The sequence below is a fragment of the Ursus americanus genome, chromosome 13, assembly GCF_024610735.1.
Source record: "Ursus americanus isolate L20-20 chromosome 13, mUrsAme1.1.p, whole genome shotgun sequence".
NCBI classification, from domain to species: Eukaryota; Metazoa; Chordata; class Mammalia; order Carnivora; family Ursidae; genus Ursus; species Ursus americanus.
This window is the reverse complement of record NC_142139.1, coordinates 33,370,167-33,514,345: the sequence shown is the minus strand read 5'-3', so window position 1 is coordinate 33,514,345 and position 144,179 is coordinate 33,370,167. Positions and strand designations below refer to the sequence as shown.

The window sequence follows — 144,179 nt, the reverse complement described above, 5'->3', positions numbered from 1 at the left end:
TTAATTCCAGTTAGCATACAGTATAATATTAGTTTCAGGTGTACAATGTAGTGGTTCAGCACTTCCATACATCACCCAGTGCTCATCACAAGTGCCCCCCTTAAACCCCATCACCTATCTCACGCATCCCCCCACCCTTTGCCCTCCAGTAACCATTGGTTTGTTCTCTATCGTTAAGAGTCTGTTTCTTGATTTCTCTCTCTCTCCCTTTCTTACTTTTTCACCTTTGCTTCTTTGTTTTGTTTCCTGTGTATACTTTAAATTCAGTCTTTAGGTGAAATTGTATCAGCGGATGTCCTGTTTCATGCTTGGAGCAAGTCACTAAGCCCCTCACAGAGTCATATTATGTTGATACCATTGCTGTAAAATACTGTTATGGAGACTGTCCACGACACCCCTCATTGTACCCCCCAAGGGAAATTTCCTTTGGTTTTTCCATCCAGGAAGAGCTCTGCTTCTTCTGAGGAGCTACTGTATATCATTTTTTCAAATAAGAATCATCAATTATATGTCATTCTTTTCTTTTGGCTACCTTGCAACGCCTGGTTAATTTTGGAGCCCAACTCAACAATACTGTCTTATGATTAAGATTCTTAGTATTTTTGTCTTTGTCCCAATTTTCTATTTATACTTCATTATTATATATCCTTGAATCATTACTATGAGCCATCTCATATCCATTATTAATATCCCAAAAGGCAAGGCATTAATAAATGCAGGTAACACATCAGCTTATCTTCATCTGATCCTCAGAAATGCCCTGTGAGGTAGATGGGATTGCCACTATTTGGCCTATTTTGTGGAGGAAAACACTCTATAGAAGCTCAGAAAAAGTATGTCAGAATCCATCTTTCACCGGTTCAGCACCAGGGATAGGCAGATTCCTCAGTTAGATACAATGAAAAAATACCATAGTACATACACACACACATGCACACACACACACACGTACACACAGAAACATACACATACCTATACACACAGACACAGACACACATACACAGAGACACATACACACACATACACACACTCCTTTATGCACTTATATGTGCAATATGCATTTGGGTCACTTATTTCTGGCAGAAAAAAAATTTAAAAAATTTAATTGTCATTAAACATGTTTGCTTGAATCAACTAATTTATGACATTTGTATGTGCCTTTTCATAAGCTCTTTCTTTTCAAAGTGAGCTGCTTCTTCCTCTCCGCTCCAGTCAAATGTCAACTTATGCTCGGAAGCCTTTCCTCACAACTTTTATGGGTCACCTGTCAGTCACAACACTCATCCCCCTAGGTTATAGGTGTACCCTTTATGGGGATGTATTAATGACAAATTAATAAGATCTTAAGAGTTTCAACATACAAATCTTTTCATACAATATGTTTGATTTTGTTCGTTATGTTTTTCCTTCCAATAGGGAGCTCGACTCAATTATTATGTGTTCCCCAAACTTACTGTTGAACTCTACCGTCTATGATGTTGAGAGGATCTGGCTAATCGTTAGTATTTAAAAACATTTTTAAATACTAGTTTTAACATTGAAGAATAATAAAACAGTGTTAATGTAAGTATAATGTGTGACCAGGACCTTTGCTTTAGTTGGCACTATTTTTAATTTTCTTCTTTCTCGCTGTTGTATCTCAAACACATAGAACCTTTGAATAAGCAGTCAATAAATATTTGTTGAATTACTAAATGTTGATGTGGAAGTGGGTTAATATTTCTTGATTCAACTGGAATGATACTATTTCCAAAGATTTAAAATGCTTTCCTATTGAGAGGATCCCCTTGCTGATGACAAATTTAAAAATCTATTGCTCTTTACACATAAAATGAATAAAACTTATGTCTTGGTGTTGAATAGTGTAATTGTGATTTACATACTTAGGTATTCAGAAGTTAAATTCTTTTTTTTTTTTTTTGGTCTGTTTTTTGCTTTTTGTTTTTTAATTTTTTTAAATTTAAATTCAATTAGCCAAGGTATAGTACATCATTAGCTTTTGATATGATGTTCAATGATTCATTAGTTGAATATAACACCCAGTGCTCATCATATCACGTGCCCTCTTTAATTCCCATCACCCAGTTACCCCATCCCCCCAACCACCTCCCTTTCTGCAACCCTCAGTTTGTTTCCCAGAGTCAAGAGGCTCATATGGGTTGTCTCCCTCAGTGATTTCTTCCCATTCAATTTTCCCTGCCTTCTCCTATTGTCTTCTGCAGAAGTTAAATTCTGATTCTAAATAACTTGGTAAAAATGCTACTCATTTTCATACATGTTTGCAGTACCATTTCATTCAACCAACAAGTATTGATTGCGGCTCGATCTCAGTCTAGGAGACACACATGTACTAGTAAGCATCAGAGTTGAGATGTTAAGACAGACTCTAGAATGAGAAGATCTGATTCGAATACTGGCTCTGCCATTAACTTGCTATCTAACATGGGATAAGTTAGTTCAGTTCTGTATACCTCAGTGTTGTCATCTAAAAAGTGGGAATAAAAATAGAATTGGCATCTTAGAATTCTCATAAGTGTAAGTGAATGAGTTATCTTTACAGATTTCTTAGAACAGTACGTGGGAAATAGTGGGGACTATATAGGGCTTGTTAAATACAACTTTGAAAACCCAAATCTTTGCTATGGTGTAGCTTATATCATACTGGATGAAAAGGCTGGGGAAGACAGAAAATGAATAAGCAACTAAATATACATCTTTTCAGGTGATGACAAATGTTATATAACAAAAAGGTAGAGAGAGGAGAGTGATAGAGCAGGACTGGGAACTGCTTTTGTAGGTTCAATGGACAGGAATGGGCTCTGTGATAAGATGAGGGGTGAATAAAGTGAAGGAGTGCGCCATGTTGGAGGTAAGGACTGTCAGTCTTAAACATTGATAATATCCATTCTTTCAATGGCATTATTAGTCATATTCTCAGTCTTATTTTTGCACAATAGAATCTATCATTACCGGAGAAGTATTCATTATATGCTTTATCCAAAATCTAAATATAAACATTAATTCAAAAACTCTAAAAATAATCATCCTCTTCTCAGATTTGTATTATCTTAAAAATCGGGTGTCAATGCTGCCAGTACTTGTGTTCCATAAATGCCAGAGACATCACGTTGCCATAATTACATCCTGGCCATCAGGGAACCAACCGCGTGGCTTCATTTTGAAGAGGTTATTTTCTTTTGAGCCTTTGAAAAAAATAACTAAACCACTTTTTCCATCATTGTAGATTTTCTTGTGAATCTGAATAAATAATAGAAATAGACTTCTTTCCTATGATGAAACCCAGGAATAGTCTCATGTTCAACAAAAGCTTCCAGATAGAACTCCCACGCTGGACGTGCCTTGCCATCACGTCCATGCAGTCAGGATGCTAGGGCTCCCTTGTGGTTGAGAGAGCCATTTTTGGAAGAACGCATTTGCTGCTTAATTTCCTACCAGACGATGATTTAGCCTCAAGCACAATAGAACGCACCTTCTCTCCTGTTTTATTTTTTATTTTGATAATTAATATTTAAGAGTTTTAGTAGTAGGATTATGGAGTGTGGCAGGTTAAAAAGAAAAAAGGGAATATTGGAAAACGGAAAACTCGTTTTTATGTCAACTAAATATCCTCAAAACCAGGGCTTCTCACCCTCAGGACTAGTGACATTCTGAGCTCAACAATCTGTTGTGGGAGCTGTCCTGTGCCTTGCTGGATGTTTCGCAGCATCTGGGCCTTTACCCGAGATGACAGTAAGCACCCCTCCCTTCCCCCCACCTCCCCACCCATATGACCATCACAAATGTCTGCAGACATTGCCAGTGGTCCACTGGAGAAAGATTATCTCTGCTTGAGAAGCAATTGTCTAAACTTATCCTTACAGCACTTTCAAATAAATTGCATAAGTCATCTTAATCATATGTATATACACATGTGTACATGTATGTATCAGAATTGTCTCAGAGAATACTAGCCCAGCAGATCTGAATTAACTAAGCCAGTAGATCTCAAACTTTTCCTCAAATTATAATTCCCGTTTCTCCTTTCCACAACTCGATCCCAAATCCCTGTGTCCCACAGTAAATTACAGAGTCCATTACGAGCAATTAAAAACTGAACTCTCACTGTGATTCTTATTTTGATCAAACTAATATGAACATGGAAGAAATGATGCATAAGGAAGCACCCAAAATATCTTAACTGCTTTTAATCTAGTCAGTAGCATTAACTTCTATCAACACCTTATTAAAAATGTTTTTTAAATTACTAAGTTGAAAGATTTTCATATCATGTACTATGGAACTTTGATTTATTTCCAGTGGTAGTGAATCAAAAGCTAAATTATATGTGAGCTGGGAAGTGGGGAGACAAGGATATGAACAGTCAGCCACTGAATTATACACACAAACGTCTCTTTCCAGGAAAAGGTAATAAACAAAGCTACAGAAACATAATGATACACCCGGAAATGTTTTGTATGTTCTCTGTGTTCTGTTCTCTTTCCTTTGAATCATAAAATTTGTGTTGAGGAACCCAGATTGTGTGGTCATAATCGCACCCCTTAGACTAAGAGAAGTGTGAGGAAAACCGTTTCAGCAACTCTGGAGGGAAAAAATTCAAAAATTTAGGGCTCTGTCTCCTGCCCAAGAGGCTGGCAGACCTCATGCAAAACAGAGGCAGCAAATTGGAATTGTGCTTTTTGTTCTTGAGTTGACCTTCCTCTCCCCCACGTCTCCCCCACGTCTCTGCTCACTCTGTGTCTAACCTCAGCTTATGATTGGATCCTGCTGTTTGTTTTAGCTTAGAACTTCCCAGCCTCAATTTCTTGGATGACCTGCTTCTCCAGTCTTCAGCCCACCTCTTTGCTTCTCAGCTCACAGTCATTCATTTAACAAGTGCTCTATTATCTCAAACAATGGGAATCCAATGAAAAAAGTGAAGAATGGTCTATCTGGGAAGGTGAACGTGAAATAATTATCATACAGCGTGGTGAATATTGAGAAAAGGAACGATAGAGATGTGCTGGCTTGAACTCTTCCCCCAAAAAAGATATATTGACGTTCTAACCCTGAGTACCTATAAACACCACTTTATTGGGAAATAGTCTTGGCAGATGTAAACCCGTCAAGTGGAGCTCATTAAGGCCCTAATCCAATATGACTGTTTTCCTTTGGAAATAGGAAATTTTCCTATGGAAATAGGAAACATTATATGAAGACTGAGACACAGAAAGAATGCCATGCCATTTGATGACAGAGACAAAAAGCTGGCTTGCCATAAAAGAGGGGGATTTCTAAGCTCAAGATTTCTCAACAGTGACAGAAATCCAGTGCATTCACCTTCTGACACCCTAACACGCCCACCTGGACCCCTCTGCGTCACCTCTGTGGGATATAGAGAACAAGGAAGCCAATCCAAATGTGCTGCTCCTGCTATGTGCTGTTCTGTGATTAATGAAGTGCTTTCTTATCACCCCGCATCCATGAAACAGCAAGAGGCGAACGTATAGTCTTTTCAAGAGGGTGAAGCCAAATCCTAGAGCTGATAGATAGGAGTTGAGATTTGAGGCAGGGGCGGGATATGGGAAGAGATGAGTATATTTTGAATGCAGGAGGAATGTAAGAAATATATGGCCACACAAAAGCATGAATGTATTTAATGCCACCAACTTGTACATTCAAAAGAGGTTAAAATGGTAAATTTTATGTTATGTATATTTTACTACAATAAAAAATACATGTGTAAAACACATAATCACACACACACACACACACACACACACACACACACAGAGTCAGAAAGCAGGCTGTGGTAGTTTTAAACTATGATCATAGATTTTATGGCAATCTTCTCTTCAAAAGGTGGAGCCCAATTCCCCGGCCCTTGAGTATGGGCTGGACTTAGTAATTTGCCTCTAATGAGTATAACATAGTGGATATGACAGTGGTGTGTGGCATTCAAGACTAGGTCACAGAAGGCGTTTTGGCCTCCTCCTTGCTCTCTCTGTTTGATCGCTCACTGTAGAGCTAAACAGCTGCCAATAGAACTATCCTGCAATCCAGCAATTGCACTACTAGGTATTTACCCAAAGGATACAAAAATACTGATTTGAAGGATACATGCACCCTGATGTTTATAATAGCATTATCAACAATAGCTGAATTATGGAAAGAGCCCAAATGTCCATCGACTGATGGATAAGGAGTAGTGTATATATATATATATATATATATATTATATATATAGACACAGTGGAATGTTACTCAGCCATAAAAAAAAAAAGACTGAAATCTTGCCGTTTGCAACAACATGGATGGAGCTAGAGAGTATTATGCTAAGTGAAATAAGTCAGTCAGAGAAAGACAAATACCATATGATCTCACACAAATGTGGAATTTAAGAAATAAGACAGATGAACCTATGGGGAAAAAAGAGAGGCAAACAAGGAAACAGCCTCTTAACTATAGAGAAAAAACTGAAGGTTACTGGAGGGGAGGTGGGCTGGGGTATGGGTTGAATGGGTGATAGGGGTGAAGGAAGGCACTTGTGATGAGCACTGGTGGTGTTAAGTATGAATCACTAAGTTTCACACCTGAAACTAATAGTACACTGTATGTTAGCTAACTGGAATTTAAATAAAAAAATTGAAAAAAGAAAAGAAAACAGCTGCCATGTCATGAAGATACTCAAGCAAACTTGCGGAGCCCATCTCGCAAAAACTCAAAGTCAAAGGAGTGCACCATCTTGGAAGTACACCCCCAGCCCCAGCCCAGCCTTGAGATGACTGCAGCCCTGGCCAATGTCTTTTTTTTTTTTTTTTTAAGATTTTATTTATTTGACAGAGAGAGACAGAGAGAGAGGGAACACAAGCAGGGGGAGCAGGAGAGGGAGAAGCAGGCCTCGCGCCAAGCAGGGAGCCCATTGTAGGACTCGATCCCAGGACCCTGAGATCATGACCTGAGTGGAAGGCAGACGCTTCACTCACTGAGCCACCCAGGCGCCCCCTGGCCAATGTCTTGACAGCAACTTATGAGAGACCCTGATCCAGAACCTTCCATCAAAGACACTCCTGAATTTTTTTAACCTTTTCCACTTTTTAATAATGTTGTAAATATCTCAGAAAGAATATATTGTTTCTAATGAATATCAAAAAAGTCACAGCAAGGACTTTCCCCCACTGCCACATTACCCTGTCCCTCCCCCCCAAAGTTACCCAAATACGAGTAGGAAATTGCAAAACCAGAGAACAAAAGTCTTCCCTCCACCTTGCCACCAGAGCGGTGGTAAGTGACTAAGATACGAACTGTCGTGCATACAATGCCGTGTGTCCCTAGCAAGGCGTTGGGGGCCGTGCCTGTCTGTGAAAGGTGTCAGTGGAGAATTGGTAGGGGCAGCAGTGGGAAGACTCCCTCCCCAGGACCTTTCCCACCTGAACCACAAAAACTGTGAGATATAGATGTTTGTTGTTTAAAGCTGCAAAGGCTTAGAGTAATTTGTTACACAGTAACAGATGATTATTATGGATGAGAGGTGGATACACATTGTTTATGTATTACTCTTTAGATTTCTAGAGCCCAAAGAACCACATTTGAAACTGATGGAAAGGACTGTGTACCACTTAGTGTTCTGGACTCTGATCTGATTTGTCTGTCTTGAGGAGAGAACGAAGGTGGTGTAAGAGTGAAGGTAAGGGTGAATGGATACTTGGGTCATCAGAACAGCTTTGTGTTCCCCAATACCAGCTTTCTCTTCTTTCTTTTAGTAGTAGAAGCTGGTAACAGGCCTACCGTCTAGGGACTACGTTTTCCACTTCTCTTTCAAATCAATGAGCTGTGAGAGGAAGTGCTGTGTGTAATTCTGAGTCCTCTTTTTCACTAAAAAGCTGCTTGCTCTGGACTCTGTCTTTCCCCTTCCTCAGATCAGGAGGATGTTTGGGGAGGTGAGCCCCCTAACCCATTCAGACAAGGACAAGCTAGAGTGGATGGCAAAGCAGTGAAGTGAGATACTGTATCCACAGAGTCTGACTATGGATAAAACTCTTTTTAAATTTGTTTTTCTTGTCAAAATGGTAGTAGGAGAAAAACATGGTCCAAACGTATTTGGACTTTTTAAATAATTCAAAGGAAAGGAATGCATGAACAAATAGCTGAGAAAGGAAATATTTTTCTGTGTATGTTAGGGTTATGCTTACTACTTTAACAAACAGATGTCACCATTCAACACTTTTCACAACAAAACTTTATTTCTTGTTTACACGACAGTCTGATCTCTGGGTATGCCCGGTTAAGCACTTTTCCTCTTTGCAGTGGCAAAGGAACAGAGTCCTTTCCATCTTGTGTCCTCTTCTTTAACACCTGGTTTTCAAGGTCCCCATGGGAATCCTTTCCATTCTTGCCGCCTGCAAAGGGAAAAGGCCATGGAAGCCAGGATACAGCCCATGTCATTTCCACTCAGAGTCCATCGGCAGAGCTGAGTCTTGTGGCCATACTTATTTCCAAGGGAGTCTGGAAAAATGGTCATTCAAAGAGGATGAACTTGGCAACCAGCTAGCAATCTCTTCCACACACTGAGCAGAACTAAAGGAAAGTTATTGCAGATTTGTAGCTGTCTCTTGGCATCTAGACCTCTGATCCACTATTGTAGCACGAATGCTCTATGTCCTCCATCCCCTTTGATTACAGGCATAAAAAAGCAGATGAGAAGACTTGTTTTTATTTTATAGGGCTTTAAAACTTCGTACGACATCTTTATAAAACTGTTGTGATTGTTTTGCTATGTATTCCCCCAAACCCAAGGCCTCTCCTATTCCACATCCCCAGTCATCCCCAAATTTAAAGATACAGCACTATGCATGAAGTCATTGTGTTAAGGTTACCAGGTCTTGTGTTAATTCCAGAAATACAAAGTCTGAAAGACCTACTCCCAGGGCAGGGCACGAGGTGGGCATGTAGACAGACTGCACAATGTGATCAATGCTACAGGAGAGTTGTGTGCAATGTGAAGTGATAAGGTGGCAAAGGAAACTCCTAGATCAGACACAGAGAGGGGAGAAGAATCCACAAATGAATCCCCTTTCGCTAGGGTTCGGAGGATAGCACAGCTCGCTAGGAAAGAATGGACAAAGGCATGGAGGCATAATCAGATAATAGCAAAAAGGTCAGTTTGGCTGGAGCAAAGAATAAGTGGGAGACAGGACAGTAGAAGAATCAGTCCGGAAGCTATGTTCAGATTATAAAAACTGCATACACAGGCTACAGAGTTGGAGATCTTTTTCCCTATAAGTCTGGGGCACTCTTTAAGGATATTTCATGCATAATTGTGTAAGTAGTTGGCATGCAGTGGCTACACTACGCAGTGAGCTTGGAGACAGAAAGGCTACAGAGACAATTCTTCAACTGTCTACTTGAGAAATCATGGTGGATTGCACCAGAACAGTGCCCGAGAGGCTAAAGAGAGAGGAGAAATATGAATTATACTGAGTTTGTGGAGTATGAGACATGGTAAAGAATTGGTGATAAGTACTAAGAAAGAGGACTTCTACACTGAGTCCTGGGTGTCTGGCTTAGATTCCTGGGTGGTGTGTCTTAGAAGGAACATACTGAGGAGAGTCGATATTCCTTCTTCCAAGGAGAAGAAGGTATATGATGACTTCAGTGGCCATAGTGAGTTTGAGGTAGCTATATGATTTTCAGGTGGTGATATCCAGTGGAACATTTATAAAAAAAATACAGATCTCAGCAAAAACATGAGAGGAAATTTTAGGTAAGTGATAAAATTACAGCACAGCCACTTGAGAGAACGGAGTAAAACAAACTGGGACCATAAAAATGATTCCCAAGCAGATTGACCGTCTAACCAAGACTACATAACATAAGTGAGTCCAGTTGTGAATCTCTTTAACGTTTGATTATCCCTGCATCACCCCAGAGTCCGGAGAAGGTAGATGAACAAAACTGCAATGTTGGCAGTTTCCTGAGCGATGTCGTGAGAAGGCAAGGCACTAAGGGAGCTAAAAGTGCTAATGCAACATGGATGCCAAGTGTGAAAGGCCAGGGTGTCTCCATATAGGAAAGGACTAATCAGGCAAGGGTTGGAGGCTTTAAAAAAAAATAAAGGAATCAAAGGACTAAGGTGGCATTGAAATCCAACATTGGAGAAGGCGCTGAGATAATGGGGTCTATGAAAGACGATGGTTGCTCTGGTCTGAGTGTGTCCCCTAGAATTCCTCTGTTGAAATCCTTGCCCCATGAGGTGATGGTAATAGGAGATGGGGCCTTTGGGAGGTGATTAGATCATGACAACAGAGGCCTCATGAGTAAGATTAGTGCCCTCAGGAAAGAGACCCCAGAGAGTTAGCTCACCCCTTTCACCATGTGAGGACCAGGGAGAAGGCGACATTCGTGAACCAGAAAGTAGGCTCTCACTAGACACAGAATACACTGGTTCTTTGATCTCCCACTTGCAGCCTCCAGACCTGTGAGAAACGCATGTCTGTTGTTTGTAAGCCACCCAGGCTGTGGTAATTTGTCACAGCAGCCTGAACAAATTACAACAGTGATCAAAGCAAAGAGTATTAGATTTTCTTTGAACTCTTTTATGTGAGAAAAAAAATGTCCATAAAGATTAAGATTTTTAAAATAATTATGAAATGAACCACTATGCCAAAAAAAAAAAAAAAGTTTCCTGTATCCTAGAAGCCCTTTGATCCAATACCCCCTTTCTTTCTTCAGGAGATAATCACTTTTACTTTTGTGAAAATCATTTCTGGCTTTTCTGTAGTTTTGCTACTTATGTATTTTCCCTAAACAATATACTTTGGTTTTGTCTATTTTTAAACTATATGGAAAGGGGGTCATTTTGAATGCATTCTTTTGTAATTGATGTTCCTTTGTTCTTTCCTTATATTTGTAATATGCAACCATATTTTTGCAAATAGCCATAGTTCTTTAATTTTCAATGATGTATAATATTACATTGTATGTACCACAATTTATTCATTTGACTGTCGCTGTGCATTGGGTCATTTCCAATTTGGGGTGTTATCACAGTCCGGCAATGCACATATTTGTAGAAGTATCCTGGTTCATTTGTGCACAAATTCATCTAGAACACATAACTAGGAAAGGAATTGAAGGGTTGCAGAATATATGAATTTTAGCAGATTATGCCAAATGATTTTCCCAAATGGTTTGACCAATTTATGCTCCCACCTGCAATGTCTAAAAATTCCTATTGCTCCACACCTTCATCAATATTTATTGCTGTCAGACTTTTTACTTGTTAATCTGGTAGATGCTTAATATATCAAAATACCTGTGGACTTTTCCATTTCCCTATTACTAGTGAGACTGAATGTCTTTTTATATGATTATTACTTATTTGGAGTTAGGTTCTCATAAGAGGCCTACTCAAGTCCTTTGCCCACTTTTCTATAGTGATGTCTGTCTTTATTGTCAACTTATGAGCATTCCTTATATGTGGATACTAGTTCTTGTTGGCCGTATGTGTTGTATGTATCTTCAACATTCTGTAGCTTGTCTCTTCTTTTTATAGAGATTTCTTATATGTACTGAAGTTCTTAGTATTACTTCAGTAGAATTGATCAGTCATTTCCTTTGTGGGTAAAGATTTTTGTATCTTATCTGAGAAAACCTGACCTAGACCAACAGCAAGGTCACAAAAATATATTTTTATAACTTTTCAAAAAGCTTTATGCTTTTGCCATTTACATTTAGTACTTTAAATCACCCGGACTGTTTAAATATGGATGCTGTCTTAAGTTGAGCACTTTGGAAATAGTCCCGAAGATGAGGATCTTTGTACAAGTGACTCAATGAAGGACATGTTTCCAGAGAAAGCTCTACGGGAGTTGGAAGCAAGGGATGGGAGAAAGCCCACCAAGAGTGCAATCTCAGGCAGGCCCTACAGAAGGTAGTTGCAGTCCATCTGACCAGAAAGCTCTAAAGTAGTGGTTCTCAACAGGGGGTGATTTTTGACCCCAGGGGACAACTTGCAATGTCGGGAGATATTTTTTGATGCTCACCATTCGGGGTTGCTACCAGCAGCTAGCGGGTAGAAGGCAGGGATGTGGCTAACCGTCCTACAATGCATAGGGAGGCCCTCATAGCAAGGAACTATCACATCCAAAATGTCAACAGTGCCGAGAGTGTGACTTATGCCTTGGAGTTCTCAAGCAAGAAAGCTGAGATTTCATACTCTTGTGCTCATCAGTCATTCATGAAGAACTGCCAGCAGAAGGTTAGGGGGGCACATTTCTGAGGCATTTCTGGGTCTCTGAAAAATGTGGAGATAAATGGACTACATAGCTCAAGGTCAATCTTCCAAGGGGGGAAGTGCACCGAAGCTATTCACGGAAATGGTACAATGGCAATCAAGGACATCTGATTGGAGCAGAGCATCAACTCTACCTACTATGGTCCACTCCATGAACTGCTCAGATGCACCCCTATCGTAGCCCATTTTGTTGTGTGCTTTAGAGTGGTGCTTGGTCACAATATCTAGAGAGAAAAATTACAAGAGAAGGATCACTGGCACAAACTACAGTCTCCACTGCTACAACAGGTATGGAGGCTGAAACTAATCATACCACCCACTTCATATTTCCTCACCCTCACTCAGCTCTTCTGCTGTCTACGTTGCTTACCTGATGGGGTGCTCTTCATCCTGGCTTTCATTCCTGGTGGGCGGCTGGTGACCATGATCTTCTCAGGCAGTGGTTAATAATTGTCCATTCACAGTGAAATTTAGGGATAAGAGTACCAAAAGATGCCTCATGGATCCCACAAACTCCAAACACACTTCTCTCTACCCCCATTGTGTAACAGCAATCATACCTCCTCATGATAAACTGAATCAATTGCCTGGTGATTGCACAGCAAACAAATGACCAGGCAACCTCTAGAGTTTTAGCTTTAATAGGATTCTTACTGAGTCTCCTCTCTAGGAAGCAGACCTCTCTACCCACAGAACCTAAAGCTATTGGAACCAGAAGAAAAAAATCCCCTAAGGGCTTACAGTGAATGATGGTAAGTGGGACCACTCATCCTTAATCATTTGGGGGTGTATTTTCTTAACGTGGCAGTTTCAGAGCTGTCAGGGAGGGGGGCAGGAGGTTCCACTGAGCCTTTCCCTATAATACAGTTTTTATTTCATAAGTCAATGAATCAAAATGAGAATTATTCCAGCTGCTGTAATGTCCATCCCATGCCAGGAATGAATTTATCACCTGAACTCCACATGCCTCTACTCTAACAAGGGGGTCATGATAGGCAGCTTGGGTCCCTTGCTATCAGTGTCAGGCCAAACTCTGTATCCAGCTGGCCTCAAAACACCTAGTGGACAGTTAGTGCCCAGTTACTGGGTAAGTGGCCATTGATCCATTTGGGGAAAGACTGGGGGGAATTACTATTGTACACATCTGCGGTGCTATAGCAGAGCGAGCAGAGTACTTCTTCAAGAGAACACAGCCATGCATTCTATGAACTTTGTGTCTAAGAGCTAGCTCGTTTATGAAAACCCACTGGGGTTTTCATCTGACTTATATTCATCCATTCTGATATCTTTTGATTATATTATCCCTCTTTAGATGTCCTTACTAATATAGTAGTCTGTTAGTCATCATCATGTGTCTGTACAGACCAGAGCCCCTGCCTGCCAGTCTGACCTTGTTGCCCATCATTTATCTACATTTTGCCTCTGACTATCCAGCCTCAAGTCCTATCATTGCCATCACACTAGCAAGTCACACTTCATAATAAAATATCCTACTAATGTCATTATACAAGGACAACCGTTATTGAGTTTCTAAATGATACCAGCAGATTTCTTAATACCTCAGTGAAGGGAGTGTCCTCTGGACCCCCCCCCCTAAAGAACATCATCTGGAGAGTCTCAGATGGGATCTTATAGAATGTAATGGAGAATCCATTCAAATATCCTTATTTCTCTACACCTTTTGAGCCCTTTCTCAGCACTCTACCAAGACAACTGTGGCATCTCCACCTCATTTAATGTATGTTCTTGTTCCTTCCAAACGTTAGAGCCATCCTAGCAGTATAAGAATGGTTCCAGGAGCCAATGGTTTCAGAACATTTTACCCTAAATCATTGGTGAATGATGCATATCAATAAACTCTTACTCAGTCTTATATTCCACCTGCATACCCCAGTCCAACCCCCTTCAATATCCATTTCTAGGCATGGATTCTGCACACTTGCCTGGGGATTACTGTTCTCTAGCACATCCACTCTAATGTTTCTGTCCCAAGTCTCAGAGTCCCATCTCTTGCCTATCAGGGTCTGACTTAGACTTGGGAGACTTGCCAAGTCTACAAATTGAGCCCTCTCAGTTATTCCTTTCCCAACTAAGATATTCAAGTCCCAGACCAAGGTTTATAAGAGACTTAGGATACATAGATCCAAATGCAACCAGTAGTTCTTGATTGGATTCTGAAGAAAACAGTCGTAAAAGACATTTTAGAGAAATTAGAAAAATACAAATTGGGACTGCATGTTAAATGGTATGTATTATGGTGTTGGGGGTGGTATGTGATGTAGTGAAGGACTGGGTAAGAAGGAGTCCTTGTGTTTGGAGATAAAGGCTGTGATATTCAGAGGTAGAGTTGGTGATGTATGTGGTTTTCTTTGGAATATTTCAGCAAAAAAGGATGACAAAGCAAAATGGCAGAACATTAATAACTGGTACGTCCAACACTTGGATGTTGGTGTTCATTATACTAAGGCACGGGTGTTCATTGTAATATACTCTCTACTTTTCTACATGTTTGAAATTTTCCATAATAAAAAGTAAATAAAAAGTATTCATAGAGGAAGGAAAAGTTTTGACTTAGGTATGATTGGGCAAGGTGAGGAAACAACCAGGATCTCTAAGGAGAAAACTTCAAGATAGGATGGTCCTGGAAGTATGCCAAAGAGGCTAAGAGATGCTAAAACTATCCCTCAGGCCCTGCAGTACTTGAAGAATGAAATCCTGTGCTGTCTACAAAGAGATCCTCTCCCACTTACATGAGGGGAGAGGAAAGATCCCCTACTCTATAAGAGTCAATTGTCTGAAATCCTGCTTCAAAAGGAAATGAAGCAAAATAAAAAATAATATATCTGCTCCTAAAATATAGCACTTGCCTTCTCTCCTTATAAAAAGTTCACTTTAAATGACTCATTAATGGGGTGCCTGGGTGGCTCGGTCGGTTAAGTGTCTGTCTTTGGCTCAGGTCACGATCCCAGGGTCCTGGGATCCACTTAAGTCTCCCTGCTGAGCAGGGAGTCTGCTTCTCCCTCTCCTCCTGCTTGTGCTCACTCTCTCTCTCTCTCTCTCTATTTCTCTCTCTCTCTCTCTCTCTCTCTCTCTCTCTGTGGGTGTCAAATAAATAAAGTATTTAAAAAAATAAAAATCAAATAAATAAATGACCCATTAACTCTACAAACTACCAAGATACCACACAAACTCTTTCTATAATTATTCCTTCTACCTTAGAATACCTTTAATCTTTGGGATGAACTCCAAAGCAGAATCACCTTATACTCGACTCAATTTTAGTTCTGAGATTCTGCTGCAAAGGATTAAAAAAAAAAAAAAAGACATTGTTCATACTGTTATTGAGAAACATACTTTGTTTCAGCAATCCTAATTCTGGGTATATATCCAAATGGAATTATTATCTCCAAGAGACAGCTGCACTCCTATGTTCATTACAGCCAAGATATGGAAACAACCTAACTGTCTATTGCTGAAAGAATAGATGAAGAAAGTGTGGTATATATGTATATATACACAATGGAATAGTATTCAGCTTTAAAAAAAAAAAAAAGGAAACCCTCCCATTTGCAATGACATGAAAGGACCTAGAGGACATTATGCTAAGTGAAATAACCCAAACACAGAAAGACAAATAAATACTGCATGGTATCACTTATATATAGAATAAAAAAAAAAAAAAAAGAAAGAAGAAGGTTGAACTCATAGAAATAGAGAATGGTGGTTGCCAGGGGTTTGGGAGATGGAAGTGACATAGGGAGAGGCTGGTAAAAGGGTACAAATTTTCAGTTATAAGATGAGTAAGATCTGAGAACCTAACGTGTAATATGGTGATTGTAGTTAATAATTCTGTACTGTATAATTGAAATTTGCAAAGAGAGTAGAACTTAAATATCCCCACTAATAATAATAATTATAAGATAAATATGTGAAGTGATGGATACGTTCATTAACTTAGTGGTGGGAAACCTTTCAAATTGTACACATAAATCAGATCATCACTTAATACCCTAAATACATTACGGTTTTGTCAGTTATATATCAGTAAAGCTGAAGGAAAAAAAAGAAAATATATGTTGATCAGATTGAATCCATCAGCGAAGTTTTCTTTCCTTCCACAAATTACCTCTCTCTTTGAACTTGAGACTTTTTGAGATTCAGATTCTACTTATTATTGCACTTTAATTACCTAAGTGGATTTCTAGGGGCTTGGACCATGAAGTCCACAGAGTTCCTAAAATATTCTTTTTTTTTTAAGATTTTTTTAATTTTTTTTTTAAGATTTTATTTATTTATTTGACAGAGACAGCCAGCGAGAGAGGGAACACAAGTAGGGGGAGTGGGAGAGGAAGAAGCAGGCTCACAGCGGAGGAGCCTGATGTGGGGCTCAATCCCATAACGCCAGGATCACGCCCTGTGCCGAAGGCAGACGCTTAACGACTGAGCCACCCAGGCGCCCCTTTTTTAAATTTATTTATGTGACAGAGAGACAGCCAGCGAGAGACGGAACACAGCAGGGGAGTGGGAGAGGAAGAAGCAGGCTCCCAGCGGAGGAGCCCGATGTGGGGCTCGATCCCATAATGCCGGGATCACGCCCTGAGCCGAAGGCAGACGCTTAAGGACTGCGCTACCCAGGCGCCCCCCACAGAGTTCCTAAAATATTAAGCACTGTTCTGATTTGCTCTATGCTTAATATCTTCATCTAGTAATAATTGAAGATGACATTCTATATTCTCAATCATTTTTCATCTCATGGTGAATAAGCCTATTTAAGCACACTTGTCGTATCTTTAAAAAGTGGGATTTATTCACTAGTTAGTGAAGTGGTAGAGCCAGGGTGTTATCCACCATTTTCAGTCAGTGAATCCACTTCCGTCTCACACTCACCATGTGCCAGACACGGTACTAGACACCAGGAGGGCCATGTGCACAGAGGGCAACAGGTCCCTGCTCTCAGAAAGCTTACAGTTCTACAGAGAAAAACAAGATTAAACCAGACCTGCAAATAAGTTATTAAATCATTACCTGTGTTGCAAAATGTTTTAAAAGAGAACAAGAAACAGGGGACCTCCCGGGTTGTAAAATACAGAGATGATAATATCTTTGCAGCATTTTCAAGGTGAATAATACCAGGAAGTCAAACATGGTTGGGAAGAAGAAAATTGCATGTTTTTGGCAAAATATAGAGTATTTATTATTATTATTATTATTATTATTTTAGAGAGAGAGAAAGAGAGAGTGAGAGCAGGGTGGGAGAGGGGCAGAGGAAGAGGAAGAGGGAGAGAGAGAATCTTAAGCAAGCTCCCCACTTAGCATGGAGCCCAACATAGGGCTCGATCTCACAGCCCTGAGATCATGACCTGAGCCAAAATCAAAAGTCGGATGCTTAACCGAGTGAGCCACCCATGCACCCCCAAAATTAGTTAAGCCAAGGGAAAAAAATGCTTTAAGAGATGAAACCGATAAAATTCCTTTCCACCAGTAGCCAAATGAAGTTTAACTATTTGCAAACAAAACGGCATACGATAGTGAAAGGTAGATTTTTTTTCTATAGCACATTTTATTTATGATGACTGCCAAAATTAACTGGTATAATCCTAGTGAAACTATTCCGTTTTTTTTTCATTAAACGTACATCACATAAAATAATGCTTCATAAACTTGTTGCAAATCATATAACAAATGTAACACATAATCAAATACCACATAAAAGATCTACTCCCGATTACAAATGTCTTAATTTTACTTGATGGTCCCATGTCCTCTTGCAGAAAGATCAAACATGCTTTCTGCATGTTCCCAAGGATTTAAATTATTTTGCCATAGGACACTGGGAAGACAAGTATAATACAATTTCTTCTTCAGCAAACATTCAACATATAATTTACCTTACTAGCTTCAGATTCTGGAAAACTTCATTTTGTTCTTTTTAAGCAAGAAGTACAAGTCTCTCAACATACATGAAAATTTTACCTCATTTCTGTTTTTTCAAGCACAGAAACTGAGGCAAAGAGCACATTACCTTCTTTATTATTATCTGCTATTATTACCTTTGGATGAACTGAACTCCTTTAGCTCAAATGAGAACTCTGAAATTTTGAATTGCTTTAAAAAAGTGTTTCCGAGTTTAAAAATTAGAAAGGATAGACTATTGCCGCCAGACTTTCTGGAGCTAGGTAAAATTTCAGGCCCGGACATTGGCGACCCAGAAACAAATAAATACCCCTTATATTCAACATTCAAATACTAATGTATAAACTAGATCTGTTGTTGTCTATGAAGCAGTAAGAGAAGGCATATGGAGGGGGCAACATCTAACTTCAGAGCGCTTTACCACACAACTCATTTGAGGAATATCACCCATCTCATGCCCGAAATCCACATCAAAAACCCACCACAGATGTTATCTGTCAGGGGAGGAGTTGGGGATGGGAGGAAGGCTGTAGGGACAAGTCAGTTTGTTGAGAGAAGTCAAGAGCGTCAAGAAAAACAAAGAAATTCCCAACAGCCAGAGGACAGAGGACAGTCCCAGAGGACATAGGGCATTCCCAGAGGACAGCATAGGATAGGGAACGTGAGAAGGGCATGGAGCAGCACTTCTGGGAAGGGCTACAGGAAACAAGGCTCCAGCTCGGGTTGTCATTTACCTTACAGAGGATTTCACATATTACAGAGAGCTTTCACGTACATTACTGTATCCAGACCTCAATGCGGGGAGGCAGCTACTATTAACTACGTGTTGCACCCAGGGGAACAGAGACCCAGAGGGGGACTTGCCTAAGGGAACATAACTAATAAGGAGAGTCCAGATCTTCCCCCAAACAAGCCCACTCCTCCTCCCAGCACCTCTCATTTGGACTCTGCTGTTATAACCAGAAGCACCAAATTTTACTGTAGGCAACAGCTTCACCTACCATGTAAAGTTTAGCATGTTTCATCAGCTTAAGATCCAGTTTGTTTCTTTATTCTGCTTTGATTGCGTAGTATGTATGAAATCTGATTCAAATGGATACATGGTTGCAAATGGTTACAATTTCTTAACAGCTCCTCTTGTAATTTCAGAAAAACTTAAATAAAAATAGCAGGGAAAGCATTTTTCCAATAACTGCACAAAAATGAGTTGAGCTGGCAGCACAAATTATGGTATTGACCATCTCCAATGTGTGAAGGTACAGAATTCATTTCAATGTACCTGTTGTTTTTATGACACAGTTGAAATAGTGTCTGTGTATGTATATACACATATGTGATACATGTGACCTATACTTACGTATATACGTATAGAGGGATACAGATATAGACAGCGACATATATAAATCCATACACATAGAGACTTGAAATTAGAACCAAGTATTTGAAAACAAGGTCTTACTCTATGTGGATGCCACTAAAGTTTGCTCTGACTCTTTGAAAAAACAATAGAGGTAATAACCAAGTAACTTTATCAACAAGAATTAATTGGATTGTATAAGAAGGCTATGACAGAAGCTTACAATGCTGTAGAATTGGCCTTAGATAATGATATTCCTGTGCCTGAACTTCATGTGAATGAATAAACAAATGAGTTAATTCATCTTTATTTGAGGCAATCAATCCATAGATATTTACTGAGTGACTTCTGCTTGCCGAAAGCACAGGGTTATGAACTCTAGGGGATAGAAAGACACAGTCTAAATAGAAGTTAATAATGAAGTACAAACAGGAACAGATAACCAACCTTACAGAGACGTGAATAATGAGTACCACGAGCGTAGTGTGAACAGTAAGTAGACGAGGGGCTCAGAAGAGGGAGAAATCGCTTCCATCCTCGGGACTCAGGATGTCGTAATGGGGATTCAGCAGAGGTCTGATCGATGACTGAAACTGGACTCCCCAAGAAACAGAAGAAGGGCATTCCAGACAAACCACTTCGTAGTTTAAGAAAAAACGGGGGGGGAGGGGAGAGCAGGCTGTAGCCTTCTGTGGGAGGCGTCACCTGACAGACTACAGAATTTGAAGCATGACCAAAGTGGTAGAATGCAAGATGATTAGAGACTTGGAAACTAGTACTACAGTCCAGGCATAAAGTGATGAAAGTCTGAAGGAGGGTAGTTGCAGTGGAAAAGGAAAGCGAAGACACGGGAAAAATTAAGTCCCGAGTAGCCAAGGCTCTGAAGAGACTCTACAGCCGCTAGAGGACAGAGATTGTGTCGTATTCGTCACAGTGCTTGACTCTTAGCACGTGGATGTTTGGCTATCTGGCTATTTGCAGGGAGAATGAACACCGATAAAGAGAAGGAAGACTTTTGATGATTACACTTTTGAACGCAAGCAACTAGAAGAGAGGTAGCACTGTTCATTAAAATGGGAAAATCAGTGGTGAGATCATTCTGATCTTAAAAGTAACTACAGCCATACCTCGTTGTACTGTGCTTCAAAGATGATATCATTTTTTACAAATTGAAAATCTGTGGCAACCATGCATCAAGCAAGCCTATCAGCGCCATTTCCAACAGCATTTGCTCACTTGGTGTCTCTGCGTCACATTTTGGTAATTCTCACAACACTTCAATTATTTTTCATTATTATTATAGTTGAGTTGCTGCAATCTCATGATAAAATGGTAATGGATGAGGAGTTGCTTGTTACGGATGAACAAAGAACGTGGTGTCTTGATACAGAAACTGCTCCCAGTGAGGATGCTGTGAAGGTTGTTAAAATGACAGCAAAGGATTTAGAATATTCCATCCACTTGGTTGATAAAGGAGAGGCAGAGTCTGAGAGGACTGACTCCAATTTTGAAAGTTCCACTGTGGGTAAAGTGCTGTACAATGTCATCGCATGCTACAGAGAAATCATTCACGAAAGAAGAGTCAATTGGTGTGGCGGACTTCACTGTTGTCTTATTTTAAGAAATTGCCCCAGACACCCTGACCATCAGCAGCCAGAAATATCAAGGCAACACCCTTCACCAGCAAAATGACGGTGACTTGCTGAAAGCTCAGATGACGGTTAGCATTTTTTAGCAATAAAGTATTTTTTAAATAAGGTATGTACGTTTTTTAGACATAATGCAATTGCACATTTAGTAGACTACAGTATAGTGTAGACATAACTTCTATATGCCCTGGGAAATAAAAAAATTCATTTGGCTCCCTTTATTGAGATACTTACTTTAGTGCCCTGGTTTGAAACCAAACCCGCAATATCTCCAAGGTATGTCTGTAGGAGTGAAATGGGATAACTGTATTGAATTGGAATATTTCTGTTATTCTGTTCCCCTTTAACACATCTAATCTGTAACTGACCCACAAAATTATTTTTTTTTAAGATTTTATTTATTTATTTGACAGAGGTAGAGACAGACAGCGAGAGACGGAACACAAGCAGGGGGAGTGGGAGAGAAAGAAGCAGGCTCATAGCAGAAGAGCCTGATGTGGGGCTCGATCCCATAACGCCAGAATCACGCCCTGAGCCGAAGGCAGACGCTTAACCGCTGTGCCACCCAGGCACCCCCCACAAAATTATTTTATACTGGCATCTCTACAGTAACGAGTCATTCCTTTCCTGGGGATGACGGTCTTCTTTCGTAAGTCTTCACACCAAACTTCTGTAACTCTATGAAGCAATTATGATGTCAAAGTAATTAAAAAAAAAAAAAAGTACTGATTACCCTGCCTGGAACTGCAGCACCAAAAAGACCCAGTCAGGGGAATGCCATGTAGCCACACCGTACGTCCAAAGGGATAAAAGACAGTCCTGATGATGGTTCGGCAGACCTCACATCCCAGGGACCTATAATGACACCAAACGTGAACTACAATGTGGCATGACTGGACTGCATTGCAGGGACACAGAAGGGGTTAAACTCTTACCCAGTGAGTATTACTCATGGAGGTAGCTATTTTAAGACCAGGGGGGAAAATATTTTTTTAATCCCCCAAAAAATGTTTATTTAGTTGGAATTATTCACTCGATTGTTCATCATTTTCTTATCAATGCTTCTGTGGACCTTTTTATATGAAAGGACGTTCTCTATTTCTGCCAAGTCTGAAAATGTTATCCAATTCTTTCTCATAAAGACTGCAGTTTGCAAACGTAGCTCGCAAATCCAAATAACTATGTAATTACCAACCACATCTTTAATTTAGAGCATCTGACGTTCTAAGGCATAGAAGTAAAAGTAATGGTACTGAACACCATAAATGTCTTGATAACAAATAAACCAATAAAAATGTTACTCAAGATAATGCGTGCAATAAGGAAACTCATAGAGAATTTGTATGTATGCTGAAAGCATCCTTTCAAAATTTGCTTTTACAGTCACTTTAAATGAATAATAAACATGTTACATTACTAAAAATAAACTCGTTCGACAACAGTGACAAAAGAAAAGAGAGGAGCTGGTCTAGTGTGCTCTTCTGCAGCTGTTTTGTAGTATTAAAATTTTACATTTTGCAACAGACACTAAAGCAATCTAGGCTTTTTAAAAATGCTATATTGATTTGGACTACTTTAAAATTTTCTCTCATAGCCCAAAAATATAACTTTTTAAACTTAAAACCATAAATTTCAATCTCCATATTGCAATGGGTCTACATGTTCAAATATATGAATTGGATGGGGTCGAATCTTAATAAACTTCATATACCGCATATTCGCATCTGTTTACAAGATTTTTGTTTCAGGAAGACCTGAAAAGGGAAATAGACACAATCTTCAAAATACAAACTATTCCTCTGCATATTCAAGGTACTAAGGCCAGACCCAAAAAGATCTATACATTAACATACCACATAATTATGTGAACTGTGACAATCGGATGTAAACTTTGGAATGATTCAGTGAAAATTATCGGACACCACTATGTTCTGGGTCCTGGGGACATACATAAATTCTTGCCCCTAAAGGGAAGGAATGAGAGAGGAAACCACAGGGTCTGGGAGTTCTGGATGCCTCCAGGCCAGGCACTTTCCACATCATCTCCTTTAAATCTCACTCTGAGAGGTCATCGTATTGCCTTCATTCTTTCCCTCCCTGTGAGCCTTCTCTCCCCTTCTGTTGTGTCTTCCCCTTCAATTATCCACCACCGCTTTCCTTTCCTCCATCTTTTCCTTCCGCTAAAACATCCTAATTTCTCCCCATAAATCCTCCAAAATAGAATGAGGCACTGAGTGGATATTGGTCCAAAATATAGCCTACATACAAAATTTAAGATCAATTCACAGTGTACGGCCACTATGGAACCCACTCTTGGCTTCAACATCCCTGCTGCATCACAGCCCTCCAAGATCAACAGCCGTGTCCCTGGGAAGCTTCTTTGCCATGCAGCTTTCTTCTCTACTATGGGGTCAATGGGCACAGCTCTATACCAATGGTCATTTCTCATGATCCCAATTTAAAATGAAACTACATGTATATGAAGGTCCCTTCTCCTGGCCCATGCTCACCATACACCCTGTAGTGCCAAATATTCCCATAGTGCCTAAAAGATGGACATCTTCCAAAAATAGTACCGAGAAACAACACTGTATCCTTTAATAGATGACAACCATGCTTGAGTTTAAAGCGTGCACTTTGTTTGGCCAGCCCAGACCAAGACACAGTCTCTCTCCTCTATTTTCTTCTGCCCCTATGTCTTGATTAATTCATGCTACCTGTCTAACCTTTAAGTAGTTGAGATCAGAGCTCCTTTGAATTCTCTAAATACAGTCTGATCACACCTGTTAACCTTGTCAACCCTCCAAAATAATAGTGACGTTTGGCCTTAATTAATGATTCAAAAATAAGTTTTTCTCCTAAGCAAAATTTTGGCAGTGACTCCAAAGCGCCCACAGCTATCCTTTAGTGGGGAGGGGAAGAATGATGGGTTGTGATTGTGATGTGATTTCAAGAAGCCCCATCTGCTGGTCTCCAGGCTGCCTTCAGCAAGTCCGAAGTGTCTCTCTCTTGCTGGGACAGCACGCATACTCATCCACACGTGTAAATATAGTCTCATTGGATCATCCTGCTACTTTTAGAATCTTCTTTTAAAAACACTTTTGATATGCCAGTTATAAATTAGTCTTCAGCAAATGAATAGGTCAATTTCCTTGGGAATCTCTAACAAAAAATGTTTATAAAACTTGTTTAAGTTTACTGAATATATTGGAAATGCCCTTGAAAGTCAAAATTAAACAAATTCACCACTTTAAAAATATTGTAAACATCATAATGAAAGCCTCCTTGCAGTGAATCTGAATGAGATTTCAAAATCGACAAGTCAATTAGTGAAGCACCATTCACATGGCTTCCTCTCCATCTTCATTCCTGGGTCACTTTAAATGGGAAAGTTGCACTAGTTTTTAGTGCAATCTGAGAGAAATACACACATCTATAACCTGAGGATTGTCCATGTGTCAGTTTGGTGTTGGTTTGTAAAAATCCGACTCTAGAGAAAAAAATCTTGGTAGAAATAAGTGTGGCTACATGATATATTGTTGATAGTTTTTATTGTCATTATTTCTGGGGGAAAAAACTAATAATGAAGTGGATTTGCTCTTCTCTGTAAGAGCTTCCAGAATTGATTTCCTACCTAACCAGCCACATATGAATTTACATGAAGCATTGCATTAACTCTGAGTATGAATAATCAGTCCCTAACTTTTTAAAAGATTTTACTTACTTATTTGAAAGAGAGCATGAGCAGGGGGAAGGAGCAGAGGGAGAGGGAGAAGCAGACACCCCGCTGAGCAGGGAGCCTGATGCGGGGCTTGACTCCAGGACCCTGGGATCACGACCTGAGCTAAGGCAGACGCTTAACCGACTGGGCTGCCCAGGTGCCCCTAATCAGTCCCTTATTAATGAGGTAGAATTCAAATTAGATTCCCCTCCTTCAATTTGCCTGGCCAATGTTTTCCTACCACGTTAGTAATCTTTACAGGTTACAACTAGTTCAGAATACTGTTACATACCCACCGTTGGCTGAAGGGGGAGACTGAGACTCAGGCAGTTCCAAAGGACAGAGCTGTAGAGCATCCAGCCAAAGAGGATTATTCTCAAGGCTTAAACTCTAATGGCATTTGCCCTGCCTGTGTCAGACTTGCTTGGGACCCACGACCCTTTCTTCCTTTCTGATCTTACCCTTTTGGATTGGAAATGTCTATCCTATGCCTGCCCACCATTGTATTTTGGAAGCAGATAACTTTGTTTCCTGGTTTCATGGGTTCACGATGGAGGTGAATTTTGCCCCAGGATGAATCATATGCCACGTGTCACCCATAACTGATTTAGATGTATTTGGATATTTTGGACTTAGAGCTGATGCCAGAATGGGTTAAGACATTTGGAGATGTTGGAGTGGGATGAATGTGTTTTGTATGTGAAAAGGGTATGAGTCTGAAGGACCAAAACATAAGTGCTATGGATTAAATCGCGTCTCCCCAAGATCCATACATCACAGTCCTGACCCTCAGTACCTCACAATGTGATCATATCCGGAAATAGGGTCTTTACAAAGATAATAAAGTTTAAATGAAGCCATTAGAGTGGATCCTAATCCAATATAATTGCTGTCCTTAGAAAAGGGGGAAATTTGGGCACAGAGATATGCATAGAGGGAAGATGATATGAAGCCACAGAGGGAGGAGACAGCCATCTATAAATCAAGGAGCGAGGCCTGGACCAGAGCCTCCCCTCACAGCCCCAGAAAGGAGCCAAGCCTGTTGAACCTTGATTTCAGACTTCCAGCCTCTAGAGCTGTGAGATTATAAATTTCTATGGTTTAAGCCACCCAGTCTGTGACACTTCATTACAGTAGCCCTAGCAAACTCACACGACACCAGTTAATACTAATGATTTAACATAGGAAATATGTTGATATTTAAATCATCATGTTTATGTGATATTTAAACATCTATTCAATGTTATTAATTATATTTTACAGTAAGATATTGAAAAAGCTTTAATTTCCTTATAAAACATAATTAAAAACGATAGAATTATATCTTGATAGTCATGGATTTGCTATGCCTATTCTGCACTTGTGTACTTGAATAAACGGAAAAAAGTCAAACTAGAACACTCTGAAGGCATATGCAAAAGAAAAAAATTAGAAGTAATAGTAATTATATTTAATTGATAAATATGCTACCAAGTCATTTTCAGAATTTGGCTGAACTTTACATTTCAGAGCTGAAACCAGGATTGTAATATTCAATAGATCAATTCTTAAGAGAAAGAAAAAGCTGATTTATTAAAAATGCATAATTCCCCATCAGATAAAACTTGCATACAAATAAATAGGACTACACCTAAGACTTCCTCTTGACTCACTCAAACTAGATTAATGAAAAACCCAAATAACAAACAAAACAGTATCCATTCTGACATCAGATTCCATTGAGGTATCTCCAAAAACCACTGCCAATTAATTACCATTCATGAGAGCTTTTGCTTCTAAAATTTGAAACTACTTAAAAGGAAATCTCTGCCGAATAGACATCGTACCTACGTATACTAAAATAAATAAAGAATACCAAATAGACTAGAAAAACTCAATCTTTTAACTTTGATTCTTTTTTTTAATGTGTTCTTCATGCCTGCCTTTGAAATAAAAAATAGTTACTTCTTTTATATGTTGTATGGTTTAAAGTAACATGATCAATGATCATGTCACAAATTAGTTCTGAATAATGCCTTTTGTTCTCCCAGGGTCTTATTTTCAACCAGGAATGAGGGAGTTTGAATCAGCTCTTTGTCCCGGTGCAGAGCCAAAGAGAACCTTCATCTTCTACCTCCCACAGGCTCCCCTGCCCTGGACTCCTCGCTACCCATCATCTCCCCAGAACAGCCACAGCCAGAACGGGAGCCCTGGGACTCAGGGATCTTGCACCCAATGGCCTGAAGGATGGCTCTTCCTGGCCTGAGGGAGCTAGGACTACCTGATGTTTTCCAGATGGCAGCTGAAATCTCAGAAGGGTGGACAAAATATTCTGATTCCTCTCCTCCCCATCCCTCCCCACTCCCCCTAGCTCCCAAATGCTCTGACAATAACAGTGTCCTTTACATTAATAGGATGACTAGAAGTAATTGCTGGGAAAATTTTAGAAATTAACAAATGCAGCACCATATCTTCAGAAAAGCTGCGTGGTTTCTCCCATTGGGAACGATGATCTCCTTGCCCCGTTGGGTGAAGCTTGCCTTTAGCAATGCCCAATAATGTGTGGAGGCACAGAGAACAACGGTGCCCACGCCAGGGCCTGGCGATCACCGACTAGATCTATGCACAGGCAGCTATGGCCCTGGGCTACAGTCACTGGGGTCGAGCTCCGTCCACATCATCTTTAGAGTGGGAGAAGCTGGTAAGAAATATGGGCGCGCCCCACTGACTCTGTGGGAACAAGGCTGACTCGGCCACTGACAGGCTGTGTGCTTAACTTCTTAATCTCTCTTGAAGCTGCTGTCCTGACAGATGACACAGGACCTACACAGCCAATGGATGCCATTTTAATTTTTTTTTTGAGGCAGAGCCTTATTTGATTTTTTAACCTGTAGCCTCCAGAAATGTATTCTTCAGTCTAAGAGACCATTGCTGGCCCCAAGGCCAGAGTAAGGGCTCCAGGTAGGTTTTACTGTCGTAGAAACATGAAATATTTGCAAGCGGTCGGATTCAAGGCATTCATCTTATGATATTTAGGCTTTAGGCCCTTCTGTTCCCCAGCTGCTAGAGGAAAAAAACAGCTTCAACAAAGACTAGGTTGAACAGCTTAGCCTTGACGGGGAGCAGAGGCCGTGGTGGAACTTCTCCGGTCACGGGGCAGAAACCTGCCCTACTTGTTCTCATCCAATTCTCCTAAAAGCTGGATGTGACTTTCCAAAAATGGGCTGTCTCCCTGCCAAAGCACAGGCAGGCTATTTGGACAAATTGTCTCCTTTCTATGACCTATTAAATGTCATTTATGTACTTAAGGCTGACAATTATTTATGGAGTGGGACTTGACAGAAAGTTCCTTGGAGTGACAGGGACATATAAGGAGTCCTACCCCGTAGGACACAGTTTTAGTGAAAGTTGAATTAATTTACAATGTAAAATGCAGCTCAGTTTTAAAGAATAAATTTCGGATGATGAGGGATAAAAAAGATCACAATATGGAAAAGTGAAATTGTTCTGTCTTGGGGGAGGAGCTTTGATAAAATAAATATTTGGCCAGAAATCAAATGTTCATTCTCCACACAGAACCATCACCAGCCTCTAAGGAATCGATAAAGTCTGGAGATGGAAGAAAGTAAAACCAGTAACCAAAGGGTCAGTGGGACCAATAACCACAGCTGCAACTTTTTACTCAGATCTTTTTCATTTGCCTTTAAATTTCCCTGACTCCCCTCCTTCTGGGTGGTGGATTGGAGGTTTGTCTTCTGGTCTCCTCATGTGGCCGCCTCTCGGGTTAAGCCCTCTCCTTGCTGCACTCTTGATATCTCGGTGATCATCTTGGCTGCCTATCAGGCACATGAACTTGGGTTTAGTTACCAAGTTGACAAGCCAACCCGAAGCTTGTTGCCCGTGGTTCATGCCCCCTCCCCACTCCCCCACCCCCAAGCTGGTAATGGGAATTCAGTGACGAGTCCAAGCAGCTGCTTAGGCTTTTTTTCCTAGGGACCATCCCTGGGACTCCACCGTGCCTGGCACCTAACCTTTGGCACGTAATTCAATTCTCACTGCAAGGAAATGGTTTGGGGGTTCGGTTTGCATGACAGACGTCTCTTGGTGAGTACTTCCTGTGGAATCGCACCTGAGCGTATTTCTTCCTCCTCTTTGCCTTGGCTCTCCTAGATTTCTTCCTCCCAGTTGGTTGCCTCCATATAGGCGGTTTGGAGGTCTCCTTGTCTCCTTTTCTAGCTTAAAAAGCTGATGAGGGAGCCATTTGATTCAGTCAGTGATGCTCTGACCTTTCAGGAGGAACTAGAAAGTAGAAAACTATTTGGTTCAGTCGGAAAAGCCCCAGCTTTTGAGGAGGAGCCAACGCTCACAGAGGTCCTCTGAGCTTCATTAGGTTGGCTTGCCCCTGCAGCTTCCGGTGTCTTTGGTTAAAACCGGCTGTGTTCTAACTGGAAAATGGGAGATTTTAGCTTTGTTTTGTCAAAGGAAGATATTTGGAAATTGGGCCTTTAAAATTTTGTTTGCATCTTGTCTGTGTATTTATGTATGTTCGTGTATGTTGTACCTGCTAGATATTTCTCTACCTTTGATGATGTTGCTAAAACCAATTTATAAAAGAGCTCTATTTAGTTGATTTAAAGGCAACTGTTTATAAGAATTGGACATTCTAAAACTCAGAAAAAAGAAGCTAACCCAAACATTTCAAGTTCATGCAATCTTGAAAAATACTCAGTATTAAAGCTAATTAAGGTTGTTGGTTCAATTAAAATGAACCTCTCTTTAGAATTATCAGCATTAAATGTAAAACTTTATTCTGCTTGTGTTTACTGAAAGTCAAATAAGTTCACGTTACCTTCTTTGCAAAATTTGTCAGAAAAGAAAAAAAAAAGACCTGAGAACTTTGTCAAATGCCTCCAAGTTTTATGGGTAATCTAAGAACAAATAGATGTAAATAATTTTAATAAATGTAATTAAGACGACTAGAAATAGTAGGGGGACAACTGTATGCAAGGAAAGCAAAACTGGTTATTTAAGGAAAAAACTTAGGACAAAATCTGAATGAATTTGGAAACGAATTTTGTGCATGGTCATGGGAACTGAGATTATGGGGCTTAGCGTGTAAACAAGTTAACTAGGGAGTGAGCACCACCTGGGGAGGAGAAGGGAGCCCGAGAGCAAGATCAGGCAGAAGGTGAGCAGGGGTGCGTCAACAGAAACCTTAGCTGACTGCCCAAGGATTCCAAACATTGCATTACCCTTCAAAGCCACCCTGAATTGGGACAAAAAGACTGGGCTTCTCTACCCTCCTGTTGAACAGTCATTGGACGTGACCACCTGGGGAGGGGGCACGCCCTTGGCAAGGCCATTGTCTTGGGTCAGAGCAATCCTGCTGGCCTCGGAGAGGTGAGGATTGCTGCAGCCTTCCTCCAGCTGACAGCCCTTCTTTCCTGATGGGGATTCTGGTCCGCCCATCCCAGCACCTGCCACAAGAACTCTGATCCTCACAGTGCCCTGGACATCCTTGTCCCAACATCCACATGGGCAAGCGGACAGGGAGGAAAAAAAGACTGCATAATTTTTAAAAATCTATCTTCTTGGAGTGAATGAGTCTTAATATCAGAAGTATACCAGATGAGATTGGAATTTGGTTTTCTCTTTGTTAAAACCGTTTTCTTAGATTAGTCTAAATCATAAAGTTTTTTTATCTTTAATCTGCCTAGAAAAATACTATGTTTCGTCTTTATTAGGTCTCTGATTAAAGTTGAAACAACTGCATAACCCTCTGCACTTGCCTTTAAGATCTTATTGCCACCTTGCCTAAATAAATATTGAGTTTTATAATGGTCTCTAATCCTAAATAGGCATATTGTTTAAAGCTTTTTTTTCTGATATTTCTGATGAACTTTCCAGAATTCAACTTCTAAAGGAAGTCTTTTTGACTAATTAGGCTTGTTGATTTGGTGTGTCAAATTACATGGGCAGTATTGTCACATAAGTGATGAGAACCCTCCTTATGCTATACAGTGGGGTCATTGCTATCACTGTTGCAGAAGTTATAGAAAATTCCTAAGGTTTTGATAATGTCCTGGGATAATGTCCTCACCTGTAAGTCTAATTATTAGAGGGTTGTATGTCACAGAATTTCCTTGTCAATTGTATTATAATAACAATTACAGGTCTCTGATACCTTTAAGGCCATAAACTAAACTCGGTAAGAATTTCTGGAACTGATGCAAAAACTGCATTCAAACAGACTCTTGTTTGAAACATTGCTGGTTCTCTAGTATTTGCTCTCCCAAATTTAAGACTATCTATGACTTACGGAAGTTTGATAAAACATTCATTTGTAAACAAATGTGAAACATGTATCTTTATTTCCTTACCTGATCCCTCCAGAATTCAGAAATTCCTAGTACGGATTCTTCTATTTCCATAGCAATGCATTAATTTGCATAAGTTTATTAAGAATCTGTTCTCCTTTTGTCAGGACACAATTGGAAACATTGGTTATATTACCAAGGCTTTGACTGGAATGTTCTATCGGAAGGAGATATGCATAGACTCAGATGTGACCAGACAGCTTTAAGAAACTAAGGTTGAATTGATGGAGCCAATGAGGCCCTTTGGAAAAACTGGCCTGATACCTTGCTTACACGTGTACCAGCAGCCTTCCCAGGTGAGTAAAGAAGGTCACTTCCTGGCAGGTGCAGGAACCTCCAGCTATTTTGAGAACCCCACGAAGAGAGGAATTCACCCAAACCTCTAGGTATTGTAGGTGAAATCGGATGGCAAGAATTTAGCTTGGCTTCTTAGCCTTGAGAGGCTATTAGACATTTGATCTGAAATTTCTTAGGAAGAGTTCCAGGAAAACAGATTTTTTTTTAAAGCAACAAACAAAAATCCATATGGCCAATCACTGTTTCGTTGCACTTAGGTAAATAATTAGGCCAAGTTTGTTACAAACATTTTACAAACATTATTTTACAAACAAATTAGCCCTAATCTTTGGAAATGAGGGTGATCTTTAGAGAAATGTTTCAGTAACACACTGTTGTGGATGTTAGATTTTTTAGTTCTGATGAACTGTTTGTGAGTGCTTGTTGTTTGCCTATAAAACTGGATTCTGAATTCTGGTGTCCTCAAGTATCTGGCCAAGCTCTCCACATGAATATTTCCAATTTTCTCCCGTTCTCTTGACTTGGAATCACTGAGCAATAAAACTGCTCTTTTTCTTAAAGCCCTGCAAACAGAAACTAGACAGCTTGAGGTAAACTTCAGAGAAAAACTGCCACAAGGGCCCATGTTTAGGCCATCTTCATGCCTGTTTCTGTATAAACCACTCAAAGATCCCCAGAAACCTACAGGTAATTGATCGATTTTATTCCAGCCATCCTTATTTGATGGCTCTACCACTGGAAAATCCAGACTTTGAGATGTTTACAGACAAGAACAGTTCTATGGATCAAAGACCATTAAGAGCTGGATGCAATGGTGACCCAGCAGCTATTGTCCATTGCTGAGAACAACAGAAATCAGACTGATTGCCCAAGGGAACAACTGGGCAGATCAAGCTACCAAGTTGGCAGCCTCTACAAAGATCCAAAACCCTCTATGGTGGCTTTAGTACCAGACATAATCTTAACTACAGTATCAACCACAATATTCCTAAAGGGAGCCAAGGCATGGGGATTAAAACACCATGCTGCCGCTAGAGCCAGCTGGAAATAGAATGAATCCTTTCCCAGAACATCTTATGGGAGAAATATTTAACTGTATTCCCCAAAGCACCTGTAATGGGTGAGATGCTGCTCTTCGATGGACCCAGAAGTATATTGCGGGTCCCAATCATTAGAGAACTATTTAAAAAATGTGACATTTGTGCTAAAAACAATCCTAAGACGGGGCCCCCATCCATTTTAAAAGGTATACAACTCAGAGCCCCCAAACCTGGAGAAGCCTGGCAAGTAAATTTTACCAGGATATCAAAAACAACAGGTAATTTTTGATATTTGCTAGTATTTATAGACAACTTTACAGATTGGGTTGAAGCTTTTCCATTGCCATTCAGGGAAGGTCTCAAGCTGTTAAAACACTTTAAGCAAGATCATTCCTAGGCTTGGATTGCTGTTCATAATTCAGGGTGACAATGGAGATGCATTTGTGGCAAAAGTCACACAAGCAGTGTCCAAAGCCTTGGGCATTAATGGAAATTAAACTCCTTCTTGGAGACCCAAATAAACTGGAAAAACAGAATAAATGAAGATCAAAAAGAACCGTGCTTGGACCAGCAAGCCTCTGCTGGACCCGTAACTCTTTAGGAGAGTCGATACAAAGAAATCTGTGGACAAGTACGACAAGCTACGTGGTTACAATAAATCTCCCCTAAGGCCCGAGATAAAATAGTGTAAGAACAACAAACCGAAGTACAAAAAATCCTGGTAACGTAGAATATTGGGTTTCAACTTGGAACTAAAGATTTCCAAATGAGTACAGAACCTTTCCATTCCTCTAATCCCGATCTTTGCCCCATTTTAGCAGGAAGTAACTAGAATGGTCGTTATCCCAATTCCCTCAAGAATGAGCAATAATCAAAAGACAGTGGGGATTCACACTGGTAACCAAAGGGTTAACAGGACTGCTAAGCACAGCTGCAACTTTTACCCAGACCTTTTTCATTTGCCTTTAAATTTCCCTGACTCTCCTTCAGGGAGGTGGATTTGAGGGTTGCCCTCCTGTCTCCTCATCCCCACCTTTGGCTGCCTCCGGAATCAACCCTTCCTTTACCATGCCCAGTGTCTCAGTGATGGTCTTTGCTGTGCATCAGGCAGATGGACTTGGGTTCGGTTACAAAAGGAGCTATCCTGTACTTGCACTGGTTTGGGGTTTTTTTTATTGTTTTTTTGCCTGGCACCTAGACTTCACAGTACCTGATTACTACCTCTCAATCTTATTCAATCAACAAACACTTTTATGTACCTGCGATGCACCAGTCCTTAGCATCAGTGGCTATCAGGGGTCAACATTGCATGCTCCCTGCTCTTATGCAGCTGAATCAAGTTATCTGCAAATGCAGAATTACAAGCAGATTTAATATGGCTTGGGGAGCATAGGAAAAAGGCTTTCTGAAGAAGATGGACTTAAACCACAAAGGAGGAAAAACAGAAGGGTGTGGCAAATGGACAAGATTCGAGAAAGTCATGGGATTTTTGCCACATGGAGGTTACTAATGACCTCACATAGAATTTTGTTGATGTTTTTAAAGTGGAAGCCAGACTGAAGTGCTCTAAGAGGGAGTGAGTGGGAGAATTAGTCATGTAGACAGCAGGAAAAACAAAAACCCCACTTTCAGGAAGCTTGGTAGGGAAGAACAGAAGAATGGAAGAGAGAATGTTAACTGGAGGGGGAAGGTCAGAGGACAAAATTAAAAACCTAGTAGCTTAGTTTTCTCTCATCTCCGGTCCCAACCCCCATCTCTGTAATGAAAATAGCACAGGGACAACACAGTTGCCCAGAATGAGTGGCGCTTGGACAGAAATCAAAATTACACTCATACAGGAATATTCATTTGGTGAAGTTTAATATATGCAAAAAAGTTCTATTATAGAAAAACCATCCTTTGGATCAGGCAGTGGCTTTATGAAATACAATGTCTTTTTCATTTACAATGGAATTTTACCTGTTTCAATTTAAAATATTTTTTAAAATGAATCATGGAACACTACATGAAAAACTAATGAAGTACTGTATAGTGACTAACATAACATAATAAAATAAATAAAATATTTTTTAAAAATAATTTCTAGACACACTGGACTAGTATAATTCACTAAACATTTTGTTTCAAATTTACTATGTCTTAATATTCAATTATATGGACAAATCTGCCTCATCTGTGCTAATGAGGTGTACTACGTTCCACTTTGTGGATCATATAGACTCATGGCCTTTCACTGGCTGATTAAATATTTTAAAAGAATATTAATGATTCCAAGCCAACTGCAGATTATTTCTGCTCTGGGAGTCCGAGCTGCTGGGGCTGAAATGCCTAAGACAGGCATCTGCCACACAGTAACATAAAATAATTTAAGGACATCATTGTACACGTATATTCCCCTTGAAGTCATATTTATCTCTACTGTTTTGGACACATCTATTTTCACTGACCTCAAGTGTCACATTTACATTAATTGCATAAGAAAGCACATTACCATTTTAATTACAGGGAAAGATTAGTCTGCCTTGTGCCTAAATGGACACGTCTAATATTTGAAAAAATAGACATGAAGGGGCACCTGGGTGGCTTAGTCTGTTAAGTATCCGACTTGGGCTCAGGTCAAGATATCAGGGTCCTGGGATTGAGCCCCATCCCCTCCAGGCTCAGCTCAGCGGGGAGTCTGCTGCTCTCCCCTCCCCCCATGTGTGTACCTGCTTTTTTTCCTCTCTCAAATAAATGAAATCATTAAAAAAGAAAGAAAGAAAACAAACTAAGTAGCTAACATTACAACCCACCAGGGCAGGCATCCTTAACTAAAAGCCCCAAAATGATCCTAATTCCATTCTAAGTGTTAAATAGATTAATTCACAGAAATTGACCCAGGTACCTGCGGTATGTTCTCTGCTACTCTTTCTCTTGACATTCTCGCCTCTGGCTACTACATATTTTTCTACAAAGAAAGTATTTAGGAAACACCATGTCTAATAAACTCAGAGGGAGTCACTGTTGATCAGATATGGAAACCACATTCTAAAAAAATGGAAAGAAGCCAACGTGTACACCCGGTTGTGCTATGTGAGACCCGCTGACTAGAAACAGATTGTCAAAGCTGTTCAAGTTCACCAGCCTGGATGCTGATCTTTTTCCTCTAGAACTGAGCAGAAGAGAAATGCCAGGGTTATTTTGGAAGCACCGAATTACAAGATCTGGAATAAGCTGCTTCGTCAGACAGGCAGCTTGAAAATCCAATTTGCAAAATAGCTCCCGCTAGCTTCTTTTATGTCCGAAGTGAGACTCAATTTTGGCTAGGAAATGCACGCCTGTCAGCGGTAAGGAAGAGGAATGGTGGCTCTCCCCCCTTTCAGAAACACCGTTGCCTGGATGAACGGACCACGGGAGCGCAGTGTCTTCCACGCGTGCAACTGACCCGGTACAGTCGCTGTCTGTCTCCCAGTCCTAAAGAACAATCTCTTCGAGGCACCGGGGAGAATATCCCGACCAGCTGGTTTGAAGCAGGCAGCGGGGGCTGCACAGCGGCCGACTACCCCTCCGGGCACGAAGGTCAGTAAGGTAGCGAGGTTAAAGGCACAAAGGAGTGGAGGGGCGAGCTCCGGCACCCTCGCGAGGTCTCCGGGCGTTGGGGCGTATCTAGGCGGTCCCCGGAGCCAGCCGAGGAAAGGCTTGCGACGCAGGCAGGACAGAAGGTGGGCAGAAGCAGCTTTTACCTGCCACAGCTGAAGCATGGCCACCGGCTCTTGCTGAGTGCGTGCCTCGCTCCCGACTGGACAGCAGCCTGCTCCTCCCCAGGCTGCACCTGCATTTGAGCCGGCCCTCTTAGGACAGGGTCCTCTCCGCGCATCCCAGCGTCAAGGTCCCATGGCTGCAACTTCTCCGCGCCCCGCTGGGACGCCCCGGCAGCTTGTCGCGGCGCTCACCTACGTGCTCCTGAGCTGCCCGGTGCTACAGGGACAGGTACCCTCGCCTGGGACTGAACCCCACCCTGCGCTTTACCTGCCCACCTGGGGCGCCCTGGCCCGCAGTAGCCCCGACGGCCCCAGCGTCCTCATCGCCAACCCCGGACTCCGGGTTCCCGTGGGCCGCTCGCTTTGGCTGGACCCGCTCCGGGACCTGGTGATTCGAGTGCAGCCCGGGCACTGGTGCGAGGTGACGGTGCTGGAAGCCCTGCCGCTGAGCCACGGTGCGCTCTCCCCGCGCCGCTTCCCCTGCGCCTTCGGGCCCCGCCAGGTCCAGTACACTCACTTCGGCTCCCGAAGCCCGCGACGCGCTCGGGTGCGGCTGCAACTGCGCTACGACGCCCCGACTTACACGCTGGCTCTGCCCTTCACGCTGGCTGTGGACGTGGTCTTCCCCCGGTCGGAGCTAGTGACGCGCAACAGGCCTTTGTCAGTGGAGAAGCTGCAGGGCTGGAGCCAAGCCATTGACAGGAGAGTGCTGGACTTTGCCTCCCTGGGGAACGGAGCCTCTACCACCAGCAGGTGCCGGCTCACCCTTCTTCCTCCCCAGGGCGGCCCACTGCCCAAGTATGGGCATTTGGTGGATGCCATGGGGGACCCTCTCCCCAGGGGCAAGCGAGTAGACTGTGAGACTTTTGTCAGAGCTGGGGTGCGCTACCAGCATACCGCCTCCACCCCGTCGCCCAATCGGGACTATGTGCCCTTGATGGCGGAGCTGCTAGGGCCAGAAGACAGAGGCGCTGGGTCAGAGGCGGCGCTGCCCCGCGAGCACTTCCAGCTGCTGGTGAGCATCCTCGACGGAGTAGAGAACACTGCACCTAGGCCCAGTTTTGTGGCCCTGATGATGATGGAGGTCAATCAGTTCTTGCTGACAGCTCTGACCCCTGATGCACTGGCTGCGGAGGACACAGAGTCTGACCCTGATGAACTGGTCTTCAACATTCTCAATGCCCCCACAACCACACCAGGGCACCAGGGGTACTTGGTCAGCACTGACGACCCCCTGGGTCTTCCAGTCTCTTTCTTCACCCAGAGGGAGCTGCGGGAACTGAGAATTGCCTATCAGCCCCCGACAGAGAATTTGGATTCAGAGCACCTCTTCCAGCTGGAGCTGCAGGTGGTGGACGGAGATGGCGCCACCTCAGACCCCTTTGCCTTCATCGTGATAATGAAGCCCATGAACATGCTGGCCCCAGTGGCTAGATATAACCAGGGACTGCTGCTATTTGAAGGTCAGTTAAAGCCCCTGTCCAGTACTCACAGCCTTCAGATTAGTGATAATGATAAGCTAGAAGAGGTGATAGTAACTGCAGTAAGGGGCTTGAGTCATGGGCAGCTGGTGGTGCTTGGGGCACCTGCTGGGTGCAAGCATTTCACACCAGAGGACCTGGCAGCAGGGCGAGTGGTGTACCAGCATGATGGCAGCAACACCTACAGTGACAATATCATTTTCCGGATGGAGGATGGGCACCACCAGGTGGAATTCCTCTTCCCTGTCACCATCATACCTGTTGATGATGAACCACCGAAGGTCAAGGCCAACACCGGGCTCTCAGTTACAGAAGGCCAGGTGGTCCAGATTTCCCCCTTTGTCCTGAGTGCAACTGATATTGACTCTGACGACTCAACCATCTGCTTTGTGCTGGAGGACCAGCCTCTAGAAGAGGAAGAAAGAGGGTGGGATCTGGCCCCTGGTTCCTCCTACTCAACTCAGCACCTGGGGGAGATGCTGCTTCGGCAGGCTGAACCACCTCTGTCCCCGGAAGATGAAGATTGGTATTATGTGGACAAGGAAGGACTTTATGAGAAGGTGGTGACTGAGTGGCTTCAGCAAGACATAATGGAAGGGAAACTCTTCTATCGCCATCTTGGACCCCACAGACCTCAACCTGTAACGGCCCAGCTGATTTTCCATGTACAGGATGACCATGACCCACCCAATCTATCCAACCAGCACTTCTTCACCATCAAGGTCCAACCAGTGGATCTGCAGAGTCCAGAACTATTTCCAGGAACTACCCTAGAAATGACCGTGCACCAGTACCAACTCACTCACTTCCAGAAGAAATTCCTCCAATATGTTGACCAGGACTCAGATGACCAGAACCTGTGGTACACCTTACTGACACCCCCAACTGACACAGATGACAACCACCAAGTCCGGGCTGGAGAAGTTGTGCTCACTGATTCACCAGATATGCCCATCATGCACTTCACCCAGGCCCAGGTAAATCTCCATAAAGTTGCCTACCAGCCCCCACAGAGGAAGCTGGGTGTTGTACCACGGGTTGTGCAGTTCACCTACCAAGTGGAGGATGCTGCAGGCAACAGCATACGTGGTACATTCACATTATTCCTGAAGCCTGTGGACAACCAGCCTCCAGAAGTCACCAACAGAGGCTTTACTGTCTTAGAGGGAGGAAATTTTATCCTCACCAGTAATGAACTGGATGTCATAGACCCTGACACAGATGTTGACCAGATTGTCTTCATATTAGTCTGGGGTCCCCAACATGGACACCTGCGCTACTTAAACAAACATATGGTTCCAGGGGAACTTTTCATGCAAGCTGATATTATTAATGGGAGTGTCTCTTACCAGCACAGCAGAGACCAGACCACCAATGACACCTTCCATCTGGAGGTAAGTGACAAGGTGCACCACATACCCATCACCGTCCGGATTTACGTGCATCCCACTTCAGCTGACAAAAGTCCCAAGGTCTCTGTTACAGGTAGTCCGTTATTAGATGTTTCCATAGATGTACTAGAGAGCAGAGCCACTGAGATCACCATGGACATGATACATGGCAAAAAGAAGGGCACAGGTGACTTGATGCTGTCTTTCATTGTAGAGGATAGCCCAAAATTGGGCATTCTTCTAGTGAATGGTTTACCTGCAGAACGATTCACCCAAGAGGACCTCATCAGTGGGGCAGTAGTCTATGTCCACACTGGGGGTGAAGTTGGCTTCCAGAAACAACATGATACCTTCAGCCTCACTCTCTCCAAGGATTCTTGTCAATGGGTGGTAGGAGACAGCATAGTTGAGAGAGTGCAGGTCCAAGTGCTTGTGCTGCCTGTGGACAATGTGGCACCCACAGTCTTGGTGGGGGAGTCCTATATTGTTGACGAAGGCGGGAAGAGTCCCTTGACCTCACGACATCTCAGTATTGAAGATGTGGACACACCCCAAGATGAAATCCTTTGCACAGTGACTGGTCAGCCAGCCTCTGGCTACCTGGAAAACATTGCACCAGCTCCTGGTTCAAAAGAATCACGGGCTGGTAGCCCCATCAGTGCTTTCTCCATCAGAGATGTCCAAGCGAGGCGTATCAATTATGTACAGAGTATTCACAAGGGTGTAGAGCCACAAAAAGATCAATTCACCTTTCATTGTTCTGATGGCATCAACTTCTCCCCAAATGTCTTCTTCCCTATAATCATCTTACCCACCAATGACGAGCAGCCTGAACTTTTTGCCGGTGAGTTTGTGGTGTTAGAGGGGATGAGCCTGGTCATAGACACCCCACTGCTCAATGGAGCAGATGCTGACTTGCCACCAAATGAGCTTCACTTTCAGCTCACAGCCCTCCCTCAGCACGGACGAATCGTCCAGCAGCTGGCCACCGGCAGCCAGCCCATCCGCAGCTTCACCTTACAGGAGATCCAGGAGGCCTCCACTATTGTGTACGAGCATGATGACTCTGAGACCACAGAGGACAGTTTTGAGGTCTGGTTGAGTGATGGCAAGCACACCACTCACAGGAGGGTACCCGTTATGGTGATCCTGGTGGACGATGAAACCCCTCGACTGACCACCAATGATGGGCTGGAAGTAGAGCCTGGACACACCGAGGTCATCACAAATTGGGTCCTGAAGGCCACAGATCTTGACTCTGATGAAAAGAGCCTCAGTTTTGTCCTCCGTTCAGGGCCTCAACAAGGGCTTCTACAGCGGCTGAGAAAACCCAGAGGGGAGGCGAGAAATAACCTCACGCTAGGGATGAACTTTACCCAGGATGAGATTGACAGAAGCCTCATCTGCTACACCCACACAGGCCAAGATGGAGTTCTTGACATTATCAAGTTTGATGTGACTGATGGGATTAACCCTTTGATAGACCGCTACTTCTACATCACTGTTGGCAGCTTAGACAGGGTCTTCCCTGAGGTGGTTAGCAAAGGGCTTACCCTGACAGAAGGTGGCAGAGTGACCCTTACCACCAATCTGCTTAGCACCAGTGACCTGAACAGCCTTAATGAACAGCTTCACTTCAGAATCACGCGGGCTCCTAGCCTGGGGCACTTGGAGAGCTCTGACCACCCTGGGACGCCCATTGCCTCTTTCACTCAGCTTCAGTTGGCTAGCAACAAAATATACTATGTCCACACTTCAAATGATGAGATAAAGATGGACAGCTTTGAGTTTCAAGTGACTGATGGACTCAACCCTGTGTCCCAGACTTTCAGGATCTTCATCACAGACGTGGATGATAAGAAACCTGTCTTGACCATCCATAAACTAGTACTGCAGGAAGGGGAAAGCAAACACATCACTCCGTTTGAGTTGACAGTGGAAGACAAGGACACTCCAGATGATCTTCTCCTCTTTACTGTCACCCAGCTCCCCATCCATGGTAGGCTTTTGTATAATGGCAGTCATCCCGTGACCACCTTCACCAAGCGGGACCTGAGAGAGAGCCTGATTAGCTACTGGCATGATGGCAGTCAGACAACTGAGGACAGTTTCTCCTTGACTGTGACAGATGGCACTCATGCTGATTTCTATGTCTTCCCAGACACTGTCCTAGAGACACACAAACCTCAGGTAATGAGGATCCACATAAGTTCTCTGGACAACAGGCTCCCCCAGATTGCCATTAACAGAGGTGCGCCAGCCTCGAAGCGCCTTCACGCTGGACACATGAGCTTCCTGATTACCAGCAGGTCTCTGAAGGCAGAGGATCAAGACAGTTTCCAGGGGTTCCTGAAGTATAAAGTGACCAGAGGACCAGAGCATGGCTTCATTATCAACACTGGCCTTGGAAACCAGAGCACTCGAGTGTTTATGCAAGGTTAGTAACAAGATCCCCGATGCTTCTGTCCCACTTCTTGAGCAGATCAGATCTCCCAATTCTGTATAAAATTGTCCCAACCTCAGCCCATTGGCAGAGAGATTGTTATTCTAATGAAATATGGTGGAATACGAGATTATTCTAATAACAAAAATGGGCAACAAGTTCTTTTCCAGCCATTTCATCAGCATGCCCATTTAACAGGAACTCTCGGACATCTAGTAAGGCTGGTAGATATGCCCTAAAATTGCAGAATGCAGGTGGGCAGTTTCTGCTTCTGAAATATCATCGTAAGATATGATTACATTAATTTCGATAATATTAGTTTAATTTCAAATTTTTAGTAAAGAATGACATACCTAGGAATTGTTGTCATAGTTTATCAGTAAGTTTAGATTTCTGAAGATGATATTTTGTACTTAGATTTTGGAGATAAATATTACACAGCCCATTTTCTCATGCTATTCAAATGTAACTTCTGCATCTAAAAAAAAAAGCGTAGAACTAAATTTTCCTAAGTGTGTGAAGAGTTATGTTTTTAAGATCTTTTTTTAAATATATTTGTCACTACTACTAATGGTGAATTGAGGCAGGTTCTTTTTTTTTCCCCCCCCGGGTAATGTGACACTTGCTGTCTTTGGCAGCTCTTTACATTGTCTTAAAACTTTTCCATGTAGCTTTATGCATGAGATGTGAAGAGATACGTGGAATTTTCTATGTATGATACATATAGACCTAAATGCAATCTTAGAGTAAAACTTACGAAGGGTGTTTAAAAATCGTTTAGTTACATTTTCAGAATTGCTTCTAAAGCTGATGAAATCATATGGTTTTATAAGAATTATCTTTATGAATAAATACCCCCAAAATGCAAATTCTTTAATAGAGTAATAACTAATGTAAAAAACACAATTATAGACCAAGTGACAAGTTCTCAAAAATCCAAGAGAATAGGTAATAACAAAATCATGATTTTAGTCCCATTTTCTTTTTTCTTAGACTGCAGCAGTTATTCTTGTTTAAATTCATTTTGACTAAAAGTTCATGAAGAACTACCATCATGCAAGCCCCCGGCTTGTACAGAAGACCTAAACCAGATGGACTCCGCTTTCCAGAGAGGGCCAGGATGCTGTAACATGGGCAGCACTAGAATGGCTTTCTTGGCGATTATCCCACAGATCATACACAGAGCACCGTAACAGAATTTTAAACTAATGTTCTATTTTTGCCAATGTTACTTTAAGAAAAAATTAGATTCATGTTCACTTAATCATTTTTTAGAAGTTAGATTTGCATGCATTTAACCATTTTAAAATTTCTTTGTTGTAGTATTTTTATGCCTTAAACCATTGAAGTTCTCATACTCGTTTTCTATTATGCCAATATGACGAGGGATACTCACTCTTTTATTAGCTGACATTGACGAAAGGAGGATCCGCTACATCTTGAATGAAGGCAGCAAAGCGACAAAGGATATCTTCTACTTCTCTGTTGAAGACAACAGTAAGTCAATATTGAAACCTTAAAAGGGAGTCTTGGTTATTTAAAATCAATATGAAACTGAAAAAAATTATTTACATAGTAATCACAATTGGTATATGTCATAATACAAACATATGAATTCTGTTTGCTCTATTTGCAATCCTAAGCCAAATGATTCTTGACAAATTACTGTTTTGGAAGGGGAAGCGACAAGGAATCTCAAGAATAAGATATGAAGTATTTTACCTGACCTAGATTATGTGTGGCATCCTATAGGCAAGTCAGTCTCTTCCAGTGGTTCTGAGAATCTGACTGGTGGTTTCTGTCCTTCTGGAACAAATTAGAAAGTCCACCTTTAGAGTTTGTTAGGATTTTCAGCTCCAGAACTGAATCTTATTGATCTCCAAATTGTATCATCACAAATTGGGTGATCTCCTTGATCTCCAAATTGATCTCCAAATTGTAATCTTCCTGGATCTCCTTGATCTCCAAATTGTAATCTTCCTGGATGGTGAAAAACGTGTCGACCAGCATAGAAGAAAACTTGCTTTAAAAACCGCCTGTGTATGCTGCACCTGTATCTGTTTTCTCTGCCTTCAAAGTAGCATAATAGGAAGCAAGGAGCTGACAGAAGGCACTCTGCTCCGCTAGGAATGGGCTGATTATGTTGTCAAAGAAAAAGTGTTTTGCAGTATGACAGAATAATTGCAAAAATTATGCCCGTGTGCTGCTTGCCACTCGATAACCTCTTTCAGTAAAAATCATTACTCATTCCTAGTAAGTTACATGCATTTTCTTCCTCAATCATATACAATCATTCAGGACTGTTTGGGAAAACAGTCCTATATGAAGACTGAGTTTGAATCCCAGCTTACCCCGTGTGACCTTGAAAGAAGTAAGCTGGTCCTCTCTGTGATTCATTTCACTCAGGTATAAAATGGTGGTCTCCATACCACTTCCAAAGGGCTGCCAAGAGGATTAAGTGAGATAATATATGTAAAGTGTTTAGCACAAAGTCGATACTCATTAATAATGACTTACCTTGGGCTCCTGGGTGGCTCAGTCAGTTAAGCATCTGCTTTTGGCTCAGGATATGATCCCAGGGTCCTGGGATCGAGCCCAGTGTTGGGCTCCTTGCTGAGCAGGGAGCCTGCTTCTCCCTCTGCCTGCCGCTTGCCCTGCTTGCCCTTCTCTCTCTCTCTAATAAATAAACACAGTCTTTAAAAAAAAAAATAATGAGTTACCTTCTCCTCTTCTGATGAGACTAACTACAGTGGAAACCACTGACCCCTCCTCTCCATCTTCTCACTTAAAGTGTAAAATCTGATCTTTCCTTCATTCCCCAAGTTCCCAAGGACCAAAGTCACTAAAAAGATGAAGCTGAGGGGCGCCTGGGTGGCACAGCGGTTAAGCGTCTGCCTTCGGCTCAGGGCATGATCCTGGCGTTATGGGATCGAGCCCCACATCAGGCTCCTCCGCTATGAGCCTGCTTCTTCCTCTCCCACTCCCCCTGCTTGTGTTCCCTCTCTCGCTGACTGTCTCTATCTCTGTCAAATAAATAAATAAAATCTTTAAAAAAAAAAAGCAAAGATGAAGCTGAATTTAAGCCTTCTAAACTAACTCACTAACATTAAGCACATGTGAGATTCAAATAGTTTATGGCGACTATTTTTCTTTCTGTTTTCTAGAGGGATGATATTCTAAAAAGATGTGTATCTGACTCGGACACTGTACTTTCTGAGTGACATCAGAAACAAGGGTCAATCTGTGATGATAAATGTGAATTTTATATTGCTACCATTCTTGAGTACTTTTTGCAGACCAGGCAATGCTTGTATACATTATGACTTCTTTTTTTTTTTTAATGATTTTTTATTATATTATGTTAGTCACCATACAGTACATCCCCGGTTTCCGATGTAAGGCTCGATGATTCATTAGTTGTGTATAACACCCAGTGCACCATGTAATACGTGCCCTCCTTACTACCCATCACCAGTCTATCCCATTCTCCCACCCCCCTCCCCTCTGAGGCCCTCAGTTTGTTTCTCATAGTCCATAGTCTCTCATGTTTCATTCCCCCTTCTGATTACCCCCCCTTTCTTTATCCCTTTCTTCCCCTACCGATCATCCTAGTTCTTATGTTCCATAGATGAGAGAAATCATATGATAGTTGTCTTTCTCTGCTTGACTTACTTCACTTAGCATTATCTCCTCCAGTGCCGTCCATGTTGTAGCAAATGTTGAGAACTCGTTCTTTCTGATTGCTGAGTAATATTCCATTGTATATATGGACCACAACTTCTTAATCCAGTCATCTGTTGAAGGGCATCTCGGCTCCTTCCACGATTTAGCTATTGTGGACATTGCTGCTATGAACATTGGGGTGCATATGGCCCTTCTCTTCACTACGTCTGTATCTTTGGGGTAAACACCCAGTAGTGCAATGGCTGGATCATAGGGTAGCTCAATTTTTAACTTTTTAAGGGACCTCCACACTGTTTTCCAGAGTGGCTGTACCAACTTGCATTCCCACCAACAATGTAGGAGGGATCCCCTTTCTCCACATCCTCTCCAACAATTGTTGTTTCTTGCCTTGTCTATTTTTGCCATTCTAACTGGCGTAAGGTGGTATCTCAGTGTGGTTTTGATTTGAATTTCCTTGATGGCTAATGATTTTGAACATTTTTTCATGCGTCTGTTAGCCATTTGTATGTCATCATTGGAAAAGTGTCTGTTCATATCTTCTGCCCATGTTTTGATTTGTTTATTTGTTTCTCGTGTATTGAGTTTGAGAAGTTCTTTGTAGATCTTGGATACCAGTCCTTTATCTGTAGTGTCATTTGCAAATATCTTCTCCCATTCCGTGGGCTGCCTCTTAGTTTTTCTGACTGTTTCCTTGGATGTGCAGAAACTTTTAATCTTGATGAAGTCCCATAAATTCATTTTATCTTTTGTTTCTCTTGCCTTTGGGGATGTGTCATGAAAAAGGTTGCTTTGGCCAATGTCATAGAGGTTGCTGCCTATGTTCTCCTCTATGATTTTGATGGATTCCTGTCTCACATCGAGGTCTTTCATCCATTTGGAGTTTATTTTTGTGTATGGTGTGAGATAGTGGTCAAGTTCCATTCTTTTGCATGTAGCTGTCCAATTTTCCCAGCACCATTTATTGAAGAGACTGTCTTTTTCCCGCCGGATGTTTTTTCCTGCTTTATCAAATATTAGTTGCCCAAAGAGCCGAGGGTCCATTTCTGGGCTCTCTATTCTGTTCCATTGGTCTATGTGTCTGTTTTTATGCCAGTACCATGCTGTCTTTGTGATCACAGCTTTGTAGTACAGCTCGAAATCTGGCATTGTGATGCCCCCAGCTTTGTTTTTCCTTTTCAACAGTTCCTTGGAGATTCAGGGCCTTTTCTGTTTCCATACAAATTTAAGGACTATTTATTCCAGTTCTTTGAAAAATGTCCTCGGTATTTTGATTGGGATAGCATTGAAAGTGTAGATTGCTCTGGGTAGCACGGACATTTTAACTATGTTAATTCTTCCGATCCATGAGCATGGAATATCTTTCCATCTTTTTATGTCTTCCTCAATGTCTTTCAAGAGTGATTTATAGTTTCTAGAATATAGGTCCTTTACGTCTCTGGTTAAGTTAATTCCAAGGTAACGTATGGTTTTTGATGCTATTGTAAATGGGATGGATTCCCTAATTTCTCTTTCTTCGGTCTCGTTATTCGTGTATAGAAATGCAACTGATTTCTGAGCATTGATTTTGTATACATTATGACTTCTGATCCTCACTGTAAAATAAGAGGTAAACATTATGATGCCCATTTTAAAATAAAGGCACCAAGATTGACTAACTGGACTGAAGTCATACAGGTAATAAGCAGGTGAACTGGAAGCAAACCCAAATATTGCAGATTCCAAAGCCAAGGTTCTTAACCACCACTGCTACACCACTGTCTTCATGAAGCCAAAACCATGCACAAAAGTCAGGGAATAAGTCAAAGACAGCACTTCCTCACCTCACAAAGAAGCCTCTAGTAAATTAAAGTGATAATAATAACGAAACACAGACTCCAAAATATTTGAGGACCCATTTGCTCATAGTTGGATGTCCCTATGCTGATTCGATACTTATGCATTTATTTGTTCCCTGGATTTTTTTTGTTTTGTTTTGTTTTTATTTTTATTGTTTTTTTATTTGTTCCCTGGATTTTTTTTTTATTGTTTTCTGAGCATCGTGTACAGAGCTAAGATCCCTATCTGCCCATTTTGAGCATTCTTGGAATACTGTGGAAGAACTCGCTTAAACGTTTTTGTGTCAGGTATTTTCAAGTTTTATAAATGTATTTCTCTACAAGAGCCAACCTGATCTTTTTTTTTTAAATATCCCAATTGGGGGGGGGGCACCTGGGTGTCTCAGTCGGTTAAGTATCTGCCTTCGGCTCAGGTTGTAATCCCAGGGTCAGGGATGGAGCCCCATACCAGGCTCCCCACTCAGTGGAAACCCTATTTCTCCCTCTCCCTCTGCCTGCCACTTTCCTTGCTGTGCTTTCTCTCTCTCTCTGTCAAATAAACAAATAAAATCTTAAAATAAATGTAAAATAATAAAAGATAAAATATCCCAATTTTTAAAATATTTCCCTAATGGAATTAGACTGACAATTTATTCATATTTTTTATCTTGACAGCCTATAGCACTAACAGAAGGTGCTGCTTCCAGTTATCTAAGCTTTTGGAACTGGACACACTTCTAGGGATGCATTTGTTACCAGTGGGCAGAAGTCGAATTTGTTGTTGATGGTGGTGGTGGTGGAAAGTGGTAGTGGTACCAGCTTTCAAGGCATTAAGAGAAGACCGTGCCCTGCCTCTAGGACTGTGCGTCATGCACATCCTCAGGTGAGCTCAGGGACTTAAAGGCGAAGGTGGTGGCAATATGACTCTAGAGATGCAATTTATTAGGACCCCAGGCTGCATAGCAGGAAGGCTTCCGGTTCATAGGCTCTGAAACCAGGCCGTTTGCGCTCAAAGCCCAGTGCCGCCGTGTAGTGCTTTGCGTCTCTGAGAAACTGTGCTTTAGTTTGCTCATCTGTGAACTGGAGATGATTATAGTGTATATCTCGTAGGATTATTATGAGGATTTCAGTGGTTTCCCATCGCTGCTACCATGAATTACCACACATTTAGTGGCTCAAAACAACACAGACTTACAAGTCTGTCATTCAGAAGACGAAAGTGGTTCTTACTGGGCTAAAATCTAGGTTTGGGCAAGGCTGCCTCCCTTTCTGAAGACTCTAGGGGAGAGCCCACATCCTTGCCCTTTCTAGCTTCTAGAAATGGTCCCATTCGTCCATATTCAAAGCCTGAAGTGTCCAGTCGTTCTCGTTTGTCCCACTCTGGCGCCAACTCTCCTGCCTCCCTCTTCCCCTACAAGAGTCCCTGGGATGACATTGGGCTCACACGGATAATCCCGTCCCCATCTCAGAATCTGTAATCACACCTGCAGAGTCCCTTTTGCCATGTGATACATGCACAGGTTCTGGGAATTAAGATGTGGACGTCTTTAGGGGGCACCATCCTAAGTATCACAAGTACTAAAGAAAAACATGCACGAGGCACAGAAGAGTGCCTGGCACAAAGCAAACACATGGCAGGTGTTATTATCGTTAGAATTATTAGCTGAGACACCAAGTGTTGTATTTCTCTTCTTTCAGGTAAAAAGAAATTTAACAATTTATTCCTGAACATCTATAGTTAGATCGGTTGATGATATAAAAAGTTCAACTTTTTTTTGGAGACTTTATTTATTTATTTGACAGGCAGAGAGCACAAGCAGGGGCAGAGGCAGGCAGAGGGAGAAGCAGGCTCTCTGCTGAGCAGGGAGCCCAACGTGGGGCTCCATCCCAGGACGCTGGGATCATGACTGAGCCAAAGACAAATGCTTAATAGACTGAGCCACCCAGGGGTCCCCAAATATTCAACTTTTAAACTATTATGGTGAATTATCTTATTGGGGTCTTGCCTGGAACTCTTGGTTTCTCATCTTTTTCTCTGCCCACTTTTAAACTGATTTCATATTTATCAGAAACCCACTAAGAAAAAAAAAGTCCACTAAGGAGACAAAGGAAGAAGAGAAAGTAACTCGGATCCACCATTCTAGGCTTTGCCACTGCATGCTGAGCCCCACCCACAGGAATACCTTGCCTATCCGCGTCCTGTTTCCTGTAGCAATTGTGCCTTTTTCTTCTTGCTCTGCTAGAGTTAAATGAAGTGACATATGCCAAAAATGTAATAGGACACCCAGAGTATATCAGTTCCCCAATAAATACGAGTTTTCTTTTCTTCTTTCCTCTCCCATAGTTATGCACATACCTGTACTTGTGTACACAGCTGAACTGGGAATTCAAATGGAAATTTTTTACAACGTACCTAGTTAGTATGTTCTATGTGTTTCTGCATCATCAATTTTGAGTAACTCAGACTAAGGCCATTGGTATATAAGAGCTCAGTCTTTTTTATAACATTGGTGATGAATTTCATTATGTTCAAGGTTATCATGAAATCCACTGGTAAAATAGAGAATGCATTTTTGATTTCTAAAGCTCTGAACTGTGCCAATTAAGCATACTGTCAAGTTCGTCCATCTCCCTCTCCGTAAGTCATTATACTCATAGATTTGTCTCGAAATTTTGCATATCTCTACTATATGTAATGCTGAATGGATCTGTTCTACTTACCATATAATATAACCTTAAATTTATATGACACTTAATGTTTCTACAAAGAGATTTACAGGTGTTATTCCAATTGATCCTTACTATATAACCTGTAAGACAGAAATTATTATCTCAGATTTTAAGGTGAAGGAATGGGCTTGAAGAATTAAAATGATCCATACAAAGGAACCATTAGAAACATAAGTCAATACTTTCTCATAAGCCACACTAAATGATTATATGGGAACGAGACAATTTTAGTTTGGGGATGTGCTATAGATATTTCACATTCTCCTTAGGACCTGAAACAAATTGTTTTATTTCCTCTTAAATTATTCAGTGTCTAAAACCAAACTGATTAACACTATGCATTTTGATATTTGAATTTTTCTTTAATTTGACCTGATACATGTCTCATGGTCCCTGTGAGTGTAAGTTTTCCGTTTAGGTAAAGTGTCTTTTTCAAGCAAGCTATGAAAGTAAAGTAAGAGCAACCAAAAGGTTTTTTAGGACCAGTGATAGAACTAACTGTAAGACCAGTGAGTCTGCCCAACAGCCAAGGTAATACCACACTGTGTAGGACTTGAAACTCTCTTGAACACATCGAAGAGTTCGAGAGCAAGGCAGAAAATGTCTCTGAATAGTCAACTGAAAATCTGTGGCCCGATATTTTCACACTGGCCTCAAAGAAGCCCTTTCTTGAAGTCTATTTACTCTTATTTCCCACACAATTCTAATTTTATTTTAAATAAAAACAGTGGTAAGAAGAGAGTGGGGGTTAAAAGCAAAGACCTACAGAATGCAGAAGAGAGAGATAAAAATGAGCAGCCAAAGAATTCAAATTCAGGAGAAACCAGGAGGCAATGTCATGAAGAGACAAGACATTCAATATATTTCTATGACCGTCATGCAGCCAAAGTGTAACTGCTGTGAGGCTATAATGTCTGCCGGTCTTCAGGATGATGTCGTAATAGACCCATATATAATGTGGAAAGAGGTTCCCAATGTATCGTTAAAAAGAAAACCAAGTAGAAAACTGTAAAGTTGTAAAGGATGATTGCATTTTCAGGTATACCTGCCTATATATAGACAGACATAGGAAAAAGTCTAAAGTATATGTAGCGAGATGTTAAAAATGGTTTATAATGGCAGTGATAGATTCTAAGTTATCTTTATTTCTTTTGACTTTTCTTTACATTTTCTTGTGTAAATGCTTTACAATGAACACTACTATCAGAGAAAAAACAAAAAGCAATTTCCATTTAAGAAAAAAGAACACTGGACTACATCACAACCAACTTGGATCCATAATATTGATTTAAATGGCTAAACATGTTGTTCTGGCTTATAAATAATTCAAAAAGTCCCCCATAATCATGTAATGGATTTAAGAATCCAAACAGAGGAGGACCTGTGGGTTCTTCTCAGGCGGGAAGGAATCAACGGTTATATTTGCTGCTGACCCTTCCCTCATGAGCCCTTCTTTCTGGTATCTATTATTCCTTCATACCACGACCAGAAATGAATTGTTAACTCTTGGCAAGCTATAACCAAGGCCGGTCCAGAGGCAATGGAGCAGACAGCTAGAGGGACAGAAAAGGCTCACCACCGGTGTCCCCATGCTCAGTCTGTGGAAGAATTAGTTCAGGATCACAAGGTATCGGAAAAAGCTAGAAGGTTGGGTGTGCTCATACCATGCTAAGCAAAACTTAATGTCATCCCCTCTCCTTTGTGAAATATGCTAGGTAATCTTCCCTTTATGTCATTTGTGATTTAATTTGATTTTTTCACTTTCATACTGAAACAATTGATTATTTTTTAAAAAATGGAAGAGGTCCTTATATTTGGATTGCCTTACAAACTGTCTAGACAGTCACGTCAGCCATATTTCCTATCTCTGTTTGGAGGCCATACCTGGAGTGTAACTGTCCCACAGTAATATTTTGCTACAAACTAATTCTTTTAGAAATGGAGACACCTTTTCACAACCTCCACTACTGAGTCCTTTTTAGGAGTGCATTCGATGAATGGCAGAATGGTAAGGAACAACAGTGAAAACTACCTTCATGTCACACTATTTAAACCTTGTTCTTAGCCTTGCTAATTATACTTCCAGCTGAAAGCTTTAAGTCTACAATTCTGCATTAAAATACTTGACTGTATGGGTACTTTTAACATAAATAGTCTAAAATTTTTTAAATGGCCAGTAATTCCTCCACCAGATACCTTGCTATAAATATTTTTTTAAAATAAATACATGTACGTAGTTAAAGAATAATAATAAACTGTGCATTGATACTTAGTCCCTTTACCAAAAGAGAACTCGTTCCTTCTGTTTTCTTTCAAAAAAAAAAAACTTAATCACATAGCAGAAAATATATGTATATCCTTTTTATTTACACAAAAGAGATTACTTTTTGTGCTTGGCTCTGAGCCTTTTGTTTAATGTACATCTATATCCAGACATACACTAACCCAGCACAAACAGATCTACCTTACCTGCCTTATCCTTTGTAAACAGCTATATAATATTTTATTTTATGGCTATGTAAACCAAAAATTATTTTTACATATATATGGCTATATCTTTTCTCTCTCATGTTCAAAGCTGCCATGAACTGACTCTTTTCCTATAGTTGTGAATGCATACCTTTTTGCTCATTTAACCTGGATATTTGCATGTCGAAAACATTCTAACTTTTCCCTAAATTCATCATTGCTTCAGACATACGAGGCTTTCTCGTACGAGGGTACAAGACAGACATGTAGTTCAGATAGAAAATGTGAGAGCAGTTTATTCCAAAAATTTACTATTAATCCTTATCAGTTAAAAAATATGAGCAAAGAAAAAAAATGAGCAAAGCCTTCTCTGCTGTAGGTGCTCCCAGAAACCCTCCAGATTTCTTGCTTCCTTGGCTCTGCCAGGGCAGACTCTGGAGGAGTCTCTGTTTTGGGGGTTTTTGAGGTCTGCCATGCTGAACTTGCAAGGACTGAGTCTGCAATTTAGAATTAAGTCTAAAGTCACAGGTACAGTGAACTGTCCCAAGATGGTCTGCTTCTCTGAGTACAGGTCAAAAGAAGTTTTGCTAATTTCTAGCTCACTAGTCAATGGGGTCATGAGGACCACCGCGAGGTGACAACCTCATCCATTTACATGACACACAGAAGGGCTGAGTCTAAGTCACATTTTATAAAATATTGTACATCAGTACTGGGTGCTTGACTCTTAACCTTATTCATAGTGTAGGAACACTTTTAAACCTCTTAATCCTAGACAAGTCCCATACCTTTTTTTTTCTTTGACAACAGCTTGCCCATGTTTGAGAAACATAGCTGCTTTGTTCATATACTTTAATAACAAGTAGAATTTCTTACTTAGTTTCCACATAGAAAATTAGGTGGGGATTTGAGATAAAAGTTCTGCAGATACTGAGGTAAAAGTGAAATGATTTCCAGATGATTTTCTCAGTTCTCCATTTTATTCTGTTGGTGCTAAAACACCCCTAATGTTTTCGGCCACATTTTTTAAAACTAAAAATATGTGCACAAACAGTACAAATATTCAAAAAGTACAAAATAGTATAAATAAGTACAATATCCAAATAGTACAAAAGAGTATAAAATAAAAAGCAAAAATTCTCTCCTGTTCCCATCCATAGTCCTATTCCACATGAAAACAAAAATTGTTTTTACATAAGCAAACGTTAGCACACACACATACGTCTTGCTGTAATTATGTCTTCCATTAATGTTTAAAGTCCTGGAGGTCTGGGAGATGGCAGATAAATTTTATTTACTTATTGTCTGATTTTTAATCTTTATGGAAATGGGAGCTCTTTAGAATTGTAGTTGGGGCTATGTATGCCAGGTAAAGAAATAGAGGAGATAATCTGGCTAATTAAGTTGATACGCTCAATCAAATCATGTAATCCTGATCATAATCTGTGCTAGAATTGACATGCTCCCCGACGACACCTGGCATGTGATAGGTGCTCAAATCATAGTGGTTGAATAAAAAGATAAATACAAATTCATGAAAAAATGACCAAATCTCAAATTCATTTTATGATTTGTAGAGGCTGTATGCTTAGTCATAGTTGTGATTCAAAAAATAACATTGATCATAGTTGTGGATAATTTGGGAGGAGACTTTTGAAATTAAAAACTAAATGTATTTTGGAGTTTATGATCCACAGCAAACAACCTCAAAGAGAAATGGCTTTGGTCTCTTTATCTTTGAGTATTTGCATGAAAGCATTTTGTTCATATTTTTCTCCCCATAAAATAAAAGACAGGCTTATTTTTTGAACCATACTCTATTTTTTAAACTGTGCAATTCCACGTATAAAAATAGAAAGCCAGGTTGAGCATGCAGTAACCTAGGAAAGCTCTGGTACAAGAAAATAATCACACTTCACAAAGATGATTAATGAAAGGAGAAAATGTTTTTGAAAGCCAAGAAATACTATGAACGATGCTCTCTTAGTATTCTCGACTAGTAAATCAATACCTACTGTATTCAGGGAGTGTCTCGTTTAGATCATGTTATTGTGTATCTCCAGTTTCTCATCTTCCAGTTGCTAAATATCCTCATTACCACATACATCAATTTAAGAAACATTTTATTGCTTGAAAAGAGAATTTATTGCTTAAAAACAGCCAAGCTGTTTTTGTCTTGTGTTATGTAAACAGCCTCTTAAATAATCACTTCAGGGACCGATTTAAAATAAAATTTGACAGCCTCCAGATTAGATCCTAAATTCTGTGTACATAACACATGTACCTAATTAATAGATAATTATAAGAAAACAAATACATATGTGTGTATACGCACATATATGTATATTAGTTTACGAGGTATAGATGAACACACAGAGCTCTCTAAAACGAGAAAAATATTTTGACTCATTTGGAATGGCTAGTTAATGTGTATCCATCTTCTTGATAATGAGGGAAAATACTCTGATTTCAAATTCAGACTCGTCATTTATTGAACATCTGTCTCGTCCCAGGTCTTATGCTGGATATTTCAGTATCTTGCCTCTCATTGCATGTTCACAGCATCATCATGAGATAGATATTATCCCCCATTCTATAGATTAAAAATAGTATTTTTACACACAGTCTTCAAGTCTCGGTGACATTGAGTGAAATTATTATTACTGTTGTTAGCCCTTGAACATTCTAGGGAGGCATATGGAAGAATAAGACCATCACAAAATCCTAATCCTTATGAAATTAAGTCAGTATTAAAATTATCCTTATGTATTGACCGACTCTTTGTCCAAAAATCACATGTTTCTCTGGAAGGCAAAAGATATTTAAAACAGAAATTATAGGAAATATCTGGAAGCTGCTGTTTATATAGTCACAGGCGTACAGGCAAGCCCTTCAGTGTAAGGAAGGCAAGAAGCACAAATGACTGAACGATGCCATTGCCACTTTTAGAAATCAGAACTCAGTGTTTCAACTTAGGTCAGACGACTCATCTATAGTTTCGAATGACCAGAGTCACTGAAGACAATATTCTTAATAGAAAAATTATCAACAGATTGCACTCTGTCGAGCTTCAAATAAGCTGGGCTGCCGGGCATTTTGCTCATCATTCTCCATCAGGACCCAGACACATTGTCTCTAGGTATGATAGTGACTCGGACTTCCCTGAAGTAATTTACAAAAAGTGGGAATGAACAGGCATATATGCATCTGCATGCTCTCAGCCCAGATTTATGAGAAACTGACGGAGAAACAAAACATATGTAAGAAGTGCAGAATGGATATGCAACCCTGCCCTCATTGGCAGGAAAGCAGGTAGTAAAACACGCTGAACGTCCGTGGCGCTTAACCCGGTAGGTTTCCAGAGGCTGTGCCCTGGGAGCAGCGCAAAACCAGAAACGCCGTAGCCGTGGGATTTCAGCCCCTTGACATCTCAAGCCAACACTGAGGGTAAGGGATAACTGCTAAAATGATCAAGGATCACAGTGTTTTGTTCATTAGGTATGTTATTAGAAATAGGGTGCGCAAGTAGAATGTTTGGCTTTCAGGTTTCTTTTTTGACAATAGATTAAGAAAGTGAACTCGGGAATGTATTGTTACACCGGGAGGCACAAGCAGAGGGACCCCCGGAGCCTCCACATCCTTTGTTAGTGCTGTCTTTGGTAGCCCAGTTTTCGGCTTTTCCTCTCTTCTGTCTACTGCTCCTTTCACCTTCTATCCTCGTTTTCTTCCTCATTTGCTTTTACTTTCTTCTGCACAACTTATAAAATTAGCTCTGAATGCTTATCATATTCCTCTTGGTTCTTTCCGCAGCCCTGCAATATCCTCCACCTGTGACTTTATTTACATAATTCTCCTTAGGCCTTCTTTTCCATTCTCCAAGGCAGTGTCCAGAAACCATAATGTCCATGGGTGTACTTATTGAGAAAGTGTTTGAAAAAGGATAACAATACTGTCATTAAAGCAATCCCTACATCTTGTAATGAGAACATTCTTGATACCTGACCTTCATTATATCTAGCAAATGTGTTGAGGAAGGGGTGCAATCTGTTATGGTTACAAGTAAAAATTCTTTGAAACAGAACGAGGTGTTATGATGTCCACCCAAAAAAGCCAAGAGCGCTAGAAACATCTGCTAGAAAATAAAATCCTACTGAAGGGAGGGAAATTGAATCCCTTTGAGATCAGCCATGTAAAAAGTTTCGTTCCCATGATGAGCTTCGAGGAGCTAGCTGTCCTCTCATTAATCATCCGGGCAGACACTCAGCGGTGCTCAGGACAGGCCCTGGGTGGAGTTGTCGAGTTATAGCTGGAAGCATCTTTGCTCAGGAGAGAGCCGGTTGAGGTCCTCCGTGGAAGCAATTAGGAGAGACTGAAAATGGCTGTGGTCTCTGCTTCCTGTGGTGAAAGAAAAGTGGGATATGCACCAGTTGGCACAGCATGAGGAGAAAAGATAATAGCTTTCTGGAGACAATGACTTCCTAGTCTTTTTAAGTGACTGCGTAGAACTGCTGGAGCTCAGTGATTATATGGGGGAAGACCTGTAAAGATTTCCCATTTCCTTTTTTAAATGCATAAATGCTGCCCCACATCAGAGTCTCAGCGGCCAGAATTATGTATGTAGATGAATTAAAGACATCAAAGGCAAATCCAATTTTTCTCCTTTGTAGTTTCTTTTCTATAAAATAAATCTGTAGATCTTAAGAGATCTGTAGATAGAATTCAGAGGTTCAGTGAACTTGAATGGAAAAAAAAGGTATCTTTATTTTTACTAACCTCCACCTAAAATATAGCTTTCCCCCCTATTATAAATGTAGCCAATGAACGATAACACGACCAGCAGCACTTTTGGCTTCGTAATCAGTAGAAATAATAGATATTTTAATGTCAAGTTATAGGAAGTATAGAGATGTCAAAGTATCCTTTATATTCGTCATTACTTTGAAATTTTGGTGGTAATTACTATCGGAAATTTCTTGTTTTAATAGCCGTATGAGATAATTCACATACCGCAATAATTCATATCCATCCATTTAAAGTGCCCAATTCAATGGGTTTGGGTATATTATTAATTTTTTAGACTGTAGTAATACAGAGAGCATAAATTCGTTGTTTTAGCCAGTTTTACACATATAATTCAGTGGCACTAATTGCATTCACAGTATCATGCAACCATCACCACTATTTTCAAAATTTTATATTTACCCCAAACAGAAACTCTCTAAACATTCAACAGTAATTTCCCACTCTCCCTTTCCCCCAGTCCCTGGTAACCTCTAATCTCCTTTCTGTCACTATAAATTTGTCTTTCTGTATATTTCATATGAGTGGAACCATACAATATTTGTCCATTTGTGTCCAGCTTATTTCATGAACATGATGTCTTGAAAGTTCATCCACACATCAGTATCAGATGTATCAGTACTTCCTTTTTATGGCTGAATAATATTCCACTGTGTGCATATACTATGTTTTGTTTTTCCATTCACCTGTTGACAGATACCTTGTTTCTAACTTTTCATTATTGTGAATAATTAATTCCATTAGGTATATACCTAAGAGTAGAATTGATAGGTCTCATATGCTAATTCTATGCTTAGTTTTTTTTTTTTCAGTAACCACCAAATTGTTTTCCATAACAGCTTCAGAAAATTTTTGAATATTCTGACAATTGCATTTTTAATACAATTGAGTTTTACATAATTCTGTGCATTTTCGCATATACATTCAGAAACAGTTGAAAGAAGGGGACCAGAGGCTTCCACAGATTGCCTAAGCACTTTCACGGCACAAACAAAAAAATGTCAAGAACTCTGCATGCTGGCTTCTCTTTTCTCTAAGCAAACTAATTTAAATCTGTAAAATCCTGGCAAGTGTTTGATGTCTAGAACTGAAATGGGCAATCATAAAAATAGTGATTTTGCATTATCTTGGAAATTCAGTACAGCTGAACTAGACCAATGACTAAACTTCAAAAATGCTTTCAGAACCAGATTTTCTCAGATGATAACATAATAGGCATCTTTACCAACAAACATGTTGAGAAAACGTAATACACACTTCAGTGGGTAAGTATAAGTTCAGGCCTTCAGTATACCAAAGCATAAGGGCTAGTTAGATGAGTATATTTTGAAAAGCCATATAGTAGGGGTACCTGGGTGGCTCAGTCGGTTAAGCGTCTGCCGTCGGCTCAGGTCATGATCCCAGGGTCCTGGGATCGAGCATCACGTCGGGCTCCTTGCTCAGCGGGGAGCCTGCATCTCCCTCTCCCTCTGCTGCTCCCCCTTCTTGTACTCTCTGTCAAATAAGTAGAATCTTTAAAAAAAGAAAAGAAAAACTAGATAGCTCCTCAAATGTGGTTGATTTATCAATCAGTTATATTGGAGTTCTGAAAAGAGAATAAAAAATATAAAAGCTTCAACAATTTGCATCTCTCATGTAGAACTATAGTCAATTTAAAACATCATGAAATACGTTCATTCACAGTCTTGTGCAACCATCATCACTCTATATTTTCAAAACTTTCGTTGCTCCAAACAGAAGCCACGTAACCTTTAAACAGTATCGGTCAGCATGACCGCGCCAGTTATGCACAGGTTCGCTTCAGCTCTGCGTTTTACAAAGGGAAATACATTGTAGCCACTTAATTCGGGTGTTTAGGATTCAGAGTACGATTGCCACCAACCATGAGAAGAAACACATAGGAAGAACTTGGACTCAAATTGCAGAAATGGCATAGTACTCTTCTGACATAAGTATCATTCATTTAATTAGCAAATGTTTATGGAGTTCCTGTTATCTACCAGGCTAATGGGATATGGCAGGAAAAGAGACACAGTCCCTCCTGTCAAGGAACTTACAGTCCAATGGGGGATAAGTTAAATGGGAGGGTAAATGCTATAGTAAGAGTCAGCTTCGATTGTTTTGAGAACAAATGTGCAAGGCATCTTATCCAGAACTCAAACGAAGCTTCTAAGAAAGCGACAATCTAAGCTGAGACCTGAATGAGTGGAATTTAGCCAGATGAAGGGAATAGAAAAGAGGCATAACAGCAAGAAATAGCAGAGGAAATCTGGGGACTGTGTGAGCTCACTCTGACCGCGTAGACAGAGAGCAGAGGCTGTGGAGGGAGCTGAGGCAGTGAGCAGGCTCCAGACCAGGAAGGATGTTCTAAATGTGTCAACAGACTTTATCCTGAAGGTGATGAAGAGACAGTAAAAGTTCAGAGCGGTGACACGATTACCAGGTGCTCTGTGCACATAACTTTGCATTATAGAGAATAGACCGCAGGTAGAAACAAAAGTAGAAAGGGAGAGATTGAAGCAAAGTAAGTGAGAAACATTGTTGGTATAAGCTTAAGTGGTAGAAACAAGTGTGGAGAGAAGTGGATAGATTTTTTTTGATTTGTAGGAGTTAGAATTGACAGTTCGTGAATTTGAGGGAGTAAAGAGAGGAAGTCAAGAGTGATGCCTGGTGTTTCCTTTCTAACAATTATTATCTCCCTATATGCTGTGTTCTCTCAAAGTTTTAAATGCATGTGAGCAGCCATTGGCCAGTGACAGATGGTCCATCTCCCACTGGAACAATAAAAGAGAACAGAAAACATAACCAGCTCTAAGAATGCAAACCTAATTAATACTGCCTTTTGTACAAACTACACTGAGACCCGAAGAGGCAGTGGTAACTGAGAGCCATGCTAAGACTGATAGTTTTGATCAAACCTCTTGAATGGTCAAGAGAATAATCAAAAAGGGGGACTGTTGACATAAATTTCTAGGCCAGAGGTGGAGCTGCTTCTGCCCAGGGTGCCACATCAGGGAGCCCAAACTTAGATAACTTTCATGTCCCTGCAAACGCTCCGCTTGACCAGAAATACAGTGTACCCAGTCATCCAGTCTCCAAATGCCAAACCAACTCTGAGCCGTCTCACCCAAACAAAGTTGACTACATGGCCCCAGCCAATCAGATAGTCTCCATTTCTTTCTTTCTTGGTCTTTATTCTTAAATACTGTTTTATTTTTTTTTTAAGATTTTATTTATTTTAAGAGAGAGCACACAAGCAAGCAAGGGGGAGAGGCAAAGGCAGAGGGAGAAGCAGGCTTCCCGCTGAGCAGGGAGCCTGATGGATGATGGACATGGGGCTCAATCCCAGGACCCTGAGATCATGACCTGAGCCAAAGACAGACGCTTAATCAACAGAGCCACCCAGGTGCCCCATTCCTTGGTCTTTATCCTATAAAAGCTTCTTGCCCAGGAGCCTGGGTGGTTCAGTTGCTTAAGCGTCCAACTCTTGGTTTTGGCTCAGGTCATGATGTCAGGAGTAGTGAGATTGAGCCCCAGGTCGGGCTCTGCGCTCAGTGTGGAGTCTGTTTGGAATTCCCTCTCTCCCTTCCCCTCTGCTCCTCCCCCTGCTAACTAACTAACTAAATTAATTAATTAATTAAAATCTTTAAAAACAACAGCAAAAAACTTCTTGTCTTCCACCCCATTTTGCAGTTCTCCTAAAGGGGACTGTTCACTTCATAAACACTTCATGTTCCGTAAATTTTGTTTGTATCACCTAAAACAAAGACATGCCCAGGAGCTTTCTAACATGAGAACCTGGTGGCAAGGAATAATGAGTTCGGCTTGGAAAATGTTGAGTGTCAAGTTCTCATTCCAGAGCCAGTACTTACAAGCGCTATGGTCTTGGGCAAATCTTACCACCTTTTTGACACTCTGTCCAAAATAGAGACGCTGATTTCTGTCTGGTTTGTGGGATGTGATGAGACTGTAATAAATTACGTTTCTGAAAGCCCTTTATAAACTATACAACTGGAAAGTACTGTGATTGAGATCAGTGCTTCAGGAACTGATTAAACCTTATTCAGTGTCATCGTTGCTATCATGAATTACCATTTGGAGATAGGCTTAGCGGGAGAGTACAAGCCTGGGAATCAGGAGAACCGAGTGCCCGCTAGCTCCCTGATGGAGGGCTGGTCCTTCTCTGAAAAATGAAGAAGTTGAATTGTTCGTCTCCAAGGGCCCTTCTAGGCCTAAGATTGTAAGAATGCATGGGATGCCTGGGTGGCTCAGTCAGTTAAGTGTCTGCCTTTGGTTCAGGTCATGATTCCAGGGTCCTGGGATCAAGTCCCGGGCTCCCTGCTCAGCGGGGAGCATGCTTCTCCTTCTGCCTGACACTCCTCCTGCTTGTGCACGCTCTCGTACTCTCTCTCAAATAAATAAATAAAATCTTTAAAAAAAATTATAAGAATGCTGTTAACTGCTTTATTGAAATCTATTGGATATCCAGCATAATCTTAGTAGGTCTAAGGGGGATTATTCTTATGGAAAGAAGTTCAAGAATTTTCAGTTACGTTAACCTACTTTATGGAGAAAAGAAGGCTTAGGCTTTCTGAGAACCATTATTACACAAACAAGTACATATGTGATTAATATGTTACTTGATAAATGTGAATGTGTTTGCAGAAACAGTATAATTGAATATGACTAAGGGAATGTAAAATGTGATTCATTTGCTGCAATAAATAGTCAAGGTATGAAATAATTCTAGCAGGGCGCCTGGGTGGCACAGCGGTTAAGCGTCTGCCTTCAGCTCAGGGCGTGAACCCGGCGTTCTGGGATCGAGCCCCACATCAGGCTCCTCTGCTATGAGCCTGCTCCTTCCTCTCCCACTCCCCCTGCTTGTGTTCCCTCTCTCGCTGGCTGTCTCTATCTCTGTCGAATAAATAAATAAAATCTTAAAAAAAAAAAAAAAGGCAGAATTCTAGTATCTCCTGTTGGATTTCATTTTGTGGATTGAATACATAAAGCTTGGTTTTCCCTTGTGCCTTTAATTGCAAACAGCAGAAAATCTGTACAGCTAAACAAGTCCCTGCTAAGTTATTTTATGTTTTGCATTGTTGAATATAATCAGCCCTTCCTGGGGCTTCCCTTGCCCCTCAGTTTTTGTTTTGTTTTTTACAAAATCTATCTATTTACATGAAATAGAAGTACATAGAAATATATGAAATGTAAATACAATATTTTAATACCTTTATTGAGACATAATTCATATATTATACAATTCACCCATTTAAAGTATACCATTCAGTGGTTTTAATACATTCCCAGGATATACAACCGTCACCACCATCTAGTTTTCTAACATTTTCATTGCCCCAGAAAAAAACCCATACCTACTAGTAGTCACTCTCATTTTCCCCACCCTGCTTTCCCACTCTAGGCCTTGCCGACCGCTAACCTACTTTCTGTCTGTAGATTGGACTATTGTGAACTTTTCGTATAAATGGAATCATGGAATGTGTGGTCTGTTGTCTGGTTTCTCTCACTTAGCGTAATGTTTTCAAAGTTCATCCACATTGTAACATGTATCAGTACATTACTCCTTTTCTGGATGAATAATATTCTATTATATGTATATACCATTTTTTATTTATTCATCAACTGATGGACATTTGACTTGTTTCCACTTTTTGAAGTTATGAATAATGTTAGGAGCAGTCACAAGCAAGTGTTTGTGTGAGTGTATGTTTTCATTTCTCTCAGATATATACCTAGGAGTGGAAGCCTTCCCCTAAGTTTTAAGAATCCAGGGCAAGGGGAGGGGCGCCTGGGGGGCTCAGTCAGTTGAGCAACTAACTCTTGGTTTCAAGTCATGATCTCAGGGTCAGGGGATTGAGCCCTGCATGGGGCTCTGCACTCAGCGGGAAATGGGCCAGAGATTCTCTGCCTCTCCCTCTGCCCCTCCCCCCGTTCACATGATCTCTCTCTCTCTCTCTTTTTCTCAAAATAAATAAATCTTAAAAAAAAAAAAAAAAAAGAGAGAGAACCCGGGGCTTAATATGTGCTGTCATTGATGCCTTGAGGAACCTTTTATTTCAGTTGGAAGACTAATAATGAGTGTCAACTAATAGGAAATCAACTGAATTTCCTTTGAAAACACATGTTAGGGCTAGGCATTTTTTTTTAAGATTTACGTATTTATTTGAGAGGTGGAGGGAGGGGCAAAGAGAGAGAGAATTCTCAGGCTGACTCCCTGTCGAGCATGGAGCCTGACGTGGGCTCATCCCAGGACCCTGGGGTTGTAACCTGAGCCGGAATCCAGAGCCCATCGCTTAACTGACTGAGCCACCCAGGAGCCCCAGGGCTAGGTACTTTTTAAGTGTGCACAAATCAGTCGTTTTCAAATTTGTACTTATAAGAGGGTGAGAAATCTGTAGTGTGGTGCAGGAGAGAGGCTCAGTCACCTAAGATCGTAGTCTGTTTTCTATAGCGACTTCATAACTTCAATAATGCTTATTGCAAGTAATACCTGTCCTTAATACAGGGTTTGTGTCCATGAGCTTGGGGGCGTGTGGGAAGACTCAGTAAACTTGGCACAGATCCCCTGAGCAGTTTTACCTTCCATTAACATACAGGTTTTTCTATTATGAAGCAGACTACAAAATTCACAGGGAAGTTTTAAGACATCTCTAAGACTTCAAAGCTCACGGCCTCTAGCTATGCCCCAGGACCCTGGTTCTCCCCCCTCCTCAGGACAAGTTCACTATGATATGTCCTTAACGGTTATTTTGGTGTAAGATTTGAGAAGTAGTGATGGAATGAATTTTTTTTTCATATGGCTGTGGCATGACTTCAAAATAATTTAAATGGTACTTCCTGAATGAAACCCCATAGAAGTAGTTGTTAAAAGATGTTGTTGTGTTAAAAGAAAAAACAAAAATCCCGTGTTTAAAAAAGTTTGAGAAATAACGGGTTTAACAGATGTATGGTTTCTTTAATTTAGAACTTCTCAGATGCCAGAGAGTTCTCTTATCTCTTGCTCAAAGTGAAAGATCTGGAACTACCTGTTACATGCTTAGGCCTGCGTAGCATGTCACAAAAGCTAAACCTTCGCCTTGTAGTTCAAAAGTTAAGTTGACAGAAACAGCTAATCGGAAACCCTCCTAAATGTTAGTTTTAGAGCCCTGAGGAGATATCCATGAGAGAGTACTCTTTAGATGTGAAACACTCCAATTTTACGAACCACTGAAGACGGTTTCATCCGCCTGCAACGTTTCTCTTCTCTCGTTTGCTCACGTGTGACAGTGTTGGGACTGGTCATGCCATTTCCGTAACTATTTCACCTGGGTGGTTTTCTGATAAAATGGCGTCATGCTGGCAGACACATTTTCTGTAATTACTTAAGCATGAAAGAGTGATTTTTTTTTTCTACACAATTTCACCTTTCAAGCCTTAAATTGATTTTCCTTTGCAGCTCTGATTTTTCTCTCCTGTGAACTCATTTGTTGGGAAAAAGAGCCCCAACCAGGAACCCCGTGGTGTAGGTATAACAGGGGTATTTGGAAGGGGTCTCTGACAGTCAGGTCTCCACGGAGGCTTTAGGTCCTAGCTACAGCCTGTGGCTCCAGGACTCGGTTCCCTGCCTGGGCCACCTGGCGTAGAAATGGAGGGAGCAGCTCTGCTTGGGCTATTCCCACCAGCCATTCCTCCCTGCGAGCTCGGATTCCTTCGTCTACATCTCTTTAACTCTGACCTGTCTCATTACAAGGCCCAGCATACCCCGCACAGTTCACTGCAAAGCAGTACGGTGTCATAGAACACCAGTGTGGAAATACTGTTTGAAGGGTGGTTGTATGGTAAGGTTAGGAAAGTTGACTCTTCCCTCTCTTTGGCAGGAGCTTCACATGCCAAGGGGCACAGGGCCACTCTAGATGAGTGGACCTCATTGCTTTACTCACGTTTGTTTAGGAAGAACCTGGTTATAAATTATATGGCAAAACATATAGGGTGCATTTAATGGAAAGTAAGTACAGCTAGGAGATTGGAAAGAATTGGATCCACTCTAATTTACCTCTTCCTTTTATTCTTACCAACCATTTTATTACTTTTTTCATTTCACTCCAAGTTCCTAAATGTTAATTTGTAGACAGAAGATTATTTAATTTGTTGTTCTGATGCCTGAATTTAAATCAGTGTCTCTCTTGCTAGCACCTACTAGAGAGATTCTCTGCTGGCCTTGAAGAAGCAAACGGCCACATTGCCAAGTACCTGTTGAAAGCCCCACGCGGCAGGAAAGTTCAGGAGGCCTCGAGAGGCTGAGGGCAGCAACCAGCAATAGCCAGTATGAAGCTGGGACCCTCAGTCCCACAACAACAGGAAAATGAATTTTGTCAATAATCTGAATGAGCTTGTGTTTGGAACAAAAGATTCACAACAGCCATGTTTTGGTTTCGAAAAGGAAAGAACACTTTATTATTATTATTATTATTATTATTATTATTATTATTATTATTATAGAAACCTAATCGAAACAGAAGAGGAAAGGAATCTACACATAGATGAGGGGAACAGTAGGCAAGAGATGAGAATAAGGCAAAGTTACATCCAATTGTGTACTTACAACATCCAAACTCGTTAGCTGGGGAAGCCCCGTGGAGCCAGCCAGGCTGGGGTCCCGACTGAGAGGCCTGGGCGGAGTGTTCCCCTCTCAGGTGAGACTTCCAACTGACCGTCCCCGTAAGGGCTATATTTATGGGACAGATAACAGGGTTTGAAATTAAACATTTGTTCACCTATGTGCAGTTAGGAGCGAGCTGCATTTCCATGTTACCATGTTTCTAGATTTCCAAGGATTCTGGGCTGTGTGTCTGCCTCTCCTCCTGATTCCATTCTGGGGGAGCAGCCCAGCCTGGGGCCAGAGGGGATGTGAGACAAGACTTATAGCTCCTGGCATCCACAACAGAAGGGCCATTCTGACCTGGAGGCCAGATAATATATTTTAAATAGCCAGGCTCCCAAGGTTATTCACACAGCGTGAGCCTCACAAACAACATTCCCTAGTTGGTCTGTGTACGTGCAGGCCCGGTGGTCGGTTATGCCGGACAAATCCCGGAAGCGTCTATCCCTACAGAACAGCTCGGAAGCAAATAAGGATGCAGTCCAGCTAACACCGACCCAGCTAAGCCAAGTCTGTCTTCCTGATCGACCACAACTATAAGACAATATATATGTGTTTTATGCAGCTTCTAAGTTTGTGGCAATTTTTACATGACAGTAGAAAACGAACACAGGACCCACTTTCTAATAATTATGTCAGAGCATCTGTGTTTCAGTTTTACCACCAATGACTTGCAAGGTTTGCCCAGAATATAAACGAATAGAGGTGACCTTCTGATTTGCTGGATGCTGGGGTCCACTCTGCCGCCTTTTCTCTGAGCTCTTCGTGTCATTAAGAACAAGCAGGCAAGTGTGATATTGTGATGTATAGTAAGACTATACATTTGGTCTTCTCCCCATTTCTAGAACAGAGCTTCTCAAACCCTTTGAATTTCCTGTGGTGAGAACAATAAAGGTGTCTTTTGTTATGTTAATGAGGTGACTCCAAAAAGCACCTAAGGATAGGGGCGGATTGCCAGGGGAGCCAACCCTGTGTTTAGAACTTTCAGTTCCACCCCCTCTACCCTCCCCCTAACCTCCAGGGAGGGAAGAGGGGCCAAATCAATCATCACTGACCAGTGATTGAATCACTTACGTCTATGTAATGAAGCCTCCACAGAAACCCAGAAGGTCCCTCAGGAGAGCTTCCAGGTTGGTGAATAGGTAGAGGTACTAGGAGAGCGGTGCCCCCGAGAGGACACGGGAGCTCTGCACCCCTTCCCAGGTACCCTGCCCTATACATCTCTTCCATCTGGCTGTTTCCGAGTCATACCCTCCTCTAATAAACCAGTCGTCTAGGAAGTAAAATGTTTCTCTGAGTTCTGTAAGCTGCTCTAGCAAATTAATCAAACCCAAGGAGGGAGTCATTGGAACTTCCCATCTATAGCCAGCTGGTCAGAAACACAGGTGACAGCCTGGACTTGTAACTGGCATCTAAAGTCAGGGGTGCCTGGGTGGCTCAGTCAGTTAAGCGTCCAACTCTTGATTTCAGCTCAGGTCATGATCTCAGGGTCGTGAGATCAAGCCCCACATCAGGCTCTGCATTTAGCAGGGAGTCTGCTTGTCCCTCTCCTCCTCCCCCCACTCTCCTCCAAATAAATGAATGAATGAATGAATGAATGAATGAATGAATAAAATCTTAAAAAAATAAAGTGAAGGCCATCTTGTGGGACACAGCCCTTAACCTGTGGGACCGGATGCTATCTCGGGGTAGAGAGTATCAGAAGTAAGTTGACTTGTAGGACACCCAGCTGGTGTCAGAGAATTACTTGGTAGTCCTGGAAAAATTACACATTGGAACCGGTGTCAGAATTACAGCAAGCATGCATGGTCCTCACCTCAGTCTGTCCAACTCACAATACCCAAGGGGACTGAACACGATTTCTTTCTTTTTTCTCTTTCCTTTCTTTTATTTTCCTTTTTTCTCTTACCTTCCTTCCTTCCTTCCCTTACTGTTTTCTTTTCATTGTTGTTACATAAACTAACTCATTTGTGATAGGATCGCAGTGTTTCAAACCATGAGCTTCCCGCTGGTGTTTCAACTCCCTCAGGCTTCTGATGGCCGATGTCACTGTGACGGCACAAGTGCTGCAGCTGCTGTTTTCGTGCAGGAATCCCTGTGCCAGATCCCCACAGCTTGTCTTTCATCTCGGTTTAGCCACTGAGGGAGCAAGGGTACTTAGCGTGCTGATTGCAATTTTCTTCACCATTTTCCTGAGGGAGGCACCGTAATGGGTTCCATATTTACCGATGACTCTGACCTTCTTGGTGCCTTTAGCCATGTCATCACAAACTAGGTCTGAGTCCAGAAAGCTGAATGGGCTTCACTTCTATATCCCATTAAATTTCCCAGCTTTATTTTCTATTGTTCATCATGGCTTTTAAAACTCTTATGTATTATTATTTTCTTCTAAAGGCAAGAAAAAGTCCATTTGAAGGAATAGTTTAGTTATTTTTAAATTTATGTCTTTAGAGCACACCAGCAAAACCAAATAAACAAGGAGGAAACTGGCAACATCTGATATTAAGCACAAAACAGTGAGATGCTATATGCAGCTGGGGACTTGTGCAAAAATACAAAAGATAGAAAAAAAATGTTAAACCATTAGTTCTTCAGAGACTAAAATAAATGTAGCACTAAGAACTGGTCCATTGAAATGAAATTATAATAATACTGAATTAAAGTACACAATTCCATTCAGTGCTTAATGGATCCCCTCGCCCTATACTATCTGTACCTTGCTCTCCTCTTTTATCTTCTAAGAAGCATAGAGAGAAAGAGACTTGATTTTAGGATGCCTTTTATTTCTTTCTCACAGGTCAAAGGATTTTCTAATGTCCTTATTAGGTGCTCACAATTCTGATTAATATAGAAACCAGTTCTTTTGTGGGTCACATGAACTCGTGAATAAAAGAAACAGATGTATAGTATTTTAGTTGATGACTTTACTAATCAGTACCCACTGAAATGAAAGCAAAGTTACCCTCTGTTAGTAAATGAATTCTAAGCCTTCCAGGTGCCAGCATCCCATGCTCTCCCTCTGAATTTGCACATCCCTATCACGGGCTTCGGGTGCTTTCCAGTGAAGCTCTGAGCCATCTTATCTGAGGTATTTGGCATTTGAGAATTGGGACGTTGAACTTTTGCAATGTATGTTTTCACCCATCTTCGGAACTTCTATTGAGTCCATAGGAAATCAAAAGTTTCTGTCTTCGCTCTATTCACATACAGCAAGCTAAATACTTAAAGAAATTTAGCAAATGATAGAGAAACTGTCTAATGATGAACATTAACTCTTTGCTGCTAGAGTCTGTGACAATTGGAGGAAAACTGGCAACATTTTAAAGGGGGGTGGGGGTGGCAGTGGGATGTGTTTTAAAAACCACTCAAAAATCCTATTGTTTTTTTAAGTACCGATTTAACACTGTGGAGGTATATTACTTACCTGGCACAAAAAACAAACAAAACAAAAAAACAAAAAAACAAAACAAGCAAAACTAGATAGGATTATTTCCTATTTAAATAATGAGTAACATAGAGACATATGAAGATTCTTAAAAGAACTATTGAGACCACTGCAGTGGTCAAATAAATGAACACCGAGTTTACTGACTTGCCAGGCAAGGAGGTCCACGTCAGTGAGGAAATTCAGAGTGGTTCGCTGGAGAGGAAGAGTGAGGGACCCATATATCCCAGGAAGGGAGAGTTCACTGTGTGTTAATTGAGGGTTAAATCCTACACATAGGAGAGGGTGAAATTATTCCATAGAACGGATATAACTGATTACAACAAGTCCCATTGCTCACTGACCGTGGAAGATAGCATCCCCGTCACTGATCGTCTTTAGCTAGTGGGTGCTTTACATTCACAGCAGCTCAGCAGCTATGGCAGGTTAGAACCCACTGGGGGACGTCCACCATCCACTTTTGCTATCTCCTGGGCAAGAGCTGCTGCAAGTACAAAGGTCGTTTACAGTCCCTCCTATTGACTTCCATCTATCCAGACAAAATACAGTGACTACAGAAGGATAGGCAAATGATCAGATTTTCAGGTCTACACCACTGTTTTGGTGAGGGGGCTAATTTAATCCAATATCACTGTCTTTATCAGAGTCCCTTCAGACTCCCTTTGCTCTATAACCATCAGATGTATGAACAGTTGGAATAGGGACTGTACAACACCATGTATGATTTTGTTAGCAATTGACATGACAACAGCAATAATTAGGAACAAGGATAGAAAGAGCATAACTAATGTGTATAGAATACCCCCAACTAGCTTCCTGTTTTGACAAGCCCAAGCCATGAAAGTAGATGCCATAGATTGGTTTGTTCAATTTTAACAACCAGTTGTTTTGTTCTGAATTTTATGCAAGTCCTATGAACTGGTCCTAAAACTTTTCCCTCAGAAGCAACCAAAGATGCTAGCCTGTGTGAACACAGAACCTTGATTTGCCAGTAAATAAACGGGAGCAATTCTGCTATCTAGTACCATCATGGCGAGTACATGGAAGCGCATGTCTGAACCGCGTACTGCATACATAGCTTCATATGCAATGTCAGACAAGGTGAGAGGAAGATTTGTATACGGAGTTCTAATGTAGGTTCTCTGAGCCATGTTAAAAATCCTCATAGAAAAGAAAAAGTGATGAGTGTTTTCAACCCTTCCAAGAAGGCCTACCTATTCTCAAAAGCGTGTCAGAGACAAGGACACCTAGAAAAGAAAACTCCAGGCCAGTGTCTACACGTAGATGCAATAAAATACTAGCAACCCAAATTCACCAGCACATTAAAAGCCTCACACGCAATGGTCTTGCAGGCTTTATCCTGAGGATGCAAGGAGAGTTCAACATACACAAATCAATCAATGTGATATGTCACAATAATAGAATGGAAGAAAAGAATCATATGATCAGCTCAACAGATGCAGAACTACTGTATGATCTCACTTAAATGTGGAATCTTCAAAAAAAAAAAAAAACACACACACACCTCACAGGAAGTGAGATCAGACTTATGTTACAGAGCTGCATTGTTGAGAGAGGGGGAATTAGAGGGAGATGGTCAAAAAGTACTAGCTTCTAGTTACAAGACAAATAAGCACTAGGATGTAATGTACATGGTGACCGCAGTTAACAGTACTGTACAGCGTACAGGAAAGTTGTCATAAGAATAGATCCTAAGAGTTCGCATCACAAGGAGAATTGTTTTTCTTCTTTCTTTTCTTTGTATTGTACCTATATGAGAAAATAGATGCTAGCTGAACCTATTGTGGAAATCATTTCACAATACATGTAAATCAAATCATCATGCTGTATACGTTAAACTTTTCTCAAACTGGGCAGGAAGGGGGAGCGGGGAAGTATGGGTAAAGAATTACAGAAAAGTATGGTCGCTGGGTACTTATTGATGCCTCAAGATAATGAGAAATTTAAATCTTGCAAAGGGTGTTATTAACACTCCCACGTTGACATTTCTCTTTCCGTGGGTTGGCATTAATAGATTGAACTTTCACAAAGGAAAAATAAACAAGAGCCTGTATACACCCATGTATGTATCAGGAGGAATGCAGAGGTTTTCCAAAAGCCTCGGTGCTGATCAGAGGTTGCCTGATGAACAGGGTGAGCAGACGGAGAACATGGCATCTGGAACATGAGTATAACAAAAGAAAATTTAGTTACAATGTTTCACACTGGTGAGGCCGAATCTATAACTGCAATCAAATGCATTTAGACCTCACAGGGAAATTTATCATTGAATCTTGTTCTGATGATTTTTTTTTCCTGTAAATGAGATTCTCATTTTACGATCCTTGTTCAAATGTGAAATTGACTCTATTTTGTAAAACGAAGATTTGCAAGCCACAGAATTCAAGTTAAAAAACAACAACAACAATAACCTAATCCTTGGCTCCAGAAAATACATCAGGATATATGCTAACACTTTAAGTAATGCTTGCTAATACATCTCTTCTACAACTCAAGTTTTACCCTGGAGGATTTTTGAATGTATATTAGGTATATTTTATGTAAAAACACTCTTAAACCTTGTGTTGTATTTCTGATCTTTCCTAGCATTTTTAAGCAGTGGTAAAGGTTCAGTCAGTTTTAGAAATGTAGATTTTTCTTTTCCATTTATTAATGTTGTCTTTTTTGAAGGATCTGGGTTTAAAGCTTCATAAAAGCTCTTTGGGCAAATTAGGTAGATTAAAATGGTTCATCTCTGTCACTGGGGAAAGGGAAAAGTTCTTCCCAGAGAATTCATGTTGCAATGGCCATGTGCTGAATGCATCTGCCTGGATTAAAACGAACAAACAAAACAGGAAGACAGGGTCCAAACATCTAAATATGATTAGAGAGGCATGCTGGGAGATGCTTGCATCTAGAATAGTTTCAGAAAAGCTTAATGTATCAGAGGAAAAAAAAAGAGGGGAGGGGGCAGGTATTATGGTGACAGTATTAGTCACAGTTCTGAACCCAGAAACACAGAATAGTAGGAGGTGTGTGTGTGTGTGTGTGTGTGTGTGAGAGAGAGAGAGAGAGAGAGAGAGAGACAGAGACAGAGACAGAGTGTGTGACAGAGAGAGAGAGGTATCGGTTCACACAGCTGCGGAGTTGGCTAATCCGAAGTTCAGGTAAAAGTTGCAGTTTTGTGTCTGAAATCTTCAGGGCAGGCCAGAAGGTGGGAAACTGAGGCAGGTTTCTATGTTGCAGTCTTGAGGTAGAATCACTTTGGGGAAGCCTGTCATAGCTCTTAAGGCCTTCAGCTGAGTGGATGAGGAGCTTTACTTAAATTCAACTGATTGCAAATGCTAATCACCGCTAAAGAACACCTTCACGGCAATGTCTAGACAAGCGTCCGACAAAAACGCTGGGTGCTGTCATCCAGCCAAGTGGACACATAAAAGTAACCATCACAGCAACAGTTCTGCCAAAAAGTTTTAACCTGAAGCAAGCACAAGTACCCCCAGTTGATGAAAAGCCAATCAGGGCGTAACAGTGTTTCTTTTTCCCAGGCTTAACTGCTTGGGGAGTGCAGAAGAGCTAGTAAGCATTTGCAGAGACCGCTCCTGTCTTGACTCACCCCCAGCAAAACCCCACTGCTTTCCCGGATTCTCCCACTGTTCCCTCCGGGGGTGCTGGGTGGCTCTGGTCTGGAGGCCGACTGCAGACCCCCCTTGGCAGCCCTGAAATCTCATGCACACGCTGCATGGGGAAAGCAGCCTTGTGTGACTGAGGACCGGCTTCTCCTCTTTTCCGTAGTGATACTTACTCCCAGTGTGTTGGTCACCCGTTATTAACACACAGAAAGAAACCCAGGATCTGGAAAATTATGAAAATAATCACTTTGGAAAGGGTAGACTTGATAGAAACAGCATGTTTTAATCCTTGACTCATGACTTCTGCCTGGGCCTGCCTAGGGAAACCAAAAGGCAAGTTAGTCGAATGCAACTGTGGAAACCATGCTGGGCAAAGGGCCTTGGCTTAAGGGGCAATCGTATTTCTGTTCTATTGCTGGCTCCATAAAATTCACATGCTCTGAGGACGAAAATGTTTCCTTTCCTTACAGACCCCAAGGAGCACTTTTTAAAAGAATGAATACGCCTTGTAGATTGAACTTTCATCTTCTTATTTTAAAAAGAGCAAAATTATAGAAGCGATTATGAGTATAATCGTTACCCACTTAGAGTCATAGACCCGAAGACCCAAAATACAATCAGAGATTGTATCCATTTTTTTAATTTTTAAAATTTTTATTAGTTTTATACCCAGTTGTATATTTCAGCATGTTCAATGAAAGATATGGGAGTGAAGCCTTACCTTGAGCTTTTATGATAAACCTCAAGGGAGCTACCAGACTGCATTCCATTTGGTATGGTACAGCAAGGATAGATCGAGAAACCTTTGTGTAGATCCTGCTTATGGACTCACCATTCCTTATGTTTTAAATATAGTGTATACAAATACTAACTAGTCTTCTAGAAGCTGGAAAGAGCTCATGCAAACACAAAGACGTAATAAAATACAGGAGAGGCAGATATGTGGGAAGGGCAAGATGAAGGAAGGAGGGAGGGGTTTTGACAAAGCACACACACACACACACACACACACACACACACACACAGCAGGAAGGAGTAAGTGTGAAGGGAAGACCCAGAGAGACAGAAAGCCTAGACTATGTATTAAGCCCCAGTCACATTTCTTTCCACATTTGAATGTCTCCTGATCATTTATATAATAGGATATCCAATGTCAAATTATGCAGAAGCATAATTCAAAAAATATATAATCCAAAGTCTTCCAAACAAATGCTATCATCATAAAATACATCCTGGGCGATTGTTACACTGAATTTCCCTTACCATTTCCACAGCAATGGGTTCAGTCTGTCGCTGACCTATTAGCTATGACCTATTCTGCTATTTTTTATCCTGTGAACCTATAGCATCATTCAACGCGATGCCTAACAGAGCCACTTCCATTTTCCATAAGGGTCTATAAGATTTATGGCTCTGGCATTTGATTGCTTGAGTGGAACCCACTGGGACCGTTTATAGCTTGTGCTATTAAAAAGGCATTTTTATTTCTAGAAAATAAATACTTTACCCAAGAGTTTTTAAGTTGAGTGGAAGCATTTCATTTATCTAGCAATTGTTGATGTGGTCTGGCAGAAAAAAATTGCTGACAAATGAAATGCCTCCCTGGGGGGAAGAAAAGCTCAGCTTATATTCTTTGCCTGATAAGTGCTTGCCAAGAACTAGGCTAATGACATCTGTTGGCTCTCCAGCTTGCCCATTTTTATAACGCCTGGGATAACTAACAATGGAGATGACACAGAGCTAGGCTGTGGTTTACTCTAACTTCCAAACTTTCCTCCCTAATTATTGTCTTGTCAGACCTTAAGAACGCTACCGGAGGTCACTCCCCATTCACTTAGAGCTTGGTTACATGGTTCCAAGGTTTGGCCAAAGCCCCTTACAAGAGTGTGTGAACCCACTGTGTTCTACAGTCTGGGCTGTGATGAGAACTTTATTTTTATGCCTCCACAAAGCTTCCTTTTGACACTTTTTTCACGTGGCTCCTTCCTTCCCAACACTTACAAATCAAATTGCTCTTGGAACAGTCTTATGTCTCCTTTGAGTTAACCGTGGACATACACTGGGATGGGGATGTCACATTTATCTCTTTCTTCGTAGGAGAATAAGTGATTCTAGCTTTCACACCCATTCTTTCCAAGCTGCTAGTCACTGACATTAGAGTAGACCCCCTGGGGGATGTGTCCTGTGTTGAACACCTATAAGAAACTGTAGAGATATAGGGGCACCTGGGTGGCTCAGTCAGTTAAGTGTCTGCCTTCAGCTCAGGTCATGATCCCAGGGTCCTGGGATGGAGCCCCACACATTCTCTCAATCTCTCTCACTCTTGCTCTGTCTCTCAAATAAATAAAATCTTAAAAAAAAATTGTAGGGGACTTCTTTGGTTAGGTCTTCCTAAGATACAGAGTGCATTATGGCTTTGTAGGAAATACTGCTTTTCATTATATATACATGTATAATTTTTATTATACTATCTCATTTTTAATGCTAATCAAGCCCAAACTTTTATGCCCAGTGTGATGTGATCAGTTTCTAGAACATAAGCAGAACACTGGACTGTAGCGGGGGGGGGGGGGGGGTTCAATAATACATACTATGGAAATGTAAAATCATATTTTTATTATTTTTTAAAAGTCTCTCTAGAACTAGACCCTCAAGCTCAAAGATCAGTTCAGAGCCTGTACACGCAGTACTGTGTAGAGGAGGCTCTAAGCTAAGAGTATAAGAAACTGGAGTGTGGTTCTGGCTGTCTTTCTGACTACAATAAAACTACAGGTCTATACTGTGATATCACTAGATTTTTAAACACCATTGTCTACGTTCTTATGAAGCAAGGTAATAGATTTACAAATTGTACATGGGTTAAATTATTAGCAGTGCTGTTTCTATTCTCCTTTAAATCTGTGTTTAGGTCAGCTTTTCTCCAGGAGGCTTTCAGTCGTTCAACAGGTATTTATCGAGCCCCTGTAATTTCTAGGCTCTGTGCCAAGCACTAGGGACTCCATGATGAAAAGCAGCTACTGATGTGGAAAGAGAACCAGACATAGAGACGATTCACCGCAGGACCGTGAGAGCAGCACTCGCAAGGACAGGTGCGTGCGTGAGTGGCGTAGGTGAGCCATCACTCGGGGAAGGTTTTCCAAGGAGCAAGGCTCCAACTGAGCCTTGAGGGATGACTATGAGTTTTCAGAGCTGTGAAGCCACACTGTTAGCTTCACAAAGTGCACGTAACTGAGAACAAATTCTCACAGACTCCAAAGGCAGCAAGAGAGCTAGGAGATGATGGGGAGGTAGCAAGGATCCAGATCATGGGGGGCACTGCACTCTTTTAAATGTATCGACTAGCTCTGGGACGTTGAATGAGGCACAAGTACGGAACGCAGGGACTTTGCTTGTCGAATGTCACGTGCGCCCACTCCCGCTCTTCAGGGCGGTGGTAAGCATTGGATTTTCACATGACAGCACAGATATGAAAGGGTTCGATGCTCATACACAGATGGGGCTAAGATCACACATCGGGACGTTGCCCAGCACCTCTGTCCCCAGACAGCTTGTGCCTTCCCAAGAACTCGTCCTCCTGAGGGCTTGAAGTTCTCACTTAATTTATCAAGTTTATACACCAACTTATGCTGAGTAATATTCTTTTTCCAAACTGGGACCTAATAAGTGTATATGTTTTCTTTATTGGTGTGACAGTGCCCCCTGCCGAGGGGGGCAGAAAACATAGACTGTTAAACTTGGAAGAGCTCAGAAAGGTTCTAATTCCATCCTTCATGGGAGAGAAGAAGAAGGTTCTGACCAGGACCCAGTTGCTTTCTCTGGCTCTCACTAGATTGTATCCAAAAATGAGAATCATTATTCTGACCTCCAAAGAGGACTTTGCTGTATATATTGCATTGCATTATACTACATTACATTCTCTGGAAGGAAAGTTTGCTTCAACATCCTCCTTGACTCCCATACAGTCTTGAGAATGAAGAAGGCACAATTTTCTCCCTTCCAGTTAAGCCATGGGGAGCCCCAAATCCCACAGAGAAATGGCCATTGCATGTGATCATAAAATCTGTATATTTTTACTTTCCTAGTAGTTGGAAACTTCTGCTCATTCAGTCTTATCCTTTTTTTTTTTTTAATTCTCTAAAATCTTGCTTTGAGAGTACTTCGGGTAATTTTGTTTTGTGACGAGAGCAGGATGTGGTGCCCCTATTGAGGCATGCAAAAGAATCTTTAAAAAGCTTCTGGTCTTTATTTTTTCCCACCGCTCCACTGTGCTAATATTAAAGAACTCTATTTTAGGAAAGCGTAAAAGGGCACGGAAAACCTGTATTGTTATACATAGCAGTAACATGTTGGGTTTTTATTCTTCAAAATGGAGAGCCAAATATATCATCAAGACAGTTTGGGGACATCTCCAAAAAGAATATACCAAACACCTCTTTCAAACTGCATTGCACCTGCCACCACCCCCCACCCACCCGCTGCCTCACCCGCCCACCTGCCCCGGCATTTCCAAAGATTACAGAAGTAGATATAGAAACATGGTCTGGGAGGTAACATTGCTGTAGCTTAGAAGAACACAAAGAGAGAAAGGACTGCAGATGTCTCATCTGCGTCCTCTTCTTTAGTCCGCCCCACACACACTTCCTGAAAAACCTGCCGTGTGGTTGCACAAAACAACCTGTTATTCCTCAAGAGGAGAACGGACGTGCACCTGTGTGTTGGAGATGCCAAGAGGAGGCCCGCTCTCCTTCCCAACTTTGGGTCGTGGGTGGTTGTACCCTAAAGCACCGAAGGGAGAATGGGGCAGGCCTGGGGAATTATTGAAGAGAAGTGAATTATGCAAAAGAAATGGGGGTGGTATAATATCCTTGTGCGGGAAGGGGGTGTAGCGTATCTCACCCAACAAGGTACATTTTTCAAATTACTGCCCACAGCTCCAGGAGCACTGGAGACAGCTAGGGGAAGAAAACGGAGATCCATCTGACAGGCAGTGTGACTTTGGCTCTTACCTAATTTTGCTAATTCTTCTATCTCAAGTTCCTTTCTTTTCCCTGAAATTATAACTCTCCTGGGGGAGAATATGTTATATTTAGTATATTTATATCCTGTAGACATACAGTTTAGCTGTACACAGCAAGCCACAATTTCATCACATTTCATCACAAGGAGACACCAGAAGCATTTTCCAAAGACAAATGATATTAACGGACACTATGTGACTGTCGCTAGCTGTGAGTATTATGAGGAAGAGGTGCTTAAGGAATTCAGGTACATGTTAAAGTTGGTAGCTGTAGAAGCTAAATGCTTATGATGACGAAGCTAGTTGAAAATGTCATGGAGTATTAAAAAACATAAGTATAGGGGCGCCTGGGTGGCTCAGTCATTAAGCATCTGCCTTCGGCTCAGGGCGTGAGCCCAGAGTCTTGGGATCAAGCCCCACATCAGGCTCCTCCACTGGGAGCCTGCTTCTTCCTCTCCCACTCCCCCTGCTTGTGTTCCCTCTCTCACTGACTCTCTCTCTCTCTCTGTCAAATAAATAAATAAATAATCTTTAAAAAAATAATAAAATAAATAAAAATAAAAAACATAAGTATAATATTAGATTTTCTTTGGGTAATTATTAAACATTTAAGATTAAATATCCTAGTCAATTAAATCTTGTTTTGAGGTTCAAGGTCGTAAGCCATTCACATTTGACAGTAGTGGCTACCTTATCATCCAGTACTTTATTTTACTCATTTGAGAGTTGGCATTTATTTATTTTTTATTTTTTCAATATGGAACGCGTCATGAATTTGCGTGTCAGCCTGTACAAGGGCCATGCCAATCTTCGCTGTATCGTTCCAGTGTTAGTGCATGTGTTGCCAAAGCGAGCGTGAGAGTAAGCATTTATTAGATGTATTTTCAACATTGTGCCTTAGCAATAGATAATCTCTTTTTCATTTTAAGGGTTTTTATTTTTTTATTTTTTAAATTACTGAGTTTTTAAAAGAAGAGATTATATCAGAAACTAGAATTGGTAAATTAAGTTACATCAAAATTAATTCTTTCTGAATATAGTATTTGGATAAATCCTTAGTGTATTTTTCCTTTTTTTCTTTTTTTTTTAACCCAACGGGAGATAACTATGAAAATGTAAATGTATTATGCTCTTCAATTCATGAAGTTAGAAATTCTGCAGTTGGGTGTTTTTCTCCATTATTATTTCCATAGTTGTCTTCTACTTCTCTTCCCCTCACTGGGCACTCAGATCTTTCCATTGTCCGGACCAGTCCCATCAGTTCCTGTTCCCCGACTCCCGTCTGCCTCATCTCGTTTGTCTCTTGTTTTTCTTTTTATTTTTTTTTTTGGCCTTTTGCACACTTCCTAGCCCAGCACTCGGCACATATCAGGCAATTGGTACATGTTGGTCCCTCTTTACTGCCATCCTCCATCCCCCATTATGAGCTTATAGGTTCTATTTAGAGCATTACAGCATTAACTTGGTTCTACATAGTTCTTAACAATTCATTCTCCTGACTCATGAAGGAAAGAAAGGAACTGATAATAATAGCTCAAACCATCAAAGCGACACACCCACACTTCCATACCTACAAGGCCTCTCCCATCCGGTGCCCCCTGTGTTCCTGTCTTTACCTCAGTCTCACAGATGCAAGAACAGGGACGGAGGCACTTGCCTAGGGCATAGAGATCACATGTGGGAGGCCAGCCTCCAGTCTTCCCTCCTAAACCTGACAATCTCATGCTTCCTCTTCAAAAGCTGCCCAGGAAAAGTGTGACGGGAAACCAGAGCCCATGAATATAGCTCTTGTCCCCAACTTTAAACTCTGATTTTTCCACAGGAAAAATAGTTTTAATGTACTTGATATTGTGTCCTTCTGATGTTCCTCAGATTGACTTAGAACAGGTTACGTTCCGAAGTCAATAAGGAATGTTTGATTAGCAATGCCAAGTTCAAATCCGAAGGTTTCTTTTGTCATTCTCCTAAAACAGGATTATGAAACACAGGAAGACTTTTATCAGGATGCAGTAAAATCCTTTACAGCAGTGGTTCTAAATTGAAGGTTATTTTTCTCCCTCAGGGACATTTGGCAATAACTGGAAACCATTTTTTTATTTTTTGTTATTGTCATAGCTGGAGGACAGGGGTGGGTGAGGGACTGCTGTTGGGATCTAGTAGCTAGAGGTCAAGGATGCCGCTGAACATCCTACAATCCACAGGACGACCTCTCACAACAAAGACTTATCCAGCACAAATGTCAGTAGTACTGAGGTTGAAAAATGCCGCCTTAGGGTATAGCTAGATATGTAACTATGGCGCTTTGATACAGCACAGAACAAGGTATCATCCTTCGATAAGGAGATTATAGTTCTGCTTGAAACTGTTTTTACTTCTAGATGCTAGTTTTATATCAGCCTTGCTCACTGTCATAAAACTAACAGCCTCCTTATTTTCCATTCTGTTACTTATTTTCCTTCACTGGCTCCCAAATGCAACTGTCCCTAGAGTTTAGTTCTTGGTCCTCTTTTTTTTACAGTTATGTCCTCATTGAAGTACAGAACATCGTCTACGCAGAGTCTTACATAAATTGGACTTTCATGTAATCCAGACTCTGCCCTCGTATTCACGATAAATGAAGCCAGCTCTCCTTACCTGGAGTGTCATCTTTAATGCACCTGCTGGCTGGCTGCCTGCTTCTGGGTCCAGGGAGGAGCTGCACCTGTGCAGAGTGCGCCCAACGGAAGCCTGAGAGGGCAGAGCTGAAGCCTAGGCAACCGTGTCTCTGCCCCCACTGGGCGGGACCATCGTCAGGTCCCCTCCTCCTCTCCCCCTCAGACCTCCCTGACTTCAAAAGCCAGGGCCCCCGAAACTGACCCTCGCATGTGGGCCTCCATCTTAGCAGGGGTTCCCTGGCTGTCGACCGCCTCCTCTTTCTCCCATTGCATTCCCTTCTCCCCTCCCCCTCCACCCCCTTCCCCAGCAAGGGATGGTGCCGGGCCAACCAACCCGGGACACTGAATCAGAGCCGCACTTCCAGAGGCAAAGTGGCTGACTGAGACCAAGTCCGCTGCTCCACATCACCCTGGCTTGGAGTGTCAAAGTCCAGGGACCAGCACGTCTGAGGGTCGTGAAGGGCAAGGCCTGAACCGGCTTCTTCAGGGCCCTAGGACGCCTGCTGTCCAGTGCTGAGCTGGGACCCTAACACTGTAAGTGTTCTTATCCACGTCCACCGTTGCATAGAGCCTTTGAGAGACAGCGCCTGACAAAGTCCAAAGATTGTATAATATGTACTTAGCTCTCTCTTGTTACGCTTTCAAAAACTGGACTTTAAAACACCGTTTCAGAAACACCCTGTATCACAGTGCACCCAAATATACATTTTTTGCCTTTGTCCCTCCCCCAGAACTTTCCCTCATGTATCTACATATCCAAATAGTTGATGAACTTTTTTTCCCTCGGACTTCTGTCATCCGTTCAAAGCCAAATCTGCATTTAAACTCGCAAGCTGTCTTCCCCTCCTGACTTCTCTCTATGTGCTCATGCTATGCAATCCTCCAGCTGCCCGATTTGAGCTCTGAGTCATCTCTGACAGCCCTTCTCCTGAGTGCTGGCTTCCCGTCCCCCAAATCTCTCGATTCTCCCTTAATTCTCCCTAAACCGTCCTTTTCCTCTCCACTATCACTGCCCAGTGCGTAAGCCTTTACTGCCTCATGAAATCTGTCCACATCCTGTCTGAAGAAACTATACCTGGGGTCAAATGACAAAAATAACACAATCGAGCAGCCAGTTTGATATTATTTAAATTCCAGGGAAAGCAATTCATGGACTGGGGAGACAGAAGCTCACAAGGAGCGGAGCACTGCTCCCGAGGGATGTGGGGCGAGAGCAGGTCTCACAGAGCACTAGAAGAGGCAGCCCAGAGACAGAGTGTGATTGACCAGGAGGTTGGAGATTTCCTTATAAGATTTGAGCATGTTCTATTTTCCAGAGGAAAGCAAACTTGCTAAAGAGGAGTCGAAGTCTTGTGACGGGTGTATGTTGGGTTTCCTTGACAGGTGTTTTGGGTCAACGCAGGCTGACTCAGGTTTAGATTTGTGACATCGACCAGGCCACTGGGGGGGCCTCCATGTTGTGGGTCCTGACGTACAAATTAACTTGATCACTTCTGTGTCTTTTGATCCACAGCACTTAACACAGTGCTCGCGCCGTGTCTGCTGATTGGCGGGAATTTGAAGTCATTATTTATAGGATGTGTAAATGAGCAAGTAAATGGTCCTCTGCACCTAACTGGTGTATGCATTAAGAAAATACTGATCTGTACTTATTTTCTCCTGCGTCTCCGTTAAAACGTGTGCCTCAATGTCACAATAACCTTCATGTGACCCGTTTCTTGAGAGCGTACCGTGTGCCGGGCACCCTGCTACTTATTTCCACCTTCACTATCCGGGGTAATCCTTACAGTTCTGTGATGAAGATATTATTCCTGTCCTTGTTATCGTTACTATGTTTATTTAACAGTCCGGGAATCTGACACTCAAAGGTACTTGGTAACTTTGTCCAGTCCATTTCGCTAATTAGTGGCAGACTAAAGTCCCTGCTATTGCTATGTCACCTCGTTGTTTGTTTGTATTATGTGCACATTTTACTTTAGGAATCTGAGTACAGAAAAATTACCGGAGACAGGAATGTAAAAGGGGCCCTCTACTATTTTCACCTCATTTTTGCATCTTAAAGATAAATACCATTTAGGTATCTCTAGATCTCTGAACCCTCTTCTCTGAGAACTGCCTTCCTCCTCAATCTCACAGGGCAGCAAATCCACAGCTAACCACACCATAGCTAGACAGACCCAGACTTGGCCACTGAGATGCCCAGGTGTGACTCTTTCTCTGCTGGTCATGTGATATAAAGATAAGCAAACTCAAGATGAGCGGGGCCCCATGCATGGACAGGTGGAGAAAGCCAGCTGGCCTTCAGAGAGTACAGACTGAAGCAAGCACCCCAAGAGAATCTTAACAAGAAACCATATGGCTCCACGGGGCAGAGACTTAGGGGAGCTCCTAGGGTCTGAAGATTTTCAGTAGTTAGGCCCACTTTTTTGAGAAATCCATATCGTAAACATTTGGGCTGTGAAAACGGTTTTGTATCTAATTGCTGATGCTTTTTTATCATAGATGTGTTGATTCAAAGGGTCTTATTTGCCATAGATTTTGCCCAGTTCCCTTTTGAAGTATTTGGGTTGCATTGATCCAGGAGCATTGATCGTAGGAGCGGCAGCTCGGAGTCAGATGCAGAGCACGGATCTAGAAGTCTGCAGTCCAGACAAGACAGGACCTTGCCACTACCCTGAATGGACCTGGTCAAGTCACTTCATTGGCCTGAAACTGTTTGCCTAGATATACAATGAGACTAATATTTGTCCCACTCTGTAGTGTGGTTGTCAGAATAAAAGAAAGATTACATGAGAGAACTTTGAAAAAGAGTAAGTAAACATAAACTATTACTTTGACTCAGGATTTCAAAATCCAAAAAACTGTACACTGGAAGAATTAAAGTGGTTTCAAACTAGAAAAAAGACGAAGATCATATTTTTTAATAACGTGAAAGGATTTCTGGTATATTTGTCTTACATTTTTCTGTATTTTATCGGAATACCCACAATAATTTCAATAATGTTATCTCTAGAGAGAGAGGAGACAGATGGAGAATAAACATATGAAATCCAGCAGATGCATTTACCCTGCAGTTATGCCTCAGTGAGTTCCTGGGATGCCAAACGAACTGATTTGTGATATAATCAAATTATAATTTTAGTTGTCTGTCCTTTTACTATGCAGTGGTGGTGTTGGGAGGCACGGATTCTTCCCTCCTCCTACACTGGATACCTGGGTGGGTCACACAACTTTTTGAATCACTGTCAGATAAAAACATCTTACAGTCCTATTAAATCAAACACTGTGTCAATCTGGTCATTCGAATGAACAGCCCCAAGCAAGAATTAAATCTCAGAACTTGTTCTTTGTTGAGCTTCCTCTGTCGCTATTAGCAGGAGCCTGTGCCAATGGGGGAGAGCAGAGGCCAGCTTCCTCTCTCTCCATGCCCGTGGTTCCCCTAGCTTCCTAGCAAGGTTTGGATCCTTGCGTTAGCCCCAGAGAGATTGGAGACAGGGGACAGAGCACAGTCTGGTAGGGGAAGTATTGTTGTCCTCTGATGTTGGGGCCCCTGGATGGCAACTATTTACCAGTGACTCTTTCTTTAGTTGGTGTTTTCATGAGTTCCTCAGAGATTCCTGACTCTGGAATCTGTCGGCCCTTGTCCTTTACTGTTCCCGCAGTTGATGGGAATCTGGTGGTCCGCTTCCAGCTTCCTTCCGCTGAGATCCCCCTGCGTCCTCAACAGGCTCTATTGGACAGATGACCCCCTTCTGACCCACATGCATGCTTTCTTTGTCTCACTCTTTGTCGATACTTAATTACTTCCCAAAGGCAGGCCCCTCCACTCTCCTTACCCTGCCAAGGCCACATAAGCTTTTTTGAGAATGCATTAGTCACACGGACCTACAATTACAGAAGGATGTGTCTCCTCTCCACAAGGTTCATGAAGCCCACACCCTCTAGGCTGGAGGTGAACACTGTACCCCTACCCCATGCCCACACTTCCCTTGGGTGGTGGTAGAGATGCCCAGCAGCTTTTTCTAAAGTGCTCTCTTCACAAATCCTTCCTTCTTGTCTCTGTGTTGCCCTTTTGTAATATGCTTGATCTGATTTAGGGGTTCAGTCGTTGTAGAACTGGTTAGTAAAGCTTTCTGTTGTAAATGTTGCAAATGGTAGTCTGCCCACACTCACTTTGCTATCTGATATCTATTACGCTGGTGCGTCGGTTGGAGCTGAGTCCCAGAGAGTCCTGTTTCAACATCCTTTTACAGGTGATTATTTGTAACAGCTGCTCCCCAGTTGAGGTAGACCTGTTCTTTCTTCCAATCCACACACGTGGCACAGCCCCAACGCGGGGCTAGGTTACCACCAGCGAAGAGGCCTGTGATCTAGTGTGGACAAGAACAAAGCAGATAGAGCCTTATGTCCTTGTCGCTTACCCTCCACTTGGACAGTTTTTAAACATTAAGAATCTGAGTTCAAGACACCATACCAGACCCTCACAGTGCTAAAATAAGGAAGTATCATGTGGGCACTGTCTTGAAGGAACTTCTAGCCTATTGTGAAAGCAAATGGATACACGAACAATGCAAAGGAGTAAGTCAGAGGGCAGAGGACGAAAATGAGGGAAGGAGGCAGGGAGAGAGGAAGCGAACAAAGGAAGCCGTGAGCCGTGAGTGTTGAATATGAGTGGAATTTTTAAGCTACTAAGCTTTGGCTCTTTGGAACTCTAGTGCATAAGCCTTTTAGGAATAGACCCGGATGAATAATCCCACATTAAGCAGGGGGAACAGGGCCTTCGATAGCGCTCACGGCACTCTCTAGAAAAGCAAAGCACTTCCCTCTATATAAAAAAGGAGCATATATTTTGAACCCCTTGGCTCTAGAAGCAAAGTGCAAACCCTGCATTAGATGATTTTTCCATCTAATTCTCCAGCTTTCATCCAACATCTCCTTTCCCCCTATCCATTACAGAAGGAAATAAGCTAACACATCAACCTTTCCATCTGAACTGGGCTTGGATTTCTTTGGAGAAAGAGTACTACATTGTGGATGAAGACGCCACATTCCTAGAAGTGACCCTCACACGCAGAGGGTATCTTGAAGAAACATCCTCTATCAGTAAGTAAATTTAGATTGGTTGTTGGCAATAGGTAATGGAAACATGAAACCTAAGCTTAAAAATAATTATGAGATAATATATTGGAAAAGGCTCAACAACAGTTTTCAGGAAACCTCTAAAAAAATATGTGAAATTGTGCCATAGTTTTTACTCCACGTGCATTACACACTTAATATACCCTCCAACTTTTCACCCTCCTCCCCCTGTTTGCCCCCTTCTAGAAGGTTACTGTCTTTCTGTTTCAATGCAAAAGACACCAGGAAAAATAAAATATTTCATAGCCATATACCACAATCCCCAAGTCACTCAGTTTCTTTTAAAATTGTTTTTAAGGGGCGCCTGGGTGGCACAGCGGTTGAGCGTCTGCCTTCGGCTCAGGGCGTGATCCCGGCGTTATGGGATCGAGCCCCACATCAGGCTCCTCCGCTGTGAGCCTGCTTCTTCCTCTCCCACTCCCCCTGCTTGTGTTCCCTCTCTCGCTGGCTGTCTCTATCTCTGTCGAATAAATAAATAAAATAAAATCTTTAAAAGTAAAAAATAAAATAAAATAAAATAAATAAAATTGTTTTTAAGCATACAATATATGATACATGCGTAGTTCTAGCTATTTCTTTTGAAAAATTATTTGTGAGTACATGATATATTATTATGTTTTGCTGTAGCTATTTCTTTTGATTATACATAATTGTTTTCTCCCTGTTATTAGGTTCTAAATTCTTCCAAAACATGGACAGCGTCAAATTTTTCCACGGGCTACAAAGGCCTATGCCTCCTTGGGATAAACAGATATAAAATGCCTACATAATCCATGTCATGATCATCATTAATAATCAGTAATAATTGTTCTAATAATGCATTAGATTTTTATGACATCTTTAGCTGCCAAAACTTTCAGAGATCATTTTGTCTTTATTTTCATAACCTATTGAGAAGACAGGAGTGTGTTATCTTCATTTTACAAATGAGTGTTCTGAGTTTCCCAGACGTTTGGAATCCAGTCAGAGACCTGCCAACATATCAAAACTGTTGGAAAGAAGCCAGGAGGGAAATGGCCGAGAACAGGCGATCAAGAAAAGGCAAGCTTTTCCCCAGTCTCCTCTCCAGGGCCGAGGCTCTGGGATAGGACTGTTCCTCTAAAAGAGGTCAGCGAAAGAGCACTCTGATTTCTGGGTGGCCCTCAGTCTACACCGCAGGTTACTTTGTCAACCCACAGTGGAACTTGCCACAGGAACTTGAACGGAACTATGCCTCCTTTCTCTTGTAGAGTTCTGTCTTTATAATCCTTTACTGTAGGGATTTCTCATGGGTACAAGATTTGGGTTATTATGTCAAGGAGTATTTTCATATCCTACTCAAGAAAAAAAACTCTTCTACCTGCCCAGAACCATTTGGATGGTGGTGGAGGAAACTCCTCAGAGAGATGCCCCCAGCCTCCCTTCCTGAACCAGCCCCTCCACAGGTGCTCTCCCCGGGCTCTGCCTTATTCTTCATAGCACTGAGCGTCCCTGGCCTGCAACATATGTCCATCTGTTCACTGTCTGTCCTCCTCAGTAGATTTCCAGCTCCATTAGGGCAGACACTACACCCTGGGTTATGCCCAACACCGAAAACACCACGGGGTGTATGGCAGTCGCCCAATATGCGTTGTGAAGTGAGCTACATATAATCAACTCTTCTGTTCTACAAAAAACTCCTTGAAAACCACATCAACACCACCCTAGAGAACCTTACTCAGTGTTCCAAGAAGCCCTCCTAATCCCCTCACCCCACCCCATGCTGAGTTGTTTGTGGATTAAACGTGATGAGTATACATCAATCTACCATAGTCCCTGCCATACATTAAATACTCAGTAAATGTTAACTCTCATTCTTGGACCATGGCACTCATCAAACAGAATTGAAATCATTTGTTTCTTTCCCCTCGTAAACCTCTTAGGGGTAGTAGTGTCCCTACGGAATTCCACATCGCCTCCTCAGCGCCTCACACAGAGCCAATGCTCACCAAGTATTAAATGGTCACATGCCTACTCAGTGTAGACGGCAGTGCCCGCTACTTATACTTCAGCTGTGGCTGAGGACACCACTCCCTCTTCCTTATCTTCTCCAAGTCCAACATAGGGCCTGAGGAGGCTCTTCCTAAATATCGGATGCTCATTCTCAGTTACCAAACTAGGACCGATGCAAGCTTCCTTCGAACAGTTGTAAAAAGTCAACGTGAGCTCTCTTATCTTGGAAACTATTTTCACACTGTATAGGCTTGGGTATCTTTTACAAGATATCAGATTCTCTGAGCATGAGACAGAGGAAAGAGCAAAAGGAGCTATTCATCTCATTTTATGTAAAGCTTTTCACAATAGCTGGGGTCAGGTGGTAATATTTCATTTCACACATTCAGACAACTGCAGAGTCTTCACCATATAATGAGACCCAAAGCGATGAGGTACAGGTATTCTTGCTTCATTAAGCCTTCATTGGGATATTAAAATCAGAACCAAACATGGGGCGCCTGGGTGGCTCAGTCATTAAGCGTCTGCCTTTGTCTCAGGGCGTGATCCCAGAGTTCTGGGATCACGCCCTACATCAGGCTCCTCCGCTGAGAGCCTGCTTCTTCCTCTCCCACTCCCCCTGCTTGTATTCCCTCTCTCGCTGACTATCTCTCTCTCTGTCAAATAAATAAAGTAAAATCTTAAAAAAAAAAAAAATCAGAACCAAACAATCTAGAATACTATTGAACATTTTGTGGTGAGGGGAGGCTCTATTCAGTCCGGAGGGGGTAGCACCTTTCACCTTGTATCTCACATTGGGTCCTTTTAACGCTGTCTTGCTGTCGTTCAGTTTCTTCAGTGAGTCACTAATTTTTATTTCCTAACAGACCTCAAACCTATCCCCACCTCTCCATTTTTACCAGCAGCGCCCTACGTGTCTGGCAAATCACTACCAATCCTCTTACAATTATAAATTACTAACCACAGAAGAATTCAAGCCACCATGAGTAAAGATCCACATGAGAAAAAAATTAATTTTGTTAATTGAAATTACTAGATACAAAATAGTCACTCAAAAAATATTTATGAAATCCTTATTCCAAGCCAGGTACTGTTGTAATCACCAGGAGTGCTTCAGTGAACAAAACAGCCAAAGATCTCCACCTCCATATGGTGCCCATTCTAGTGGCTTCTCTGGAAGCTGGAACGGTTTCATACTCATCTCTGAATCCTGAGCACCTAGTAGAGTTTGGCATATCAGGTGCCCTCAGTAAATATTTGTAAAATAAATAAGTTAATGACTGTTCTCTGTTCTCCCTTTTTGTCTCTCCTTCTCTGCTTTCCTCTCACTTCCCTCCACTTCTACTTACATACACACTCTTAGCCAATAAGTCTAATTTATAAATGTCTTTTGGGAGCATTAGAAGAAATAACTTCCATGTTATCTGCTTTTCATCAACAAAAGAATCCACTTTGAAAGAATCTTTCTTCAGTGACTTGGCTTACATTCATAGTTTCCCACTTTTTATTTAGGCATTGTAACCAAAGATGAAACTGCGAAGAAAGATAAAGATTTTAAGGGAAAGTCCCCGAAACAAGTCCATTTCAATCCTGGACAGACTTTGGCCAAGTGGAGAGTGAGAATTATATCTGACAATAAATACGAGGCTTCAGAGACCTTCCAGATCATTCTGTTGAACCCTGTCATGGCTGCACTGGAGTTTCCGGAAATGGCAACTGTTGAAATTGTGGACCCTGAAGATGGTATGTGGTTTCTGTTGATATGATTTATTAACCAGTACATGTTCCTGCACCCATTTCAGGTGTTCATACATCCCTCGGGCTCCATAAGCCTCTGAACATGTTCATACCATTTAGGATTTAAAGCTTAGGAATCATTTTGAGGCAGTAAGTTTTCCTTTGCTCTTAGGATTTTTGAAAAGGAATATAGGAGATTGAAATAGACATGACTTTACCAGCATTCCTTTAAAATATGCATAAGCCCTCATGGTTAGCTCTCTACACACTCAGTATGGTGCAGCTTTGCCCCCAGAGGGCTGATCCTCAGGGCTCATTCCAGGTCCGCTATCTTCTCACCATTTTCCGGGAGCACCTCACCAGATCAGGGAGGGGCTTTAGATACACCTTGTCCTAGATGTGGCTGCTGGGCGTCAGTCAACTTGTTGGCTTTAGTATGCATTCCACAAAGTTGTGGATCATATTCTTGAATTCATAGGCTCATTTTATTCATTTATTCATTCATTCATACAGCAAATATCTCCCAAGATAAATTTAAAAGGGAAAAAGAAGTTTTAACTAGGAATTGTGCTATTGGCTGCCCCTTTTCGTGAAAGGACAAGAATACTCCCTTAAGGAATGTTTTAGTATTCAGCTTTGAATTTTAATTAGACACATTGATTGTCATAATAGTTGAAGAATTCAGGCATCCCCTAAAATTGCATGACTTACTACCAGCGCCTAAGTTTTAGTTAAATTCACAAGAATGCATGGAAAGTCCTCTGTATTTGTATGTCCCAAACTGCATAACAAAGAACAGTAGTGTAATAGAATTTCTACAACAGGATCAGAAAGCTTTCCATGGACCAAATAAATCTAGAAATTGTTTCAAATATCTTCCTTCCTTCGAAGCATCATAATTCACGCTAGCATATTAAACTTCCTAAGAAATTCTCCCACAAAGAAACCTGTTAAACTTTGTTTAATCAGTTTTCCCAAAACAGACCACAGATTTTGTTTTTAATTTATTGTCTCCAAGGAATATCCTATAAAATCTCTTAGTTATAGTTTCCTCTAAATACAATTTGGGAAATACTCTTCTATACACTTTGGTTTTTGGTAGACAAAAGTAGAAACCATTGCTCCATTACCCAAGGAACAAGGTATCTTCTCAGTTTTATTGATAACAACACTTAGACACATGAATCAACTAGGAAAGCCCCATGTTAGGATATATGGCTAAAGCAGTCAAGAGTTCTGAGGTAAGAAAGTGGAAAGATCACCATAGTCCTAAGCAGTTAAGCCTCCTGGAGGAGGGAGCGTTTGAGCTGAGTCTTGAAGAATAAATGGGATTTGGATTCATAGATAGAAGGGAGCAGGCTTTTCAAAATGGAAAATAGAGAACATGTCTGAACAACTCAGTATTAATGTATTTTTCCAGTTTTTTCACATGATATTAATAATTTTAACTTACTTTTAGCTTCTTCCATGATGCCAACCTTTTGAGTCAAGAGATGTCAGTAGACTACCATAGGAGGGTAAACGGCAGAAAGAAAATGATCACCGTCTTTTCCTCTGTAAATCAGGACCACTATTTTCTTAGAGGTAGATACCAGTACCAGTTGAAACTAATTTAGGCTGCAAAATAAAGAAGAAAAAAATTAACTCATGATAACTAGACAATTCAACATTGAATGCTGGGTTATCACTTAGTAATAGTTCCAAAGAAGAAATGATGGTCTACTACAATATTTTTCCTTCTTGCTTCCAAGAGGAAGAATCTGTGTGTATATATGTTATGAAGGAAAGAACTAAAGAAGTTAAGTGTGATTTGATCAGTTGTCCACTTGACTCTGTGAGTAGGAACAACCCACTTTAAATTTCTATTTTTTTAAACAAACACATATATTTCATTGCACAATGCATGCTTGGTGAAAACCCTTGGCAAACATTGAAAAGCCCAAAGGCAAATAGTACATACAGTTCCATCAACAAGGGATGACCAATATTGACATTCATATTTCAGTGAATGTTCTGGTATGTATGCATCCATAAATATACACACATGTGCATGCACACAGATGCAAACACCGCACACACAGCTCGGTAAATTCCAAAGGAAATGTTATTTTAAAGATTAAGGGTAGGAGTATGTCAACGATACCAGAATTAAAAAGCCTAATAAAAAAATTAAGGGAGAACCAGTAACTTATTTTTCCCAAAATATTAATTGGCCAGGGTCTTCCACACAATACCTGCACAATAAGTGTTGAATAAAATGTTTGTTGAATAAAGCAGGAAAAAAATTTTTCTGTGTTAATGAATTGGGTCACCTGACTGTTAAAAGCATTAAAAATAATAATAATAGGGGCGCCTGGGTGGCACAGCGGTTAAGCGTCTGTCTTCGGCTCAGGGCGTGATCCCGGTGTTATGGGATCAAGCCCCACATCGGGCTCCTCCGCTATGAGCCTCCTTCTTCCTCTCCCACTCCCCCTGCTTGTGTTCCCTCTCTCGCTGGCTGTCTCTGTCTCTGTTGAATAAATAAATAAAATCTTAAAAAATAATAATAATAATAATAAGCAAAAAGCAATAAGAGTAAAGCAAAGGTAGAAATGTGTGATCTCTATTTAGAAGACCTAAAATTTGATCGCACACAGATTAAAAAAAGACACAATTACTGCAAGATTTTCCTTTCCATTTTAGTGCTAGCTTTCCTTCTTAACCTTTCAAAAGCCTCCTGAACCCAATTCCACTGCCTCTCCAGCCCCACTGAATAAGAAACATTTCCTATTCCCACTGTATCTCATACAGTTAATCGTGTTCGAAAAATAGAGGGGTCAAAGACTATGTACATTTCTACTCAGGTTAAAATATCACCAGTATCACCAGTCCACTTGAAGCCTTGCTGAAGTGTCTTCTACCATCTTTTCTAGAATCAACAGTTTATATTCCAGAAGCAGAATACAAAATAGAGGAGCATGTCGGAGAGCTTTTGATTCCAGTGAGACGGTCTGGAGATGCCAGCCAAGCACTAACAGTCATTTGCTCTACGCGTGAAGGTAGGAAGCTCTGCGGGGCACTGACATCCCGGAATAAGACTCTTAGGCAGGACTGTGGGGCCGCGGGGAGCAGCTGGGTGGTGAGCCGTGCGCTTGAGGAGGACTGGAGCCTGGGTCAGCCCTGGTTCGCGCCCTGTCACCCAACCGCCTTGCAATCACGGGCAGGTGGCCTAATTCTGCTGCAGCTGGACGATAAAATTTCACTGGAAACTGGGATAAAAATGTATGTTGTGACTACCTCATAAAGTTGCCTGAGGGTCACGTGAGACATTTTATGTGAAAATAGTTTCTATATGCTGGTGGAAAATATACATAAGGGATTCTTACTTGTAATAGTCTGCATTGCATCTAAGAAACAAGGTGAAATAGTCTGTATGTACTACTCGGGCTCTTCTCCCTCCCCATCCCCAACAATAAAAAATGCCCCCTAACCATGGGCCCAGGGGTCCTTACACCTCAAAACAACATCCCATTCTTTCTGACCTCTCTACTTCTATACAGTCAAAATTTAGCTGTCCTCTGTCCAGTCTCTCAAGGTCGCATTTTTTCACTCATTAGAACTATGCAATACACAAAAACGATGGACCTATAAGAAGACCATACAAAAGAGAAGAAGAAGAAGCTATAAAAGTAAACTACATTTTTCTACACTCACACCAGTATTTCACTGACGACACCAGATGCGTGCAGGTTTTTCCCATACCAAGCAATTCTGCAATTTCTGCCCACACCAGCTGATGCCACTACCTGGAGATAACACAGACCCTACAGGGTAAGGGCTCCACCCCACAAGACCACCTCCACTTCTGATACCTATCCCAAGTTTAGGTTGTCACTCTGTGTCTCACCTACTGGAGGTTCCCACTTCCCCTTTCTGGGTTTGATAATTTTCTAGAATAGCCTACAGAACTCAGGAAACCATTTACTTACTAGATTACAGGTTTGTTATAAAGAATACAGCTCAGGAACAACCAGACAGAAAAAATGCATAGGCAAGGTATGTGGAAAGGGGCACAGAGCTCGCTTGTCCTCTCTGGGCGTGTCCCTTTCCCAGCACCTAGAGGTGTTCAGCAACCCGGAAGCTTTCTGAACCCCTTTGGTTAGGGTTTTTTCTGAAGGCCTCCTTACATAGGCATGGTTGATTAAATCATTGGCCATTGGTGATTAAATCATCCCCCAGCTCCTCTCCCCTCCCTGAAGGTTAGGGAGTGGGGCTGAAAATCCCAGCCCTCTAATCACTGGTTGGTTTCCCAGGCAACCGTTGTCCCATCCCCAGTGCTATCTAGGAGCCCCCACCACCAGTCCTCTCATTAGCATGCAAAAAGACATATCACTTCAAGGATTCTAAGGGCTTAAGGAGCTTGTGTGCGGGAAAACAGGTACAGAAACCAAATATATATTACTTATAATGTCACAGGCTAATTGATTCAGAGCTCACTATAGCTAGGGGGTCAGCCACCCTCACTTGGCATTTGGCAGAGACTCAAAGGCAGGCAGAGGAGTGGAATGCTTTATAATGGAAAAAAGGGAAGGTGTACCCTGATGGGAGGCTGTTGGCATAAGGAAGCTGGAAGCCTATGTGGTTGATTAGCGAAGTATGTTTGGCTTTCTCTGGTTGGTCCTACATTGGAAGCCAGGGCAAAAATTAGAGAAGCTGAAAGTTATTAAGTCCTGGCCATTTGAAGCCACACGTCACAGAGGTAGTGGTTTCACTTCCTTGACTTGTTGCTGCGGATGGTGGATCAGATTTCTATTTTTATGTATGGCCTGACCACGCTCTGTTCATTTATGCAAGATCTCCAGTCTGTGCTCACACTTGCTAAACAACCAACAACACGCAGCCCCCACAATTAAGGATCATCTACCCGATCTATTCATAGTGCCAAGGTTGAGGGAAGGAACAAGTTCTCCTCTGCTCCGAGGACAAGGACGTTGGCAGTAAGCAGGTAATTTATATTGAGATTTTCAAAGCCAACTACAAGGACAAGCTCTTTAGCACATCTTCGAGATCTTCACGTTTGTGTTTGGCTTTATGTCCAGAGATAAACCGCCCTGTTCATTAAAGCCTCTTCTTTAACTAAGACTCCGCTCTTGAAGGCATCAGGCACTGCCAGCTACAGGTAACTTAGGTTTCCACCTGGGGCTAGCCCGCGCAGGAAGTGAAAAGCAAGGAGAAGAAATTCCAAGGCGAGGCAGTCCTTGAGGTCTTCTTCTCCAGGTGATCCCTGGGAGGATGTGCTTTGCTCTCTCTTCCAAGTCCACACTGGGCTCTAGTTAAGTCTTAGAATGAATGAGAACCTGGGCATGCAGGGGAGGGGCTGCAGCTGGGTGGAGAAGCTGATGGAGAAGCTCCTTCTCTGCTCTAGGCTTCCAGCTGGGCTTCTTCCGATATCAGTAGCATAGTCTCTGTCCACACCCATACTGTCTGGAAGACAAGGAGTCTGGAGTTTACTAGCTGTGAATGGGAGAAATGAGGTGGTAAATAGCCCAACTTGGAAGATCAGTTGCTATTGCTAAACTGGAAAGGACCACAAGGTCTGCCCGCCCCTCTGCTTCTGGAAAGAGCCTCACTGTAGAAGGATCAGCAGAACAAACTAGGAAGTTCAGAAGATTGGGCAATGAGTCAGTTAGGATAAAGAGATGCCTCTGCCCCACCTGGGAGAAGCTACACCCAGATGGAGCTTCCTATAGAACTTCCTATAGAACTGCTCAACGGGACACATCCGATAAGGTCTCCAGGTCCAAGATTGATATTCCCAGAAAATTCCCCACTTAGCTGGCATACAACTCAGACGGCTCAGTACCTGAGTCTTGACCCACACAAAAGACAGTTCTCATGCTTTCAGTAAAAATAAATTAAAATAAATTTAAAAAGTCTAACAGGGCCAGCCAGGGTCCTTCCCTGGAGCATGAAGCACGGCGTTCATGGTCAAGCCTGATTCTTGCTCACCTCTATGGACTCGCAAGAGACCAAGAACTCGTAAATTGTGTACGCACATTTGAGCGGCACTGCGGGTTTATCCTCACCTAATCCCCGCAGATACCTAAAAATCTCAGCTGGTGAAAGTTTAATTTGGTTGTTTAAAGATTTATTTGTTTGTTTTTTAGAGAGAAAGAGAGAATGGGGGAGGGGCAGAGGGGGAGAGAGAGAGAGAGAGTCTTCAGCAGACTCCCCACTGAGTGCAGAGCCCAATGGGGGCTCAATCTCACAATCCCAAGATCACGACCTGAGCTGAAACCAAGAGTCAGACTCTTAACAGACTGTGCCACCCAGGCACACCTTAATTTGATTATTTAAACCTTTATGGAGTTCTTATTAAAATAAATCTTTACCAGTTCTTATTTTCATGAGTAAAATAAGCATAAGCTGTATGAACAGTTGAATGGAAAGCAAACTCATGCTTCATACATTATAGTAATTCACAAATACTGAACGCATATTACACCTACAGGTAGATGAGAGGAGTGACTAGCTTTATGTGGTGCTTTGCTGGGATGTCAAAGTCCCACCATTAACGTTTCAGCCAGCTGCGGCATTGCCTGTCCTTGCTACCTGCCTGTAATGTCCATCGTCAGTATTCTCAGGCAATGACATGGGGGCATTGTATTAAAAAAAAAAAAAATGTTGGGGAGAAGAAGAGCTGGAGGAATTAACCCCCTCAATGACTAAGAACTATTACTCTACCGAAATGTTTTAAGCTCAAGGACACCTTGGGAACGGATGTGTGCAAATTAGTTCTTGCCCCTGTTTTATTCTTAAGATGGGTGTCGTTCATCTTTTTCTTCTCAATAGTCACTTCCTTGTTAGGAAATGGCTCTTACTGGACAAAAACAGCCGATGAAGAGCAAACCACAGAACCTAAAACCAACAGTCCAGGAATGGTACTGATTCATCCTGTGGTTTTGGTCAGACCCAGGTCAAGGAGGTTGAGGTTTTCAAATGATCGACTTTACCCGTTTGCAGAGGACTGTGTGGTGACCCACAAGCCATGGCCCAGCCCCACTTCTCCGATTGGCCTGTTTCTCCGGGTCATGTTAAGGAGGAGGTAGAAAGCAGATTATTCTTTTTTTTTTTAATAATTTTTATTATGTTATGTTAGTCACCATACAGTACATCCTTAGTTTTTGTTTTTGTTTTTTTTTTCACCTGTTTATGTTTATTTTTTTATAATAATTTTTTATTGTGTTATTTTAGTCACCATTATTCTGAGCAGGTTCCAAGCACATCCAAACAGAAGACTTTCTCCTTTTTTTTTCCTTAAAAAAAATTCTGTGTCTATTTATTTGGTTATAAGAGTATTTATAGGTTATAGAAGTGACACCTTGATCTCAGAGGGGTCCTTGGATCATCTGGAAGTTCCTTGACTTCAGGCTTGCTGAGGGTAAACTCCTTCAGTTTTTTCTGTCGGTGTACGTGTTTATTTCAACCTCAGTCTTGCAATTCTAGGTTGGCAGTTATTTTCTCCCAGCATTTTGAAGTTCCAGCATCTTCCAGCTTCCACTGCTGATGTTAAAAAGCCTGCCCGTGGTCTAAAGTCGTCTTTGCAGTGATCGGTCTTTTCTATGCATTCAAGATCTCATATTTGTGTGACTGAATCTGTGGAAGATCCGAGGGCTTTATTTGAGGTTTTCTTCCAAGGAGGATTTGTGTTGCTTCTTCCAGGATTTAAGAGCGATGCTGCCCCAGAAACACTCCTGCTCCCCCCGTATCCCCAGGCTTACTTGCAGAGTTCAGATTCTGCTCCCTGGCGGAGCCCTAGGCCCAGGGCACAGCGCCCCCTGCAGGGCTGACGCTGCCCTTGCTCTCAGGGTGACACCGCTTCGAAGTGGAATTCCCTTCTCTAGCTTTACGGCGTTTGGTGTTTAGGGCTTTTAGGATATTGTTTTTGTTTCATTTTGACCCTGGATGATTTTCCTTATTCCTATGAGCACAGAAAAGCCAGAATAAATTTCTAATACATGTTTTGCAGTGGGAGAGCACCCCAGAATACCTAATCAGACAAACTACTGGGAACAGATGTCCCCAAGACTCTTCTAGACAGTGCTCCCATGCCGCTCTAGCTCGGCATTCTCCACCCTTCCTTTCTCTCCACTTGCTCCCCCACCTGTCCCAGTCACAGACACTCCTGGGCATCACGTGAGCTGTGCCTGGGGTTTCTGACAAGGACCTTCTCCAACCAGGAGTTAAATGCCGCGCTTTTAAAGAGAGGTGATTTCCTGTCTTGCTGCCCCGTTAAAAATCTATACTAAAGGAAATTTGTATGTTTAAAAGAATTTATAATTAAGTAATATAATAAGTTAATGTGGGAAAGTAAAAGATGCCCCATCAGGAGACAGGTCTTTGACTCATGGACGAGTGACTGGGGCATTCTCTGCCTCAATTTTCTCACTGAGAAAATGCCCTCGCCACCTCATAAAGTTATCAAATACCATAGTACAGTGATTCAATCGCCGTTTAGTATAGTTTCTTGATACGGCTTTCTTTGACTTTAAGTATGATCTATGATCTTTATAAAGCAAATGTGCTATGTAGCCACAGAAACGAGTCATATATACTCTCTGCAAAGAGACAAGTATTTTTTTTAAATAACTTCATAGATTCTCAGACTCCCAGGGAAAATCTATGCCATCATCATCTTGGCTGCAGTGGCATGCTGGTCCCAGCTAGAAACTGAGGGTAGGAGTCAGGTGTGCACATTGTCCTCCCAAATCTAGGCTCTGACTTCACACTGACACTGAAACTGGCTGGTGGGAATGTCTACATGGCAAAAATCAGCAAAGACTACAGATCAGGGTTTTGGGGTGTTTTGCTTATTTGGAGAGCCAGTTGTTAGACTTTGCCGGCAAAACTTCATGCCGGTGGGTGGAGGGGAGAAGGTGGTTCTTAGGTTAATATGAAATAAATCCTTGGGTCTAACCTTAATTTTGGAGAATTAAACGATACTCACTAAGACAGTCCATCCTGCCTCCTAATCCAGCTCCGCAAACAAGGGACGTATTATACGAGAGACTTCTCTAATGCTGCTTGCAAAACTGCCCAAGTACAACCACTGGCTAGTGGCCCTAGAAGACTTGAGGCCCAGTTGCTAAAGCATCTTTTTGAAAACAACCTGGAACACCATCCGTACTCCTTGGACATGCTTCCCTACTACATAAGAGATATTGCAGACCGTTGCCAAGGCCCTGTTCTTATACCTCAGGTTATATTTAATGTTTTCAGAACAGAATTTTCTGTCTCAATTCCTGGGAATTCTTAACTTGCTTTTTATTTAAACTAAAATAAATTCATTGTTTTTCCAAAGTAAAAGTTCCAGAATCCTAGGAAGAATGGGTCATTTAGATACACTGAAATTTTTTAATTGAGATATAAATTAGACTCTTTTCTATCAACACTAGGTGTTTCAAAAAATTTTGCTAGGGGACCCTGGGTGGCTCGGTCGGTTGAGCAGCAGACTCTTGATTTCGGCTCAGGTCATGATCTCAAGGTCCTGGGATCCAGCCCCAGGGTCGGGCTCCATGCTTAGCGGGGAGTCTGCTTGAGGTTCTCTCTCTCCCTCTGCCCCTGCCCCTGCATCCACTCTCTCTCTCTCTCTCTCTCTCTCTCTCAGAATAAATAAATCTTTAAAAAAAAAAACTTGCCAAAAAAACCTGTTAAAATGTATTGTTTTACTTTTTGTTTTAGTAGAGTTCCACAGCCAAATGATTTTCAAGAATTATATTTCAGTCTTTCACTGAACACAGAAAGCTACTTAATTAAATGAATGTCTAGTTCACCAAGTGCATCAGTCAGCTGAAAAAATTGAACAGAAAAGGGAAAAACCCCAGGGCGCCTGCGTGGCGCAGTCGTTAAGCATCTGCCTTCAGCTCAGGGCATGATCCCAGAGTCCTGGGATCCAGCCCCGCATGGGGCTCCCTGCTCTGCTGGGAGCCTGTTTCTTCCTCTCCCACTCCCCCTGCCTGTGTTCCCTCTCTCACTAGCTGTCTCTCTCTCTGTCAAATAAATAAATAAAATCTTAAAAAAAAAAAAGAAAAGGGAAAAATCCCAATCACTTTTGTTTTATGAACTATTAATAAATTGTTATTTGACCATTCACTAGATGAAATATATTGCGAAAGAGACTTAATAAAGATAGCATTGGACACTTCCTACGCAAGTCCAGCATGTATCTGCTTTTGGTATGTATCCTGAGGAGCTAGATGTGAGGTCTCTGATAAGGTCGTTTTCTCACATGGGCTGTCATATCAACATTCTGCACGCCAGATGACTAGGGGAAAGAAAACAGGGTATTCTCACGTATAATCCCTCCTAAACTTTGCACTCTTAGAAAAGCATCCCAAAGGTTGTTTGAGATCTCATCAGATTATTGTAAGAGTTTAGGACCTTTTTCCCATTTTGTGTGTATATCTTGAAGCATAAAACTTCTCCCCAACAGAGCGTCTCATCGTGTCCCGTGAGCGTTCTGTATTGGAACCACTTACCTCTCCGTCCAGCTGGGGAGTGCCTCTCTCTAGCCCTTGTTGATGGCTCTGTCTCTGACACCCTAGGGGCCAACCTCTCCTTCCTCACTTGGCTCAGAGAGCTTTTCAATGCAGAGATTTCGCAGGACCGAAGCGGGAGGGAACGTCAGGAAGGAATAAATTTCAAAGCACAGGCTGGCACTGGAACCGGGCTAGCTTCCCCAGCAAATGCTCATCCCCCCTGTAGCTACCCATGTCTGGCAGTGTCTGCCCTCTGCCTTTGTAAACAAGCTTTACTCTCATCAATCCCTCCAACTCTAACCTTTTTTTAGGTTCCCAGAATAGCAAAACAGTCCATTTGTTACTACCTGATAATTCTAAAATTTGTTCTGTTGAAAAATCATCCTGAAACATTTTGGGAGTTAGTGCCCCTCTGTGCAAAACCTAGGAGGTCAATTTGGAAAGCATTTTCATTTTTTAACAAGCTGTATGTATACAGGCAACACACACTCATAAGTATCAGCTTGTATTTATACTGATTCCCATTAGCAAGAAGACAGTGGACATTGGTGTTAGCCCACATGGATGCATATACCATAGCTTCAAGCAAGAGAGACCCTGGACTAGCGTGTCAGTTCAGAAGTTCACTGTCATAGCCCCACTGCTTCTCATTAAGGAAAACTGTGGTGGGAAATATTCAGGCTTTTCAAAAATGGCTTATTTAATAAATTGAGCATTTTACACAGTCTTTGTTTTACCTAAATCTGGTCGGCTTAAATCATTTAAATTACTGTGACTGCCTTTTACTCTTTTAGCTCTCATTCTGTGTGTTGCTATTTTTTTAATACAAAAAAAATGCACTGACTTAAACTGTTGGTGGGGATTATAAGATGGTACAGCTGTTATGGAAGACAGTACAGAGGTTGCTCAAAATATTAAAATTAAAACTGCTATATGGTCCAGCAATCCCACTTCTGGGTATATATCCAAAGAAAGTAAAAGCAAAGTTGAAGAGATATTTGCACACCCTTTCTCGTAGCAACAGTATTCAAATAGCCAAGGCGAAGCAACCCAAGTATTCGTGGACAAATGGATAGATAAACAAAATGTGGTTCATACATACAATAGACTATTATTCAGCCTTAAACAAGAAGAAAATCCCATCACAGGCTACAACATGGATGAACCTTGAGGACATTGTGCTAAATGAAACAAGCCAGACACAAAAAAGACAAATACTGTATAATTCTTTTTCTTTATTTTTTTTAAGATTTTATTTATTTATTTGACAGAGAGAGACAGCCAGCGAGAGAGGGAACACAAGCAGGGGGAGTGGGAGAGGAAGAAGCAGGCTCCCGGCAGAGGAGCCCGATGCGGGGCTTGATCCCAGGACCCTGGGATCATGCCCTGAGCCGAAGGCAGGCGCTTAACGACTGAGCCACCCAGGGGCCCCCAAATACTGTATAATTCTGCTAACATGAAGTACCTAGAGCTAACGAATTCATGGTGGTTGCCAGAGACTGGGGACGGACTTGGGGGGAGGAAGTGGAGAGTTGTTATTATTTAATGAGCATAGAGTTTCCAGTTTGCAAGATGAAAAAGGTTCTGGATATCTATCGCACAATAACGTGACTAGACAACACTACTGATATGTACACTAAAAACGGTTAAGATGGTAAATTTTGGATTATATTTCTTTTGCCATAATAAAAACATTGCACTAACTCCCAGGTATCCTACTTCTAAATATTTGCTAAGGAGAAATAAAATTATATACCCACTCAAAGACCTGTACTAGAATATTCGTGGCAACATTTTTCAGAATAGCTAAAAACTGAAAACAACCCAAATTATCAACTGGTAAATGGGAAAAACAAATTGTGGTATAGCCATACAATGGAGAATACTATTCAGCAATACAAAGGGGGAAAAAAATTCCGATGAATTTCAAAAGCATTGTGCTAAATGAGAGGAATCAGACACAGAAGACTAAGTGTATATTTCATGTGTATGAAATTTTCATATAGGCAAGTAAATGTGTAGTGACAGAAGACAGATCAGTGGTTCCCAGGGCTGGGGACAGGGAAGGAGAGGGATTGCAAAGGGTATACCTCAACTTCTCGGGGTGGATAAAAATGTTCACTGTTACGCTTGTGGTCATGGTTACGTGACTGTATACATTTGTCAAAACTCATCAAATGGTGTGTTTAGATTTGTGAATGTTAATGTATGTAAATCATTATAATAAAATTTAAGACACACTACATCTAAACTGAAATCTTCCCATCAGTCCCGTACTTCTTGTAAAATAAGTAATTTTGTGGCTGCATTTGGTGCCATGCAAAGACCTCTAGTCAGGCGTGGGAGTCAGGTTGTGCGGCTGCTGCTGGCAGCTCTGCCCCCGGGGGAAGGGTAGGGCAGGAAACTTCTGCACCATGACCACGGCATGGATTCTCTGGTCCCCATCTCTCCGCACTTCAGTTTCCCCATCTGTGTCATGGACAAATTAAGCTAAACCAGGCCTGGTATCTTACGATCCTTCAGTTTATTTAGCGCCTAATCCAAACAGACCTTATTCAATATATACCGTTTAGAGACCACGAACTGTGAATCGTGTCAAAATGCCAGGGTCTGTTCTGAAAGCTTCTAATTACAATATGAATATCTGGGACTGTCAGAGAGAAGTGCGATTTATGGTTCTTATAGCATTGTGCTCAATGCTATTACCCCAAAACAGTTTGAAGAACCAGTGGGGAATAGGCTTCCTACTTAGAATTCCATTTCTTCTCACCTTCTCTGTTCCATCTCATATTCCTATAGGTTCTGCCACAGGCTCCATTCCTTCAACAGCATTCTCTTTCTCTGACTACATCTCACGTCCAGAAGATCGCACCAGCCTCCTCCACTTTGACAAGGATGAGGCTGAGAAGAACTGCCGGGTCTTGATCATCGATGACTCCCTCTATGAAGAGGAGGAATCCTTTAGTGTTTCACTGAGCCTGCCCGTGGGAGGGCGACTGGGAGCCCAGTTCCCCACCACCAGGGTGGTTATCCTGGCTGATCACGGTGATGGTAAGTCCATTTCCTGTTTTCAACGCTTAGCAGTAACTGCCTTCTTACACTGTCCTTCAACAGTTGAAAGACAAATCTCCCTTAAATTATCTATTGAGGACTATTTGGGGTCCCTCTTTCTCCATAAGCTATGAGTGGCTTGTCAAATACATAGATATCACCAACACCAAAATAACAATTCAGGGAGAAAAAATATTTGTGTATGGCTTAACTGAAAACAACAACAACAAAAATAGCCTAAAGAAATGACCTAAGACTTTAAATAAGCCAAGAAGAAGACCAAAGTTAAGTATCTGATTCCCCAAACAGGACTGCCCACAGGGACCCTCATCTTAGTAGCACAAGGCGGGGGGTGGGGGGGGGTTGCTCACAGCAGGAGGTACGTGAGTCTTCAGATGGTACAAGGGTCCCATGGAGCGCCCATGTGTAGACATCCAGACTTCTCTTCCTACCCCTGTGTGGCAGGGAATTTGGCTCCAATTCCTAGGGAGCCCGGCTGAAATTCAGCCAAAGAAGAGGGGGCCTTCCCACTCCTCAACACCAACCGCACCCCCCAGATGTGATAAGTAGTATCAAGCCCAATATGATTTTCCTAGGTCTCCATTGCCCTTTCTACAAGAAGCACTTTCAAAAAAGAAAATGTGGGTCAAGCCAGGGGCAGGATCAGACTAGTTTATTACTAGTCTGACTGCTTCATCTCTCAAATGTGCCTCTGTTGGGATTTGCATGGCCACGAGTTGCCGTGTTCAGATCTAGACAAGATTAGACTGGCTGCTACCACAGACCCAAAATTAGGGTGACTGCTTTATAACTACGCACAGAGCTTCCACGACTCCGAGAGCTGTGCCAAGAGATAAGCACAGAGCTGGGGCTGGAGAGTGCACCAGTCTCTAGCTGGTACAGCAGATGAGCTCCATGTTCTGGGTGACATGATGTTCTTCTAGCAACCGTAGAACAAAGGAAGATATGAGTGAGATTAAAGTGGGTTTATTTATCCGTTGATGTTGCGCCCTGTGGACAAAATATCAGAGAACAGACCCATTTTGCTCCGTTAAAAAGAAAAAAATTCATCTGCCTTCAGCTCAGGTCAAGATTCCAGAGTCCTGGGAATCCCTGCTCAGTGGGGAGCCTGCTTCTCTCCCCCTCCCCTGGCTGGTGCTTTCTCTCTCTTTCTCTCTCTCTCTCTCTCTCTTGCACACTCTCTCTCTCAAATAAATAAATAAAATCTGAAAGAAAGAAAGAAAGAAAGAAAGAAAGAAAGAAAGAAAGAAAGAAAGAAAGAAAGAAAGAAAGGAAGGAAGGAAGAAAGGAAGAAAGAAAAGAAAGAAAAAACCATTATAGACTAAGTTCCATTCCAAACTGTATTTTCACAAGTATCAAAAGCTAAAAATAAGTATAGACCCTGAGTCTAGGTTTCCTTCGTTGTGAGCTTTCCTTTTCAAAAATGTCCCCATTAAAATTAAGAGAATGACCATTTTCCTTCAGATACGTGTGTGAATTTTCACTGTATGGGAATTTAGAATTTGTATTATCTTCTCGACTGAACCAAAGAGTTATTAGGAAGTGTCTACTAAGAATATCAATATTGATTATCCAATTTTTCTGGAAAGAGAAATGTTATTCATAGTCTTATATATAAATTATCCATTGTCTTCTGAACAGAAGGAAAATCTGAGTAAATTTAACTGTTTGAGAGTCCTGAAAAATCTGATACCTCAAGTCTATTTGATAAATATGAAGTCAGTAAAAAATAGGAACAGTCTGAACGAGTGATAATATGGTGTTCTGTGGTTTTGAAGCCAAATGAAAGATTAGATTCTTTTTAATATCAGGGTTATGATTGGGATTATGGCTAGAGCACCTAACTCTTACTGAGAGGTAGAGAAAGTTTGCTGGACTGAGTTCCAGAGACTGAAACGTTCAGTGCAGAATGAGAAGAGAAAGGGAGGTACTTTGTAGATTTTTCTACATACTTTTTTTCTTAGTAGCTCTTTCCTTTTATAACCAATTCACAGTTTTCTCTGGTGAGGAGGAATTCACATGAAAAGGTTGAACTCTGTAAAGATAAACCTTCAAATTCCTTTTCCTTCCACTAGGATACCTTTCCCCATACCCGGAAGAGTGAGGTCAGTACAATCTGAGTTCTCTTTCTCTGCTGGACCTTGTTCTTGCTCCAAGTACACAAGAAAAAAAAAAAAAGTGGGAGGAAAAAGAGAATCAGGAAGTGGAATGCCAGAGTGAGGAAAGCTTGAACTGGGAACCTGGAGACTTGGGTCCACTACCACTCCAGGTGACCTTGGACAGGTGGGGCTATCTGGGGCTCCATTTCCCAATTCCTAAAATAAGGAGGTTTAAATGGGTGATCTCTAGGGACCCTTCCCTCTCTAGAATTTGATGGTTCTTGAAGTCGTTTAAAGATGAAGGCTTTACATTGCACTACTGGGTGTTTACCCCAAAGATACAGACGTAGTGAAGAGAAGGGCCATATGCACCCCAATGTTCATAGCAGCAATGTCCACAATAGCTAAATCGTGGAAGGAGCCGAGATGCCCTGCAACAGATGACTGGATTAAGAAGTTGTGGTCCATATATACAATGGAATATTACTCAGCAATCAGAAAGAATGAGTTCTCAACATTTGCTACAACATGGACGGCACTGGAGGAGATAATGCTTAGTGAAATAAGTCAAGCAGAGAAAGACAACTATCATATGATTTCTCTCATCTATGGAACATAAGAACTAGAATGATCAGTAGGGGAAGAAAGGGATAAAGAAAGGGGGGGTAATCAGAAGGGGGAATGAAACATGAGAGACTATGGACTATGAGAAACAAACTGAGGGCTACAGAGGGGAGGGGGGTGGGGGAATGGGATAGACCGGTGATGGGTAGTAAGGAGGGCACATATTGCATGGTGCACTGGGTGTTATACACAACTAATGAATCATCGAGCCTTACATCGAAAACCGGGGATGTACTGTATGGTGACTAACATAATATAATAAAAAATCATTATTAATAAAAAAAAAAAATAAGATGAAGGCTTTAGTTAATTAGTTCTCATACCCATAAAATGAAGTATCCTGTAGAAGATTTGAGTATTTTTTAAATAAAATTTTGTCACAAACTTAAAAATTTGTGTTAAAAAGTCAGATAAAGAACAGAGCTAATCACTGAACGTGAATGGTCTTATGATTCAAGCTATCCATTTTGTCTTCTATTTCTTCAAGGTTTCCCCCGGATAAATAAATTCCTATTGTTTGACTCATGCTATTTTTTTCCTACGTGGGTTCTAGAAGACCCCCAAAATAAAGCTATATGGTTTTCCATGCTTTAACATTTTCTAAGCATATAATGAGTTACACTTTGATAAGGAAATACTTTACAGTCTCACCCACCTATTTAGGAAGAATTATTTCTTAAAAATCGTCCTAAAAAACTAAAGCAAAAGTAAAGAACAAGATTGTTTGACCTTCAATGATTCTCTTTTTTCCCAATAAGAAGTATGTTTCCTGCAACCTCTTTACCTAACACTTTCTAAGAATTTATCAAAAAACCAGAGTGTCCCCTAAAACTACGAACACCAGAGATGGTCATAAATGATTCAGCAGACATCAGAGCTAAACAAGAAAGTTCACAGGGCCCGGTTTGGACTACAACTTTGTGGGTGTGCTCAAAACTGAGTTTACTCTCGGAACCACCTCACAGAAGAGCTCGGACAGAGCTTCCTAACCCAAATGTTAGTTTGTACAGTAAGAAATGAATGGCTGTCAAGGGGTTGGACATTCAAGTCCATTGGTCAGTGTGGCAGGTGGGATAATGGCCCCCAAATGAATCCGTGTCCTAATCCCTCAAATTCATTAGTGTGTTACCTTACTTGGGAAAGACTGTAGATGGGATGGAATTGGGGATCCTGAGATGGATAGATCGGCCTGGATTATCCAAGTAGCCCCGATACGATCACAAAGGTCCTTATAAGAGAGAGGCAGGGGGATCAGTGAGAGAAAGAAGTGATGATGGAGCCACAGATGGTCAGTGCCTTCTTCATTAATTCTCTCCATATCCTGGTAATCCACTTGGGCTGCACTTTTCTCTGTCTTTGACTGTGTTGTTTATATTTCAAGTAACAAACTTACGTCTTTAAGTCATGGTGGTCACAGATACAATAGACTGACTCATCAAATTCCGGTAGCGAAAGCCAGAAATGCCAGAGATGAATTTCGTTAGTGCCACAGCATTATATGAACCACAGAGTCCTTATGTGAAGAACAGAGTAAGATGAACAAAGTGGGACTAACCTGTAGGGGTAACTGTACATGGCAATGTTGCCAGGTGAACAGGGGGACCCCGGGCCCTGAGGCTTAGACCCAGCCAGTTAGTTTTGTCCTGTCTTATCAAGGACAGACACAACACAAGGGATGAGCAACACAAGCAGGAAAGTTTATTAAGGCAAAATGACGCTCTCGAGATGTGAGAACAGGCAAGGGCGAGAGACAGAGACAGAGAGGCAGAGAGAGATAGACGCCCCAAGGCTTGGATTTCTATCTTTTACTGACGATTGTTAACGAGGGGGGTGGACTATTCATTACTTGGGGTGGGGATTTCTGAGAGAGGGGTTTCAGGCCTTGCCTTCCTTATTTGGTCAGGGATTTCCAGCCTGCCTTGGTAGCCATCTTGGGCCTGTCTGGGTTGATCTGACTTCCTGTGGCTTTGTTTTGGAGTGCTGCCAGGACTGGCCTGACTCTCCCAATAGCTGGGCAGGGCTTCCTCTTTCTGGCCTCCGGGGTGTTAGAACCTAACAGCCTTTAAAGGAATGTACAAAAGTAAATAGAAGTCTTAAAATCTATTTCTTGAAGAAATATTTTCTCTTTGAGCACTGACATATCCCCTGCTTACTTTTTACTTTAAAACTAGTAATTTTAAAGCTTCCCATGTTTAGAACAGAGAAATGGTGAAACTCTCCAACACCAAACATAAAAAGAAAAGGCAAAAAAAAAATAGAACAAAAAGGGAAGAAAATTAACACCAAGTCCAGTATATGATACAGTTGATAACTTGCAGTATTGTTTGAAATGATTTTAGTAGATTCTTAAGTAATTAATTCATTCAAGAAGCATTCACAGTGGCCGACTGGGCGTTGAGTATAGGACCACAAAGTCAAATAAGGTCTTTCTCCTGCTTCTGTCACATCTGACTTGATCTCTAATTAGGCTGTTCTCAAACTCACGAAGGCTTTCGAAAGGGGGGAAAAATCATGTGCAAAAATAATGATGGAAGATTTTTAGTTCAGTATAAACAATCTTAATTACTACCCATTTTTCTGAGCAAATCACTGTTAATCATTGTTGAATCCAGGAGACTTGCATTCAGATCCTATAACACGTACTGAAGATGGAACACTTTGCTAAGCTTAAAAAGCCCCAACACCACTCGTTAGCATATCCTCTTCTTAAAGGAGACTCTACATGGACAGCGACCTTATAAGCAGGAAATTGTTTGAGAAGTGGGAGATCTCAGCAACTCCCTCAAGCCACGGAACCACCTCCAGCCCCCGGGGCCAGTACTGCCAAGGGTCCTGGACCCTCAAGGTCCATGGTCAGAATACTCTTTCTTTGAACACAGCTGAAGATGGGCAGCCCATTCTTTCTTCTTCTGGCTGCTTTCTCTTTTCCAGGTTCCACCCAGAGTGAACTTCAGCCGAATCAGTTTTGCTGCAGATGTGACCACACTGATCTAGCCCCACTCTCCTGAGGCGGCACAGTCACATTCCCTGTAGCCCAGGATTGACCCTACTGAGGAAGGGCCCCAAAACACCCCAATCTCCACGGTCAGAATTAATGGTATTTCAGAAAAGGTGTTGTGTAAATTTCTAAAGTGTGACTTCCTCTCCTCTCAGGTCCCCAGCAGGTGCTCATTCAGCGCTGCCCTGGAATGACTACTATGGGTACTATTTCTGCTTTAGTCACTAGACCAAAGATACCCAGAGATTTTGCCATTCATGGTGCTAATGGTTCCTTTGGTACTATTTTATCTTCTTGAGAAAACAATCCTTGGTGGTTATTAGCATACCAACCACATGATTATAATCTTTTGAATTATTGCCGTGAAACAATAATTCCTCTAACTCAGTGTTTTAAGCATTAAACTTATATCAGACCCTAATGTGTAGTGTATCTCAGGTGGTCATATAGTTGTCATTTCAGTCAGGACTAAAAACAAGTGTCATACAAAATTGACGATTTGGGAAAATATGGAGGTAAGGGCATGCTCATTTTCTAGGGTTACGATTTTGTATGTAATTGGCCACAGTCCGGGCCCTTGTTAAGTACCGATAGTGCTTTCTTTATTCAGACACGGTACGTCCAACATCTTGTTGCAAAAGCACGTTTTCGTTTAGGCCAACTGGTGGCACAGTATCCAGCAATCTAAAGATGTACTCAAGTAAGTCGAAGGAAAACTCTCTTTTTTCTAGTTAGAATTGGCATGAAATGGGTTTGTTGTTTTGTTTTGCTTTGTTTTTTGGTTGGTTGGTTTGGGGTTTTTTAGATAATTTTTTTAACTGAAATATCGTTGACACCCAATGTTACATTAGTTTCATAACACAGTGACCTGACAACTCTGTATGTCGTTAGTTCATCAGCATAGCTACCATCGGTCAGCGCACACGGCCATTACAAGTCCGATGACGATATTCCCTGTGCCGTACCTTTTCAGGGATGAAATGTTTTCATTCTCTTTAGCTAGATTCTGTGAAATGTCTTGCTTCCTTAAACAGAGATCAAATATCCCCTTGTCAAATGGGTCACCTACAGGAATACCTTTGGAAAGGCAACTACCATGGAGCAATGCTAAGAAAAGAAATCGTATAGAAGCAGAGGCCACCTAACCAGCCAAGGTCCTGGCCCTACCCTGCCACAGGAACCCTTATAAGAAACATCAGTGGCATGAGGGCAGACACCACGGACTCTGGACAATAAGTGTTAGTTGAATGCTCAATAGGCTTCCTAGGCATTCACTGGGCTTTGGACCCTCGCTTCCAGGGGCTGTACCAGGGGCAAGAGGAAAGTGAGTACACTCGTTCTTCAGCAAATTGTGTCTGTTTATATATAAACACTTATAAGCACGTTTCCGCTTTTCGACCGAGGGTGTTTCTTTCCATTTTTAGCATGTGCTTTGAAAACTTATACTCTCCTCCCAAAAAAGAACTGATGTCCAATTTTATAGAAGGCTGTTAGTTTTGTCCTGCGGCAATAAGATTTGTATAACATGCACAAAATTTGCCTATAAAGATAGCCAGCCGGATTAGTATCTTTGTCATTAAATGGGTAGCTAACAGAATAATGACAGATTTAAGAAAACATTGTAAAGAAAAATGGCACATAAACCAAGTGTCATTTTGGGGAAATCAGCACATCCAACTTTTTTTTTTATGTGGTTAATACTGTTGTATGGACCAAGATAAACTTCAACACATAAATGTTTTTAAAACTTGAAAGACATATTGCGTTGCTGTAAAACCAGGAAACCATTGGGAAGAAAGAGTAGCGCTATGCTTTATAGGGCTAGTCATATGACAATCCAATTGCCACAGGCTTCACAAGTAGACGAAAATTTATTTCCGTTCTTATTCTTAAACTTGGGTGCCATAGTTCACTTTTTGCAGCTTAAAGTTTCATAAGATGTGTTTTGGTTATTTTGCACTGATTGCCACTGTTGGCTTTGCACATCTTTCTGGATCTGCTTGCTGCATTTGACCTTGTGACCACTCGTTCTTCTCACTATTCTGCCCTTGATTTCCCCAGTTCTAGTCCTCTTTTGCCATCAGTCCTTCCCTTCCTTCCTTCCCCCCCCTTCCTTCCTTCCTCCCTCCATCCTTCCTTATTCCTTCCTTCCTTTTCTTCTTTTTGTCTCTCTTTTGAACTCTTTCCCTTCTGCCAGTCTCCCTAAGGGTTGATACCCCCACTACATTTCTCTTCATTCACCCATATGGATGATTATATCATCTACTACAGGATTGACTCCAACTTATGTGCTTAACACTCTCAAATCTTACCTCCAGCCCTGACCTGATTCTTGAACTCCAGCCTTTCTAGACCTATCTACTTGGATATCCCATCAGATGCCATCATCTTGCCCTCTCTTACCCCCCAATAGAGACTATTTCCCCTCCTATATTCCCAACTAAGTTATTGACAGTCCCACTCCCACCTCCCCAGGGCATCCTAGAAACCCCCAACATCCAGTCTCCGGGTGCTGCTCGGGACACTTAACACATTCATCTGCCACTGCAACCCTAATACTAGTGCACAGTTCAAACCATGCTCATGTCTCACGTGGATAATTGCAGTAGCATCCTAATTGACAGCCTTAACTCTTCCTTAAATCTGTAGCTCACGCTGAAGTTAGATGTACAGAAACAACAACAGTAACAACAACAAAACCAACCACTTTCCACTGCTTGAAATTGGTTCCCACTGGCTATAAAGTCTGAAAAGTAAAGACCCATCTACTTCAAATGGATCCAAGTCCCTGCCATATGTGGCTTCTACCTTCCTCTCTAACTCATTCCCAACAACCCTTCACTCTCATCTCATACATCTCTAAAAAGCAAATGCTTATATTTCTCCCCAGACACTGGGCTTCTTCAGTCTTCTCTGCCTTTTTCCATATTAGCCGTTCTGGAACGTTCCTCCCATTGGTCCATTCTCGTTCATCTCTCAGATCTGGCACAGCTTTATTTCTCCCAGTACTCCTCCTCTGAGCCTTGAGGCTGGTTCCTTCTTTTGTCAAAGCACTCAGGTGTTAGCTGATTGAAATTTGTGCGGCTGCCCTCTCATACCAAAACCACCTCAACGACAAAGAATGCGTATTCCTCTACATCCCCAGTAGCTCCCGCGATGCTTAGAGCACAGAGAGGATGCTCATTAATGAACAACAAAACAAAATTGAATTTGACTACCTGAATTCTTTCATATTAAAGAATTAATATTGACTCATAGGCATCACCTCTTTCTTTTCTAAGAATTCAGGAATCATTTTAAATATGTTATTCTAGAATTTTTCTAGAGATTAAGCTGATCAATTTGCTTCTAGATTTTATTTTCTTTTCTGAGGCAATTGAAAAAAAACATTTTCCTATCTCCCACCTTTGGACATCTATCCTATCTCACAGTTTAGCAATAGTGTTTCTGTCACTCCATCTGCAAGTCCCTGTTGGATCTTGTCATGAAATTTCTCTGAATCTGGACATTGAATTAATTTTAAATGACGGTCATATCTCTTTTGAGAGCTTCACTTCCCAACTTGTCATATTCCTTTTTCCTATTTCCATTTAAAGAGCATTCTCTTTGAAAGGAGATAAAAACACATCTGTGGCTGGGGAATCAATTGAATGTAAGTAGGATGTGGTCAAAGCATCATACTCTCGTAACTGCCCACCCTTACGGATTACTGCCACTGTCTCAGTTCTTTAGACAGAGCGAGGCCAAAGAGAACTGGAGATACCGCCGGGCATCATAGAGGAGCTGTTTCCTCTATTTCAACAAATCCCCTGAAGCTCAGTACACAGAGCATCTCGGAAGAGTTGCCTGGTTTTTCCTCTGAGTGACACCATCCTCCTCTTACATCTTGTATCTGACTATATTCATAGACACTTGGTCCATTTTTTTTCTCCGCACAGCGGCATAAGTGACCCAAATGTGTTTTCCCTTTCTTACTTCTTGCCCTTCCTTGATACCGTACAGAATAAGTTCTGTGCTAAAAAAATCAGATCACTTTGTCCCAACTTATTTTTAAAAGAAAACCTTTGTAATAAGTTCAAAATATATCAGAAGTGAGTTAAAATTATCCATTTGCAAATTCTTGAGTACTTTTTATATACTAGCCTCTGTGTCACTAAGGGTGTGAAGACACTTGGACTATGGCACTGACCTTGAGAAGTTTGTATGGTTCTAAGAAAAATACAGAACAATGTGTGAGCTTGTTAGCTTTCACATTTAAACTTTTCTCAGAACTCATAAATCGGGAGAAGGGGTTCTAAGGAGACCATCTGGGAAGTAGGGAGTGTCATATGCAATATGGAGGACACGGTGAACGGAGGTCTGGCTTTCCCTGGAACGTCACAACGTAGGAGACAAGCTGGTTGGCTGCTCCGATGGATGAGCAAAACACAGGGGCTACATCAGGATTAGGCAGTATTCTTAGAGGTTACCAAGGCACTGGTGGCAGGAGACTTGCCATGGACCAAATGTGAGCCTTTCACGCCAGAGAGAACCAGAGTGAATTTAGGTCTTGGCTGAAAGCGCCATCTAGAGGGCTGAACAATCCCCAGCAGAAGCATCGCCGATGCTAATGGGTTGAGGGAGGATTAAAGTGACCAGCAAGGACAGAGACGCAGCATCCTCATCAAGGGAGCAGCAGATGAGAAATATCCAACTCTGGGAGTGAGGGTCTCCACAGAAGACACCAACGTGCCCATGAGAAACAGAATCTGTTTTCTTCCATCAACTAAGACCAGAGAGTGTGTTCACCAGGATAACACCCACTAAGAAAAAACATCCCTGCTCCTCTTGCCTCTCCTCCCTCTTTCCTGTCCCAAGCTCAGAAGTATCAGGAACATTCATCAGCGGCAATGGTGGGATGGTGTGAAAGGTCTAGGCAAGAAGAAACGAGAGGATGCCTCCCTTCTCTGCCCCCTTCTCTGAGTGCAGGCCTCCCACCTGTGGGACACCTGAGGTGAGCCAATAGCAAGTGTGGCCCATCATAGCAAGTATAGAGCTATTCAAAATGTTAGGAAGCATGCGGTAAAGAACGTCTGATTTCTTGAAAGAGTTATATATGGCTTCCCAAAGCAGGTTACTCTCAATCACAGCCTTAAAAAATGAGTAGAAATGTATGAAATTGGGACTTCGGGAAGAGAGCTCCAGCTCAGAGAACACACCAGCAACAATGGCGTGTTGGGTATGTGGTGAGCTGTGTGGTGCAACAGGGCACAGGGCCAGTTATGGTGCCCAGTGATTCCAGACAAAAATGGACTCCAGTCAGATAAGGAGAGGTCTTGTACATCATAGTAAAACTCAGTAAAACTTTCCTCAGCATTAAGAGATCTACTAACATACAGCCTGAGCAAATAATACTTATAAACTTGATTTCTACCTTCCAAATTTTTACATTGAACTCAGATGTGCTTCTGTATTGCGTTATGCTTGCAAAGGCGTCGTCTCTACAATGTTAATTTTCCATTTACCATCTCAGGGGTTATTCCTCCATGGTGAAGCTGCTTCCTGGTGTTTACAGGTTTTTGCCTCCAGATTTCACAGTCTAAACAAACATTCATTTCAAATCTTTTCATGGCAGCACACCTAGTATGACAGCTAGACCTTGTGCAAACTTTAAATGGTCAGCTAAGTTCATAGGCTACTTTCTCAAACACAGAGAACTAGCTAGAAGTAGGCATACCCGTAAAAATCCCAACTTTCTCATTGTTGGACTTTTCCTCCGTTCAGGAGATGTATGCTACTCTTTCACCTGCCACCCCCCCAAAGTCTGACGCCCACTCTGGCTTCCTTCAACCTTCTCTTTCTAGGGAGTCCCTTCTCTGCCTCCAGGGGAGCGTTTCTGGCATCTCAGCTGATGGGACCCTGACTCCCCCCAGGATTTCTGTCCAACCCTGTGATCAACAAATATCGTGAGAAAAGAAACAGCAGCAGTCCCCGAATTCAGAACCCTGGTTGGACTGTCCCCCAACACAAAGAGAAATTTCTCCTGAGAAAAAGCCTTCTCAATTCCCCACCATCTTTTCCCAAATAACAGCTGACTTGTCTGAGTTACAGCTAGCTGGCCGGTTTTCCCCAATGGGGAAATTTCTTCATACGACAGAAATCTCTTGAAACAGGAAAATGAATAGAATTCTTACTGATCTTATCTCACTGCACCTCCTGGAGTCAGATTTGTGACGTGGTTTGTGTGTGTGTCTGTGTGTGTGTGTGTGTGTGTGTGTGTGCGCACGCGTGTTTTGTTGTTTTCTCCTCGAGCCTGTGGGATCTGTCAAGTCGGATGATTGTGACAAACACCCAGGGTCGCAGGAGCCCACAAAAGAGTTGGCCTGGAGGGCCGAAGTATTCTTAGTTTGTCCTCTGATGCCTCCCTAGAGCCTACCCTCCACTTTGGGGATGCCGAGTATCATGTCGAGGAAAGTGCTGGCTCCGTGGAGATCTGTGTCTGGAGGACAGGCCCTGACCTTTCCCAAGCGTCGTCTGTCACTGTGCGCTCCAGGAAGACAGAGCCAGCAGGAGCAGAAGGTGAGAGGGCCATTTAAAAATTATATCGTTATCAAGATGTATGTATAGGGTGGGGTCGAGTCTGTCAAGTGTGGTATGCCTGGTCTTTGTTGATAGACTCTGATTTTTAAGTTTCTCCTACCTGAGCACATAAATGGTCTGCATATGGAATGACTTCTGCTGTTTATAAAATAAATAGACTATTCAAACAGCAGCCTTTATGATCCGTTCATTACCCCCTGGCTTGTCATGGACCCAAATTAATTTTCCAAAGTTCAGAATATTTGTAGATACTGTAAACTGCTCATAAACAGTATTTTAGACCAAGGTACCCCTTTAATGGCTGAGCAAGGCCCATCTCCTGGGAAAATCCAGGCCCCTGTTGGACCCTAGAAGGAGAGGAGGTTTGCACTTGGACTCAGGCATTTTCCTTGGCTTCAAGCCGCATGTCCTCGTGTCCCACTCACCTTTGCCTCTCTTGATATGGACAATCAAGGCCTGGTCGTAAGAGGAGCTAGACAGTTCTGAGTAACACTTCCTCTGGGGAGCCTATCAGTTGCTTTACCAAAAAATAAAACAACCAATCCCAAAAGCAGAAGAATTCAACAGGAAAAGAAGGGGAAATTTCCACCTACGTCGATAGCCACATTTTCTCGTTTGCCCCCCGCAACCTTTCAATCTTCTGGGTTCTGGGCCATCGGTTCGTCCAGGACTAGCATCATCTATATCCAAGACAATGAGAATCTTTGAAGAGAAAAGCACGAATCCTGCAAGTAAAACCCAGCAACATAAAAGCCTATACTAACTAACAAGGCGTAAAGAGAGTAAAATAGGCATTTGCCTCTGAAAGTGTAAACCCAGTTTCAGCACGTACCCGGAAAGTTAAGGAATGTAAAGACAGCCAATCGGGTTGAGAGCACAGTGCTTGCTCTTGGAAGAATTCCCAGATTATAACCCTCCAGTGAATATATCACAGCATATGGTACATGAAACTAGTAATGTGCTTACAAGTTGGTTTGGGGGGGGGGGTGCTTTCTTTTCTTTTCTTTCTTTTTCTTAATTTTCAGAGGTCATTTTTTACTCTCTTTTTCTGGAAATGAAAATAAATAGACTAATTGGCTCATTGGGTTATTTGGCTTGTGGTTGGGAAAATAAATTGAAATTCGTTTAGATAAATTCCCTTGTGCACAAGTGATGATGAGCCTTCTGCTAGCTCTCAGGTAGGGATGGACTAAGAGAAGTGACTCATCTGCTCAGCTTGGTGAATTCACAATAACAATTACGCATCTGTGGTTACCTGTATCATTATAACTTGTCACATAATCTTTATAATTTCTTTGTACTACGTGCCTACTATTTGCCAGTCTCCATGCTAGAATCCTTGCTGTATTATCTCTAATCTTCTCAGCACCCTTGTAAAATAACAATAATTACCCCCATCTTGCAGTTAAAGAAACTGAGACTCAAGGAGGTTAAATAGCTTGTACAAGTAAGCAATGGACTCAAGATCCAAGCCACAGTGCGGAAGATCCCTTACTCTCCTCCCTTGGCACTTTTCAGTGTAATCTTGTTTTGTTTTTCTTAACATAATTATTTAATGGCTTTAAAAAAAATTTTTTTTGTGGGTGCCTGGGTGGCTCAATTGGTTAAACATTCGACTTTGGCTCAGGTCAAGATCTCAGCGTCCTAGGATCCAGCCCTGCATCGGGCTCTGTGCTGGGCTTGGAGTCCGCTTGTCCCTCTCCCTCAGTGCTTCTCTGGCACGAATGTTTGCAGAGATGACACTGTGTTCCCGTTGGAGTCTATCAAATGGCACAGTTTCCATTTATCCATCAGTGGTGCTAGTAACTTTGATCACTTGGTTAGGTTGGTATCTGCCAGGTTTCTCCATAATAAAGTTGTTTCTTCCTTTGCAATTAGTAAGTATTTTATGGAGAGATACCTTGAGACAATATAAATATTCTGTTTGTCGATTTATTAACATATTTATTTATATACTGAAGGTTTTCTATTTTATTCCATTGGTTACAATTTATTGCTGTCATTACATTTGATGACTTTTTAAATAAATAGTAAAGAAGCTATTGGGTCAAGTGACCCAACTCACAAAATAATTAATAACTCAGGAAGTAGGCAGAAACTCCATGCCTTGGTAAAACCAACCAGAATGTGGTAAGATTAACCAAGCATCTGACAAAGGCAAATGAGTGAAACCTAATGAAAATAAAATTCATGATAGTGACCTTAACAATTAAAATTTTTAAAGGTAAATTTCTTTATTACCAATTGAAGTTGCCTTCAGAGAGCCTTCAGTCTATCCGTGAGCTTTCTGTGGAAGTGCTTGGAAGGTGATGCCCTGATGAGGACGGCCGTGGTCATGGATGAGTGACTAGCATGGTATTTGGTAGAATATGGAAACTTCCCCTTTCTGGGCTTCGAGCCCACAAAATATGATTGTGAGGGTGCTGTGTACATAGAAGAATGCTGTCTTTCTCTGAAGGAAACTTTTTCTGAAGGAAAACTTCTGACAATGAATCCTACAGTCTCATTCTTGACTTTTCCTTTCCCACTAGCTGGAATAGATTATGTTGGCATCAACCGACATCTGGCCTTTGCTCCAGGAGTGCATAAGCAGATATTCCAAGTGATGATCCTTGATGACCCGGGACGGCCCATCCTGGAGGGTCCAGAGAGGTTTGAATTAGTTCTCCAGAGGCCAGTGGGTGCAGTGCTTGGAGAACCACATAAAACCACCATTTTCATCAACGACACCATCTGACTGTAAGCAGTGGGCTTGTAGCTCATTTGACTGAAAGACTTTTAGGACTTCAACACCCAGAAGACGTCTCAGAATGAAACTGTACATACTTAGAGCTTAGCAACTCTGGGATATCGATGATATTGTACTGTCATTGGTGTTATGTATATTCTGGTGATACATGCAAATATAGTTTATGTGACTGTGTGGAGATAGAGAGAGAGAGACACACACAAATACAAGAAAGGATTGAGCCCAGAAAGGATTAGACTGTGCCCTTGTTTTCCTTTTCCTATTTTCTTTACTTTGTTTCTAAAGCTAGTGAAAGCCATTGTCACCAATTAAATCAAAAGTTAAGAACAAAAGGGTCAGCTTCTCTTTGCCCATTGATGCTGGACATGAAGCACCTTTCAACTATATACATACTGTCGCCCTCTGTCAGTGTTTCGGGTTATTGTGATAAGAGCGCCCTAACTGAAACTTGCCGAGAAGCCCAAAGCTCCTTTTTGCCAATTGCTCAACTTTTCTCCACAAGTCTTACTCAGAGCCACTTAGGTATGGAAATCCTTTCATCACATGTCCCTTCCTTTGCAAATTCCTTTATAAAAGGGGATAAAAAAAATTAAATTATTTTTTACAATGCAAGTATCATAAAGAAGAAAGAAAAGTTGAAGAGTTGCATAAACCCCAAACTGCCCAATTCGTTCTTAAAGAAGTTTAAGTTGGCAATACAAATACCATCAGCATGCCTCTGCTAATACCACATAAATCAGAGTTTCCAAATTATTTTGAAAACCACATCTTCATTCTGGTGATTACCGTTTAGGTATTTCCTATGCAAATGCTTTTTAAATTTGTGTTTCAGACATGACTTAACCTAGTCACAAGCCAATATGACCCATGATAAAAACCACTTTGGGGGAAAAAAAAACAAAACACCATTTCAAGAAGCCTTCCCCACAGAAAAGGGAACAAGAAGGCTGTTGGCTACCACGAGGTCTGCATATATAGGGAGAGAAGTCCTTATCCATCATCAGCCTGGGTTTTGCTTCCTTGCTGGATAATATCAGCTTCCCCGACCAGAGAGATTTTTCCAAGCTACTTTGCAACCCTTGACCTCACTTCCCCTTCTGTAAAATGGTAAATTTGGCCTCAATTTCCAGTTCTAATTCCTGTCTGAGTACTTATCTACCAACAGAAAATCACCCTCCATCATCTTCTAATTTGCCCAGCTACCAGGATCAAAATTCTTTGAAACTTGGGATGCCTGGCTGGCTCAGTCAGTGGAGCACGCGACTCTTCATCTTGGGGTTTTGAGTTCAAGCCCCATGTTGGGTATAAAGATTACTTAAAAATAAAATCTTAAAATAAAAAACCTTTTAAACACAATTCAATTCAATAGATATTTATTGGGCTTCTCCAACATGACAGAAAGATATGAACCCTTCGTAAATGTCAAAAATAATAATAATAATGAAAAAACTACATAGTGGCCAGGATAACTGTCAGATACATCCCCCAGCCCCCAAATGGAGCAACCACCCTGAACTTGCCGCTGAGTGCTCTGTGCCCAGGAAAAATCTACGTTGTCAGCTTTGTCGAGAAAGCCACAGTGGATTTGGTTTTGAACCTGAAATTAATCCCAGTCTTTCAGTGTTTTTCAAACATTCTCTCTCTCCCGCTCTCTCTCTCTCTCTCTTTTCTGTCTTTGTTAAGGAACTCCATCCAGAAGAACGCAGTGTTTATGCAGACATCTTTTTTCCTGGGTGACATGACCAACAGTGCGTTCTGTGACATCTGTTCCATTCCTGGTTTCCTCCCAGGAAGACATGCCAGGGAAGCAAAACTACTTATTTTAGGCTCCTAGGATAAAGTCCAGTGTATTCTAGATATGACTTTAATCGTACTAAATGAATGTACATACTGAATGAAAGATCTAGTGGCCTGAAGGTGTGAAAAATACCCAATTTCCTACCAAGAATGGACTTACACACTATGGAAAATTGGGCTCATTTTCATTCCTCATATATTCTTCCCTCGTGCTAACATTTTTATGGAATAAAAAGTATATACATTTTTTTCTCATTAATACTTCAGTTTTCGGGGCACCTGGTAGCATAGTCCATTGAGCAATCAACTTGGTTTCTGCTCTGGTCATGATCTCTGGGTCATGGGATTGAGCCTCCCATCGGGATCCATGCTCAACTGAGTCTGCTTAAGACTCCCTCTCCCTCAGGGAGGGGGGTAGGGGAATGGGATAGGCCGGTGATGGGTAGTAAGGAGGGCACGTATTGCATGGTGCACTGGGTGTTATACACAACTAATGAATCATCGAGCTTTACATCGGAAACCGGGGATGTACTGTATGGTGACTAACATAATAAAAAATCATTATAAATTAAAAAAAAAAAGACTCCCTCTCCCTCTTCCCCTCCCCCCATTGCTCTCTCTTTCTCTCTCTCTCTTAAATAAATAAATCTTCAAAAAAAATACTTCCATTTTCTTAGGGATTTAGAAAGCATCATGGAGATATACCAGATGCCCCATGATGTCACTGCTACTGAATAAACTGTAAATGGGAAGATGTTATATATTTTATTCTAGTATCCAGACCCCAGTTTAAGGAGCCCATTTACAGGGTGAATGAAGAAGGCAGCCAAGGGCGGTCATTTACTGAAGGGGAAGAGACACGAGGCAGAAGTCCTCCATGCATGGCTGTACCCAGCAGGGCTCAGCCCACCTGATGATGGACCATGAGGCACAGCCCAACACCGATGACTCCACAAAGCATTTTCTACCAGGCAAGCATTCTAAAATTTTTTGCCACAAGGCACCACGATGTTGTACCTCCTAACCTTATTATATTATAAGAGTGAATAATTATAAGCAACCTAAATGGCCCATACTAAGGAAATTGTTAATTGAATTGTGGGGTAGCTACTTGATAGAATAGTAGGAATTCTAGATTACCAATGATCATGTTGCTGTTGCAACCTTTCAAAATATGGAAAAGAGTAAAAGGACATGCCTAGAAAAGATAATGACTTTGTGTTAGGGTCAAGAGATTATCATCCATTTTTTTCCAAACATACTCTATAGTTATATTGGTAAATATATGTGTTCAAGAGCAAGTTTTTGTTATTTATGAAATTAAGGAAATTAAGCAGGTTATAATGACCTTACTCCGTTATATTATCACAACTGATGACAGAGTCAAGTGGGGTCCCTTGGGAACATCAGCCCCGACTTTGGAAAAATGAGCTGGATACAAAGAGGTATCACCAAAACTATATACAACAGAAGTGAAAATAAAAGAAAAAGGTAAGCAGGGTTGAGAAACAGGGTTTCACCAAATGTGTCTCTAAATATAATAAGGTGGAGACAAGGAAACAAAACAACCAGAATTTGACAGGTGTAGGAGGCTGAAAATGGCCTCCACCGAATTTAGGTCTTCCTGGAACATATGAATTTTGCCTTACCCGGAAAAAGGATCTTGGCATATGAAATTAAATTAAGGATCTCATTGGGAAGATGGGAAGACTCTCCTGGGTGGGCCCTAACTGTAATCACAAGTGTCCTCATAAGGGAGAGTTGATGGAGATCGCAGATAGAAGAGAAAAGATTGGGTGATGGGGCCACAAGCCAGGGGAGGCCGGCAGCCACCAGAGCTGGGAGAGGCCAGGAGTGGCTCTTCCTCTAGAGCCCCTGGGAGGAGTGAGGCCTTCCCACATCTAGACTTTGTCCCGGTGACACTGACTTCAGACTTCTACACCTGTATCCCTCTGTAAGTCAAATTCCTACTGCTCAGACGAAGGGCCAGTAATGATATGATCTTCATACCCTTGGAGGAATATTTTCAGAGCAAGGGACATATATGCAGCTGTTTTCCTTTCCCTTTACTCGTTCACCAGTCTCTCTTGGGCTCTCAAAGGACCTCACCAGTTGTCATTTGAAGAACCAGTGCTTCAGACCTTTCCATTCTTAGTATGGTGGCATATCTTGACACTATGATATGTCTGTCAACTGAATTCAGTTGAGAGCAAACACAAATATGCTGAACTTGGTACAAAGCCTTGTTCTTTGACTCTACAATGAAACATCAATTAAAATAATGATAGGCAATCAGAAATCACAAAAGCTTGCCTTGTCCACCCACCCCCACATTTATAATGTTAAACTAGGAATTTAAGTTCAAAATGACAACACAAAAAAAAAGTCTACCATAATTTTGTGTCAAGAATAATTTATTGTAAAAAAATATATATTTTATTGTAATTCCTTAAAAATTGGTGATTTGTGTGGTGACTCTCTACTAACCAAAAAGTTTAACCAGAACTACTCAACCCATATTTCTAGAAATTCAGCTGTTTACTTACTGTTCTTAATATGATCTGTTTGGTAAATGTTAGGAAGCATGAAAAAACAATTTGCTTCTGTAACAGACGAGCACTGTGGATGTGATGGTGTTCTGTAAGGAAAAGAGGTTGGGGTGTTGTACATTACGCCTCATGTCCTTACCCTGAGTATCACTGAGCACCTGCATAAATGACTGAATACAGATTATGCATTTGACATTCCTAAAAACATCTTCAGTAAAAGAAAGGTCGAGTCTGTCATGTGACTCATTCTATTTCCAGCACCTGACACCACACCTGGCACATAGGATTGTGTTTCAAGATTACCAAAAAAAAAAAAAAAAAAAAAAGCAAATAAATTGATTGACCCCCATGTATTTGACCAAAGTGCTCTTCTTAAAGGAATTTTTATTGGGTCAGGGTTCCCGCAGGAGAGTCATGGCACACTCAAAAGTACTTAACCCGAGAGCGTTCAGTGAGGGGAATATTGCAGAGGTTTCGAGAACCAAAAGGGGTGTAGAAGCACTGAGGGACCAGCGACAACGAGGAGTCATGACCACCATGAGGCTGAGGGGCAAGCACAGAGCGGTGTACCAGAGCCTCGAAAGAACGATAGCTGGAACCCTACGGGGAGAGGAACCAACCAAAGGAGCCACGTGTGCGGGGCGAGCCAGGGAATCAGGATCCCAAGCTCTCCGCTCCTACGCCCTGCTCTCCTGCACGCTCGTCCCATCAGGCGGACCCAACAGGAAGCCGGAGGGAAAGGGAGCCCAGTTGCCGTGGTCCACGGGACTCATCTCCTGGGGCATCAGAGAAGCAGAGACAGTGGATCTGGAGGAGACAGACCGAGACGGTAACAGCTCACGGGTGAACTGTATGTACAGCCTCTACCGGACTTAGGAGCCTCCGAGTCGGAGGAAGCTCCGCTCATCGCTCCCGGGTGGTGTTCTACATCCAAATCCGAAGGACAAAGGGACAGATGGATGCAATAAAACAAGAACAACAGTTTCTTCGGCACAGTCACTTCAGGTTTGTCAGTAAACATCCTGGAGCGGAACACTGCGATAATCTAACGAAAAATATGGCAAATACACTGGGACCGCGTATGGCCCATTTTGCTGTTTGGGAAATGCTGTTCATATATCTCTCTTTCCGATGGCCAAAGCTCTTGTGTACGTTGAAAGAAATCGATACTGTCACACCTGTCACCTTTCCAGCTGTGCCCCAAGTGATGTCTCTTCTCATTGATGATGACACAGCTGCCACCAAAAACAAAGACAGACCTCTGCTGGCTTCCCACTTGTGTGTACGACCGTAGGACATGTTTTTCAGTGCTCTGCTCAACCCAGCGCACACCAGCCCTCAAAATAGTCACTTGCCCTCCTAGCTAATAAATACCACAGCTATGATGGAGGCAAAAATCTGTGAGCCTCCTGTTTTTGCTTACTCGTCTATAATCTGACATCCTTTAAGGCTCGAATTACTTTAAAACCTTGATGCTGGTGTTTCCGTCGGTAGATATCGATTCTTCTCAAATTGGAGTGTGGGTGCTTCCCCATGGATACCTGCCGTGGTGCCAGGATGGGCCAAAGCAGATCGTAATGTGAAATTTGATGCATCTCCCTCGAGCATTAGTGATATGTATTTGAGATGTTTTATTGAAAACAAATATAGTACAGAAGAAAATAGAAAATTTGCTTTACTATGACAAACCACAAATTTTAAAAATGTTTTGTCCTTTCGGCTTCTTGCTCAGCTCCCCAGGGTGACACGTACGTGGCCTTTTTGCGGGCAGAGCTACTGTCAGGAGAAATATTTGATCCACGCAGACATAACCTAAAAGAATGCATCTTTTTTTCCTGCCATTTTTTGGGTCTCATTTGAGGCCCGTAATCCCAAATCTTCCAATTACGAGAACACAAGCACCATCTGCTAGGCCGAGAGCATTAATGACACCCTGACCCTGTGTGGCTGGCTGGCCGCAGCTCCCAGCACCGGGGTGGGGACCGCAGGAGTCAGACTGCAAAGCTTTCTTCACCGACACAAAATCAATCACACTTGACCCCATCTACGTCCAAGCCAGTTCAAGGCTACAGCGTGCAGCTCGAGCTGTCAGTACCGCCAGTGATGCGGAGCTCGCACTTCTGAGTCCAGTTGTCATGGTGCACGAAGAGGATGGGGACTGGTAGTAGCCCAGTGGCAAATTCCTTGGTACAAGGGCTACAGAATGAAAAGAGAAAATTAGAACTGCTTGAAACCTCCAGAAGTTGGCCCCTGTCACGTTCATTCTTTACCACTGAAATAACATGATTTCTGATATATGAAAAATATCTAAGAGCACAATAAATCAGACTTGGGGTTAGGGATTTTTTTTTTACTACACCCTTTTTGAATTTTTTTCTGTACTAGAATGAGACAAATGGAAGATAAAAGGATTTTTTTAATTTTCCAAAAAAGAAACCCTCGTGCATTGTTAGTTTGAATATAAATCAGTGCAGCCACTGTGGAAAATGGTATGGAGGTTCCTCAAAAAATTAAAAATAGAAATAGCATACAATCCAGTAATTCCACTACTGGGTATTTACCCAAAGGAGATGAAAACACTGATTCAAAGATACGTGCATCCCTGTATTCATTGTAGCATTATTTACAGTAGCCAAGAAATGGAAGCAACCTGAGTGTCCATCCATGGACAGATAGATAAAGAAGATTCCACGGGGGGCTGGGGGGCTCAGTTGGTTAAGCATCTGCCTTCGGCTCAGGTCATGATCCTGGGGTCCTGGGATCGCGTCCCGCATGGGGCTCCCTGTTCAGTGGGGAGCCTGCTTCTCCCTCTCCCTCTGCTCCTTTCCCCAACCCCCACTCGTGCTCACGCTCTCGCTCTCTCTGTCACTCTCAAATAAATAAAATCTTTAAAAATAAATAAAAATAAATTCTTAAAAAAAAAAGTTTCCACGCACAGGGGAATACTACTCAGCCATAAAAAAGAACGAGATCATGCCATCTGCAACAAAATGGATGGACCTACAGGGCATCATACTAAGTGAAATAATTCAGACAGAGAAAGACAAATACCATACGATTTCACTTGTATGTGGAATCTAACAAACAAAACCAATAAAAAATGGAAACAGACTCATAAATACAGAGAACAAACTGGTGGTTGCCAGAAGGGACGGAGTGGGGGCATGGGTGAAATAGGGGAAGGGGATTAAGAGGTATAAACTTCCAGTTATAACATAAATAAGTCACAGAGATGAAAAGTACAGCAGAGGGAATATGGTCGATAATATTATAATAACGTCGCAAGGTGACTACTTACATGGTGAGCGATGCAAAATGTATAGAATCGTGGAATCGCTGTTGTGCACCTGAAACTAATATAACATTGCATGTCACCTGTACTTCAATAATAAAAATTTTTTTAACTCTCCAAAGTGTTATAAGTTTTGTAAGTTCGAGTCCAATGCATACATCCACATTAGCAGGACTGTATGATAGGCTTGTTTTGGGTTGACCATCAGCCAGGCACTCCGTTAAGTGCTTTACACACACGTTTTCATTTCATCTTACAGCATTCCTAACCGGTAGGTATTATTATCTTCAGGCAAAAGAACCATTTTACAGGTAATGAGACTGAGGTTCTGAGAGCGTCGACGGATTGTTCAAAGTCATCTGGAGAGTCAAGATTGCAACTCAGGCTGATTCTAGAGCCAGAGTTCTTCCCAGGTCAGCCTGTGCCTCAATACTGTACTGCAAAGAAACAAAAACCAAATGTGATGATGTCCCCTAAGTGCTGTAAGAGCTGTAAGATGTCCTAGACAATAATTTTTGAAGATTATGGTATTGCCCTTACAATATCAGGGTCAACACATTTCCAATGTCTCCTTAATAAAATACATTATAAATGTTACACATAATATGTACAGACAAAGGTATCGATGTCAATTCTAGAGGTAGCTACCACTGAATTGCTTAACTCAAGTAGATATAACGCTACTAGAAATACATTAATTGAGGAGAATCGGAAAACGCACAGCTTTTACACTCATGAAAGGAATGTTGAAGCAAAGGGATACCCGTCTCCAGGCCACAGAACGCATGCCCAGTCTCGGGGTGTGAGGCGGACAGCAGCTTTCTCTAAAACAGAACACCCTGCTTTTGCGATCGTGGGGGTAAAGGGTCCAGGTCAGGGCCGGGCGGGTGGGACTCTCCACGAGGAGGAAACTCTACACGCTACCCAGACCTCATATCAATGCAAACCCCGTGTAACAATTTTGAGCCCTAATTTATCGTTTTTTTCACTGCATCCAGACTCCCTCCCCGCCCCTCAGCAATCTCCGGCTGGCTAGCTGTTGTAGACAATAGTAATAATTTCTTCCTCCTCTTTCTTTTCTCAAGTCATTCTGAATCTGATCCGTTGTGTGTCTTACCTAAAATGAACAAATTGGAAATAATTTCAGTAAGCGTGTATTTGTGTGCGTATTTATGACTCTCTATGTCCACAGTCCTATCTTTCAAGGACTAGAAGAAACCCGTCAGAGGGTCAGCTCAGTGCCTCCGCTGAGGAAAGTGTTCCACAGGTTTGCATCCTGTGGAAACAAGAAATCAGGCCTGTCTGGATGAGGAATTATTTGACAAAAATACACTAAAAGAGGGGCCCCCGGCTGGCTCAATCGGAGGAGCATGTGACTCTGGATCTTGGGGTCATGAGTTCGCACCCCCCTTTGGGTACAGAGATGTCTTAAAAATAAATAAACTTTAAAAAAATACATTTAGAGATTATTATTACTAATCAATTTATTCCAAGCTTTTTTCCTTTGGGATACGAAGTCAATAATTTACAAAGACAAAACTGTGTCAGTGACTCTATTTTCTCATCTGCAAAATGAGAACATCTCCTTTGTAGGAATTGTTGGGAAAAAATGCGACAATGTGTGTACATTAGTACTTAGGAGGCATTGACAAATGGTAACTACCATTTCTTTCCTTATTCTTATGAACCCTGGCCTAGCCAGTGCCTTTAGTCTTCATTAGCATTGGTTTCCCCTGGCCTCGGTCAGCCCCACCTGCTTGGCCCAGGAGGAGCTGACTCCTGCCCCGGCCAAGATTCAATATACGGGGCCTGATGGCGCCTGATGACCCCCATCTGATCAAAAGAACTGTGACGAGCCCACACACAGATGGTAAGCATCACCATAAAACCAAAGGGATAATAATTGCATTCACTGCAAGGAGAAGGGGGAATCTTGGGGCCATGCCACGGCCCCTGGGAGAGCTAGAGATACAGGGGGGATCCAGGTGTCCTGGCCCCTAAGCCCTGCCCTAGGCAGGCTACCTCTCCGTGTTCCGGGAATGCTGCCTGTCCTCTCCACATGGCTCTGGACCCACTTCAGGCTCATGTTCAGCCGTAATGGCACCTGCGGAGGCAACCACAAGTGCTCCAATCTTCTCAATAACAGTGAGCTCCCTGCCAAGCATGGCTTCACCACAACACCTGCCAGGCACGGACAGAGCACCCCTGACAGCACTGCACCTCCCTGAGATCCGTCTGTACCCTGCACTCTTACCAGAACCCCCACCTGGAGTCCTGCGTCTGGGAAGTCAGTAGTCACTAGAACACGTCGGGAACTGTTGGCTGAGCGTGGTGACGGCCAGGTTTGCTTGTGAGAGTCTCTGCTGGGAAGGGGCACAGCGGGGCTCCCGACTCTGGGACTGAGGACAGAGCAGCCATGCGAGGCTTGGGGAAATCCTGAGTGTGGGTGATCCCCGGTGGACCTGGCTCATGAGGGAGACGCTCTGGAACTAAAATTCCAAGTGAGCGTGACACCACTGTCCTCCACTCTCACTAGTTGCCTTATTTGAAGTTGACAAAATAATTTTTTTCTCACTTAATCCTTAGTCCCACGTGAAGTATGTACAAATGCCCCACCCTAAAAATAAAAACACCCGGAGTTACTCAGGCACCAGGGGCAGAGCTAAGACTTGAACCACATCGCCTCCCTCCCAATTCCACACTTGCACAGCGTGCGGAAGAAAGGAGAGCACGCGCCCAGCCGCCGGTGACCAGCGCGTGAGCAGGTCCCCGTCGCCGGTAGGTGTGCGTTGTGCAAAGACTCCCGGTTGATCACTAACTGTTCCAGAAATTACATAACTCCTAAGGTGTTGATATGTCCTGGGATAATGTCATCACCTGCAATTCTAATTATTGAAGCATGTGCCACAGAATTTCTTTGTCCGATGCACTGTAATGACAAATACAGGTCTCTGATATCTTTAAGATTGTAAAGCTCAACAGTAGGAATTTCTAGAACTAGTGGAAAAACTGCATCTAATAGAACGAGAATTAATAACATGGGACTGAATGAATTGAGGCAGGTGGTTCCATGACCCGTTTGCAATGTTGCTGGTTCTCTAACATTTGCTCTTCCAGATTTAAGGAAACTTTGCCCCTTAAGCTACCTATGACTTAACCGAAATCTGGTAAAAAGAATCCTTTGTACACAAAGAAACCTTTGTCTTTTTCTCCCTGCCTGATCTCTCCAGAATTCAGAAATTCCAAATGAGTGTTCTTCTGTTTTCACGGCAGTATGTTTTTATTTGCGTAAGTTTAATAAGAATCTGTTCTCCTTACGTCAGGACATAATTGGAAACATTGGTTGTGTTACCAAGGCTTTGACCAGAATGACCTATTTGAGGGAGATATGCATAGACTCCGATGGGACCCGACAGCTTGAAGGAACTAAGCCCAACTTCATAAAGCCAATGAAAGCCTTTGGGAAAACTGACTTAGTACCTTGCTTACAGGGGTACCAGCAGCCGTCCCAGGTGAGTAAAGAAGGTCACTTCCTGGCAGGTGCAGGAACCTCCGGCTATTTTGAGGACCCCAAGAAGAGAGGAATTCACCCAAACCTCTAGGTATTGTGGGTGAAGTCGGATGGCAAGTATTTAGCTTGGCTTCTTAGCCTTGAGAGGCTGTTAGACGTTCAACCTGAAATTTCTTATGAAAAGTTCCAGGAAAGCAGATTTAAAAAAAAAAAACAACAAAAACCTATTTAGTCAATCACTATTGCTGTGCTTATATGACTAATTAGGCCAAGTTAATTACAACTAATTCCAGCCATATGGATCTACCGTTGGAAAATCCAGACCTTGAGATGGTCACAGATGGGAGTAGTTTTATAGATCAGGGACGACTGAGAGCTAGATGCAATGATGGCCCATCAGCTATTGTCCATTGCCAAAAACACCAGAAATCAGACAGTTTGATTGTTCCTTTAGGCAACTGGGCAGATGAAGCCGCCAAGCTGGCAGCCTGTACAGAGACCCTGTATAATGGATTTAGTACCAGACCTAGACTTAACCAAATGTCAAATAATATCTATTCTTTTTTTTAAGATTTTATTTGAGAGTGAGGGGAGAGGGAAAGATGTGCACATGAGCAGGGGGGAGGGGCAGAGGAAGAGGGAGAAGCAGACTCCCTGCTGAGCTGGGAGCCCTTGAAGGGCCGGATCCCAGGACCCTGGGATCATGACCTGAGCCAAAGACGCTTAACTGCCTGAGCCACCCAGGTGCCCCTATCAACTCTATTAAGAGCTGAAGAATGGGGATTTGAACACAATGCTAGCATTAAAGCCAGCTGGAGGGTACTTGAGTGGCTCAGTCAGTGAAGCATCTGCCTTCGGCTCAGGTCATGATCCCAGGGGCCTGGGACTGGGCTCCCAGCTCAGCAGGGAGCCTGGTTCTCCCCCCCCTTGTGCTCCCCTGCACTTGCATGCACGCTCTCTCTCTCCCTCCCTCCCCTCTCTCCCTCCCTCCCTCAAATCCTTAAAAAAAAAAAAAAAATTTTAAGCCAGCTGGAAATATAATGAACAAGGGATAATCATTATCCCAGGATATCTTATGAAAAAAAAAAAGTCATATTTACCAAAGCACCCATCATGAGTGAGTTGCTACTCTTCAGTGGATCCAGAAATATATTGTGGGTCCCAATCTTCAGAGAACTATTCAAAAGATTGTCTAAAAATGAGACATTAGTCCTAAAAACAGTCCTAAGACTGGGTCTCCACCACTTCTAAAAGGGTCTACAACTTGGAGGCACCGAACCTACAGAAGAATGGCAGGTAGACTTTACTAAAAAACAACGGGCAATTTTCAATATTTGCTAGTATTTGTAGACCCTTTTACAGGTTGGGTTGGAGCTTTTCCCTACCCTTTAGAAGAGGCCTCAGAAGTTGTCAGAACACTTTTAAACAAAATTATTCCTAGGTTTGGATTGCTACCAGTAATTCAGAGCAGCATTTGTGGCAAAAGTCACAGGAGCAGCATGCAATGCCTTGGCGATTAACAAAAGTTAAGTGCTTTCCCTAGTAAACTGGTGGGGGGTGGGGGGGGTGGATCATGGCAGGAGGAAACTTTGACAAAAACTTGCCAAGAAACCAACTTGGAAAAAATCCTTGCCAGTTGTCCTACTTTGGATAAGAGTGGCCCCTACAAGTGAGAAACTACAGCGACCATCGTCCCAGTTTCCTCGAAAATGAGGAACAATGAAAAGATGGGGGATTGAAACAGGTAACCAAAGCCTTACTGATAAGCCGATTAACACCGGTTTTGTATGTTACATGTATTATCTAAAACAGTATTCTCACAGCAAAGTCAGCTAGAGGAAAAACATGAAGAAAATCCTAAAGAGAAAATACAGTATGTACTAGATTGGAAAAAAAAAAAAAAATCCCCGTTCAAGTGGACCCATGTCCTTCAAACCCGTGTTGTTCAAGGGTCAACTGTCAGTGTTCTGATGGGCTCAAGTGTAAAAGCCAAAGAGATACCAGTGAAGATTCTGGATCCAGTGGGGCTGATATGTACCTATGTGTGTGATCATGAGCCCGGAGCCCCCCTGTATTCACCTCTGGGGCAAATAAGCAGCAGGTCAGACAGATCTAGAGAGAACTACTATCCAGTCAGACGCAAAAAGCTGTGAAAATTACCTTAGGTGACTTATTTATATCGTAACCAGGAAATATTTTCTTGACCCCTTTCTTCGTTGATTGCCTGGCATTTAACAGGGCGAGAAGCTACTTCTCCTGGAGAAGCCTCTGTTCCTCTGAGGAAGTATCTGGACCTGAGCTCTGCAACTCAGAATCCAAGCAGAGTCCGCTGCTCGAGAAAAATGTGCTGCGCGTGCGGTCATTGGCGGCCACCTCAACCCATCGTATAAAACTGAAGCAGTGGAAAAAGCAAAAGAGAGCAAAAGCATCAAGAGCTTTGAAAGGAGGGAGAGTTACCCGTAACCAAAGGGATGCTTTACCTCCCTGTTTTGAAGTCTTGGTGCTAGAAAACCAAAAATTCCTCAACGTATCTTAAGAGGGTTTGACCCTCTCTCCCCACATTATCAGGTGTTAAACCTGGTCCAGTCCTACTGACTGTGCGCACCCCTTTGACTCCTGCATCTTTCGCACCCTAGCCTTGGTTGGTGGCCGGCAACACTTTGACCTCCAGGCGAGGCGCCGCTCCCCGGCAGGTGTGATACTGCCATCCTGTGGAGAGAAGGGGAACTGCAGCGCCTCAGCGCTTCGGAGTGAGCCTTCAGCTCTGTCTCTAGGAGTATTTGCAATTCCACTTCACTGTTCCTTCCCGTATTAAGCACGGGGCCCCACGTCTGAAGAAGATGCAAATATAAGGGGTTTTTTTGTTGTTTGGTTTTGTTGTTGTTGTTGTTGTTGTTGTTGTTGTTGTTGTTGTTGTTGTTGTTTTGGGTTTTTTTTTGTGGTTTTTGTTTTGTTTTGTTTTTTTAAGGTTCATTCCTACTGTAGAGAAACTATGCTGAGTCCACTCTTGAAGGAACTCCTCTCACTTGTTTTAGGACTATTAAGGTTGAGAAGGAACACTGCTGTGTCTGCAACACTTAGAAGCAAATGGGCAGAAGTAATCCAGCAGGACATGCGCCATTAACTTCCTCAAATTGGCTCCCAGGGAAATCTCAAGAGGGGCAAGAAATAGGCGGGATGGGGGAAGTACCCAGAGGAAAACCCTTTTTACAACCAGAAAACCTACTAAGAAGCAAACACACTCATGTACTAGGATTAAAAGGAATTCAAACTGAAAAAGAGAGTTGAGTTACTCTCTGCAAAGTCAGGATGACCAAATGGCCCCTAACCAGCTCCTAGAAAAGAGTCAGGAAGTCAGCTGACCACCAAACTACTCATGAAGGAAAGCTGGTGAGAACTTTTCCTCTTCACAGTAAACCTGTATCAACAACATTCCTCTTTTCCCCTCTGCTCAGCTGCTGTATCCCCGACCAGTGCATGCATGAATGAGGAAGGCAGGCTGACGGTCAACTTCAGGACCGCGCTCTGCTTGCAAGGGCAGCTGGAACGTCTAATCAAGGTAAGCCTTGCTTCCAGCCAACGGCACCACCTTACCCAGAGAAGTTGCCAACCTGAATGAGAGGCTTTGACAGACATTCAAACATCCGCCACAGAGAAATACCCATGGTCTATAGAAGCCGTGCTGTTTCTTTGCTGGATTTCTCTGGCCTTTTTGAAACCAGACCATGTCTGATGAGCAACAGTGAGGCTCACCGTAACGGAGCTCTAGAAAGATGTTGCTATTTTCTAGGATCTATCCTTTCCCAACCACTCGGCCCCTCTCCATCCTCTCAAGTGCTACCTGCACCCCATCCTGATACCCCCTTCACCCTGAGCCTCCTGAGAAGTAAACCCACCTTCCATAGACCAGCACAGCGCTGGAATTTCGTCTCTGACTTCCCACTGAATTCACTTTTCAGGACCGGATTTAGTCTGGGATGAGAACAAAATTTCTCTCATGATCAAGTATGGCATTCATATACTGGGTTCTTCAGTGATGATGTGTAAGACAGAAAAGCTTGTAAAATAGGGCATCAGAAAAGCTAACGTGCCGTAGCAAGAAAAATACATGCGTAATTGATCGGACTTTGCAAGCGTTAATTAAAGCCCTTTTTGTCAGTATAAAGCTATGAGCTTTTAATTCCAAGAGACCTTCTGGTACTGGAAATACAGATCATGCTGTATTAAACAAAGCTGTCCTAGAGCTAAGACCCATCCATTTGGACGCCATAGAATTAGAGGCAACTGCCTAGACCCTCGGTCCTCTCAGAGCCTCAACACTCCCAGCTGAAGTCTGTCATCAGGGCCTGGGGACCTCTCCAGACACCAGGATCCCCAGGTTGCCGGTCTTGAGGTGGGCAGAGAAGGTGAGGGGCCAGTCCACTTCCAAAGTGATGCTCTCCTGTATTTTATGTGTACCAAAAAGTTATCGCACTTCTTTATTTTCCCATTTAGAATCCTGTCCTTTGTGTTTTTCTCACTGCAATATTGGTTCTTACGGCATAATCTCTTGTGATAATCACAGTCAAGCTAATGCTGCAAATCCTGTTTAATAAAACCTGAACAGATCCGAGGCTATTCTGGGATGTACACAGTGAAGTTAATTCCTTGTATCACTGATTCCACACCAAGAATATCTTAGCTGTTATCTGTTTCCTAAAGGATCCCGTTACCTTTGACCTTGACATCAAGTTCCAACAGGTAAGAATATTTTGGTAACAGCTATATATTTCAAGGTTTCTATTAGGTTAATACATGCCTTCTAGCATTTCCTTAGTTTGGATTTACCACTTCATATTGGGTTATCAATTCATTTGTTAAAATCTCTGCCTTAAATCCCTATATCTTAGGAATGTCTAAGCACACACCTGTTCTACCCCAAAACAATTGACTTGCATATAGCACGTCCTCTCAAAGGGATTTTTAAGGCTAAAAGAAGGTAGAAAAATGAACTTTTTTTTTAAACTCAATTTTCCTGGAAAACCAAAGTGGTATTTTATGTTTTTAAAAGTTAAGACTCAGAAATGCATCTAAGCCAAAGAGAGCGAGTACAAGTAAATGCGGACCAGTTCACGTAACTGCTGTATTAACGTCCAAAGTACTCCGCACATAGGTGCACATCTCTCCGCTTTATGAAGGACTTAGAAATACAGTATAGCTTTTTGGTGTGTTTCAGCTACTTTTAAAAGTATATAACACTGGATACATGCAGTTTAAGTATGTCAAAGTGTTTCCAAAACAATATTTTACAGTTTATAGAAGCTACAGGCACTTTATTTTGCTAGATGTACAATTAAGAGTATTATAAGGTGTCCTTAATCACCATTTTAATATTTAAGGCTTTGCAGTAATATTAGTAATTCGAGAAGGCATGAATATGTTTTTGAGAAAAATAGAAATTATACTTATTTTGGAATAACTTAATCTTGAAGACTAAAATAATTTGGTTTGAGAACCACAGATAACTCATATTGCTCTTTTACTCAAACTTCAACTGTCTTCATATCACTCGGAATGAAAACACGATCTCCCACCGTGTCCTACAAGACCCTACACTATCCAACCTCTGTCCCTGCTCATTCTTTTTAGCCACAAAGGTCTGGCATGCTGTTTCTCCATAATTCTAGCCTCCTCTGACTTCACCGTCTTTACACTTACTGTTTCCTTTGCCTGCAGACTTCATCCAGCGATTTACACAAAGCTCACTCCCTCACTTTGTGTCTCTGCTGAAATGGACCCTCCTCAGAAAGCCTCCTGTCCAGAAGAGCCCTTGTCCATCCCTCATTGTTCCCTGGTCTTTTAAACCCTGCTTTAGTTTTCTTCATAGCAGTTACCACTCCATGAAAACATTGCATATCAGTGGCTCTCAATCAGGAATGATTTTACTCCCCAGAGGACGTTCGGCAATGTCTGGAGACGTTTTTGATTGTCACGATAGGGAGAGTGTTGCTGGCGTCTAGTGGGTAGAGGCCAGAGATGCTGCTGAACCCCCAACAGCGAACAGGACAAGTCCTGCAATAAATGACCTGCCCAAAAGGTCAATGGAATGGAGGTTGAGAAACTTTTTATATAAATCCTTTATCTCCCCGGGATTAATATAAACTCCATGGGAGTTTGTGTCTATCTTGCTCACTTATTCCCAAAGCCTAGCTTTTTATGCATAGATACTAAAAGGAGTTCAGATCTGCACTGCTTTCTAAAATACCATACCAAACACTCGTACAGTCTTCCTTCCTGTCGTCTCCACTGATACGAAAAGTACCTTTGACCCTATTAGATACTCAGAAAATCCTGGATCAGTATGGGAACACTAGCACTCACACTCTGGAAAAGGTCATGTTCTTTAAGAAGTTAAATTCTCTGATATACATTAATCTATAATACGTATCTATTCTTTATAACTTATGCTAGGACAGGAATTCTCAGATACTTAAGATGGTGCTGTTAGTCATGTCATTAAACCACAAGGTCATGGGATCCATCACTTTAATCGTGTTGCTTGGCAAGCTTTGTGTATAGGAGATCTACGCTGCTTACGAACTCATTTCAGACTTATAAATCGTAACTCTATTTCGAACTATCTGGGTTTCATTACATAACTGTCTTTCTCCTGCCTATTAGGACAGTGACCCCGGTGCAGCTAAATTTGGTCTCAATACCCAGATGTTCCTCCTCTCCAAAGAGGAGCTGTGGATGTCTGACGGGTCCATGGATTTCGAGGAAGAAACTGATGAGAACTTCTCTGAAGGCAAGAGCCCTTCTATAGCTAAGGTACCGTTTAGAGTTACGTTCACAGTTACATACGTCCGTCATCTCTAGCCTAGCAGTGGCAAATCCATGGTCCGTGCAACATCATCCTCTTTCCACACTTGACAAACGTGTTAATCAACTGTGCTCTCCCTTTCCTGCTGAAACCTCCACATCTCCAAGGGGCTACTACTCATGATCAGAGTTGTCATGAGCGATGAAACCATCCTAATACTATTTCTGATTTAGAACACCACAGAAGCCGCAGCTATGACTGTGCTGCCATTGGCCGTGTATCCTTCTAGATTTTATCTAAATTTGGTGTACAAACAAAACAAAAAACCAACTTTATCAGTATGAACTTAGGCACAAGAATATCACTTTCTTTGAAAAGTCCTCATTTCTTCAGGAAAAGTAATCTGTTTAAAAAATAAAACTTTGAGAGCGTAATGGCATCCTCTATCTCAATAACTTCTGTAGTATTTCGGGGTTTTATGAGGAAGTTCCAGGAGAACCTTATTTTCGTCATCAGATGTATTGGCTGCTCTTGACAAAAATCTGAAAAATGTCTCCTTTTAGGTCTTTTTGATTTTATTTTCCTTCTTCAACACTTGCAATCACTAGGTTTGCATCTAGAAGAGAAAATCTACATGCCAAAGTCATGAACACACTTTATCACACAACTCTCATCTGATCTGACTTTTCCCCTGCGGTCAACATGACATCAGACTTGTCCTTTCTTTCAGGTTCCATGACCTGGGATAATGTAGAGGTGGGCCCAGTTCAACACTGCCAACATCGAGAAGGTGTTCTATGTACAGAAACAGATGAATGTGTTCCCAAATATTCCAGAACATAAGAAATACGGTTGCTTGGCTGACTTACGCTCCCTACCCCACAGGTTCAATATCCTGGTATGATTCTTGTTCATATGTTAACATCCACTCTGTGGTCAGTAACCTACTACCTTAGGGAAAAGGGGGAATGACCGGGTATATTATTGCTATATATAATTAGATCTGTCAAGCCCCGTTTCATGAACTTTATTTAATGGTGATTCTTGAAATCAAAAATTTATACTTTAGTCAGAAAGAAACTTATGGACTTTTTAATATTAGTGTTTAAAAGCTAATACCAAGTATCTCGTGTCACCTTCTAAGATAACACTCATCCGCAGAGACTCAAGTTAGAAAACTTGGCCATGCGGATTTTGATGTAGCACAAGCAAGCACTGCCTCTAGGGAAATGGGCAGGATCTGATGCTTTCAGCCAGTCCTCTGCTGTCCTCTTCAGGTATATGACCAGCAACTCCCACTGGAACGATAACCTCCAACTTCCCTGCCCTGATCACGTCTCCTACTTTGTAAACTTCCTCAAAGCCCTTTTTGTTTGCTTCCAAGGTGACAACTGGGAGAGTGGCATAGCCACACAATTTACACTGTCCGATCAAAAGAGCATGCAAAGAGCATTTGGAAAGAGGAGTCTGGAGTACCATCCGTCCCTCGTCTCCTTTGCTAGGGGCAAAACCTTGAAACACAGTGGAAGAGCCGATCCTGGGTTCCTGACCCCATCTCAAAATGTAGGTGCTGATAAAAACAGGGGCACTAGTATTCAACGTATTGCCCTGAACAATCATTCTAAATAAGTAGTCTTCACTCCAAACTAATTCCCGGGTGACAAGGCTCATGAGCAAATGGGTCTAGAAATCATAAGTACAGATACCCAAAGCAGCACCCTATCCATTTTAGAGAGTGCATTTTGTCTCATTACTGAGCCGCCTCAGATTATGGACTTCCCTTCTGCTCAGACACAAGCCACATTTGAGAAATCTGACCCATCTATAAGCAACTTTAAGAGCACCCAGACAGTAACTCCATCACGTAGTTATGATGACTCCCCAGAAATCTAAACTGTCTGCCGAGGTTTGAAGGATCTTTTCTGCCCAGACCATACCTGGGAAGCAGATCTGGTTGTCTCCGCATCAACGCATGAACATACTTCCCCGACTTTAAACCGGATTAACCATTTAAAAGTAAGTCTTAAAAGAATATACAGCGAGATAAATGTGCTGAAAATTACTTTTACATGTTCTGATGTTAAAAAATTGTCCTTCCTGTGAAAGCAATGACCCAATCATCCAAAATCATTGTCAGCGAGTCTAGTTCTCCAAACACCGTCCGTGCACCATCCCTGTAAGGAGCGGCGGCATACAACTTCACCACAATAAGATTGCTCAGGTGTCCTTCACTGAATTACCTACATGCTCAGCATTCTTCTTTTTATTTTTTTTTAATGATTTTATTTATTCATGAGAGAGAGGGGGCAGAGGGAGAGGGAGAAGCGGACTCCCCACGGAGCAGGAAGGCTGATGCGGGACTTGATCTCAGGACCCTGGGACACACCCCGAGCGGAAGGCAGATGCTTAACCAGCTGAGCCACCCAGGTGCCCAGCATTATTCCTTTTACAGTCTCGTGACTAGATTCGTAAGTTTGAGTAAGACAAAGCAACTCACAGTCACAAGTTCAATAATTTCTTTCCTATGAAGGACAGGGGAACAATAACCAGCAGGTATTTGAGATGTACTAAAACAGTGCACCTCAAACTTCAGTATGCCGGAAGAATTACCTGAAGAGTTTAAGACTTCAACTTCAAGGCCCCACCCACAGAGCCCACAGAGATTCCGATTCAGTAGATTGGAGTGGGATCCGAGAATCTGTATTTTTAACAGGCTCCCAGCTGCTGCTGCTGGTCCTCCCACCACACAGCAGAGTAACACTGCCCTAATATATTTGGGATGTAATGACTTCAATGCTAGGATATTGAAACTCACCAGAGAAATTCTTGGTAAAGCTATCTGCATCTCCAAAGTTTAAGATAAAAGCATTTTCTCTGACCTAGTTTAGGTGAGGGAAATCATTCAATACTAAAAATAATAATCCATGTTACTTTGATGTCATGGTAATATAAAGGTATCTGTTGAACAGCTATTAAGATTTCCTTTTATTCTGCCTTGGCAAAATGTTTTAAAGCTGTGCTTTGCAAATTTTTCTGTGCATATGAGTCACCTTTGAGGATCTTATTAAAGTGTAGATTCTAATTCAGCCCATCTGGCATGAGCTTTGTTTTTTACTTTTTGAAGGTTTTATTTTTAGTAATCTCTACACCCAACGTGGGGCTCAAACCCACAACCCCAAGATCAAGAGTCGCAGGCTCTTCCAACTGAGCCCACCAGGAGCCCCTGGCATGAGGGTTTGGAGTCTACGTTTCTAACAAAATGGTTCTAGAGGTTCAAAACCTTCACCTAATCACAGTTAAGTCCAAAGATTACAGTGATCTCAGTTTTCAAAATACATCCGACTTGGGGTGATACTTCTTGTCAAGTGAAACTTACAATGCTGAGTGATGCAGGAGACCGAAAGCAGAGTTGTACACGGTGAGGTCATTAGAATGCCCCCACCCCCACGCTGCTTCCGCTGGCAAGTCTACCAGTGATCAGACCACCTAATCTTAGGCAGTAATTCTACAGCTTGACTGCCACAAATCTAAGTGTGGGGCCTAAGTACCAGTATTTTGGATCCAGATACAGCCATACCCGATTTAATTGTACTGCCATTTGCAGATGCTGGTTTTGTTTTTTGTTTTGTTTTGACAAATGGAAGGTCTGTGGCAACCCCATATGAACAATCCTAGGAGTGCCATTTTTCCAACAGCATTTGCTCATTCCATGTCTCTGATTCACATTTTGGTAATTCTCAGTTATTTCAAACTTCATTATATTTGTTATGGTGATCTGTGATCTTTGATGTTACTTTGTTTGGGGGGGGGGGGTTGCCATGAACCATACCCGTGTAAGAGGGCAAAATTAATGGATATATGTTATGTGTGTTCTGCTTCCCTAACTGGTTGTTCCCCGTTTGTCTCCAGGCTTTCTTGTTAGGGGCTAATGCAGCTGGTGACTTTCAGTTGAAACCAATGTTCATTGACCATTCTGAAAATCCTAGGACCCTTCAGAATAATGCTAAATGTACTCTGTGCTCCATAAATAGAACAAAGCCTGTATGATAGCACATCTGTTTGCAACATGGTTTACTGAATATTTTAAACCTACTCGAGACCTCCTGCTCAAAAAGTTCTTTCAAAATACTGTCCATTGACAATGCATCTGGTCCACCCAAGAGTTCTGATGGAGATGGACGAGATGAATATTGCTTTCATGCCTGCTAACAGCATCGATTTTTGCAGCCCGTGGATTCAGGAGTCATTTCAAGTCTTGTAATTTAAGAAATACAATTCATGATCTGGGCAAAGTACATTGAAAACCTTCTGGAAAGGATTCACCTTTTTTTTTTTTTCAATTATTTTTAAAAAATTTGAGAGTGCTAGAGAACACAAATGGTGGGGAGAGGGATAAACAGACTCCCTGCTGAGCAGGGAGCCTGACGGAGGCGGGGGGTGGGGCTCAATCCCAGGATCCCGAGATCATGATGTGAGCTGAAGGCAGACGCTTAACTGACTGAGCCACCCAGGCACCCCAGGATTCAACATTTTAGATGCCATTGAAAACATTCTTGATTAATGAGAAGAGGTCAAAGTATCAATATTAACAGGAGTTTGGAAGAAGCTGAGAACAACCCTCTTGGATGATTTTGAAGGGTTCAACACTTCAGTGGAGAATGTAACTGAAGACGGGGTGGGGGGAAAAAACTGGAGGTGGAGTCTGAAGATATGACTAAGCTGGTACAATCTCATAATAAAACTTTATTGAATAAGGAGTTGCTTATATGAGCAAAGAAAGTGGCTTCGTGAGATGGAATCTACTCCGGACAAGGATGTTATGAAGGCTTTTGAAATGACAAAGAACTTAGTCGATCAAGTAGCAGCAGAGTTTGAAAGGACTTCAGTTTTGAAAGCCGTTCTGATGTGGGTAAAATGCTATCAAACAGCATCGCCTGCTACAGAGAAATCTTTCACCAAAGGAAAACACCTTTCCTGTGGCAAACTTCACTATCTTAAACTGCCACAGCCACCCGACCTTCAGCAACCACCACTCTGAGCAGTCTGCAGCCATCACATCGGGCAAGACCCTTCCATTGGCAAGGAGATTACAACTTGTTGAAAGCTCAGATGATGGGTAGCATTTTTAGCAATAAAGTATTAAGATATGTACGTTGTTTTTTTTTTTTAACACAATGCTATTACACCACAGTGTAAATGTAACTTTTATATGCATTGGGAAACCAACATAGTTGTCTGACTCACTTTATTGCAATATTCCCTTGATTGCAGGGGTCTGGAACTGAACCATCATCTCTGAGGTGTGCCTTTATACTGAAACAGGTTACACTAACTTATAAAGAGCTGTTCCTTCCTTGAAAACGGTCCTAGGAATCTGGTCACAGATTGTCCTACACCTAAAGTAAGTCCATCATTTTGCACTTGACTCAACCTCTTCAGACTGTTTCAGCTTGAGACTGCCCACTGAATTGCCCACAAAAGCACTAACAAAGGTGTCAAGGGCTGGCAGCTCCTCACAAATGGAATTTCTAAATATTCCTTAAAATGTTACTAGAATTAAACCCATCTGTTACTCTAAGGACATGCAGATCTTAAGATATATATTTTTTCTTTTTGTAACATATAAAAAGTATAATCGTGGGGCGCCTGGGTGGCTCAGTCATTAAGCGTCTGCCTTCGGCTCAGGGCGTGATCCCAGGCTTCTGGGATCGAGCCCCACATCGGGCTCCCTGCTCCGCTGGGAGCCTGCTTCTTCCTCTCCCACTCCCCCTGCTTGTGTTCCCTCTCTTACTGGCTGTCTCTGTCAAATATATAAAATCTTTTAAAAAAAAATAATCGTATTTGGCAAAAAAATTTGAAACCACCAAAATTGGTAGGTTAATTGTGTAACTGTTAGATACCAAAAACTGGTCAATATATTGCTACTTCTCATTTATCTAACACTTGTCTTTACAGGATATTCTGTGTTTAGAGGTCCATAGATGCAACTATCCCAAATTAGGGCTGTTTAGTTCAGATTTCTGAAGTAAATAAAACTAACACTGTAATGAGCATATGCAAGCACTGCTATAAAACTAACCACACTTTGTCTAGTATATAAATCTGAAATGGCCAAATTTTTGAAAGGCTTGCCATTGGAAAAATTTCCATTATCTCTTTTCTCCAAGGTTCTAATTATTTAAAATATTAAAATTGAAAGTAATGATTATTTTATTAGTTTTACCTGGATATCTTCCCAATAGAACGTAACCTCTCCAACAAATATAAAACCTTAATTATTAAATGAAATACTCTAGGTAACAGATTACATGGGTGACCAAGGTCACAGTAAACTATCTAATCGAAGTCTAGGTTGGCTTTAGGCCCCATTCTACCTATTTCTGGATACCTACCTCTTCATTTGAAAATTGAGGGTTATCAATTGGAAATTGGTTTCCAATTTTGAGTCCATCTTCTCTGCCATTTTCCCTCTTTTAAAAGTTACTTTGAGCTAATTTTTCCTTCTCTTAATTAGCAATATAATCAGAATCACAGCTTTATTCTTAAATATGCAATAATATCCTAATTGACCTGTGGAAATGTCTCACACATTGGCTAATTACAATGCTGAATTTGGATATTTTTCTTTCATTTTTTTTTTTGTTTCCCTTTTTCCCTTTATATGTTTCTATTTTAAGTCCCTGAGCTCTCAAGGGCTGACCACTATACTTGATTCCTTTAACACATTTCCACTTTCTACGTTTTCCCACTCCTACTCTGAATCCCCCATCCCCACCCCAACCAGATGGTATTAGGCTGTTTCTTTTCCTCTTGAAAACATTTCTTTGGTGACTTCCATAGTTTTCTTCAGCCTTGTTTTTCCAAGTAATCCTTCCCAAATTAGGCCACTTCTCTTAAAAATGATAACACTTTTCATGAAAAAGTAACCCTTTCCTAAAATATTGAATACACTAGACCCATAATTGTTTCCAGAATCCAAGGTTAAAATGAGGTAAGTCTGGTGGGAGCAACAGAAACTCAAATTACAAAACTTACCATAACCACTGGATTTTGCTTGACACAGCAACAACTCCACATTTTAGAAAAGTAAGCAGTTATCAGTAATACTTTGAGATTTTTATTTATAATGCTAATTTCTAATTATGTGTGGGCAAACAATGACAAATGATAGAAATTTTAGAAGAAATCTAAGGGAAAGAGATAACGTCCTAAGGGGGGAAAAATCAAATAAGAAAATCAAAGAAATGGAAAGAAAAGACCACTTAAGGATTATAAAAGTTATATTTATTCACGATGCTACATTTATTGCATTCCCTTAGAAAAATGGAGAACTGTTTATGTACCCAATTTGCACATATAAAACTTTATACAAATTATGTGTAGCACATAAAGGCCTCTGGTACAGCTAAAATCCTGACACTACAATTTGGGTAATCCTGCTTCAGGGTCTCCAGTTTATCAAGTCTGTTCATAGAAAATAAAAACTGGTATTATACTCAATCTTGCCGTTCACACTTAGAAATTATTTTAAAATTTAAAATATAAAAATTTCAATTACTCTAAAAACTCAAAAAAGGTAAACTGGAAGGGGACACACATTCTGTTACCAATTTCAATTTAACAGTATGACAAATCCATACCTTATTTTGGCTGGGTCTTTTTGAAAAACAAAAAACCACCTTAGTTTTGACATTATCTTTCTAAGTTGTGGCTGCTTCAAGAAGGTAACTGTCAAAACATTTACCAAACAATTAAAAATAATATTCCTTTTACAAAATAGTACAGTAACACTTTACGGAACCAGAATATACTAAATGTCTTTGGCTATACAACTAAAAGGCCAGTCTTCCAACAGAACAGGGCATATTCACACCTCAGAACCAACTATAGAAACAGAAAGCATAACAGAAATATGCATAGAATTTAATGATAATTTGTCTTGCCTTTTGTTCCATTCTACCCATATAATAATCAAGGAGAATGCAATTTACATAATCTTCCCAGATGAGACTCTACACAGCACTACAAAGATACCCAAATTTCTGCAAAGGCAAAGTGAATTAAAACAATTACACAACTAAGTGAAGACCAAAGGGACAAATGTTATTTGCAATTTTTTTAGTTGTTTGCTTGTTTAAGCTTTGAGTATAGAAATTATA

General features: G+C 41.7%; 2 protein-coding genes and 1 non-coding gene across 4 annotated transcripts in view; 1 reads left to right on the top strand and 2 right to left on the bottom strand.

Annotated features, from left to right (window-relative positions):
* The first annotated feature begins 36,318 nt into the window (after positions 1–36,318).
* Positions 36,319–120,397, top strand: FREM3 (FRAS1 related extracellular matrix 3). Its single transcript, XM_045798633.2, is given in 9 exon segments — positions 36,319–41,674; positions 43,088–43,177; positions 85,541–85,687; positions 89,207–89,437; positions 92,344–92,469; positions 102,748–102,999; positions 115,150–115,299; positions 117,852–118,053; positions 118,055–120,397. Coding segments are annotated over 9 exon segments (6,411 nt in total). The 5' UTR covers positions 36,319–36,498; the 3' UTR covers positions 118,092–120,397.
* Positions 78,682–78,787, bottom strand: LOC123793423 (U6 spliceosomal RNA). The gene has a single exon (XR_006779957.2). It is a non-coding gene; the product is annotated as a U6 spliceosomal RNA (small nuclear RNA).
* Positions 120,398–143,282: 22,885 nt separating the features above from the next.
* SMARCA5 (SNF2 related chromatin remodeling ATPase 5) overlaps positions 143,283–144,179 on the bottom strand; it is a 39,404-nt gene continuing 38,507 nt past the window's right edge. For both annotated transcript variants that reach the window (XM_045798908.2, XM_045798909.2), the window contains one exon: positions 143,283–144,179. This exon is cut by the window's right edge and continues 367 nt beyond it. The gene's annotated coding sequence lies outside the window, so the exon portion shown is untranslated.